This window comes from Octopus bimaculoides, chromosome 20, assembly GCF_046866305.1.
Source record: "Octopus bimaculoides isolate indiv1 chromosome 20, ASM4686630v1, whole genome shotgun sequence".
Taxonomy (NCBI): Eukaryota; Metazoa; Mollusca; class Cephalopoda; order Octopoda; family Octopodidae; genus Octopus; species Octopus bimaculoides.
In genome coordinates this window covers 45,600,986-45,729,297 of record NC_142947.1, presented here as the reverse complement: position 1 = coordinate 45,729,297, position 128,312 = coordinate 45,600,986, and the positions used below count along the sequence as shown (strand labels likewise).

The following is a 128,312-nucleotide window of genomic DNA, read 5'->3' as shown; positions in this document are numbered from 1 at the left end:
GTGTGTATACATGTACACATGCATGCACACACACACACGCGCGCGCCGCTACTTCTTGTATTGTAGTGGAATTACGATGTGTGTAAATGCTGGCTCAAACACGTGTCTTTGTATTAAAACAGCTTACCATATGGTTTAATTCGGCGCCTTTTCTTAAGCTTTTTAATGAACACATTATCTATTTGCTACCGACAGATAGTCGATCAATAAGTACGATCAACACATCTGGGACAATTAAAAATCAATTAGGTCAGAAAAAAATTAGCCTAAATCGACGAGACTTTGACGGGTCATTCTGAACTTACAAGATAATAAACGTTTCCGGTTTGTCTCCGTATTTCCATGATCGTGAGTTCAATTCTAGCTAGCTGCCATTCTCAGCCAAAACTTTTAGATTTTATGTTGGTTGTGTGTTTTAAGTAAACTATGAACATCAATATTTTCCTTATTTCGCGCAAGAATATTTTACTCTTTAGCATTCAGACAACTCTGTCAAACATAATACTGTAACACGATTTTTGTCCTTGAGTAGCAACTGTTGTTTTCTATTTGCTGACCCCTAGAAAGCATGACAAATGACTAATATCCCCTTCAAACTTTGCTTTTGTTACATTTATTCAAACCCCAAAGAATCCCTCTCAACACTTGGCTGTGATGCTCCCCCATTACTCCTGCTCGTGATCAGAGAATGAATATGTAAATGCAACTACATAGATATTTATAATAATAGATCCAAGAAAGTCCAACAGCTGTTTCGGGGGTGGGGGTCAGAGATCCATAATGATGTTGGTTGATGGAGTTCATCTCAGTATGTAGCTGTAATAGATGTAATCAACACTGGATAAGATGAGCCTCTGTCATCAGGGTAGAGAAGTTCTTACAGTTCAGATCTTAATGCAAAGAAGGTCACTTCTTCTCCTTCTCCTCCTTGTTCTTCTCCCTCCTTCTCATCCTCTTCTTCCTCCTCCTCCTTTCTCTTTCACTGTGCATAGCATTCCTTTACTCAGTGCGTGTCACCATGCCTAGTACATGCACTCATTCAGCTCCTCTCGTATTGATTTCAAATTTTGGCACAAGGCCAGCAATTTCAGGTGTGGGTGGGGTGGGTGCAGTGGAGTGAGGTGGGGAGGTGGTAAGTCGATTAAAACAACCCCAGTGTTTAACTGGTAACTTATTTTATCAACTCTGAAAGGACGAAAGGCAAAGTTGATCCTCAGTGGAACTTCAACTCCAAAGGTGAACACGGACAAAATACCACCCAGGTTTTTCACCTGGGTGTGCTGACGATTTTGCCAGTTTGCCACTGAACAACACCTCCTATATTAATATTATCTCTGTCTTTCTCTTTTTACTCTCTCCTCCCCCTCTCTCAATACAATGTAAAGTGTGACGGCAGACCCCCCGACCCACCAACCAACCAACCAACCTATTTTTGCTGTTGTTATTCAGAGATTAGTTAAGCTTCAGGAAAACTTGATTATTTACGGACTGTATTGGAAATTGAAAAAATATATTATTTTGCATAATTCTCTGACTCTCCTGTTTTTTTTTTTTTTTGAGGTTATTTTTGGAACACAAGGTATTAATGGGTTGATAATTGAAATAACGCAATTAGAATTGAGGTTATTTTTGGAACACAAGGTATTAATGGGTTGATAATTAAAATAACGCAATTAGAATGTTTAACTGCATGTCACAATGTTCAACTGCGATTCACAATATAGGCAGTTTTTTCTGTTATTGGCTCTAGTAACACAGAAACAGATGGCTGAAAACTTTCATGATCACATAACCCCTAACATTTAGCCTCCTAATTCCCCAGATCTCAATCCATTGGACTATTACACGTGGAGTGTTGTTGAGAGAGGGGTCAATGAACACATCCACAACACCAAAGATTCTTTGAAAGCTGCCATAGTCAGAATAGTGTCCAAAATGAACCAGGACCGCTTGATTCGAGCATATAAAGGATTTAGATCTCATACAGAAGCAGTTGTTGAAGCTGAAGGTGGCTTTACTGAATAACATTATAGAAAAGAAGGTTTATTTTTATCCTCATAGCATTTTTTGATAAATAAAGTTATTATCTGTTATTATGTTTTTTTATAAATATAAATCTGTCCTCAAGTATCTTACATACCCTGTATACACACACACACACACATTTATATATGTCTATGTATGCATATGTATATACATCTCTGTATATCGTTATATATATATTATTGTTACCATCATCATTTAATATCAATTTTTCCAGGCTTCCATGGACCAGATAGAATTTGTTGAGACATCTTTATCTATATATTTGTATGTATCCATACCTACATCTATCTGTTTGTCTGTGTGAGAAGATAAGCATCTTTTATAATTTATTAATTACATTAATTGAATGCAAACGTTGCTCTCTCTCTCTCTCTATATATATATATATACGTGTGTGTGTATGCATATATATACACACACGAACATTCAAATGAACTAACATTTTATAGCTGTAATTACTTCTGTACATTCAATGTAAAAGTGGGTTATTTTCATATTTCTCTATGCTTGTAAAATTACATTAGAAATGTAAACACACACACACACGCATGCACACACACACACACAAGCATACAAAACAAACATGGTGTATGAGATAAAACTTCTTCCTGGATCAGTGACATAAATTTAGATAAGAAGGACAAAGAAATGCTTACTGATCACCATGCATGAAAATTTCTTGATTTAGCAAAAGGTTTTTGCTTCAAAAGGAAAGTAAACAAACACTTAGCGTCAGCTGCAACTGACACTGAATGAAAAAGGAAGATAATCACAAGTAGCCAATTATCCCATCAATCACAACATGTTGGGTTTTGATTCTTGGAAAACATGATACACTACAACAATTTACTAATGTTGAATGGCTTTTTAAGAGCTTGGGCTGCTTGTATTAACTATTGGAAGTGACCACAAATGTCCTTTGTTATTTTATTGAATGGTCAGGTAAAAAAACACATGTTAGTTCCACGTAAAAAGCACCTGTGTTCCAGGTGTTTTGTGTCATGTACAAAGCCCCTCTGCTGGTGCCATGTAAACAGCACCCAGCCCACACCCTGTAAAGTGGTTGGCATTAGGAAGACCATCAAGCCATAGAAACCATACCAAAAAAAGACAATTGGAGTTTGGTGCAGCTCTCAGGCTTGCTAGTTCCTATGAAGCTGTCTTACCTGTGCCGGCATGGAAAACAGGTGTTAAACGGTGATGATGAGGAGGAGGAATGCTGTGGTTGACTCTGCTGAAAGCAAGATAAATGCTATTTGTCTTGGAGCCACATCTCAGAGCATTTACAATGTCAGCAAAATGGTGCCAGCAATGTTGTTATGCAGCTTCTGAAAGTCATGGCGGTTGGAATCTAAATGATTTCTCTCTAGAAAGACAGTTATCTTTTTATTTTAACATTTTGTTATCAGTACAAATATATCAACATCCTCTCAATATCTTTGTCGTCGTCATTTTAAGTCCATTTTCCATGTTGGCATGGTTTGGATGGTTTGACAGGAACTGGAAAGCCAGAGGGCTGCGCTAGGCCCTAGTTGTCACTTTTGATATAGTTTCTTATTTCTTTATTGCCCACAAGGGGCTAAACAAGGACAGACAAAGGGACTAAGTTGATTACATCGACCCCAGTGCGTAACTGGTACTTAATTTATCGACCCTGGAAGGATGAAAGGCAAAGTCGACCAACTTTTGATATAGTTTCTACAGTTGGATGCCCTTCCTAATGCCAACCTACGTGGCATCAGCGCAGGTACTTCTTATGCAGTGCTGGCTCACTGTGAAGAATGTTGATCAAAGGACCGATGGATGAAACAGTGACCCTATGGTTTGTTTGCAAATGAATAAGTTTAAGGATTGTTTCCAATGGACTAGTCTTCCTCAGTGGATAAGAAAACCCTTATTGAGTTCTAGAGATATTGCTTCACAAATTCTAACATTATTATTGTCCTAAAGAGTGGGTGCCACTACTGGCAGTATTTTAGCAGATTAATTTTTTAATATTTTAATTAATTCTCTTTCTTTCTCTTCCTTAGGATCCCTGATCTATTTTTGTGAGTGGGTTCCGATGGGAGGCCCTTTGTGCAATGAGAAAGTGCATGTGAACCACCAGTCCACAAATGATTGTGCATAACTGCTCTCCAGTTCACTTGTATATCTGTGTAAACGTATCATCATCATCACCACCACCACTATTGTCATCATCGTTGTCGTTGTCATCATCATCACCACCACCACCATCATTGTTTAACGTCCACTTTTTCCTGCTTGCATGGGTCAGATGGATTTTATTGAGGCAGATTTTTCCACAGCTTCATGCCCTTCCTGTCACCAACCCTCAACTGTTTCCATACAAGGAAACATTTCCCTGTGATCAACCATGTCTTGGAAGACTGGAATCAAAAGACAGTGACACTCACAACTATCGCACAATGTCAAAGTAAGGAAACAGTAATACACATACGCTTGCACACACACACATACGCATACACATACACATGCACACACACACACACACACACGTATATACAATGGGCTTCCAGCTTCTGTCAACAAAATCCACTCGCAAGTCTTTGGTTGGCCTAGGGCTATAGTCGAAAACGTTTGCTCAAGGGGCCATGCAGTGGGACTGAACCCAAGACCACATGGCTGGGAATCAACCATATATACACACACACACACACACATGAGTGTTTGCTGAAAAGTTCCTGGCTTTCGGTAAAAGAAAATACAGGTGGATCAATTAATTATGATTTTATTTAACATATTCCCCTCTCAGATTCACACACTTATTGCAGCGGCCCTTCAGTTTTTCTAACCCCTGTAAAAGAGCTCAGAAGGTTGGGCTTCCAATTAGGCCTTTTATGACACCTGGTCGTAGATACATAGAAACATATCTGTATACAGGGGTGGGCAGACGTATGTATACAGGTGCTTAATATGATCGGACTGTTCTTTTTGTTTCTCTATTTCTTTTTCTAAGATAAGAATTCTATGATCCTGCGTACCTACTTTGCCCATCCCTCTATAGATAGACACACACAGACATACACTCACGCGCACACACACACATTTATGGGATGTGAATAATATAGATTTTTGTGGAACCTCATCTTACAAACTTAACAATAGTGAATGCTTGAGTTGTTTTAAACATCAGGATGATACAAAACTTCCTCACCAGCACCACCACTACCTCCCCAGTACCACCATTAACAACAACAACAACAACAAAACATTAGTCAACGCCATGGCAACAGAAAAAGCGCAGTTGTCCAGCCTACAATGTATCCTAAATGACCTGCTGTGACAAGTATATTTCTTTTCATTGTCCTTTCTTATCTTGACCTATCAATTACAACAACAACATCAATATTATTGTAAAATAATAAAAAAAAAAGAAGGAAATTGAGATTCAATTGAACAGCCATGAGCAAGTGTTAAACGGATATTGTTGTAATAAACAGCCTGTTTAAGCCACACAGATAGAAGTTAGTAGTCATTTGGGTGGTTGGTCTTGAATGTTGGCGCCATATTGTAGAAAGAAGCTGTTTCCTCGGAGATGTCCTTCTGTGGAGGACATCTTTTATATAAGTTTAACTTTGATGGAAGACAATGGATTCATTCGATCATTGTGTAAATTGTGATTGAAGGAGGAGAGCGTTTGTCAGGGATAAAACATTGTAATTACATGAGATCCGTTAATTATTGTCTCATGAATATGCAAATAGCGGGGGGAGTGGGGAGGAGGCCGAAGGTGGTAAGTTTTGATTTTTTTTTTTTTTTAATGAAAACAAGCACAAGAGTGGCTGCATGCTAAAACGTTTGCTTCTCAATCACATGGTCCCAGGTTCAGTCCCTCTGCGTGGCACCTTGGGCAAGTGTCTTCTATAGCCTTGTGAGTGGATTTAGTAGACAGAAACTGAAAGAAGCCCTTTGCGTGCATGTACATGTGTGTGTGTGTTTGTGTTGGTGTTTGAATCCCACCACTCACTGCTTGACAACCGGTGTCGGTGTGTTTACATCCCCATAACTTAGCGGTTTGGCAAAAAAAGACAGATAGAGTAAGTACCAGGCTTAGAAAAATTAAAATACTGGGGTCAATTAATTTGACCAAAATTCTTTAAGGTGGTGCCCCAGCATGGCCACAGTCTAATGATTGAAACAAGGAAAAGATAAAAGATTGGTGCAGATATATAGCCATCTGGTTAAAGCACAAGGTTGTAAAGGGTTTAAGGTTTGACGTTGAGCCCCACTGTACAGTACCTTGAGCAAGTGTGTGCTTCTATGGACCCAGGCCAGCCAATGCCTTTTGAATGAATTTGGCAGACGGAAACTGTGATTATGAAAAGCCTTTCATACATACACACAAATACATTTATACATTTACGTGTGTGTGTGTGTGTGTGTGTTTTTATGGGTGGATAGTCTTCCTGTTGCTAACCCTGTCATCATCATCGTCATCATTATTATCATCACTATCATAATCATCATCGTTTAACATCCGTTTTTCATGCTGGTATGGGTTGGATGTTTGACAGGAGTTGAAAAACAAGAGAATTGTGTCAAGCTCGCTCCAATGCCTACTTTGTCACAGTTTTCTACAGCTAGATGCCCTTCCTAACACCAACCCCTTTGCTGAGGAGACTGGGTGTTTTTATGTTGCACCAGCACCAGTGAGGTCTCCGAATAATTTACCAGAAAAGATGACTCAGCTGAGTGGAGGTGGGAGAGTGATATTGAGGGAGGTGGCTTTGTGCCAGGTGATGAGGGATTACAATATGTATGATAAGGGCACAAGAACAGCAATAAAAGAGGGGCAGGGCTACTGTGGTTGGAAAAGGAGAGAAGACAGGGAAGATATGTCAGGGTATAATCCTCAAGTCGCAGGAAAAGTTTGGAAAGAGGGTCGAACGGGGGTCGACTAAAAATAGATTTGGTTATAAGTCTGCTTTATTAAAAGCTGACTTTGGCCTAAACAACAACAACAATAGTAGTAGCAACAGCAGTAGTAGAAACAAGACACTCTTTGTTATCAACAACACAATAGAGAGGAAGAAATATTTCTAGTCAAGATGAAATACCATCTTTACTACTTAGTTAATTACCAATGAATACAGCATAAAACATAACGAGCAATATACATCAATCAATGTTTAATTACATTAATATCTAATTGCATAGATTTTGGATTTCTACTTAATCCAAGGTAAGATAAGTTGTGTGAAATTAATCCGGCCTAAATTTTAGCTTCATTTCATTGACATAGATTTGGTTTTTGCCAAGGAAATCCAATACATGATGATGGTAGCAACAACAACAACAGCAATCAACAATAATAATAACAATTGTTTCTTAATATATTTTATATTTATTTATGATGGTGTTTGTTTATACATCAAAAATAAATCTATTTTATCTATCTGTCTATCTACCTCTCTCTCTCTATCCATCTTATATATCTATCTGTCTATCTACTTATCTCTCTCTATATATATATCTTATCTGTCTGCTTGTCTATCTACCTCGCCCTCTCTCTATCTGTTTATCTGTCTGTCTGTCTATCTATCTATCTATCAGTTTATCTGTCTTTTCTATTTATCTATCTATCTATCTGTTTATCTGTCTGTCTATCAACCTATCTCTCTCTCTATCTATGCATTATGTATCAATTTATACATAAGATTATGTGTGGGTGTGATGTATCACTAAAAAACGATTGTACGTATGTGTGTGTGCTTATCACGTGATCGTGTGACTGACCAGACGATTGGATGTTGTTTCACATCACTGGTCACAATGCGCTTTGCATCGTTTCATCCTTCTGATGATGCCACCCAGCTGCCTGGGTGAGCAGGTCAGCATTCCCCCTGATCGGAAGAATTATTCCGTCACAGGATGTACCCTTTTACAGCTGAGTGGACTGGAGCAACATGAATTAAAGTGTTTTGCTCAAGAACAGAACGTGTAGCTTGGTCTGGGAATTGAACTCACAGTCTAACAATTGCGAGTGCAGAATGCCCTTCTTAACGCCAACACTTTGATGAAGATGAAAATGAAAATGAACCTTCGATGAGGTTGAACAACCATTCCCATGCCCTTCAGTTTGCCAGCTCTGGTCAAACCATCTGACCCATGCCAGCATGGACAACGGACATTGAATGATGATGATGACAACGACGACGACAATATATGACAAGACAGGAAAATGCCTTGCTTGGAAATAGGTTAGGGTTGGCAACAGGAAGGGCATCCAGTTGTAGAAAATCTGCCTTAACAAATTCTGTTTAACCCATGCAAGCATGGGAAAGCAAACATTTGATTATGATGAGATGAGATGTGTGTGTGTGTGTGTGCATGTGTAGAGTTCAAATTTACAGAAAACAAAAGATGAAGACTGGTGAGGGAACAACAAGCAGGTGTGTTAGTTTGATGCTTGGGAAGAATGGAAAAGTCTTCGACATTTTGAGCGTATGCTCTTCAACAGAAAGGATTGAAAGGAAAAAACATAGAGAGAGAGAATGAAAAAAAAACAGAGAGATAAAAATGTGTGGGGATTAATGGTTCAACATGATGAGCACTAGGGTTGATGTGATCGACTATCAAATTTTCACTCAGTACACGTCTCTGAGTATTCCCCACTTCCCAGTAATCAGTTATCTCCCTTGACATAACTTGCTTCATGTCGACACGCAGAAGGGTAGACAATGGCTGACACCTGGCCACCCACACATTGATAGCCAAGTTGGAGAGACTTTTTGAACACCCTGTATATTTCTTGGTGTATCTACATCTACGTTCTTTGTTACCATATTTCTGTTGAAATATACTGTTTCATTTTACTTCAAAATTAATGAAGAATTTAGTGAAATAAATTTGTTATTATAAAGTTGGTGCTTAGAACTCACATTAACATGAAGTTTTGATGGATAATCATAATGCAGATCACTTTAACTCTTTTGTTACCATATAACGGTTGAAATACACTGCATTTGTTTTAATCAATTTGGAAAATAATTAAGAACTTAGCTAAAGAACTGTCATTATAAAGCTGATGTTTGGAACAGAAATTAACATGGAATTATAATGGAAGACATTTCTACTGAAATACACCGCCTTCGTTTGAATTAATCTTGAAAATAATGAAAATGTTAGTAAAAGGATTTTGTTGTTATTAAGCTGAAACATGGAACATAAATAAACATGGAATTTTGATGGAAAGCTTTAACCCTTTAGTATTCAGATTTCTGGGTCAAATATATTGAATTTTTATTCTCATTTATTTGAAATAGTCACACATTACTTTGTAGCTGTGAGACTTCAATGACATGATTGTTTATTTTTAGAATAATATTGTAGGCTAAGTGTGAGAGGCCGAATCTGGCCAGTTTGAAAATAAAGCAAGCAGAATATTTTGGCCGGATATGGCTGGATTAAATACTAAAGGGTTAATTTAGATTAATTTAAAACAGGAAGTTTGTATCGTAGAACCTGAGACAATCTCCGGTGGTTAGTATCAAAAAGGTTAATGATAACAAAAATAATGGAAATTGGTACAAAGACTATTAAAGCCATCAAAACAAGCGTTTTTTTCTTTTTTATTGGACTGTTTCTGCGTTCTTCAAATGCTGCACTGAGCAGACGTCAAGTATTTCTTTTAATAGTCTTAAAGAATAACAAAAAAATTTGACCAAGAGTTCACTCTCTCGATTTCTTTTTTCTTGAATGAATCATTTAAAAATGGAAAAATAAAATAAAAATGAAAATGAAAAAATAAAAATGTATTTTTCTTTAATTTTGTATTACTTGTGGTAGTTGTTTTTTTCTTGTTTCTCTTTTTTTATTTGGAAATTAGTCTAAATTTGCGTTCAAGTTCCTGTTCGCATGGGAGGTGATACAAGAATAACTCCATCTCCTCTGACAAACAACATGGCAATGTTTCTCTTCGTTGACTGAAAAAAAAAAATTAATATTTAGAATGTTAAACTGTTTCTATCATGAGAGCAGAAAACAAGATTTCTTCATTTAAAAGCCATTAACACTAAAATATTATATCATCATCATCATCATCATCGTTTAACGTCCGCTTTCCATGCTAGCATGGGTTGGACGATTTGACTGAGGACTGGTGAAACCGGATGGCAACACCAGGCTCCAGTCTGATTTGGCAGAGTTTCTACAGCTGGATGCCCTTCCTAACGCCAACCACTCAGAGAGTGTAGTGGGTGCTTTTACGTGTCACCCGCACGAAAACGGCCACGCTCGAAATGGTGTCTTTTATGTGCCACCCGCACAAGCCAGTCCAGGGGCACTGGCAACGATCTCGCTCGAAAATCCTACAGGAGCCAGTCAGGCGGTACTGGCAACGGCCACGCTCAAAATGGTGCATCTCATGTGCCACCCGCACAAGAACCAGTCCAGGGGCACTGGCAACGATCTTACTTGGCTTGCCGGGTCTTCTCACGCACAGCCCATTTCCAAAGGTCTCGGTCCGTAGTCATCGCCTCGGTGAGGCCCAATGTACGAAGGTCTTGCCTCACCACCTCAGCCCAGGTCTTCCTGGGCCTACCTCTTCCACGGGTTCCCTCAACTGTTAGGGTGTGGCACTTTTTCACGCAGCTATCCTCCTCCATTCTCACCACATGTCCATACCAGCGCAATCGTCTCTCTTGCACGCCACAACTGATGCTTCTAATGTTCAGCTTTTCTCTCAAGATACTTACACTCTGACGGGTATTCACATTGACATTACACATCCAACGGAGCATACTGGCTTCATTCCTTGCGAGCTTACGTATGTCCTCAGCAGTTACAGCCCATGTTTCACTGCCATGTAGCATGGTTGTTCGTACGCATGCGTCATACAGTCTGCCTTTTACTCTATATATATATATATATATCATCAACATCGTTTAACGTCTGCTTTCCATGCTAGCATGGGTTGGACGATTTGACTGAGGACTGGTGAACCAGGTGGTTACACCAGGCTCCAATCTGATTATATATATATATACACACACACACAGAGCAGAACCTCGGTTTTCGAACAACTCTGATTATGAATAAATCGTGCTTTATAATATCTCTCTCTCTCTATATATATATATATACATTTATATATATACATTTATATATATAAAGCATGATTTATATCAGAGTTGTTCAAAAACCGAGGTACTACTGTATGTAAATACACACACATGGATTGGATTGAATTATCTATGTTCTGTCAACTGCAGGACAAAGGTTTCAGCACGTTCTCTCCACCAACCACAATCTGATTATTGCAGAAGCGATGAATTTGAGTTTGAGATCCAACTGGTTTGATGAGCTTTACAGAGAGGACACCAATAAAGACAAATTACAAGGCGGTGAGCTGGCAGAATTGGTAGCACACCAGGCGAAATGCTTAGCGGTATTTTATGCCACAGGGGTTGATAAATTAAGTACTGGTGAAACACTGGGGTTGATGTAATTGACTTACCCCTCCCCCCAAATTTCAGGCCTTGTGCCTATAGTGGAAAGGAATAAAGACAAAATACACATTTATCAATACCAGAGGGTTGAATAGTTAGTGCTTGGGTCTAAGATAGATAGAATAAATAAAAAATTCTGTATGGGCCCAAGGTCGATGAAATCAATTGTGTATTCAAATTTGGGCTAATTTATATGTCATGGGAAGACAAAAGAAGCCGAATATCTTCCAAGCAAAAATGCTCCCCTTGAGAGAGGAAATTGTTATGGCATTAGTGAGAATATACACTTAAGCCAACGGATCACCATTTAGCATTTTAATCACACCAATACAGGATCTGTAAAAATCATTATCGTCATCTTTTAATGTCTGTTTTCCATGCTGGCATGGGTTGGACAGTTTGACTGAGGTCTGGAGGAGAGCCAGAAGGCTGCACCAGGCTCCAATCTGTTCTGGCAATATTTCTACAGTTGGATGCCCCTCCTAATGCCAACCACTCTGAGAGTGTAACGGGTGCTTTTTATGTGCCACCAGCACAGGAGCCAGTCAGGCAGCACTGGCAGCAACCACACTTGAATGGTACTTTTTACGTGCCACCGGCAAAAGTGCCAGTCAGGCAGCACTGGCATTGGCAATGCCAATGATTTCACTTGATTCAACAGGTCTTCTCAAGCACAGTATATTTTATTATAAAATATCTGATGGTAAGTGAAGGACGAGGACATACTTTGTAGATCTCTTCATATGTTTCTTCATCGATTTCAACTGTGGTCACGGTTTCTTCAACATCTCCAAGAATCATATTTAAATGTTGGTCATACGCCTGAAACACAAAACAAATACTCTGTTACATCACGTGGATTACACAATTGAGACAAAGCTATCTTGATCTATTTATTCACTAAGACATAACCAAAAAAAGCACTTGCACTGGAGCCACATAAAAAGCTCCTGTGCTGGTTGCCATGCAAAAAAGCACCCAGCACACACTCTGTAAAATGGTTGGCATTAAGGAAGGACACCTAGCCACAGAAACCAGGCCAAAGCAGACAATTGGAGCCTAGTGCAGCTCTCCAGCTCCTGCCAAACTGTCCAACCCATGACAGCATGGAAAGCGGACATTAAATGATGATGCTTTATATAACAAATAGACAACAATATCTAACTGGGGTTTCAATATAACGTATAGCCAAGGAGGCGAGCTGGCAGAACCGTTAGCCCGCCAGGCGAAATGCTGAGCGATATTTTGTCTGTTTTTATGTTCTGAGTTCAAATTCCGAGGTTGACTTTGCCTTTCATCCTTTCGGGGTCAATAAATTAAGTACCAGTTGCATACTGGGGTCGATCTAATTGACTGGCCCCTTTCCCCAAAATTTCGGGCCTTGTGCCGACAGTAGAAAAGAATATAACGTGAAGCTACTCAACCTTTTCTCACTCAGCGACCCCTTTCCATAAAAAGCAGCCAGTACAGTCTGTAAAGTGGTTGGCATTAAGAGGGGCATCCAGCTGTGGAAGCCATGCCAAAACAGACAATTGGAGCCTGGTGCATCTCTGTTACTTGCCTGCTCCTGTCATAACATCCAACCCATGCCAGCATGGAAAAATGGACATTAAATGATGATGAGGATACCTACTAATAGTTACATACAACTCTATAACACTTGTCTCTTAAATTTAACCGAGGAAATTAGCAATAATCAAACTCACATGTAGTCGGCCGCGAAGTTCCCGGTCATTTCTCATCTTTACGTAAATTCGTTCATCTAAACTGAGGCGAATTAAATCCAAAGGCTCTTCTACCGTCTGTGTCGGTTGCTATGGTAACAGAAATGAAACAAACACAACAAAGAGAAATATTAGACATTTGGGGAGGTCAATAACCAAAGCTAGTATGATGTGGTGGTGTTCATGCCAGCAGCATGCATTTTTGGGAAAGTTATAAACACACATATATTTACATTCATTAAATGTTTGTACATGTACATATATTACATGTATTACATGTATTACATATATTACATATATTACATATATTACATATATTACATGTACATATATTATAAACACACACACACATGTATATGCACAGGTGTCTTCTATTACAGCCTTGAGTGAATTTGGTTGACAAAAACTTAAAGAAGCCCGTTGTGTGTATCTCACAAGGCTTTGGTCAACCACAGTAAAAAACACCTGACCAAGGTGCCACGCTGTGGGATTGAACCTGAAACCATGTGGTTAGGAATCAAACTCCTTACCACACAGCCTATGCCTAAGTACCTGTGTATGTATGTATATGATTACATTTGTGCTTCTTCAAATATCGTGAGCCACAAGTTGTGATGCTGCTTTCATTTCCCTTCTCAACAATCATCTGCTGGCTTTGCACCTTCGAAAATATGTGAAATAAGGGATCCCTTACTTGAAAAATGGGTAAGGATTTCATCTAAATTATGCTAGCACCAACACACACACACATTAATATTAACTTCAAAAAATGAAATGAAGCAAAATTTTCATTTGTGTAACTCCTTCCATAACTGCTATCGTTTACCCCCACCCCTCTTCTTCTGTCTCCATGATTCTTTTTCTCTCATTGCGTGTCCGCAACATTCTTTTACTCATTGCCTGCCTCCAAGCACTCATCCCACACTTCTGGCTTAACTCTCTTTTACATGCTTTCTTTCTATTTGATATCGAGCGTGACTGGAGAAACCATCATCATCATCATTTAATGTCCACTTTCCATACTGGCATGGTGTGGACGGTTTGACAGAAGCTGGCAGCCTGAAGAGCTGCACCAGGCTCCAACTGTCTATTTTGGTATGGTTTCTATAGCTGGATACCCTTCCTAACACCACTCACTTTACAGAGTGTATTGAGTGCTTTTTACATGGCACCAGCATGGGCGTTTTATTCACAGTCGGAGTGGGTACAGTTTCAGAATTAGGAAATCTATCATTGGGGAAGCCGATTTTACCCAATGCTATTAAATTACACCCCGTTCGGGAAGCCTCTCCTTCAACGGAAACATCAACACAATTTTCTCAGTCGGAGGCTAAAATCTGTTAGATTCATCTCTTCTCAAAACAACTAAACTTAATGCATGATAAATAATAACCCTTTTTATTATAAGCAGAAGAGCTGAAATATGGGCGGGGGAGATGCTAATCGATTACATCGACCCCAGTGCTCAAATGGTGCTTATTTTACTGACCTCCAAAAGATGAAAGGCAAATTCGACCACGGCTGTATTTGAACTCAGAACGTAAAGAATCAGAAGACATAGCGCCAAGCATTTTGTCCCGACGCCGCTAACGATTCTACCAGCTCGCCGCCAGGGACAAGGCTAGTAATTTTGACAGGGAGGGTTAAAGTCGATAACATTAGACCCAGTACTCACTTGATTGTTATTTTATCAACACCCCTAAGACGACAGGTAACGCCGAACCCGTTGGGATTTGAACTGAGAAAATAAAGAGCTCGAACAGAAATTGCAAAGGCATGTTTTTGGCAAGAGGTGCCTGTGAGGAATACACATATTCTTAATAGGGTTTTCGGTTACAGGTTTTCCAATGGGGCAATCTTTAATTCACTGAATTTCTGACAGCGATAAGGACAAATGAGAATCAATGAAACAAACGAAGCAGAACAACTACACAAGGGACTTGGTTCGAGGGTCACCGGGAAACTGGTGATGTTTAGATCCGCCGCCAACAGCGATAAATATAACAGGGTCCTTAGAGTTTCAATCTACCACACATATATATATACACATACAGACAGTGGGAAGACTATTTAGTTCTTGCATTTCGTGAATTTAAACTTGTCTGTTGGTGGGTTGGGTTTTGATTCCGTGTTTGACAGAGACTAACACGACAAACCCGAAGGTTATAAGCGAATAAAGACTGCTTAGTCAGTAACACGCACGACACACGAGCAATAATAGAGAGGCAAAGCAAATAATAATAAAATACCAAACGTAAAAACATGCAAAACACGTGTATTCCTACATTGCAGAATAGAGAGCAAGTGCGTGTGGAGGTTCTTGTTTGTTACGGCAATGAAAATGGCTATCATGCCTGTGTGCTTATATTGTTTAGCATTTTATAATAATAATATTATTAAAAGAAAGATTAACGAGCGAACGTTTTGTTTTTATTTAACAAGTTAACGGGAGTCTAACCTGTTCCTGTTCGTCTGTCATCGTTGAATCGCGGTTTTGTTTGAAAGCGGCTCCAACAGGAAGTGTTTCTAAATATACCGACTTCCGCCGAAACGAAGTTTATGATTTCGAAATGTATATATATATATATATACATGTATATATATACACACACAACACACACACACACGCATTAATATATGTATATATATATACACACACACATTAATATATATATATATATATATATATATATATATATATATATATATATATATATATATATATATACATACATATATTAATGTATATGTATGTGTGAATCTATGTCTATCAGTCTGTGTGTGTGCGTGTGTGTAAACGTGTGCACGAGTTAGTGATATAAAATTCTTTTTTATTTTTCCCAGAAAAAATTGTCTTTTTATTTTTTTCCAAAGAATTTATCTTGCCTAAATTTAAAAATAAATCACACTATTGCAGTGAATAATTTGATTCTTCCATCTGAATTTTTAATTCAGATTTAAACAGATATAACAATATTTTCTTTGCGTTTATTAAAATTTCTTTGGCGAGAGACATAATCAATTAAACCCAGTAAAATTCACGAAATCGATTTAATCGATTATATAGTCAATCACTTTCTGCGTCAATCAGTGTTGAATTATTCACTCCGTAATACCACTTCCTGTTACCCCTCTACACGCGGTTTATTCTAATGCGATGACAGTTAATTAAAAGAACTCCAGGTAGTGTTCTCTTAATTATTAACCAAATCCCTAATATTTATAAGTTAAAATAGATTTTATTACAGTGTTAAAAGTAATGTATTCTCACCCTTGTATTGTGTATGTATATATATGTGGTTATATGTATGTTTTCGAATTGTGTTTTCAAAACAATTTCTGTTCTTTTTCTTTCCATTATGTTTCGAAGTTACTAACCACTTGTTTATAATTTCGTCAGTTTCTAGTTGGTATTTTAATTCAGTCTCTCCACTTAGATATCACACATACGAACATATAAAGGTAAATTATACTTTACAAAATAAACGTGTTCGTAAACAATACAAATGGAGCTTAGAATTTTTTTATTGTTTTCTCTCTCCCGAAAGAATGACTAATTCTCTCCGAATAGTGTAAAGTTTAGAGTTTAAGCTGATACGAATACCCAAATATTGCTTTTAAACTTATCTATTTATCGATCGATAGATAAATGACAAGATCGAAAGTACCAGCCAAGTACTGGTCGAGCTTGTATCTCTTTCAATCCGTTATGTTACACTGTCAGAAAGAGGTGAACTAGTGACCCGTAAAACAGTAAAAACAAGCAAAACCCTTGGAATCGTTCAAGGTACAGCTCACAACAGAAACTAAGAACTGTTTGTATGTATGTGTGCAGTTCTTTAAATGTAAAAGACTCTGGTTAGAAACTCGGACCTTTGCAACAGAGAGCTTTGGTGATGTGTCCAGAGAACGAGCTAACGTACAACCCATTAGGGCAATGTAGCCCCCAGAGAACATATCTTCTCTTCTGTTATAATTCCATTCGCGTTTAGAATGTCTTACAGAGGAATACAAGGCAATATAAATCGATTCCATCACTTCACTTCCAACATGTCCTGCACAGTTTCCTTATTGACATCAGCATCGAAAAGTTTCTTAGCGTCTCCGTCACAAGACTTCTCGTGATTCCACAAGAATGGTTGCCTAAAACAAAACGCTCTGACAGTATCTCTAGTTCTTTGGAATCCTAAGGAAAGAGTTGCTTATTTCACTTCTCTATCCCTGCATCCTCATTTACTGTTGTTGTTTAACCCCAGGTCACTCCTGATCGAGCAGACATGTTTTCATCGTTGTAACGCCCAGTTGTCCTTGTTTGCATGGGTCAGACGGAACTTGTTTCATTCTGCAGCCTGATGCACTTCTTTTCACCAACACCCACCTATTTCTAAACTAAGTAGTATTGCCCCATGGCTGGACATGTTTTCATGGAAGACGGAAAATGATCAACGAACTTCCGACACTCATTTACAACTGTCACGCGATGCCAAGATAATGATGCATGCGCGCGCGCACACACACAAGGCTTTGGTTGACACGGAACTATGATATAAGATATTTGTGCAAGGTGCCATACAGCAGGACTGAACGTGAAACCATGCAATTGGGAATTCAACTGCTCAGTCACACAGCCATGCTTGCACTTGTCATTTACGACAAGATCATTCAAGCAGTGGGAACAATTTAATCATCTAATAAACCATATCCAAAGAATGGTCACTTGACAAATTGGCATCAATTTATTAGGTCTTGCTGCAAGATATTTCAATGATGTGATTGTTTATTTTTAGAATGACATTGTAGGGCAGGTGTAAGAGGCTGGATGTGGCTGGTTTAAGCATAAAATTTGAGTTGGATATGGTTGGTTTAAATACTAAAGGGTTAAAGGATTGTTATTGTGATTATAACTCTGTTGTTATTTTTATTTAGAAATGGTAAGAACAGCTGCCACTCACTTTATTAATGCAGTCTTAAGAAAGCAGAAACTATGGAGATACTCACAAAATTCCTTGTTCTGGGCTGCTTTCAATCTCCTGCTGGCATTTATTCTGTATATTGATATGTAAGTAATCACTTTGATATTTTTCCTATGAACTTGTTTTTGTTTTCTTAAGGAGTTTTATTTTTGTATTTGCTAAGATACCAAGTTGTTGCTCACATGTTGAATTATGTAACAGTAGATCTCTTGATCTAAATGATTTACAACATGTTTCCATGTAATTTGTATAATGATAATAATAATAATAATAATTAAATACTACGGCTTTTCTTTTGAGCCTGTCTAGCTATGTGGAGCGTAAACTTAGTTTGCACAACTCCTGTGCTCAACATCCATTTTGCACCAGAAGATTAACAGATAAAGTCGTCTTTGTATGTGGCATATGTGCAGGAACAATAAGCATTAAGAGCACATGAGACTTAGATTCTCTTAAATGCCCAGGAGGCTCTCTTGAGGTTGTAGATAGTTTCTGTTACCTAGGTGACCAAATTAGCAATGGTGAAGAATGCTCTGAAAGTATTGTTTCTAGAATAAGAATTGGGTGGAGGAAGTTCAGAGAGCTATTACCTCTGTTGGCAACAAAAGGACTCTCTCTCTCTCAGAGTGAAAGGTAGACTATATGATGCTTGTGTATGAATGGTTATACTCCATGGTAGTGAGACATGGGCTCTGAATGCAGAAGACATGTGTAGACTGGAGAGAAACGTAGGTAGCATGCTCTACTTGGTTAGGGAGCAAACTCCTAAACAACACCTGCACCTATGTTATGGGAACAATAAATTTATAGGAGAGTTTTTAGAAGAGTTTGGTTTATTCGTTTGCTGTGTGGAGAGAAAAATTTAATATTTTCAGTTATTAAACTGTATCTTTTTATCTGGGAGTGAGGAAGAGAAATAATGTTTTCTCTGGCAAAGCAAATGCCAAACTCTTCCACAAACCCTCCTATCAGGAATTACTTGTAACACAAAAGATGAGTTTGATAAAGTTCAATCTGTTTTACTTGCCTGTTCTGTTGATAAAACATTCTTTAAAAAAAAATCTTGACATGTTTCTATTATGTTGAGATATTTCTCACTAAATATCTTACTTCTTTCCACAGACGTTACTTTGCCATACAACAATATTTTGAAGTTTCTTATCCTAATTTATGGTATGCAGGTAAGTTCCCCTCTTTTTTATTACTCGCATCATCATCATCATCATCACCATTTGTCTTTCATTGGCATTGATGAAAGCTGAAGTTGACCATGGTGGAATCTGAGTCCAGAACATAAAGGTGGATGAAATCCTGCCAAATATTTTGCCCAGTGTGCTCGTGGTTCTGCCGGTTCACCATCTTCCTTGTCCTTCTAATAGAAAGCAGAATCCTTGGCACGTTGGGCAAAGTGCTTAGCGGTATTTTGTCTGCTACTTCATTCTGGGTTTGAATTTCGCTGAGGTCAACTTTGCCTTTCATCCTTTTGGGATCAATAAATTAAAAACCAGTGGAACACTGGGGGAGTGGGAGGGGTGTGATGAAATTGATTATCCCCTCCCCCAAATTTCAAGGCCTGCACCTATAGCAAAAAGGATTATTATTATTATTAAATGATACCCAGTTTTTTTACTCTTAAGTGATTTCATTGTTTTGATTTTAAAAATTTTTTTTTTTTATAGAATCTGTCTTCTTTTTGTTGTTCTGTCTGAATACCCTGGTGGACTTAGTCTGTTGGATGTGGCCCTATATTATGAGCAGCCAGATAGAGCTAACCCCAAAACAGAAGACTTTGCTTGGAGTTAATGACACAGGTCAGTTTTTAGTTAGTTTTCTTTTCCAATATTATTCTTGGACTTCTGCACTTGTCTTTTCAATTCCATTGCAATAGTGCATTGTAAATTGTTAATCTCCAACCCAAGTGATTCCTTCTTTCAAGTAGCGCCATCTCTGCTTTCAGATCCTGGATTCAAAATCTCTCCTTTGAAACCAAATGTGTCATCGTCAACTCCAACCAAACTGATGTTTAATTGCAGTGGCTCATCACAGCCCCACAGCTATTCGAGCAGTCACACTCCACCTGGTGCTGGTTCATCAATATATTACACACCTGGTTCTGGTAGTAAGTCTTCTCACAGTCCTCCTGGTTCATCTCCAAGGTACCACAGCCCTATGTCCAGTACTTACTCCAGTCACACCCCTAATGTCAGTTCCGGTTCATTGCACTACAGTTATTCCAGCAATCACTCTTCACCAACATACTGGTCATCAGACAGTGCAGTGAGTGCTCTTTTGTTTGATTTTTTTTTTGTCTTTTTTTGTTTTTGTCATTGGAATGTGTCCAAGCTGGAGCACCTCCTTGAAGGGTTTAGAAAATATCATTGCAGCCAATACTTATTTTATTGAAGTTCAGTGTTTATTGTATCAGTTTTCTTTTTGCTGTTATGGGTAAATGTAAACAAACCAACACCAGTTAGTAAATGGTCAGAGACAAACAGGAGCACATGCATACACAAACACACACACACATTGCATTGTAAATACATCTTGGTTGTGGCCAAGGGTAATTTTTTTTTATGCTACTTATTTTGTTTTCCATTTGTTTCTCTCGTTTTTTGCATGCCCAACGTTATTTTCATATCTCGTGTTTGTTTACGTTTTTTTGACGTCCTGCACCGATATATACATATATACGTATGTATATACATATGTGTGTCTATATATATATATATATATATGCACACATTCATATACATTATTCTTTGTCCTGCATCCATAATTGTAAATGCTGTACACACTCAAATTTGGAAACCCAATTACTGCAGTAAATAACGAGTAGTTATTAACTCTTTTTTTATTTTCTATAGAACGACAGTTTAAACACTTCTTATCGTCTTACTGATTCGTCACGCTATGATTCACCGAACCAAAGTGGTCTGAGAGCAAGACATGTCACATCTTTAGAAATTTCCGGTATGTTGGAGTTAACTACCCCACCTTTTTTTTTTTTTTTTTCTCACAAAATCTTTACTCTTAGCTTTCAAGAAACACTGCAGTGTATGGGGCAGGTATGGTTGATTGGTTTGGCACTGTGTATGTGTCTTGGTTGATTGCTTTTTTTTTTTTTTTTTTTTTTTTTTTTTTGCTGTGGCATTGTGCCTTGGAGCACAGCACTCAGGGTTCATTATGACCAGAAAAGCTCGGGAGTTGAGGGCTGCACGGAAAGCAAGTTTCCTGCCAGGCCTTGACTCTGCTCTGACATGCCCCCATTACAATTGTGGATTTTGTGCCAATATTGTCCTAATAAGCCACCTCTGAACCCACAAAGTGTAAGACTGATAAACCTGGTCATCTTCAAAAACACGATGGACAGACCTAATAATTTCAAATTTTGGCACAAGGCCAGCAATTTCAAGAGAGCGGGGGATAGTCAGTTACATTGACCCCAGTGCTTAACTGGTACTTATTTTATCGACCCTGAATGGATGAAAAGGAAAGTCGACCTTCGCGGAATTTGAACTCAACATGAAGATGGATGAAACACCACTAAGCATTTTGCGCAGTGTGTTAACAATTCTGCCAGCTCACTGCCTTAAGGGTTGAACTAATAATAATATTGTGCAGATGGGTCGTGGTTGATTGATTTCATTCTAAACCCAAAGTTAGAAATATTTAAATTGTGAATTCCACAGCCATCACTCATTATTTATTTTTGTTTTTGTTTTTGGTTATTTATGTTTGTTTCTCCATTTTTTTTTTATGTTTGTTAAGATAATCCGTTTGAACAAATCACTGACTTGAAGGCATTGAGTCAATATTTACGAGAAGAAGAACAAAAAGAGAGCAGAAGTCAACTGAGTAAGTAACAAAGTTGTGGAATGTTCTGGATTTGCTGCCTTTGTAAAACTGTTTTAGAGAAGCTTGATTGACTGGGGTTGGCAGTTAGAGGTTCTCTCGGCTTGGTGGTGATGACTGAGGTCAACCTAATGCCAACCCCTCTGAGAGTGTAGTGGGTGCTTTTTACGTGCCACAGGCTCCACTCACAGAGAAGGGGAGAGAGTTGCAGATAGATAAGGGAGTTGTAGATAGACATGTATCAAATAGAGAATGGGTTATAAAACTGGGGTATGCAAGAGAAATTATGGAGTAAGGGCAAAGTAATGCCTATGTAGGATGATATTTGCTTCATAACCACATGGTTTCAGGTCCGGTCTTGGGTGGCTCAAGGCTATAGCAGAAGACACTTACCCAAGGTGTCATGTAGCAGGACTGAACCTGAAACCATGTGGTTATGAAGCAGACTTACATCCTACATGACCATTCCTTTTCTCTTGCGTACCCCAGTTTGAGAATCCCTTCTCTATTTGATACACGTCTATCTACCACTCCCTTATCCACTTGTAACTCTCTCCTCCTTCTCTGCTGTTACCCTCCTGTAATATTTAATGTTCTGCATTGACCATAAATTTCTAGGTTCTCCGGAGACCCTGTCAAGTAGCAGCACATCATTCTGGAACTACGGTCGCTCAGCCAGCGACAATACTTGTGTCCTGCGTAAATACCAGTACCAGGTGGCCACTCGTACTCCGCAGTCTTCGACTACCACCAGAGACACAACCCAAGATGTTTTTTCGTACACTGGTAACGAGGTAAGATCAACTTTTAACTTTGTCCTTCATCCTTTTGGGGTTGGTCAACTAAGGACTAGTCTTGTATTTGGGCCAAGGGTGGGGGTCAATTCTTCCCATTCTCCAACTCTTTCTTTCTGTCTCTCTTTCTCTTCTTCTGGAAGAAACCATTTGTGGTCAGGTCTGAAGAGTGTAATGGGCACCACCAGGTCTAAAATGCCCAAAACATGTTGTATGCCACAACGGTGCCTGTACGAGTCCATAAAGGAGTTAAGGACCCATGGGATGGTGGCTCACCTCTTGGCATTACAAATTTTATGTTGCATTTATTTATTTCAACTTTTTGATGATTTTTTTACCTTTGGTTAATTCCAGGTGTGGAACCGTTTCTCTGTGAGTGAAGCAAATCTTTATCTCTGGACAGAACGAATACGAAAGGTAGGGTTTTTTTTTATTTATTTATTTATTTTGGTTTCAGTTTTGTGTTTTGTTTGTTTTTCTTGATGATTTCTGGTTGAGTGGAATAAACAATGTTTCACATTGACAAGATACTGGGTTCTAATTGCAGCCCTGGTTTTGAAACAAAGAAGACAAAACTTTTGGTTTTGGATAAAGATTTAATTGAAACACTTACAACAGACTCCAAGAGTTTATAAAATGAATATAAAATTCTACAGAACTCCAGCAGTTGGCTACAAATATACATGACATTGTCCTGTATTCTTATAATGTTCGCTTTTCCATGCTTGCATGGGTCAGATGGAGGCAAATTTCCTGAGGCCAGATGACCTTCTTGTCAGCAATGGGTCAGATTTTGGACTTTCAACTAGTCAACAGCTTTTGAAAATAATATTTTTTTTGTACCTTGGAGTGTCATTTGATCAATAAAACTAAAGGTACTGGCTATATTTCACTTCTTTTCATTACCAACAATCAGTTAGTTAACTAATTAACTGATCAGTTAATCAGTTAGTTAACTAAGAAAGAATTTCGTAAAATAACTTGGTTATCATTAAACTAGTGTCAGGAACATAAATTGTGACTAAGATTTGGTGGAAGATTTTAATTCAGAACTTACGAAAACAAGACATTTGTACTACAGAGCCAGAGGTGGTTTCAGCTGGGTTTGGTAACGAAAGGGTTAAAGCCTTTTGATTTTGTGTAGCCGTGTGCAGATGTATGTGTGTGTACATTGTGTGTGGTGTTGTTTTAATTCTTAAATGTTATATGTATGTCTGTTTTTTCTTATTTCATGTTCAAGTGGGTAGCACTGACCATTGTAGCTAAACTGGCCAAAGAAATTCCCAGTATTAATAACTGCTTGAAAAGAATTGGTAGTGAAGATAATTTAATTGGGGGTAAGTATATCACTTGGTTGATGAAGGCATCGGTCTGTGTATATTCACCCAGTTGACTTTCTCTGCATGTATCTAGCTCGCTGCTTATCACTCTGCCTATCTGATGATATTTATGCAGCTAGCTGTCTATGCATGTGCCTACCAATGCAGCTACTTAACTATCTATGCATCTATCTAGTTAGTCAGCTCTTTATGTATGTATCTAACTAGTTAACTATCTGTGTATATGTCTAGCAAACCCGTTATCGATGTATATACAGGGTGTGGTGAATAAACTGTCATCTAAATTTCGTAAAAATGAAAATAACATTGACATCTCATTTTAACAGATATATTTACCAAAATTACATAAAAATATCCTGAAATACTAAGGAGTAAATTTATTCAATAAAATCGCCATTGGCTTCAAACCACAGCCTCCAGACGAATTTGGAATCTCCTGCAACTCTTCTGGATGGTCTCCTTGTTTAAGTTGGGTGAATGCTGATAATCCTTGCCTTCACTTCATCTTTGCTGTTACGAGGAGTTTTGTTGGGTTCTCCTGCTTGTGTGGCATGGTGCAGAATCCTGTTGCCAGACATAGGGTCTTCCAGCAGTCACCCTCTTGACTCAGGGCAGCACTACATCCTCCAGGCATTTGATGTAGGTCTCTACGTTGAGTCTGAGGCTGTATGGGAAAATAAACTGAGGCATAATGTCACCATCCAGCTAGTTAACTAGTTATGCATTTATCTAGCTATCTATATATATATATATATATATATATATATATATATATATATATATATATCCATGTCTGTTGTTCATATATCTATCAACCTGCCTGCCTCTTTACTTACCTGTCTGGCATCATGTTACTTCTCACTAAACCAATCTGGTGCTTATTACTTTTCCAGAAGTAAGCATTGCCAACCTGAAACAAGTTGTACTTACCAAAGGAGCTCTTGTACCAACCTTGAATTCTGTAATTCCATTCCTGGATTTGACCTCTAATCAGGAATATCTTGTTAAAAGAATATATGGTAAGTTAGTGGCATCAGCCATGCTCTTTTCTCTTAACACTATTTATTTTTGTACAATTTCTGATATTGATTTATCTCTTGTTTTTTCTCTTTTTTTCATTTGCTTTAACTCTTTTGTTACCAACCTGGCCGAAAAATATTTTGGCTCAACCAATCAATCTGGCTGAAACCAGCCGAGTGAATCCATTTATATTTAAATGTGAATTTCCACATAAATATTGTTAGTACATTCATGAAAACGCGATTTCATTTTGTAAATAGTTAAGTTACAGTATCTGACATTGATCGTTTGATGTGATATCTAAGCTGTGCAAATTTTGGGACATTTTTTTCGATTTTTTTTTCAACTTTTAAAATGGATAACAGTTTCATGCTATCAAGCAGTGATTCTGAATTTGAGGGCTTTTCAACGGAAGATATGGAGAAATCAAGGAAATGTAAGTATGTAAGCTTGTTTGAAGCGATCACTATGGAAACAAACCATTACGCAGAAAGTAAACAACTGAGAAAAAAGATAGCCTGTGGTTTACATGTAATTAGAATCACCTTGAGACAAAAATTGTGCAATAGAATTGATTAAGAACCTTTTCTTCAACTGTGTTCCAAAAATCACTTTAATATGTCAATAAATAAAATACAGTTGTTTAATGAAACCAAGTCTAAATTTGTGATGATTTTAGAATTTAATTGAAACTCATTAGGAGTGTGTTTTACTTAGAAATGTTATAATGAAAGGATTAAACACTGCTCTCTTGTGTCACCAATTCTGTCTCTTTTCTTTGTACTCTATTTTTGCTATACTCCTGGTTGTATTCTCTTGCCCCCCCCCCCTCTGGTGCCATTTGTTAAGCATTAGATTTCTATTCTGTTTATTTTTTTTTTCTTCACTTCAGAGCTTGGCAAAGATGGTTGCATGAGTGAGTTTTGCTGGAATCAGGGAGGTCATTATGGCAAAGAGTGGGGGGAGCATTTACCAAATGATGCTTCGGTGAGTATTAGAAATATTACAAACAAAAGAGTGCAGCATTTTGCCTCTCATTTTTGCACTCGGACCCACTGCTAGATTGGATTGGAGCCTGGTGCAGCCTTCTGGCTTGCCAGCCCTCAGTCACCATCCAACTCATGCCAATATGGAAAACGGACGTTAAATGATGATATATATATATATATATTCATAAAAAGATAAGATAAGAGAAACTGTCAGTCAATAGCATGTGGCTACTGGTGATGATGGTGATGTTGGCAAAGCCTTCACTGTTGTAACAACATATGGAGGGGAGAGAAAGAGAGAGAGAGAGGGAATGAGGAACTATCAAGTGATATCAAGACAATTGACACTTATGCATTTCACACACGACAGGCTTCTTTTCAGTTTCCATCTACCAAATCCACTCACAAGGCTTTGGTCACCCTGGGGCTATAGTAGAAGACACCCATGGTGTCATGCTGTGAGACTGAATCCAAAATCATGTTGGGAAGTAAACTTCTTAACCACACCAGCACCTGCCCATGTGTGTGTGTGTGTGTGTGTGTCCCTCTTTGTCTAGACATCGCTTTATAGTTGTAAACAAGCCTCACTGTCATACAAGTGGTGTCATTCATTTCCAATTATCTTTGAAAACATGACCTGTGATGAGGAAATATTACCTTGCTTGAGAACAGGTGAGGGTTGAGGACAGGAAAGGCATCCAGCCACAGAAAATCTGCCTCAACAGATTTTCTTTGACCCATGCAAGCATGGAAAAATGGACATTAAAATGACCGTCTCTTTCTCTTTCAGCTTGTCATGCATCTCTTTTGCACATATATGGACTCTCGGCTTCCTGTTCATCCAAAATTTCCTGACCAGCGTACCTTCAGTTCGCAATATTTCATGAAAACCCCTAACAAGCCTGGTGAGTGTGCACTTGGAATTCTCTTATTTTTTTGGAACCCTATTTCTGTTGATGTGGGGCCAAGGTAGCTGGGCTGGGTAAAATGTCTTGTAATTTGTAGCTGTGTCTCTTTTATAATCTGAGTTCAGATCTCATACGGGTAGATTCCACTTCTCTGCTTTGATAGGTACCAATAGTACTAACAGGAGATCCTTCATGTAGTCACTTGATTTGCTAAAGTAGTAGCCGAATCTCCCTCAAATCATACATCCTACTTTGAAGACAACACTAGTTTTCTCTGCTAAAAATCATGGTCAAATCTCCCTCAGATAACATGTTGTACTGTCTTAGAAGAGGACACATTCAGTATAATGTGGTTCTTAGTTCTTTGTTAGAAATAGCAGCTAAATCTCCTTCAAACTACACACCTGCCGTCTTCTTGGATGATGCATTGGATATAATATGGTCCTGCATGCATGGAAAAATGGATGGTAAAACAATGACGATGATATATAAATATATTTACATACATAGACATATATATATATATGTATGTACATACATATATACATATATATATATATATATCTATATATATATATATAGTAAATTGATCTGCGTAAAAAGGTGAACAAAAGGAGTACTCCATCTGTATGCATTTCACACCACGTATTACACACACTACTGTTAGTTTCACAGCCTGTACGTCTCAAACATGCAACTCACACAATGTAATCATTGGCCAAAATTCCATTAAATATACAGATTACAAACACTTGTGTGTGTCCGTGTAATATTGAAATTATTCTAAAATTTGTTTGTGTAATTGTTTTTAATTAATCTCTCTCTCTCTCCCTCAGATCTCACCAAAAAGTCCAATTTTTATATCTACCAAACAAACATTAATCCACCCCATTTCCAGGTGACCATTGGAGAACATGTTTATAATTTACCAAAGGTAAGTAGAGCCATCCAGGTAAATTACATTGTCGTTAGTAATAACATTAATTATTATAAAACAAAATACTACCTGTGATGGAAGTGTATTTCAGCAGAAATTTGATGGCAGAAAGGTTGAAAATAATTCCAGTGTAAAAAAAGCAGGGAGGGACATTTGTCATCTTCAAAAGATGAGCAATGGGGGGACCTGTAATATCATGGGGTGTTGGATAGTTACAGGGGACTGGTTTGATAGGGATTCAGACCGTCGACTGAAAAGTCAGCAGACTGGACCCTGTCATTAGCATTGCACTTTGTCCATGGTGCTAGGTGAGTGAGATACTACATGTTCATGTGGGAAGGCAGCTGAGAGACATGAGGAGATTATGGGAGAAGTGATGTGTTTGGACATTGGCCATCACAGATGAAATAGGTGACAGGGCACCAAGAGGTGCAGGGATCTTATACTGGATTGCTGACCCTTTGACCCTCAAGGCTTATAAAAAAACAAAAAAAAAATGCAGACATTGACATGATGATGATGATTTTCAAATTTTTTATTTTGTTTCTTTTTAATATAATTTCAATTCTCTTTGAATACAGGGTAGAAATAACATGTTCCACGCTCTACTCTTGTTCCTCTATCACATCAAAGCAAAGGAACACGGAATGCTAGGGTAAGTCTAAGTTTCTATATCTGCATATATTTATATATTATTTATATTATCGTATGATCGAATGCCACGCATCCATTTTCAAGAATATATATATAACCGTTTCTCTTTTTTTTTTTCTTTCTCAGGAGAGTCAACTTGGGATTGTCTGGTGTGAATATAATGTGGATCTTTAATTGAAGCAACATATCACCCATCACCTTCCTTGCTGGATGTTCCTACCTGGGATTGAACTCATGACTCAGGTGCATTTACATCATCACAATGTTGTACACCTTTGTACAAGAAATACTTCTCCCTGCTTCTGTCTTCCGAAGAATCTATATCAAGTTTTCGACTTTCTCTCTCTCTCTCTCTTCATTTGTATATTGGGTTGGCTAAAACCTCTATCTGGGGGTTTTTTAAAGCAAAAATAAGACACAAATTTTAAACGCAATGTGTTATATTCTACGAATGATATAATTACCATTTCGTTCCAGTATCCTTCTGCCATCTGGTGGGCTGATCCATTATTTCTTGCTCAAAGAATTTCCTGTCTTTACTGGCAAAAATTCTTACACCCTCTTCAGGGAATTTCAAAGAGACTGAAACGGGGGGGGGGGGGGGGTCTGAAGGCCCAAGGGTGGGCGAATATGGAGAGAGTGACAAAATTTCTCAGCCAAGCAAACTGAGTTTGGTACCCCATGTCTTACTATACTAGATACTGGGGTAGATTTTGGACCCCACTAAAGAGCCCAAATTTGGTGTCATACTTATATATATATATATACACATATATATATGTATATGTGTGTGTGTGTATATATATATATATATATATATATATATATATTAGGGAGGTACAAAGTGTTAGTGGGAGACAGTACTGCTACAGAAGAAAATGTATTTTTGTACACAAATATTTCTTTGAGGTTGTTTAAAACTAATCTCTTAGAAATTGTGTGTGTGTAATAAAAACTGTTAACATCTTTGAAGCAATGTACAGGATTTTGATTTTATGCAGATATCTATTGTAAACTTCTTTTTTGTATAAAAGAAAATCAAAATTTTTATCTAAAACTGTTTTGTCTTGATTTTTATTTCAACCTCGATGTAACACATAAAAATGTTGATTGTTTTATGGAGCCAATTTCAGACATCATACTCATTCAACGACCCTGTTCCCTTGCTGGCATGGTTTGGTGAGTTTAATATGAACCAGAGGACTGTACCCGGCACCAATGCCTGCTTTGGAAATGGTTTCGAATTGTTGAGGACTTGTTGGCATCTCTAGTGCTGATGTCATAATAAAATGCACCGAGTACACTCTGTTGACTTGTTGGTGTTAGGGAGGGCATCTAGCTGTAGAAACTCTGCATGAATGAAACATTATCATTTAACATCTGTTTTCCATGCTGCATGGGTTGGACAGTTTGACGCCAGTCAGGTGGGCCTGGCATCGATCACGTTTGGATGGTGCTTTTTACGTGCCACTGGCATAGGGGGAGCCAGTCAGGTGGACCTGGCATCGATCACGTTTGGATGGTGCTTTTTACGTGCCACTGGCATAGGGGGAGCCAGTCAGGTGGACCTGGCATCGATCACGTTTGGATGGTGCTTTTTACGTGCCACTGGCATAGGGGGAGCCAGTCAGGTGGACCTGGCATCGATCACGTTTGGATGGTGCTTTTTACGTGCCACTGGCATAGCGGGAGCCAGTCAGGTGGACCTGGCATCGATCACGTTTGGATGGTGCTTTTTACGTGCCACTGGCATAGGGGGAGCCAGTCAGGTGGACCTGGCATCGATCACGTTTGGATGGTGCTTTTTACGTGCCACTGGCATAGGGGGAGCCAGTCAGGTGGACCTGGCATCAATCACGTTTGGATGGTGCTTTTTACGTGCCACTGGCATAGGGGGAGCCAGTCAGGTGGACCTGGAATCGATCACGTTTGGATGGTGCTTTTTACATGCCACTGGCATAGGGGGAGCCAGTCAGGTGGACCTGGCATCGATCACGTTTGGATGGTGCTTTTTACGTGCCACTGGCATAGGGGGAGCCAGTCAGGTGGACCTGGCATCGATCACGTTTGGATGGTGCTTTTTACGTGCCACTGGCATAGGGGGAGCCAGTCAGGTGGACCTGGCATCGATCACGTTTGGATGGTGCTTTTTACGTGCCACTGGCATAGGGGGAGCCAGTCAGGGGGTATTGGCATCAGTCAATCGGCTGGTAATTTTTATGTACCACCAGCGCAGGAGCCAGTCAGGTGGGCCTGGCATGACCACGTTCAGATGGTGCTTTTTATGTGCCACCGGCACGGGAACCAGTCAGGGGGCACTAACCACAGCTATGTTATTGGTTTTACTTGACTCAACAGGCCTTTTCAAGCATATCATATTGCCCAACATATCAGGGTATTCTTAAAAGGGCCAGACATGCATGGCTGCAAAACATATGTGTAAAATAGTCTCTTGTCTTCTGGGAAGGCAGTTGCTTCAAATGTAAACTGATTCCAACTCTGATGACTCACCTGACCCATGCCAACATGGAAAGCCGACATAAAATGATGTAACCATTGTTGTTGTTTTATCATTTCTATTTCCATAAATATCTCTCCTGTTTTACAGATAATTTGTCAACAATTTCTGCCCCTGGCAAGACATGTTATTTCAGTTTTCCAACAAGAAATATGAAGAGTAGTATCCTAACCCCTTAGGGAAATGTGTGACCTTGTGGTTAGGGTGTTTCCCTCATGATTATAAGATTTCTGGCCCAGGTGGTGTGTTGTGTTCTCATTTCACATTGCTTCAGTCGATTCAGCTGTAAATGGGTTCCAGGAATAAGATGGGAAGTTACTCCTGCAATGGACTGGTGTCCCTTTCAAGGGGAAGGGCAGTGTCATAATACTAATAATGAGTTTGTTGTATATAGTGTTGTGGGGCACTACAACTTGCTGGAAAAGGTTAAAAGAGGGACAGAAAGCTGCCATAAGTCAAGTAGGAAGAGACAGCAATGAAAGCTTTAAATACAAAAAAAAGGAAGGAAAGTGAACAGTAAAAGAAATGTCAGAAGGAAAGAATCGCAGGAGTAGCGTTGGTGAATTTTGGGAAGCACGGAATTGTTTGGAGGATGCTCTGTCCTGACAACCGATGCAGGCAGTTTATTCTGTGTTTCAACCTAGATATATATATATGCCAGGCAAGTGTTGTCATTTTAATGTGTTTAACTTATAAATTTGCATACTCAACGGAATTAGAAACTTTGAATAAAACAGCTGCCTTTCATCTTTTTGGGGTCGATAAATCAAATTTGCTTTTCATCCCGCTGAGGTCGATAAAATAAAGTAGACATTTGGCCTGGGCCCTATACTGGCCGAAACCTATCTAAGTTACCAATCAAGTACTGGAGTCGATGGTATCGACCACCCGCTACTCCCAACATTGCTGGCCGTTTGCCTAAATCAGAACCAATCGTCGTCGTCGTCGTCGTCACCACCACCACCATCTTCTTCTTCGTCGTCGTCTTTTTTATTGCTAGAAAGTTTTTTTTTAATTAGCCAAGGGGACACAACTCTAGTGTAACTTATTTAACCGGCGGAAGTGTGCTTCCCTGATTTCTTCTTTCCTCCAGAAACACAATCCTCGCCGTCTTTGGTTCGTCTCGGCTCCTTTCTTTTACCGCTTCCACCAAGAAGAAGACCTCTTCGAAACAATGCTGGGGGAAATGTTAATCTGCTTTTTCTTCTTATTTATTTACATTCCCACAAGGTCCCTGTGTGACAGTGTTTTAGGTTGTGGAGGTTTCGTCAAATCCGACGTCGAAATCAATTTCTCTCTTGTTGAGGTGAGTCCAAGCATCTTTTTTTTTTTTTATTATTATCGCAATATTATTATTATTATTAATTGCAATGTATTAATTGGCAGGCCCTTTAAAGCGCCGGACAGCATTCTGCCTTTCTGTATTTCTTTCGATTTTTTAAGTTCTGAGTTCAAACCACGCCGAAGTCAGCCTTGTCTTTCATCCTTTCAGACTCAACATAATACAATATATCAACCAAATACTTAGATCGATGGTATCGACTAGCCCCTACCCTCAAACGTACTGCCTCTGTGCCTAAATTAAAACCCATCATTCAAAGCTGATGGCATCAAAGAACGGTAAGAGCGTCGCACGAAATGCTTTGCTGTATTCCTTCTGGTTCTTTATGTTCTGTGTTCAAATTCGGCTGTCGCCAATTTTCTTTTTTAACTATCCAGGGTCGATAATAAGTAAAACACCAGACTAGTACTTGGATATATATCGGTTAATATCTAGATATCAACCATATATCATGTATCTCTCCTCCTAATTTCGTACCTTTGTGCCCATGTTAGATACAATTACCATTGTTGCTCCACCGATTATAACTAATATGTCAGAAATGCCAGGACAGCGGACGAAATATCATCAACTTGGTAAATGTGAAGAATATCGAAGTAATTTCGTTAAAAAAATGGCAAGAATATATAAAAACAATGGTTAACTTTTAATGGAGATTCATAGGACGAAATCCTTGAATTCTGTCGCACCCTTTTCTAAGTCAACTTTACTTTTCTTTCCACCTTGGGACCTCGATAATGAAAAGTGCAGTTCATATATTAAGGTCGCTTCAATCGATTATATTCTCGTTGTATTAATTTGTGGCCCTCAAGGTAATCTAAGATGTTATTTTTGGTTCTTCAAACCTCGAAATCTGAAGCCTCGTGGCCCGTCTCTTGTCAGCGAAGTATATTATATAAAGCTTATTATTATATCAGTAGCTTTGGAGTTGGCTTAGGGCCAAACTCAAAGAGAATTGTTAAGGAATTATGAAACGTTTCCATAAGGTTTTGTTTCTTTTTTTCTTATGAACATGTTAAAGCACCGGTCTCTCTCTCTCTCTTTATATATATATATATATATATATATATATATATATATAACACTTCTTGTGTCTACTAAGACCGAATAATTCTCAAAGGGGATTTAGCGAAGCAACAGAAACGTAAATCGGGCAAGAATTATTCGGTCTTAGTAGACACATGACATGTGATCTTCTTCTAGCACACTAGCAGTCCACCTAGTGGCCTCCTTTACATATATCTTTATATATTCTTATATATACATATACAATAATCGTTTGAGATCTCAGATTTTTTCTGAACCTCCCTGATTCTTTTAATGTGCTTGTTACATGGTATTAAATTGATATTAATTAATATCCAATTTTTACCCTATTGTTTAATATGTATAACACTTCGGTATAACTGCAGAAACATGCCCCGTCCCATGATTTTTGATTCCTCATAACTTTCCTAAAACAGCATATTTTTTAACGAAATTTTCTAGAGATGTGCTTTCGAGGCTGTAGATTACGATCATTTTGTTAAAATTTGAAAACAATTTTTAAATCATAATCTACAAAAAAAAAATACTTTAAAGAGGAAATTTATGTGGAAACGAATTTGACAACCAGAGAATTGTCGGAAACTCACGAAAAATAAATTTTGTTACAACTTTTACCGATATAATCGTAAGCTATACCATCTAAAATATATCATCGGAAATTTTCATTATTAATCATGCGCTTGAAAGAAAGTTACGGGGAAAACAAAACTGGGGGTGAGAAGGATTTCTGGAACTCTTCCACAATATTCAAACATAATTCTTTCCTGGTTCTTGTTCATCACCATCATTTCCTGCCATCTCCATCTGCGGCACAATACATATTAATATGAGATAGTTTCTTCCATAGTAGACATGTTGGACATACCACATGTTGGCCTCAACAGCCGCATTCTTCTTTGCTGGCTTAAAGCATGTTGGAAGAGGGTGTTAATTTTGGAGTTTTCCATCTCCTAAATTGATCGCTTTCACCGGAGATAAAGAGCTCAATTAACCCTTACAAGAATCTGTTTAACTCATACATGGGACCCTGACAGGTACACCACTGTTCCGGGTCAGAACGGACCTGGGAGTAATGATAATGAAGAGGTGACCCCGCCTTGCTCCTACAACTCCAGAACAACCAAACTGGATTCTCATCATCGGATGCAGTTTAATGTCATACCCAAACATTTTTACAACTTTTTCCCGACATAATCATAATCTACATCGTCTAAAATATATCACAAGAACATTTCATTAAAAAATATGCGTTTTAAAGAAAATTTATAGGCAAAACAAGCCGTGGGGTGGGGTGAGCTCAAGTCTGTAGTGATATCACTTAACTTGGGTCACCAATACTTTAGTTGAAAACTGTTAATGACCTTAATCTCGATTTTGCTTAATGAATTTGGGGCTGAGTGAGTGTCTGATCATAGAAAATTATTAAACTTATCCATGAGTTTTTTGTACAGATGCTAAAATACTGGCCTTTTTCTTGATATTTTTAATATCTTACCAAAAACAACTTTTCATTCTCATTTTTACTTTATGGAGAACCAGTTATCTGTATAATCCCATGAAAGCATTCTTTGGGTTTTACGATATTTACCTTTAATTTTGGAATGTTCTGGGTAATCGTAAGTTCGCTTACATGTTTTGGAGGGTGTAGATTACGGTTTTGTTGATAACATTAAAAAACAGCTGTAAAAAATTATATATAAGAGATGTAACGATATATGAGAATTGGCAGAAAGTATAGACTTTCTGTGCTTGGAATCGCAGCATTAACATTTCTCTGGTAAAGAACATTTGTTTTCGTTTCAGTATTTCCTATAAGCCATGATATTTTTATACAACTCCTATTTACGACGAAAACTGTTGAGTAATTGTAGGTGATAATAATAAAGATAAGATATTGTTATGATGAAGTATGATTTGGAATAGAGACTTCATAAATTATATTTGTGTATAGGGTGGAGGTAAACAACACGCACACCACCCGTTTTCGGCGTTGCAAATACGTGAAACGAATATGTAAATGCTTAAATGTTATTAAATGGAAATAGGATAATTTGATATTGGTTTCAAATTTTGGCACAAGGCCAGCAATTTCGGGGGACAGGGCTAAGTCAATCAAATCAACCCTAGTGCTCGACTAGTACTCATTTTATCGCCCTCGAAAGGATGAAAGGCAAAATCGACTTCAGTGGAATTTGAACTCAGGACGTAAAGACGGGTGAAATGCTGCGAAGCATTTTGTCCGGCATGCTAACGATTCTGCCAGCTCGCCGCTTTATATTAATTTAATATTAATATTCTCTCCAAAGCGTATGTGTGTGTTTGTCCCTCCCCTACCAGTTGACAACAAGTGCTGGTTTGTTTATGTCCCCATAACTTAGTGGTTTGGCATCAGAAATCAATAAAATAAGTACCAGACTTTAGGGAGAAAAAAAAACGGTACTGGGGTAGATTCGATTTGATTAAACCTGTCAAGATGGAGCTCCAGCATGGCCGCAGAGCAATGACTGAATGAAGTAAAAGGTAAAAGAAAGATATATACTATGGGATGGTCACGGCTGGAGTATCTTTTATCTATAGTTCTATTCAATCAGGGCAGAACTGGAATTAAAAAAACAAATATTTTCTAGTTATTCAGATGTGAACTCATTAACTCATATTTACTTGTTAAGGTTTTTGTGTCCAAAACGTAAGGACCACCAAATCTAAATATTAAATCTGATTAAAATATTTTTAAATACTGCCAATGTTTTCTCCACCCTTTTTAATAACATGTCGTCATTCACTTATTTTACCCAGTCATTGAAATCTGTATCACCTTCATCCCATTGTACATATATTATCCACTTGTTATAATCCTCGAGATTAGCTTTAACCGAACAGATTATATAATCTGTTCGGTTAAAGCTAATCTGGATTAAACTGGTTTTCTTAGCCTGCAGCCTCTGTTGAGTTATGTCAAAGGTACGTCTCGGTTTGACATACTCTCCTGTCACCCACTGGACTTTTTGTGACATAGTTTTGGCTGATAGAACTTGCAGATTTGATCAAATAAGTTTTTTATTCAAAATGAAAATGCTTCCTTTTCATAATCTTGTTAGCAGTTAGGACCCTATATCTTATAAAAGCTGATTACAGAACACAGTCCATTACATATGGTCATTGTTATTGTTTTAATGTCCACTACCAATGCTTGCATGGATTGGATTGAGTTTATTGAAGCAGATTTGTTTGGCCAGCTGCCCTTCCTGTAGTCAACTATCACCTGTTCCCAAGCGAAGTAATATTTCTCCATAACTAGACCTGTTCTCACGGAAGACTATTGGAAATGAAGGACACAGCTTGTATGGCGGTGACACTCATCACACTGTGCCAAGACAAGGAGACATGCACGAGCTTCTTTCAGTTTCTCTCTACCAAATTTGCTCACAAGGCTTTGGCCAGTCTTGCCCATGGTGCCACACAGTTGGATTGAACCCAAAACCATGTGGTTTGGAAGCAAACCTCTTATCCACACAGCCATGCCTGCAGTCATAAAAGATAATTATTATAATTTTTTGAGATTATGAATCTCTTCCTCATTTTTGAATTTTGAATTTTATAATATTTCAACGAATGAAATCTTTACTAATTTTCTTCATTAACATATTTGTTACTGTATTTTTGTTGAAATATGCTGCTTTTGTTTCAATTAATTTTGAAAATAATGAAGGAATTCATAAAATAACTTTAAAATTATTAATCTAGTATTTGGGACACAATTAACATAAAATTTTGATGGAAGATTTTAGATTAGATGATGTTAAATCTTTTGTTACCATATTTCTGTTGAAAGACACTGCTCTTGTTTCACTTAATTTTGAACAAAATGAAGGATTTAGTAAACTGACATGAAATTTTGATGGAAGGTTTTAATTGAAGCCACTTCAAACCTGAAGTTATTATCATATAATCAGAGCAGTCTTTAGTAGATTGGTATCAAATGGCTAAATATTTAAAAAAAAAGAATTCTCTGGAAAATGAGGCTAAGTGTCTCTAAGGTTATGGTTCTGAAATTCTGGTTGTAACATTGTAGATTCAAATGATTTTGTGTCTGAAGATAAGATATATTATCCTGTTTGTTTAAGACATTTTAGTAGAACCCAGCTGCCCCTCTTAATTTGTTATTATTCCCTCAGGGTTATGGGTTAACTAGTTGACTTGTCTGTTAGTTTTCTAATCCCTGAACATTTACAACAAAAGATTCTCTTCTTCACATCAATTCTTGTCTTGTTCTTTCGTCAGATGAAACTGTACACATTACAAGGAAGTATAAAATATCAAACAGACTGTGCCCCCAACAATGGCTACTATCTTGTTCCACTCTATGATAAAGGGGACTTCATCTTGCAAGTTGAACCACCACCAGGTTGGAGTTTTGGTAAGTATCATTAAAGATTGTCTGATCCCTAAAACTGGTCCTTGCCTTCTCTTACTTTTTCTTTCTAGAATAAAGGAGACATCTCTTACAAGTTGAACTTGTGTGAAGGAATTTTGGTGAGAATTCTTGGAGTAACTGAATTGCAAGTTTGTAAACATCCAATGGCCCTTAATGTTTTAAAAGTTATCACCAAACCCTCTCCTTTCTTTCTCTCTTTTCTCTCTCTCTTCCTCTTCGCTATCTCTCTCTCCCAACCGAGGAAGCCATGTATCTCCTCTACTGCCAGACACCCCCTTCTCTTCCTCTACTCACACTCTAACCTCTCATCTCATGGCACAAAGCCACCTTCCTTAATATTACTCACCCCTCGGTCAAGGAGTCTTGTCCTGCAACTTATTCCATGACCTGGCTGGTGCTGGTACCATACAAAAGGCACCCAGTACACTCTCTAAAGGGGTTGGCATGTTAGGAAGGGCATCCAGCCATGGAAACCCTGCCAAAACAAACAACGAAAGCCTGGTGCAGCCTCCAGACTTGCCAGCTCTTGTCATGTCATCCAACCCATACCAGCATGAAAAGAGGACTGTACATGTATGTGTCTATAACCATATGTATGTATATGTGTGTATATCTATATCTATATCTATATATATATATATATGTATTATGTCTGTAGTATTGTATAGGTTTTATATATTGGTAAAAAAGAAAGAAGCCAGAAGTTGGTGAAATACTGTTTATTATTTGTCATGGCTTTAATGTTTTTGTTCTTAAGAGAGATTTTTGAAATGTGTGGAGTCAAACTTTTTGAAAATATCTATGAAGAACACAAGCACTTAATAGTATTTCACCAACTGATGATAATATACGTGTGTGTGTGTGTAGGCTGGCTGTGTGGTTAAGGAGTTTGCTTCCCAACCACATGGTTTGGGTTCAGTCCCTCTGTTTGTCATCCTGGTTACACTATCTTGGGCAAGTGTCTTCTGCTATACCTCTGGGTTGACCAAAGCCTTGGGAGTGGATGTGGTAGAGGAAACCAGTTTTGACCGGTTCTGTGTGTTTCCATTTGTGCTTCCCCAAAAACTGTGAGCTACAACCAGGGATATTGTCATTTCTTCCATCTACAGTTCTTTCACTGGCTTTGGGGCTTTCAAAGATGTCTGAAATAAGAGGTCCCTTGTAATATAGGTTTGAGCTAGTGGCAGGAAGGGCACCCAACTATAAAGCCAGATCTTAATATATTCATCTCATTCATTAATCTAGCAGCCCCTGGCTGCTCCATCATTAGTCAACTGACCTCTATCAACTCCACTGATCTACTGACCCGAAGCAGCTAAACTGATCTATTAACCCCTAGTAACAATAAGAAATAAATGTGAAGTATATTCATGAAAAGGGCAACTAACATTAGAATTCTATCTTTTTCAGAACCAGAATCTGTCCGTTTACATGTTGATGGCAGCACAGACAAATGCAGTTTAGGAGAAGACATAAACTTTCAATTCAAGGGTTTCTCCATCCGTGGAATGGTAAGTCTTGTGTTTCTTCTCTCTAGAATAGTGTTGCTCGATTTGGCACAGTGTGACATGGCTAAACTCTTTGGAATGGTGTGACTCAGTCTCCCCTCTCTTCATGCTACCAATGTGATGATGTACCAAAATTTAAGAGCCGTATGTTCTGGCAGATTTAAACATGAATAGGCTGATCGTTGTTGCTTTTCACCTCCAGAGAATACATCCTGCCTTAAGGTGACATTTGTTCATAACATATGTGATTCATTAATGGAAGGTAACTTTGAGACACTGTGGTGTTTTGACCTCATTGTCTGTCTCATCAGTTGAAGTTACCCTGCCAGATAGAGAAAACTCCATCAACATGAACTTTTGTTAACCGGAATCAGCAAACAACTGATTTACTCCATCAAATAAAGCTCTGTTTGCTTTTTTGTTTTTCTTTTTTCACTGTTTTGTAATTGTTTAAAATATTTTAATCAGACTTTTGTCTACTTTTATCTACACAGGTGTTGAGTAAAGGTGAGAAGACTGGCCCTGGAAATGTGAAACTGAGCCTGATGACTGCTGATGGCTCTGAAGTATTACAGACCACAGTGTCAAAAGAAGCGGATTTGTAAGTGTTTCAATGCATTTTTTTTTTTTGCTTTTTGTACATGTGGACCACTGGTAATAATAATAATAATAATAATAATAATAGTCCATCTGTGACCATCATGTCCTATAGTATACCAGGAACAACCTTGTCCAGAGTGTTTGTCCAACCAGTTGTAACAATATTTGTCTTTTCTGCCAATTTTTTTAATGTAATTGAAATCCTCTCCCTCTTCATTTCTTCACAGTTATTATTTCCGGAAAGTTCTACCAGGAGATTATATTATAAGGGGCCAACATCCCATCTGGAAGTTTGAGAAGGTAAAAGAGAACAAAAAAGTTTTGACTATATATATATATATATATATATATTTGTGTGTGTGTGTGTGTCTGTCTATATCATCTATCTATCTATCTTTCCTTCCTTCCTTCCTTGTTTTGGCATGGTTTCTATGGCTGGATGCCCTTCCTAATGCCAACCACTTTACAGAGTGTGCAGGGTGCTTTTTACATGGTCCAGCACAGTGGCTTTGTATGGCAGCAGAGGTGGTGATGACAACGATGACGACGACGATGATGATTGTGGTTGTCTCCCTTGTCCTTCACATCACTTGCTAATCGTAGACAAACTTCACCATCACATGTATATGAAAACCTGTCCGGATGAAGGAAAACCATTGCTTTGCTGGGAAACAACTAAGGGTCACTAACATGAAGGGAATCTGGCCCTAGAAAAACTCTGCGTCAGCAAATTTCACTTGACCCATGGAAGCATGTCAAAGTGGCCATTAAAACAATGACAATGATGATGATGATATATGTATATAGCATGGCACTCTGTCGGTTACGACGACGAGGGTCCAAGCTGATCCGATCAACGGAACAGCCTGCTCATGAAATTAACATACAAGTGACTGAGCACTCCACAGACACGTGTACCCTTAACGTAGTTCTCGGGGATATTCAGCATGACACAGTGTGACAAGGCTGGCCTTTTGAAATACAGGCACAACAGAAACAGGAAGAAAGAATGAAAGAAAGTTGTGGTGGAAGAGTACAGCAGGGTTCGCCACCACCTCCTGCCGGAGCCTCGTGGGGCTTTAGGTGTTTTCGCTCAATAAACACTCACAATGCCCGGTCTGGGAATCAAAACTGCAATCCTACGACCGTAAGTCCGCTGCCCTAACCACTGGGCCAATGCGCCTCCACTATATGTATATATATATATATATATATATTAAATGAAAGCGTTATATCCCAAATTGAAGCTCTGATTCTAATTGCTTTTGTTGTTCTTTTCTTGCAGTCAGAGATTAAGGTGACAGTTGGTTCCGATAATGTCTTCATCAGTGATGACTTAGTCGTAGCTGGTTATGATGTCAATGTAAGTCAGAACTTTTGTCTTTGAAACTTCATGTTTTAGTGTTCCTATTGGTTTCTTACCACCACCGACACCATCACTACCACCAAGTGCTAGTCTAATACTGGTGGCGGTAGTGGTAAGTCACATCATCATTTTTATTATAACTAGAGTGTTACCCATCTTATAATTGCTAACCTTAGAAGCATACTTTCACCACCATGGATAATATCAGGGAATATTTCTTCAATAGTGTAATACCTCGCCATATCGCAGTTTATTGTTTAAAAGTGCTGTGTATACATATATTGTATGCATGGCACTGAATGTGTTAAACATCTCAATCAATAAATCATTTAAACGATGTGCAAGGGATGAATAGAACATGTAGATGACAGTTGAAATGACACCTGGAACAAGGAAGAGACCTGACACCATGTAAAAAGGAATCATGCCAGGTGACAATAAATAACGAGAGGAACTTTACCAAATTTCTATATAAAAATTATGTGATCACATGATCAAACAGACTTTACAAATGTGCCGCATATACATATATTGTATGCGTTTTCTCATTGAAAAATGAACTGTATACAACTGAAATACTATGCGAATTTGACAAAAACCACCTGTGGCACATGGGACCGATTTACACATTTCCCTTTGGCACTCAATGTGTTAAAAGCTGCCAGTGTCTGCTCAGGCCACCTGGTCAAGCCTCCAGCCATTACCAAATGACTGAGTCTAGCAGCTTTCATTAATTCTTCTTGTTTTTTTCTTTGAGGTTTATTACAAATACCAATTCCTTCTTTTTCCCAACAGGGCCACGTTTTTAGTGAAGGGGAACCTATTAAAGGTGTGAATTTCTTGCTCTATTCTGATACAGTAGACCCACAGGTAAGTCATTGTCTCTCTCTCCCCCCCCCCTGCCCTCTGTAATTTAATTTAATTTCAAATCTTACCCAGGCAGACAGAATTCTTAAAGGCATTTGTTCCAACTCTTATGTTCTGAGTTCAATTCCACTTTGGTTAGCTTGGCCTTTCATCCTTTCAGAATTGATAAAATAAAGTACCTATCAAGTGTTGGGCTCAATGTACCACTCCCACTAAAAAGTGTTGCCTTCTGATAAAATCAGAAGCCATTATTATTATTATTATTATGGCGGCGAGCTGACAGAATTGTTAGCACGCTGGATAAAATGCTTAGTGGTATTTCGCCTGTCCTTACTTCTGAGTTCAAATTCCGCCGAGGTCAGCTTTGCCTTTCATCCTTTCGGGGTCATACATTAAGTACCAGTTGCATACTGGAGTTGATATAATTGACTCCCACCAAAATGGCTGCCCTTGTGGAAAAACTTGAAACTATTATTATCATTATTTGATGTAATCAACTAACCCCATCCTCCAAAATTTCAGGCCTTGTGCCTATAATAGAAAGGATTATTATTATCATTATTTTTATTGTGGTAAAGTGCCACAGAATGAGGTTTCCAATAATTGATGTCTTCCCCTGGGTTGGTGAAATAAAATACTAGTAATAAACTGAGGCTACATCATCAGTTAATTATAAATCCTCTCTTACTAGAATTGGTTTCTTGCCCAGCCCCAGATTACAAACCCCAATGTTTTGCTCTACAGAAATAACTATCTTTTGTTTCTTGTTTTTCTGACTATTTTCAGTTAGTCACAGATTGTGAGAAGACCCCAGTGAAAAGTTTGAAGAATGGTGACAATTCCATATGCCATATGTCCTCAAAAGAAGACGGCACCTTCAACTTTGCCTCTCTTCCAACTGGACAGTATTACTTGGTGAGGATCTTTGACCCGTTTTCAAATGTGTTTGTGCGTGTGTGTGTGTGTGTGGTTAAAAAGATTGCTTTCCAACTATATGGTTCCGGGTTCAGTCCCTCTGTATAGCACCTTGGGCAAGCGTTGTCTATTATAGTCCCAAGTCAAACAATAACTTGTGAGTAGATTTGGTTGGTGAAAAGATGACCCACCTCGCTCATCCAAAGATGACCCTCCTCACTTACCAAGCGAACTTAGTGTGGTTGTTGGTTTAATCACCACCGACCCCACCAATGCACATGGCAGCATCATGTTTTACTTTGTAAAATGTTTGATTTAATGTAATTTATTTGCCTTGGTTTATGTCATGCTGAGATGTTTCAAATAAGGATGAAATGGCACTATAAATGGCTACTTATTACCAAAAAAGAATATTGAATATGTATTTTCTGTGCACTCTGTTTGTTAGTCTTTGAAAATTCAAACTTATAACTCTAGCATGATTTATTGGAAATGATTATCTCCCTTACAATAATTGCCACCAGGGTGACACGCAGTCTTTTGTCTTATATTTGCTTTTCTCTATTTCTCTCTCCTCTTCAGATTCCATTCTATAAAGGAGAACATATCACTTTTGATGTTGTTCCTGAGAAAATGGTCTTCCAAGTGAAACATAATTCTGTGGTATTACCCGTAAGTAACTTTTATTCTCTCTCTCTCTCTCTCTTTAGTTTCTATGACAACCATTCATTATATTCATAATGTTGGCAGATGTAGTTGTTCAAAAATTTGCAGCCAGTAATGGAATCAAACAGACATTGGTAGAAACCAGAGCGTCCTTCATCAGGGTGGATGGCAGACTCTTATCTATCTACTCTGACGAAGGAGGCTCTGGCAACATTATGAAGTAACTCTGAGCCCCAGAAACAGCTGTTGGACTTGTAACACCTTCTCCCCTTTAATTCTTCAAGTCTATGTAATCTGAGTAAGTTTGCTATATAAAAAAAAAAATATATATATATATTCAAACTTGACTGTTTAATATCACAGACATGGGTATGTCATTTGTTTCAAATATTCTGCAAAAGACCATGTCTGGCCATGGGGAAATATTTCTTTACTTGGAAACAAGTAAGTGTTGGGTAGAGGAAGAGCATCCAGCTGTAGAAAATCTGTCTCAATAAACTCTGCCTGACTTATGCAAACATGGAAGCTAACATGATGATGATGTACAATCTAGAGTGATTCAAGTCAATATTGCTTCTCCAATATTCTTTATACACACTGTCCCTCTATTCACCCACAAGGTCACCTAACTTTCAGCAGCTGCTGCAAGGTTAGAATCACATTACAACATTACTCATGGTTTTGCCCTTAACATCAACAACATAAACATTAATTTATTGAAATTTTCTTTCCTCCCTTCTTTTCCAGAAAGAATTCCAAGTTGCTGGATTTTCTGTGAGTGGTCGAATTTTGGATTCTGTTAAGGTAAGAATTAAACACATTTGATTTTTTTTTTCAACTGTTTCAATGGTCATTTCAGAATATTCAAGAACAGTGCTGTTGTTACCTAAAAAAGCATCCATTACACTCTGTAAAGTGGTTGGCATTAGGAAGGGCATCCAGTTATAGAAACTGAGCCAAAACAAGCAACTGGAGCCTGGTGTAGCTTCCAGTCTTGACATCTCCTATCAAATCGTCCAACCCATGCCAGCATGGAAAAACAGACGTTAAATGATGATGATGATGATGATAATGTTGATAAGTAGACCTCAACCTTTTGCGACTCAGTTTCCCCTTTAAGGAATGGTATTTCACAAAACTACTCCCACTTTCACATACAATGTCCATGTTTTGCAAAGAAGAATTTAAAAACCCATCAGATTATTGTAATCCAACAGAAGGTAACTCTGTGAGTGGCTTATTGTCCATGTATTCCTCTAACCCATACTAGCATGGAAAACTGGATGTAAAAATGAGTGCACAAACAAATAAATGTCAGACCTTGGTTTACATCATCATCTCCTATTTCTGTTCACTGATAACATAATGTCTTATCTGTATTTTAACCTTGACAAAGGTTTTTTTTTTTAAATTGTGTTTAAAATATAAATATTGTGCGAGCATAGCTGTGTGGTTGAGAAGCCTGTTTTCCAACCATGTGACATCTTGAGCAAGTGTGTTCTAACATAACCCAGGGCTGACCAAAACCTTATCAGTGGATACGGTAGATGGAAATTGAAATAAGCCTGGTGTGTGTGTGTGTGTGTGTGTGTGTGTGTGTGTCACTGTCTTACACAAACAGTAATTCACTTCCAATATTCTGCGAAACGTATCCAGCAATGGGGGAAACATTACCTGGCTCTGGAACAGATGCGGGTTCGTAACAGAGAGGGTGTCCAGCTGTAGAAAACCTGCCTTAATGAATTCCCTCTAATTTATGCAAGCATAGGAAAGTGAATATTAAAATAATGATGATGTTATGTTTATAATATAAATATTGTACCTGGCTTAATTATTTTATTTCTAACAAGACTGTCAGTCCCTCTAAACACATTGCCCCATGATATCATAATCTCGCAATGCTCCCTGGGAGCCGTTACTGGCCAAGTTAAACACCACTATATTCTGAATCTCTTTTGCATCTTGACTACTAAATTCTGTTATTCTTCCTTCAAAAGGGTTCTGGTATTGGAGGTGCCAAAGTATCGGTTAGCGGCAAACAGATGGCTGTAACAAATGAAGATGGTTCCTACCACTTGGAGAACATGAAAGCTGGTAAATACACCATTCAAGTAATGAGTGAAGATATTTTCTTTGATGAGATTATGTTGAAGATCACCCCTAACACACCCCATCTCCATGACATCATTGCATCAAGGTGAGTTGAATTTTGTTGTCATTTAAATTTGGATGAATTTACAGGTGTTTGTTGATTAGAATTATATCGGTGAAGGTGTGGTTGTGTGGTTAAAGTTGCTTCCCGACCATGTGGTTAAATTTGCTTCCCGACCATGTGGTTTTGGGTTCTGTCCCTCCGGGTGGCACCTTTGGCAAGTGTCTACTATAACCCTGAGCCAACTAAAGATTTGTAGATGGATTTGGTTGATGGAAACTGAAAGAAGCCTATTGTATTTGTCTGGGAGTGTGTATATGTTTGTGTCTTTTCATCTTGACACTGCATAATGGTTGGTGACAGGAAAAGCATCCAGCTGTAGAGAATCTGCCTCACTAAACTCCATGTGACCCGTACAAGCATGGAAAGGAGGACCCATCTTTGCATGGGTCAAACAGAATTTGTTGAGGCAGCTTTTCTATGACTGGATGCTCTTTCTATCACCAACCTTTACCTGTTTCCAAGAAAGGTAATATTTTCCTATGGCCAGACAGGAAACAAACAACAATTTGTGTGATGCTCCAGTCTCAAAGCTTTGATCAGCTTCAGGCTCTGGCAGAATACTTACTCAAGATGCTACACAGTGGAACTGAACCCAAAACTCTGTGGTTGGGAACCGAGCTCCTTAACCACACGACCGCAAGGTTGAAGTAAACAGCAGAAATCTGCAAAAAGTAATAAAATTCCTAAAAAAAAGAAAATGTCCTTTGTTTTTTCCCCCCTCTCGTCACAGGTTCAGTGTGTGTGGTAAAGTGAACATAGATGAAATCCCTAAGGGCTTGGACCACATGGTTTATCAACGTAAGGTCATTGCCTACACTGAAGACAAAGCTGTGAAACTTCTTGCTGTGGACACAGATATGCAAGGACATTTCTGTGCCATGTTTAAATCAGGAAAATATATTTTCAAGGTATTTCTGCTTCTGTCATTTTCTTTTATCCTTTTTCTTCTTTTTCTTTTCTTTCACCTTCTTTCTCCTCTATCTCCTCTCTCTCTTACTCCTTCCTCCCCTCCTTCCTCTCTTGCTCCTCCCTCTCCTCCTTCCTCTCTTGCTTCTCATGCCTTTCCTCCTCCCTCTCTTACTCTGCCCTCTTTCTCCTCCCCCTCTTTCTCCTCTTGCTCCTCCCTCCTTCCTCTCTGCCTCCTCTCTCTCTTCCATCTCCTCCTTCTTCTTTTCAGTCTCCTCCTCCTCCAGAGACTAGTTATTTATTTTCACCACTTCCTTGATGCTGTTTTATATTTAAGATAAATATGTCTATTTAACTGGAATCATTGGAGGAGGTGGAAAGGAGAAGAGGAGTTACTGCTCTCCATTGATTGTATCTTTGTTGCTGTTCGTTTAATTGTAATTTATTGTTGTCATCATTGTCATCATCTGTTTCTAATATGATAAGCTTTACTGCTAGAAGAAAGCCGATGGGGAATCTGGCCGCTGACCACCTCCATAACTTAGATACAAGTTCAGCAATATTGAAAGGAACAAAGTTTTATTGGATGCTCTGATGATTCTGCCAAATGACCCAACGCTGTTATTTATTATTTTTCTAGGCTTTCCTTAGCACTCAAGAAATAAAAGCAGGACTACATTTGTATCCTAGCGAGAAGCTTGTTGTGGTCACCAATAAACCTGTGAAAGATGTTGACTTCTCCCAGTTCCGTGCTAAAGTATCTGGAGTTATTACTTGTATTGGTGAGTGACTTTGCCATTCTATTTTTCCCACTGTTGTTGTTGTTGTTTTCAGATGGGGACCCAAAAGAGATTCGCTCTACTCATGTGAACTTACGGCACTCTGTGAACCAACTGAACATAACCAGCATCCCAGTTTTGACTATATTACTTATAAAATACTCTATCCTTATGTTTTTTTTAATTAGTTAATTTGACCATGTTGACACTTATTTATTAATTTGATCATGTTGACATGTTTTGACACTCCTAATGCATGTTGACATGTTTTGACACTCCTAATGCATGTTGACATGTTTTGACACTCCTAATCCATGTTGACATGTTTTGACACTCCTAATCCATGTTTGACATGATTAATCCTCATCTGACATTGACATGTTTTTTGACACTACACATTCATGATTGACAATGCCTAAACAGGAGCTGATGTTTGACATTGATGTTTGACACTGCTTGTCCATATTTGACAGTAGCTAGTCATTATTTGACCACACTAACACTTTTTTGACACTGCTCATCTAAGTTTTGACAGAGATCCTCTCTTGTAGATTCCTGTTGAGCATTCTTTGACTCGGCTGATCTTTATTTCAGAAAACTGTGGCACTATAGGATTATCTCTGGATCCTATTAGCATGATTGGAGAAGATAAAAAAGTCATAATGGTAAGTAAGGATATCTTTCATCTTAGAAATTGTAGAAAATTTTATTTTCTGTTTCTTAATTTTTTTTTTTGTGTAATCTTGTTGGTCCAGTGTGGAGAGGATGATGAAGCTTCCAAACTTTGGCACAACCATTCTTTTGTTTCTCCAACTCATGACACACCCCATTTAGGGCTTCAATCTGTTACCAGTTCCATTTGCTTGTTCTTCTTTGCTCTATTGCTTAGTATGGAGGTGCAGGCATGGCTGTGTGGTTAAGAAGCTGGTTTCCCAACTATGTGGTTTTGAGTTCAATCCCATTGTGCAGCACCTAGGGCTAATGTCTTCTATGATAGCCCCTGGCCAACTGAAGTTTTCTGAATGGATTTGGTAGATGGAAACTCAAAGAAGCCTGCCATGAGTGTGTGTGTGTGTGTGTGTCTGTGTGTACCCTTGTCTTGACATCACTTGATCACTGTAAATGAGCATCACTGGCGTATAAGTGATGTTGTTTGTTTCTAGTCTTCAATGTAAACATGTCTGGCCATGGAGGAAAAGATGTCTTGTTTGGAAACAGATGAGGGTTGGTGACAGGAAGGGCATTCAGCCATAGGGAATCTGCCTCAGTGAATTCTGTCTGATCCATACAAGCATGGAAAAGTGTTCATTAAATGAATGATGACAGTGTGTGTGTGTGTGTGACACATCTGCTTCAAAAGTATTTTTTAACATAGTATTATCTCTTTCTTCCTATTTCTAGCTAAAAGACTCACCCAAAAAAGCCAGTTTTGAATTTGAGAACATCTTGCCTGGCAAATATAAAGGTAAGAGAATACTGTGTGTTGTTGTTGTTGTCTTTGGTAAACTCTGCTAGATTGGTACTTTGTTGACTCTGGAAGGCTGAAAGACTAAGTTGACTTCACTGGGAATTCACCTAGAAATAGTTCACATTTATTTGGAGCACAGTCTTAGACTATTGTGAGGTCTTTGTGATAAGACGGGGATCAGCCCATTGACGTTGGTACCCCTCCATATTGTAGATAGACTCATGGACAAAGATCTGTAGTTAGATTTTTGGTATGTAATACGGAGAATCCATATACATTTGATTTTTGTACCACAGACTACACCATATGCTTCTGAAATTTAGCTCTGTAATGGAGTTTGTTTCCAGTCCCACTGAATGCCACCTTGAGCAATTGTCTTCTACAGTTACCCTGGGCTAATCAAAGTCTTGTGAGTGAATTTGGTAGATAGACATTGAAAAGAGCCTGTTGTGTGCATGTGTGTTTGTGTGTTTCTATGTCTTGACGTCAAGTACTAACTATAAAACAAATGTCATTATTGTACAAGTTGTGCCATTTGTTTGCAATAATCTCCCCCAAAAAACATGTCTACCCATTATGGTGTTCATGTCCGAAAGGACTTGTGGCTAAACATTGCCTTTTTTGAAAGCATTTGAAGTTTGGGAACAAGAAGAGTATTTGGTTACAGAAAATCTGTTTCAGTAAATCTGATTTGACCAATTCTAGGATGGAACAACAGACATTAAAATGAGCATGATGATAACAATAGTGTGCTAGACTGGATTTGAACCAGGAACCTTGACCATACATACCTATCTATTAGAAAATTGTTGTTGTTGATTAATATTTTACTATTTTCTGGTCCTTAGTGGCTCCTTTACAAGATAACTGGTGTTGGAAGGAAAAGTCACAAGAGATTGAAATCACCAACAAAGATGTGACGGGACTGGAATTCTCCCAGACAGGATTCATATTGAAATGTGGACTTTCCCATGAAATTACTTTGGTCAGTACCATTTTTTTAACACTTCGTTTTGTTTTTTGTTTTGTGTTGTCCAGTTTCTGGTCTTAGCAACAGAGTCTTTGTACCTACTTCTTTCTATTCTTCAAAGTATAATGGTTATATAACAGTTTCCCCATTTCTTTACACTTTTTGGCATTCTTATAGACCTCTTTTAGGTCTTTTGAGTTAGAGAGGTTGAGTAGCAGAGGGTAGACCAAGCAGTGCTCCAGTATGGTCTGCTTCTCCACATTGGCTGGTGGTTTGGCCAGTCTTGTGGCCTCCATCTGACTAAAGGATTGAGTGCAGACAAGGCAGTGTCCAATGGTATGGAATGTTTCTCCACATCTGACCAAAAGGGTTGGATAGCAGAAAGCAAACAAGGCAGTGCTCCAGCAGGGTCTGCATTGGCAGGTAATTGGGCTGGTCTTGTAGTTTCATTTGATGAAAACAACTTTTGATCGTTCCATTCTCATTCTCAGACACTTGAATGTCTTCCACTGAATCCATGATGTTTCTGAGCCAAAGAGGAGGACTTCAGCAAGGAGATTCTCATATCAATTGAAAGGATTTATGTTTTCAAGCTTTTCCATCCGGAATCAGTTTATGTGTATTCATTACTGGGTAGAAGTTCTCCTAGAACCACTGGCCACGTTGAAAGAGATCCAGTCGGCAGCAGAGAGAACCAGCCATTGGATGTGGCTGAAAGGAAATGATAAAACCTGGCTAGAGAGGTGATGGTCCCAAACTGGACTTGAGATCAGATACTAGTCAGTTGAGCCAGTAGCTAGGGCCTCACATCAGCGACGGGAGGAGGGCAGTGTTCTGCAAAGCTGTCGAGAAGAAGGCCCTGAAACCTCCTGGCATCCATTTTGCTGACCAAACTTGCACAAGCCAGCTGCTTCCAAGTTCTCTTGAGTCTCAAGTCTAAATAATGATTTCTTTCCCTTTTTTAAACAGGTACATCATCATCATCATTATCATCATTTAACGTCCGTTTTCCTTGCTGGCATGGGTTGGATGGTTTGACTGAGGTTGGTGTTAGGAAGGGTATCCGGCTGTAGAAACATTGCCTGATCAGATTGGAGTCTGGTGCAGCCGCTGGCTCTCCAGACCTCAGTCAAACCATCCAACCCATGCCAGCATGGAAAACGGACGTTAAATGACGATGATATATGAAATTTTTAATTTAGTTCATAGACTCCCAGTACTACCTTTGCAGACCCCAGGTTGGGAACCACTGGTTTATGTTGTTACAATTTGGAGGTCATATTTTAATAAACAAACCTTACCGATTTTTTTTTTTCCTTTTTCCTTTTTGTCTTCTGTAGAATTTTGCTCATGAGAACAAGGAAGGAAGTGTAGGTTCTTTTGCTTTGAAGAAAGGCACAAACCGATTCTGTCTTTCACAGCCTGGTGTCTACCGTCTCACTACAGATTCGTGCCATAGATTCGAGAAAGACATATATACCTATGACACGTTAGTACCACAGATCTTTATAGATTTTATAAATTTTTCTCTATTTTTTTTCTATCTCTATTGTCTTGGTGTAAGTTCGTAAATCCTGTGTCAGATCTCATCCAATCATTTTAATATTGTTTTATTATCTATTATTGTTTTTTTTTTCATTATTTTGTTATGAATTCTTTTACAGGTCCCATCCGGTGGTTCTCAGTCTGACTGCTGTGAAACATAAAATGGTTGGCATTATTACAACTGAAAAACTGGACAAAACCATTGTTGTGATGTTGAAGTAAGTTGCAGGGGTTTGTCAGTGAAATGAGAGTTTTCATGTGTTGGGTCAACAGGGGGTTTTACAAATGTAGATTTCTTGGAATATAACAGTGATGTTGTCAAGTACTCACGAGTAGGGTAGGGCTTTAAGAGAGCCTTTTTTTTAATTGAGTTGGAAGGAGGACTATAGAAATGAGTTACTCTATGATTGCAGTGGGTTGGGCAGGGCGAGGGTGGTGGCAGTAATTGTGAGCTTTTAGTGTTTATGAGTGGAGTGTGAGTGTGGGCTATTATTAATCCGTTGAAAGTAATCTAAACCTGTGTCTTGTCTTTTCAGGTCTTCGCTCGTGAAAAGTCCAATAGTCATTGGTCCACTTGAGTGTGACAACCCACCAAAGAAAGAGTCCTCGGACAGTGAAGCAACAGGCTCGGACACCCAGTCAGAACCTGCCCAGACCAGTTTTCAATACCATTTCTCTTACTGGGCCAAGTATGTCTATGTTTCTTTATGTTTGTGTGTAAAGTGAATGAATGTGTCTCTAAATGTGGGTCTGATTGTGTGTGTGTGTGTGTGTGTGTGTGTGTGTGTGTGTGTGTGTATGTGAGTGTACGTGCATGTGAATGCATGTATTTATGTTTGTAAGTACATGTATCTGTAAAAAGTGTTCACTGTTACTATGGCAACAGTTTACCATCACATGAATTTCTGCAACACAACTGAACACAACAGTTCACTGTAACACACAGCTGACTAAAGGCATCATTGTTGACTGAAGGTGACCGTTCACTGCATCATGGTTTACTGAAGGCAACTTTACCCTGACACAGTTGACTGAAAGCTACTGTTCACTGTGACCTGGTTGATTGAACACATCAGTTCACTGTGACATGGTTGACTGAGGGTAGCAGTTCATTGTATCTCACTAAACCTTCCATTGCAGGAACAACGAACATCTGGAGATCCAAGTTGCATCTGATGTGTTGCTATTCTCCCCAAATCACATGGAAGTCACTATCCAGGGAGGTGAGTCTGACATCTTTTTCTTTCGTCATCTTCACACTTTATTATTTTTCAATCCAATTTGGTCCATGATAATCTTTTTTCGTTCCAGTTTGGTTCTCCTTCCATTGATCCAAATTTGATGGCTAATTCATTAAATCTTCGATAGAAAAATTGATGTTGTTTATTTATGTGTGTGTGTGTGTGTTGATCCATGCATATCTCCATATTCCTCCTCTCTGTGCTGAAATGTCTTCTTCCTTGTCTCTCTTTCGCAGAAAGCTGTCCTGGAGAAGTGGCCCACTTTGTCGGCAAGGTTGGTATCTTTATCACTGGCAAGATAGAACCAGCTCTCCAAGGGGTCACTGTCGTGGTGTCTTGTGACGATCCTGCTACTATGATACCAACCACATTGTTAACAGATCAGAATGGAGTCTATCGGTAAAATGGCTTTTAGTTTACTTCATTTTAGTCCACCTTTCTACGAGAGAGAGAGAGAGAGAGATGTTATTTAGTTTGAGTTCAGAATTAATCTAGCAAACTCAAGATCTGTCAGTCATGATCTTGTTGTCTTTGCATTGATAATATTCCTTGGGCTGTGGTTCTCGCCCTGAGACCACATGGCCCTTGAGAGTCCATATAAGATTTTTAGGGGTCCATGTAACAAAATAGCAAATTGGGGATCCAAAATAGTATTTTAAGGGCCCTTGATGTAAGCTTCAGATGTATCTCATATTGTTATATATTGCAAGAAACCACCAGGGTTTCTTTCTCTAACATTTTCCATGGTTCAACCTAAACAAGTTAATGTGTGAAAAACGAAATAGGAATTTAGAAAGAAGTTTTTAAACATTGCATGGCTATGGGAGCCGACCAGAATAAAAGAGTAATGAAAGGGGTGCATAGATAAGAAATGGTTGAGAACTCCTGGTCTAGGGCTTCATTATCTGATGTCCTTCTTTTATATAAATGCAGGATTCAATTTAAAGGAGATTCAGCTGTTATTTCTTGTAGGTCCACAAACCTCTTCTGACTTCCTAGTTGGGTTAAAACAGGATCTTGTTATTTTGGCTCCGAATGTTTGTTTGTGAAACGTGAAGAGAACAATGGTGGTGTCTATCTTTAGAATGGAATCTCTGAACTGTAGTGGCAGTATGGTTTCGGGGAAGGTTGCTTGGAGTGTTGCCAGGTATTGTTGTGGCTGTGGTTGTGTGACCTACATTTGCTCTCCTGTCTACCTCACTAAACTAGGACAAATGTCACACATGGCTGGTACGCGTGCACACAAACGTGCACAAACAGGTGTGTGCGCACGCATACACATAACATATGATCTCGTCCATAGATAAACGGATATGATTCCACGCACAGAAACGAAGGCATGCACACATGTTCACTATGCACACACACACACACACATGTTCACTATGCACACACACACACACACATGTTCACTATGCACAGACACACACACACACACGTTCACTATGTACACACACACACACACACATGTTCACTATGCACACACACACACGTTAAAAACACACACACACACACACACACACACACACAAACGTTTTATGTTACTATCTCGCTTTCTATTAAAATCTATCTAATTGCTTGACACACTATAAATAGCAGCTAAATCTCCTTTCAATCACACCCGACAGTACTCTTTTCTGTTTTGTTTTTTTTTTCTAAAAGACACTTTGAACAACGTAGTCCTAGATACACTGTGACTGCATGAATGAGTTGGTGGGGAAGTCTGGAGTGTCTTCAGCCTTACACCTGTTTGATCATGGCTGATCTGGGGTTAAACGACAAGCACACTGCTGTAACACTTTGCTCCCACTGACTCCCCTACCATTCCTATCATTGTTATTTTTTGCTGTAAACTTCCATGCTGCTCATATTTCAGTACAAAGATTACATTGGTGGAGAATTGGCAGGATGGTAAGAGCACGAGAGAAAATGCCTTGTGGTGTTTGTCCTGATTGTCTGCATTTCTGAGTTCAAATTCTGCAGTGGTCAACTTTGCCTTTCATTCTTTTAGGGGTCTGGGTGTGGGGTGGTTTAATAAAATGAAATTCCAGTGCAGGGGTCAGTGTGTTGGCAGAAGGGCTAGAATGTTAGATGAATGGCTTTGTGTTGTATGAGTTCAAACCCTGTTGAGGTCAGCTTTGACTTTCCTCCTTTCAGGGGTGATGTTATTCCATGCTTTCTGATCCATGGTGCTGACTTTGGATCAGAAAGCATGGAATAGCATAATCACATCGTCATCAGAGTCCATCCTCCAGTGGCATTGACATCAGTGTATTGGTCGAGAGGACGGCCACTCCATCCAATCACTAGCTAGGGATTTCAGATTCAGATGATAAAATAGCAGTCTAGGGCAATGACTTGGCAGAGTCAGTAGAGCATCAAATGAGATGCGTTGTAGTCAACAGATGCCATGGAATGTTGTGTCTGACATACTAAGGACTTTGCCAGTTCCTTGCCACCATTCAAGTCTCTCTCTTTCTGTGTGTGTGTGTGTGTGTTTATTTGTACACATTGAAAAAATACACATACATTTATATATATATATATATAAATATACGAGGGGTGCTGAAAAGTCCCTGCCTTTGGGTAAAAGAAAATACAGGAGGATCAGTTAATTATGATTTTATCCAACATATTCCCCTCTCGGGTTCATTTATTGCAGTGGTCCTTCAGTTTTTCTGAGCCCTGTAAAAGAATTCGGAAGGTTGGGCTTCTAAGCCCACCCTTCTTGATACCCTTGAAGCCAGGAATTTTTCAGGACCCCTTTGTATGTGTTAGAAGAAACAGACAAACAATCGTCGTTGATATTTTAAGACCTAATTTAAAACTTATTTAGCTGTTTCACTAACACTCATGAACATATACACTTACATAATTAGTAATAACAAGTTGTATAACCTAATTCTCAGTAATTATTAATAGTTATTATACAACGATCTATATATATAATATGTGTGAAGGCAGGTGGCTCAGTGGTTAGGGCATTCAGCTCACGATTGTCAGGTCGTGAGTTCGATTCCCAGTGACGCATTGTGTCCTTGAGCAAGACACTTTATTTCACATTGCTCCAGTCCACCCAGCTGGCAAAAACGAGTTGTACCTGTAATTCATAAGGGCCGGCCTTGTCACACTCTGTGTCATGCTGAGTCTCCCTGAGAACTATGTTAAGGGTACACGTGTCTGTGGAGTGCTCAGCCACTTGTACGTTAATTTCACAAGCAAGCTGTTCTCATGATCGTATCGGCTGGGACCCTCGTTGTCGTAACTGACAGAGTTCTCCTATATAATATGTAAAATCCTTAATTCATTTATATCCACTCATAAATGTGTTTATTCATGCATAATATTGAGGTATTGCATCAGTAATTCTCTTCTGTTTCTCTCCTGCAGCTTAGGACCTCTTCATGGAGACAAAAAATACAGCGTGGAAGCCTCCAAGACTGGTTATGTATTGACCAAAGACCCACAAAACCCCAACAACTTTAAAGCTCTTCAGCTTGGAGAAATATCTGTCACGGTAAGGTGACAACAGTTTTGTCCTCTCTTTGTAAGAATTGGGGAGTGTTAAAGTAGTGTGGTGTCTTTGCAGTGTAGATAATGGTGGTTGTAGGGGTGAGGAAACTGCGGAAGACCAAGGCAATAATTATTCCCTGTATTAATTGGTGCATTTGGCACAACACCCAAAATGCTTCTGAATTGGAATTGATACTTGCATTGTCGACCTACAGCAAAAGAATGCCATCCTATATTCTACAAGAATCTTAAGAAATCTTCTTGAGATTTGAGGAGACTAGTTGCCAAGCCTCAAGATAAAATACCTGCTAACTTAATCAGCATGTACTAGTGTAATAATAATAATAATAATTTCTTTCCTTCACAGGTTGTTGATGAGAACAATAACTATTTGTCCTCTGTTCTGCTGTCCCTCAGTGGTGACAACCAGTATCGCAGTAATAACCTAATCAAAGAAAATGGTATGATGGTCTTCTCCTCATTGGTAAGTCACCATCAGTGTTCTCTTGCAGTGTTTCTTTTTTGTTTTGTTTTTGCTTTTTGTTCTCTTGTTTTGTTTAGACAAAGTACAATTTCTTCTTTCACATCACTTGCCATGCTTCCTGGCATTGGCAATCAAGGAACTTTCGTGTCCTTCTCTGAAGATTCATGACTTTTCTTGTGAAAAATACAGGAATGATTCCCTCTTGCTTTCTGCCAGTATGTTTACAGTTTACCCTGTTTTGTCTCCTTCTCTGTCCCCTAACCCTTGAGGCACAGGGCCTATTTAACCCTTAAGGTAAGGGGACTGGTTCACATGACACCATGGCATATCCAGTAACTGGTGCATTTGTGTGATACATGTCTGTGGCCCATCCCCTATGTAAATCCTATATGCCTTAGCCAGTTGCTGTTTAACTCCTAACTGCAGCCCTTGACAACTTCAACCATCCAGGTCAGAATACACCTGGAAGAAGTGGGAACTAAGGGGTAACTCCACGCTCTTGAAAACACCTGAACTGATGAACTGGAGCCTTCCTACCAGATGCTGTTTAATGCCTTGCCCAGTGCCACCACCACATACATCACCTCTCCCCTCCTCATCATCATCATCGATTAACGTCTGTTTTCCATGCTGGCATGGATTGGACGGTTTGACTGAGGTCTAGAGAGCCAGTGGCTACACCAAGCTCCAATCTGATCTGGCAGAGTTTCTATAGCTGGATGACCTTCCTAATGTCAACCACTCTGAGAGTTACGTGCCACCGGCACAAGGGCCTGTCAGGCGGTACTATCATCGGCATATAGATATATATATATATATATATATATATCTACCAGCTGGTTTTTGTCCCATTTTACCTTTAACAAGTCAACAATTTGTGGAATGGTATTTTTCTTCTTGCATAGCCAGGTTATGTCTCTTCTTAGCACTAACCTCTCAGTTGTGGATTAAACAATATACATAAGCAGATCGAAATAAATAGACACCCCTCTGTGTGTGTGTATGCATGTATGTATGTAATTAATTCATTTTGCTTATGTGTTCTGATACTAATAACTAGTTATAACTTGTTATAGTTAATGCTTTAGAGTATAAAGCATCAGGTGTGTGTTTTGCTCAAAGACACACCACACACTTGGTACTGTAGTTAGGATTGAACTTACAATGCCATTTTAGCATCACAGCCATTGTGTGTGTGTGTGTGTGTGTGTGTGATGGTGATGATGTATTTATTTTTGTTGTTTTTATTCTGCAGAGTCCTGGACGTTATTTTCTCCGACCCATGATGAAGGAGTATCGTTTTGAACCTGCCACTCAGATGATTAGTGTAGAGGAAGGGACCAGGATCAATGTGAATATCAAGGGATTTCGTGAGGCTTACAGGTAACTATGGCAACAGCAACAATACTAATAATAATAATGTCATCATCATCATCATCTTCACCATCAACTTTATCGCCAGCATCATCAACTTCAGAAATTATGTAGAAGCCTATTGTGTGTATGTGTGTGTGTGTATATGTATATATATGTAGGCGCAGGAGTGGCTGTGTGGTAAGTAGCTTGCTAACCAACCACATGGTTCTGGGTTTAGTCCCACTGCGTGACACCTTGGGCAAGTGTCTTCTATTATAGCCTCAGGCTGACCAAAGCCTTGTGAGTGGATTTGGTAGACGGAAACTGAAAGAAGCCTGTCGTATATATATATATGTGTGTGTGTATCTGTGTTTGTCCTCCCCCACCATCACTTGACAACCAATGTTGGTGTGCTCACGTCCCCGTAACTTAGCGGTTTGGCAAAATAGACTGATAGAATAAGTACTAAGCTCACAAAGAACAAGTCCTGGGGGGCGATTTGTTCGACTAAAGGCGGTGCTCCAGCATGGCTACAGTCAAATGACTGAAACAAGTAAAAGAATAAAAGAATATATATATATCTACATCTGTATCACCGCTAGATTCCTCTATGGCAAGGTTTAATTTGTGTATACAAGTTTAATTTGCGGTCCATGGGAAGAGCCGTTTTAGCGATCCGTCCCGCCCAGCTCTTCGAAACGCCGGTGTTAAAACGGGGGTAGCTGATGAAGAAGAATGTTCTCTATGTGGCTTGTGTGTTTTCTCGTCTACGTTTTGTTTGCAATGTCCTGTACCCAGATATGCACCTATACATACAGACGGATGTCGGTATGCACATACCTGTACGTAGATATGCATATACTCATTTACTATTTGTTTTTATATATATAATATATATATATATATATATATATATATATATATATATATATATATATATATACACACACATATACACACACATGCATAGCGTGCGTGCATGCATGCATTATCAATCACATATACTTAATGTATTTGCTGGTTGGTTGTGATTTGGTGTGGTGGAGAATATTCTCTCAAAAGTGCTGAGTGTTAAAACCTGTAAATGTCACGTGTCACGGACAAGTGAGATAACTCACCTGGCGAGTTTGGAGAAGAGGGATTGAGTGTCCACAAGTGAACTGTGCTCCTTTAGTTGTATAATGGTTCTTATGATAATGGTGATGTCTTGTCCTTGCTTGTGTTACAGTTGCTATGGACGTGTGAGTTCACTGAACGGGGAACCAGAACCAGGAGTTCTTGTTGAAGCTGTCAGCGTGTCTGGTTCGGTCCAATATCAAGAAGAAAGTAAAACCGAACAAGATGGAACCTACCGGATTCGAGGTCTTTCAGTGAGTAGTTCTTTGTTCTTATACTATTTTCAGCGATGTAACTTGTCCTGCAAGTAATTTGATGTGAGAACTTGTGTGTTGGAACTGAAGCAGTTACATTCTAGAAGAACCATTTAAACTGGCCATATCCAGCCCAAATATTCTATACATTTTATGTTCAAACCGGCCAGATCTGGCTTCTCACCCCTACCCTACAATGTCATTCTAAAACTAAACAATCTCATCATTGAAATCTCAAAGCTATGATCCTCTGCGGGACAACTGATATCCTGTATTCTTAAATTAGAGGCTACAAATTGCATCTGCTATTTTATCTGCACAAAAACCAACCTTAGCTGCTGGTTCGTGTTTTTATTGAAATCTTCCAGTCTGACATGAAAATGTTATAATCTGACATCTCATTAACTCTCCTCTAATTAGGGAGAGTTTAAAATTAATTGCTTATTTAATTGTTCCACTGAATTCAGTGGGGAATTGTTTCACCTTGCTAATTAACTGACCATTTATCTATCTGTCTGCCTATTTGTCTATTTGTTTAGCCAAATGTCACCTATAAGATTCAGTTGAAGAAAGTTGAGAATAACCATTTGGAAAGATCAGCACCGAAGTCCAGTCTACATACGGTGGGTATTCCTTATTTTGTCACGGGGTGTGTGCATGTGTATATATAATAATAATAATAATAATAATGATAATAATAATGGTTTCAAATTTTGTCACAAGGGCAGCAATTTTGAGGGAGGGGGATGAGTCAATTACATCGACCCCAGTGCATAACTGGTACTTATTTTATTGACCCTAAAAGGATGAAAGGCAAAGTTGACTTTGGCACAATTGGAACTCAGAACATAAAGAAGGATGAAATGTTGCTAAATATTTTGCCCAGCTTGCCGCCTTAATCATCATCATCATCATCACCATCGTTTAACGTCCGCTTTCCATGCTAGCATGGATTAGACGATTTGACTGAGGACTGGTGAAACCAGATGGCTACACCAGGCTCCAATCTAAATTTGGCAGAGTTTCTACAGCTGGATGCCCTTCCTAACGCCAACCACTCAGAGAGTGTAGTAGGTGCTTTTACGTGTCACCCGCACGAAGGCCAGTCAGGCGATACTGGCAATGGCCACGCTCGAAATGGTGTCTTTTATGTGCCACCCGCACAAGCCAGTCCAGGGGCACTGGCAACGACCTCGCTCGAAAAGATTGAGAGAAATAAATGGCAGGAGAGATGTGTGATGGGACATATTCTTAAGGGACAATGGGGGAGAATATAAATGAAATGAAGGCCATACCAAGGATTGGACAGGGTGAGTGGACAGAGGAGATCAAGGGGTGGGGGTGATTCATGAGAATGGGAAGGGAGACGGATGGAGATGTGGAGAGTGTAGCAGGTGAAGGTGAGGGGTATAGGGGCAGCTCAGAGGGCTGGGGTAGGTTTGTGAGGGCATTGAAAGTGAGTGTATGTGATGGGAGGAGAGGAGCATGCAGAGGTGGGGGGTGATCATGGGTGGAAGAAAGGAAGGAGTTGGAATAGTGTGTTGTGGTGGGGGAGGTGAGGGAACAGATTGTATTGGGGCAAGGCATAAACATAAACGGCTTACCTGTATGCATGTATATATTTACTGGTTTCAAATGTTGGCACAAGGCCAGCAATAATGGGGAGAGGGTTAAGTTGATGACATCAGTCCCAGAGTTCATTGAACCTAAATTTCAGCCTTCCTGGAATTAGAACTCAGAACATCAAGTCGAACGAAATGCACCAAGCATTTTGCCTTGTGTGCTAACGATTCTGCTGCCAGCTCACCTTACACACACATATGTATATATGTAGATATATACACAAAAGCACATAGATATAGACAGGTTTCTATATATTAATACATACATACATATGTGTGTGTGTATGAATATAAATATATTTTTATATATCTATATATACACACCTCTGTATATGTACATACATAGATTTACTATGCGGGTGGTTGATTCAATTCTGAGCAAGAGAAAAGGTTTACGAAATTCATGGACGATGCCTTGTTTTTTGATTTTGTAAGCATGTCAATGGGGGGGTTAGACATATGGAATTCAAAACAGGGGCCGAAGCTTGCTGCTGGAAAGATGGTGGATAATCTTGCGGCTGTCTACAAAGTCAGTTTTGCTGGACATCACCAACGTACGCATACACACACAGAGTTCAATGAGGGAAATCACTGTATGTTTGTAAGACCAGCTATAAATAGTAGCTACAAAACCCTCAAATACAGAAATATGCAAAGACACTGAAACACACACATAGCATGTGTATGTGTGTAACATAACACATGTATGTGTGTGTGTGTGTATGCACCCCCAGTTTGAAATTCACCAGTTTACTTCTACAAACTTCAGTCTGACATTTCAAATCAGGATAGAAATTGTTGAAATATTTGCAACAAATTCAAAATAAAGAAACAGGTTAGAAATTCATTGTTGTAGAACCGAACATGAGAGCAGAGTGTGTAAGCCAATATTATCTTGAATAACATCGATGGACAACATGACTGCCATCTTAGGTGAGGTAGGATCATTTCACTGTATCAGTTTACCCCAGGCGTTTCCATTTATTGTCTCGTTTAAGAAAGGTGATCTTGAATAAATTTAGGGATTGTCAACCTTGAAGGTCTTGATGGTTGTGGTGGTGACTGTGGTAGTGGTGTGTGTGTGTGTGTGAGATGTTGGTGGTGGTGGTGTTGTTGCTGTCATGTAATTTCCCCCAAGCTTGTTCATCAAGTCAGAGAATGCCAGCTACAAATTTGTTGTTCCGTATGTGATTTGAGTGAGGTTTAGCTACTTTTTCTAATAGTCCATGATGGTAGCAAATTGACAGCTTTGCAGTAATTGTTCTGGCTCTCTGTGTTCTGAGATCAAATCCTGCTGAAATCAGGTTTACTTTTCATTCTCTCAGGGTCAATAAATAAAATACAAGACATACCTACCTCACCACGGCACTGCTCTCATTCCATTAAGGGCCCAAGGCAAGGCATTTGACTAAATTGTGGAGGTGGCCAGAGTAGAAATTGGCAGGGTGGTGGTGACATTGGTGCTAGTGGTGGTGGTCATGGTACCTGTCAGAAGGAGAGGTTGGTATTAGTCTAGTTATAGCAGTTTAGCCCCAACTCAGCCCTGATCCATCAAATCTAGAAGCCAAGACATTCCAGCCATGACATACTATTTGGACTAACTTTACACAGCATCTCGCCAGACTGAAAAATATTAAGTACCAGTAATATGTTGGTACTATTCTGCTCACGTAATTATTAGGTTTTGGGGCACCGAGTAAGTTATGGGTATTGTGTTACATTGTCTCACTAATTAATTAGCTTGCATTATGTGCATAAATGTGTATATACATACATGCAATCATATATCGGTGTATATATATATATATACATACATATATATATATGTAAATATATATATATGTGTGTGTGTGTGTGTATGCAAATAATATATAATAAACTTTTGCATTCTCAAGTTTTCAACTAATACGTGTGCTCCTTGTTCCTACACCTGTCTTTGTCTTTTCTTTTCTGTAAATTTGAACTATGTATCTGTTTGTGTGATTGGATGGATGGATGGATGGATGGAAGGATGGACAGACAGACAGACGGATGCAGAGACAGACAGTTACCCAGTCTCTCTACAGAAGGAGAGTGTTACTTTTCACTCCCCTCCTCTCTTGTTAAATAGAATCATATTCGGAATAGGCAGAGTGAATGCACAAGGAAGTAGGAGCACCTGCATAAGGTACTCAGTGTAATTAAGGGGTACAGAAGACTGGACAGGGTGTGTGGATAGAGAGAAGAGAGAGGGGTGATCCCTAAGAGGGTGAGGGGAGATGGGTTGGTTTATGGAGAGTGTAACAAGTGAGGTGGGGGGAGATATAGGAGTGTCTCAGGGGACCATGGTACGTATGTGAGGGCACTGAGAATGAATGTGAGGAGGCATATGAGGGAGAGTGGAGGGGAATGAAGTAGGAGGAAAGGAAAGTGTTGAGATGGGGTGGAGGAACAGATTGTATTAGGGGAAGGCATGGGCGTAAAAGGGTGTGACTGTATGTACGGGTGGGTGTGTGTGTGTGTATCTATCTATCTATCTATCTATATATATATATATATATATATATATATATAGATATACCGATACACAAATATATATGCACAAGCACAAACGGCAAATTAATTTATTTGCCCGTTAAACAGAAACTCAAGTCTAGGGGTAACTATAGAAATAATTTTATTTTCATTCCCTTTGAAATTAATCTTATTTGCAGTTTGGGCATTAACTGCCCTCTCTAGCATGTAAGGTGTCTTGTTAAAGGTTACCTCTTTTGTGTCGGTGGTACGTGGTAAACAACATTCAAGCAAGGGTGTTGCCAGTGCCGCTGAACTGGCTCTAATAATAATAATAATAATGATGATGAGATGTTGATTTTGTGTATATGTGTGTAGATCAAAGAAGAGAGAGAGAGAGAGTATGTGTTGTTGATTAAATGGTGGATAATAACAATATTTAACTAATGTCTTTATACAAAGGAGTGTTTAACTGATGTGTTGTGCAGATCAAATGAGAGGAAGGCTATTTTCTGTGATGTGGATCAAACGAGAGAGAGAGACTGTTTAATAGATATTGCATGGATCTGATGAGAGAGAGAGAGAGAGAGAGAGACTGAATGGTGATGTGTTGTGTGAATCAGTTGGGTCAGCATTTGTGTTTTGACCTTTGCAACAGGTTAAAGCTATAAAATAAGTGAAGTTGCAGCTATTTACAATTAACTAAATTTATAATTACTGTCAATTATAAACTATTGAATTGTTAATTCCAAAGCTTGTGTTAATTCCAAACATCTTTGTGGTTTTATTTTTGTGTGTACAGGTGGAGAACGAAGACTTGGTCAATGTCAACATCATAGCATTTCGACGGTTGAACCAGATGGACATCAGTGGAAATGTGATAACACCTAATGAATTTCTCTCTCATTTAAAGGTGAGTGTTGGCGTGAGGGAGGATTTGTTTCAGAGAGTGAGAGAGAGAGAGAGAGAGAGAGAGAGATGAGGTTGGTAGAGAGAAAGGTTGAGAGAGAAGAAAGGGAAAGAGACAAACACTTAGCATTCAATTGCCATTCCCTTGCCCTTCAGTTAGCATTCATTTTCCATTCTCTTGTCCTTTCTTGACCATTCTGTTGCCATTCTCTTTGACCAGGTTGTCTTGTATAAAGATGAAAGTCCAGATTCTCCAACTTACAGTGTTACCCTGGGAGCTACAAGTTTCTTCTACCTACCATCTCTACCAACAGACCACAAGGTAAGCTTAATAAGTTTATTTTCCCTCATGGGGCTTTTATGATGGTTAATTATGTTAATCAGCCTGAAGTCATCCCTATTTTTGGAAATTTATGATTAAAGGTATTCCAGGTGTGAACAACATTTCAGGAAGAAAAGCAATTTTTTTATTGCTATGTCAAGTGCTTAGAAAGTGTATGATCCAGTGGCGAGGGTGTTGAGCTCACAGTCATGAGCAGGTTTCAATTCTTGGACCAAGCAGTATGTTCTGTTGTTGAGCAAGGCACTTCATTTCACATTACTCCAGGCTACTCAGCTGAAAAATGAGGACCAGCTGGGTGCTGGTGCAGTTCTCTCTCCCTCCAGCTGTCACATCCATCATGTTCTGTTGGGTGTCAAGAGCAGGAAGGGGCCAAGATGAAGTCTATGTTTGTTCACACTGAAATAGTCCCATTTCTACGTTCTGAGTTCAAATCCTGCCGAGGTTGACTTTGCCTTTCATCCTTTCAGGGTCGATAAACTAAGTACCAGTGAAACACTGGGGGCAATGTAATTGATTCATCCCTTGTCGAAAAAATTTGAAATAATAATAATAATTATTATTATTATTATTATTAAATTCTGCCAAGGTCAACTTTGCCTGTCATCCTTTCAAGGTCGATTAAATAAGTACCAGTTATGCACTGGGATCAATGTAATCGACTTAATCCCTTCCCCTAAAATTGAGGCCTTGTGTTTCCAGTAGAAAGGATTATTATTATTATTACTATTATTATTATTATTATTATTATTATTATTATTAAGGCGGTGATCTGGCTGAATCATTAGTGCGCCAGACGAAATGCTTAGTGCTTTGTCTATCGCTGCATTCTGAGTTCAAATTCTGCCAAGGTCGACTTTGCCTTTCATCCTTTTGGAGGTTGATAAAATAATGCCAGTTGAACAATGAGGTCGATGTAATCAACCCATCCCCTCCCCCCAAAATTGCTGCCCTTGTGTCAAAATTTGAAACCATTATTATTATTATTATTATTTCAGGGATACAACTTACGTCTGGAAAGTTCTCTTTCTCGTTCGATGTATGACTACCAACTCCCAGAATACAACTTTGTAGCCGACACTGCATATAAACACTTCACCTTCAAGTTTGATCCAAAGGTAAGAAATTCAGTCTGGATTTCTTGGCAAAATGGATGCGAAAAGTAGTAGGTAACGTGGTCAAAGATATCATCATCATCATCTTTTTGACGTGTGATGGTGTGGCCAAGGAGTTTGCTTCCTTGTTGCATGGTTTCAAGTTCAGTCCCACTGCATGGCATCTTGGGCCAGTGTCTTTTAACAACAGACCTGGGCTGATCAAAGCCTTTATAAGTGGATTTAGTGGACAGAAACCAAAAGAGAGCCTGTTGTATATATGTAACCATGTGTGTGTGTGTGTCTGTGTGTCCTTGACTTGACGTTGCATCATAGATGTAAAGTCAAGCACCATTGTCATTATACAATGACGATGAACCAGGGTGAAAAGAGGAAGAAGTGGGTGTGTGATGAGGGAGACCTGGTGATTAGAGTGACAGGATGGAGGAAAGCAGGGAGTCTGTGTTCGAAGGAGTAAATGAAGAGAAACTGTAAGCAATAGCCAAGTGCGGTGAGACTGAAATAGTAGGGGACAATGGTAGGAGGTAAGAGAAAGGGAGTGATGGGTAGTTGTAAAGGGGTTGGGGGTATGAGTGGAAGGGATGTCAATAATTAGTGACCTTGAAAGAGGGAATGGAGGCTAGAAATAAAGAAGGGTGACACATAAACACACTATCAGATACACATACCAACATACATTCAAACACATTGAGACCTCAGGACTCACACACACACACACATCTTTTTTCACCTGTCTACACAGTCTAAACATCTAAGAGTTGATTTTACCAATTTCTTTCATCAGCGTCGTCTCTTGGACCAAGATCTCAACCAGACCTCTTTCTTGCTGTTACCGTTTGCTCTAATGGTTCTTGGTGCCATATATATGGCCTATAAATTCCGACATAATTTAAGCAAGGTAAGCTAAATGAATTTTATTTTTCTCACACATTACAAAGTGTAGCTGATAGAATTGACATAATGTCTAGTATTTCGTTATAGTCCCTTTCTGTTCTGAATCCTGACCACACTTTAGGTGGTGTCAAGGATTAAAGCCAGTGAAATGTTAAAAGCAAACATCCTCCCCCACCCCTAACCTGACCCTAATACTCACCAACCCCGTCTGCACTTACTCTAAATATTTAAAGGCTCACTAAACAGTAATGATTAAAATATAGATGAGTACAATTATATTTAATGTTTGTGTACAGTCAGACATAGAATTATTGTTTTGACATATTCGATTGATGAAACAGTTTTATACGCAGTCTTTTAAAGGCACAAGCACAGGTGAGGTCAGTTTTGGCAAGGTTTTTACAACTGGATGCCCTTCCAAACACCATCCACTTTACACTGTGAACTGGATGTTTTTAAAGTGGCACCTGCACTGACAGGGTCACTAAGTAACCTGCAAGACAAAACTCTTTTGAGAATGGGTGAGGAAATCACCATTTTCTGCTTTAGTTATTTGTGAGAAGCCAATGTTGAAAACTCTCTCTCTCTCTCTGTTTCACAGATATCTTTTATGGACGTAATTAACCAAGCTAGGAACCTTGTCTCTCAAGTGACAGCAGAACCAAGCAATCCTGTTATCACAGAAACTTTATTAGCTCCTGAAAATAATCCAAGTAAACGAAGATTTAAATCAAGAAAATCTGATTGATCCTTCAAATATCTCTGGTTTTTGTGTTTCATTCCATTTATTTATTAATACTAGTGTGCATATGTGTGTGCGTATGTGTGTGTGTGTGTGTGTGTAACAATTCCCTTTTTTGTGAGATACAAATATTTTGGAGGTGGGTGTATTTTTGGTACTTTTTTGTACATCAATAAATAATCTGTACTCATCATGCCCGTACTTGAAGCTGAGTTCTACTCTTTACTCAAAATAGACTGTATATTTACTTAATATTGATCTGGGGGCCACATTGATGGCATCTGTTTATCATTATTTCTTCAGATAGCATATTGTATATACGACAAACAGTTTGTGAAACTTCATAGCAAGATCAAGATACTTTGTTCTTCATGCTTCAAGGAAATAGATTTTCTTCCTATCCAGGAGTGTAGTCAGCAAAAGCCTGAGACTAAAGCTGATTTTGTGGGTGATGGTGAGTAGAGACATGATTTTTATATCATTTTACTGGTACACGCCACCCCCCGCTGTGGACACAGTGAAGATCATGGTATTGACCACCACCAACAGCTGTGTAAACTTCACAGATCACATCTGGCTGTTTCCAATTGCATTATGGCATCACAGAAATATCAGTTACCTCTCTCTAATAGCGACATACTGATTGGACAGTGTGCAATTTTAACCCTTTCATTACTGTATTTATTTTAAGATGCTCTGTGTTTCTTTCAATTCATTTTAAATATAACAAAGAATTTAGTAAAACAACTTCGTTATCATTAAGCTAGTGTGAGGAACATAAATTGTGACTGTTTGGTGGAAAATTTTAATTCAAAACTTTTGAAAACAAGACATTTGTACTCAGAGCCAGTTTCAGCCGGGTTGGTAACAAAATGGTTAAGGATGTCATCTCTACCAAACTTCGATTTTCATACACAAGATTTCTTGTTAAAAAACCAATTGCCAATGCAGTGTGAAATGACTCCAGTCACATGATCATCGCAGACCCAATTCTTTGCCTGTCAGAGACTGACAACCAATGTGTTGATTCTTTGAAGATAAGTGACATCAGTGGAAACTTCATTTCTCAGACCACCTTATATTTGTGGCCAGCTGACCTGGCCTTCACAACCAAATTTACTTTTGTAGGTTTTTCATTCTGAACTGAGCTAATAACACAATTCATTAGAAGGAAGAGAGTCAAACTTCAATTTTGCTGCTGACTTCTTTTCTGCATTTTAACACTTCTAAGAGAACCATTTTTTTCTAAATATGTGCAAATAATAATACTTACCTTTTTACCTGTTTCAGTCTTGGACTGTGGCAATGCTGGAGCATTACCTACAACAGTTAAGGCAAATAAACTGACCCCAGGACTTATTTCTAAGCCTGGTAATTATTCAATCAGCCTCTTTTTGACACTCCACTAAGTTATGGGGATGTAAACAAACCAGCACTGGTTGCAAAGTGGTAGTTGGGATCAAACACAAAGACACACGATGGTCTTCTTCCAGTTTCTGTCTACCAAATCCATTCACAAGGCTTTCATTGGCCTGGGGACTTGAATAGGATACACTTGGTCAAGGGTGCCAGACTGTGGGACTTCTATTTTTCCGTTCTAGCACAGATTGCAACAAACGCCCTTCTTCCTAACACCAACCACTTTACAACATGTAATGGGTCCCAACTTTTTCACTACCAAGGACCCCTTTTCCCACAGACCCCAGGATATTCTAATCCTTATATATCATCATCATATATATACAGTAAGTACCCCAGTTTTCAAACAACTTTGATTGCAAATAAATTGTGCTTTTTATATATATATATATAAACAAATGAAAGACAGAAAATGGAATATACGGGAATTTATTATTAATCATGACAATTGTTTTGATACATCTAGCATCAATTCCTCTTATGGGACCCTCAACAACTGGTTCAGGAGCAAGATATATCTCATCGGGTGATAAATAAATAAAAACAACTACGTTTTCACATACCACTAAATCTAAGGAAATAATCTTACGACTTGTTGTCTCTAAAGTGTCAAAAAATAATTTTATTCCCGCTTTAGTGACATCAGATCATGAATATGATGGAAACGACCTGTTGTCTCTAAAGTGTCAAAAAATAATTTTATTAACACTTTAGTGACATCAGATCATGAATATGATGGAAACGACCTGTTGTCTCTAAAGTGTCAAAAGTTTGAAAAAAATTGTCAACAGAAGGGATGTAAAGGATTTTTATTTTAATACCTCATTCTCGAATTGCCCCCTTTCTCTTATTGGTATAGTAAACATTGTGTAATAAATAACCCTACCCAAATATTACCATGCCCCACACGTTGAGAATTAAACTGACAATTTGCGTACGATCTGTATCAAAGAATGAAACGTTCTTAACGCGTATGCAGTCTGTATCACACAGATTTCAACAAAATTTTTTTTCAGTTATTTAGATCAAGATAATATCTGAATTTTCAGGCAATTTCATTCACAAGAAAAATTTCGACACGAATGGGTTAAAGTATGGAATATTTAAAACAGGGTCTGTCGTTATTTTCTGTGACATTTAGCTTTAAAAAAAAAAAAAAAAAAAAAATGCATCATACCAGCCATGAAATACAGTATATATAAATATGTATTTTTGTGAGTATAAAATCCTGAACAAAAAACAATATATATAGATATATTTATTTTATTTAATAAAAATTTTGAATATAAAAAAAAAAATTTGTATAAAGAAAAATAAACGCAAAAGTAAGTTTTTTGAAACAAACAAAAATCTTTACTACAATCTGGAATGAAGGACGGCTAATTAATATATTTAGGAAGGATTTACTAAAGAAGCAATGTTATTTGTGAAGCATTAGCAAAAAAAAAAGTGCTAATAGTAATGGTTTTTTAAATTTTTATTTTGATGTTCACAAAATGTAAACAAAGCTTCTGAAGTTGATATTTAACCCTTTAGCATTTAAACTGGCCACATCTGGCCTCTTATACTTACCTGACAATGCCATTGTAAAAAAGAAACAAAATCACAATTACATCATTGAAATCTTCAAGCTGCTGGAAAATGCCTGAATGTATTCTTTAAGAATCTGAATGCTAAAGGGTTAAACCAAAGTAGATAAAAATGTTACAAAAAAACAAAACAAAAAAAAAAAACAGGTTATACAGCAGTCAGTTGGATAGAATTCATTAATTTCAATGAATGTTGAACTAAAAAAAAGAAAAAATTAAAATACACTACAAAAAAGTCACAACATATAATTACAAAAATTGCTGTTGGAAAAGGCAATTTTTTTTTTTTTTTTTTAAACAAATGCAATTGTTTTTTTGTTTTGCTGCCCCTTCTTTCTGAATACAAATTTTCTTTAAGGCAATATATTTGGTTTATGTTATGTTATTTACTTGATATGCATCACAGATTGTCAAAACTTGGTAAAAACAGTTATTGATATGATCAAAATGATTCTTATACGACAAATTTAAAAGCTTCTTTGCTGAAAGATAATCAAATCTGTTGTTCCCATTCTCCTTTGACACGTTTCTCAGTAATTCTACTATATTTTCCAAAATACAAGTTGAAGTAACAGAGCATACACATTCAAACATCATCACTAGTTTATCCTGGGAATTATTGGTCCTCCAAAGTTGTCCCTTTTTTTAAAAATATTTTTTTGGTCTGAAAAGTGACTTGTATGTTGGAAAATATGGTCTGTTGTCATACCACACACACACACACACGAAAAAAAAAAAAACCTGCAAAGTTCTGCTAAAATTCCAAAATGTGAGTTCAACATCAAACAATTTATACAATTCTCAAATAGAATTTTGGTCCCCAAAAAATAATAATGTAATGTAATGGTGTTCATGCCTTTACCAAAAACCATTTAAGACAAACAAACTCAAAGCAAGAACTGTACGTTGAAGACTTGGTTCAGTTTACCAAAAGTTATGTGTCTCTGCCCTATGGCATTTGGCAAAAAAGCTTATATATATATATATACATACATATATATATATACGCAGGCATTGTATCTGTTTATAATTATAACATCAGGTCTTTGAACAAAAGAACCTTTAATTCGTACACTTGGAACTATTGATCCCTTCCTAAATAAAACTACTTGTTTTCTCTTTAATAATTAATTTTCATGATAATAATTTTAACCAAGTGAGCAGAACCAATCACTGGAATATTATTATTTGAAGGGCAGTTGACTGGCAGAACCATTACAGTATGGGACAAAGTGCCTGGTGGTTTTTATTTACGGCTCTTTACATTCTGAGTTCAAACCCCACTGGAGTAGCCTTTTGCTTTTATCCTTTCAGGATCAATAAAATAAAGTACCAGCCAAGTTACTGGGGTTGATGTAATTGACTAACCCTCGACTCCTCACAAAATTTCAGCTCTGTGCCACTCGTAGAAAGAATTATTATTATTATTATTATTAATAGTGACAGATTGGCAGAACTGTTTGAACGTTGAGTTGAAGAGCCAAGTTGCCTAACCAAGAGGTTGCACACACACACACACACGTGAGGTGGTGCTGAAAAGTTCTTGGTTTTCAGTAAAATACAAGAGTTAAGGTTTGGTTCAACATATTCCCCTTCTCAGATTCACAAACTTATTGCAGTGGTCCTTCAGGTTTTCCAAGCCCTGTAAAAGAACTTGGAAGGTTGGGCCTCCAACCAGGCCTTTTGCAACACCCTTAAAGCCAGGAACAACAGCCCTTTGTGTGTGTGTATATATATATAATATACACACACATATATACTTACATACACACACACTTGGTTTTTTTAAATTTATATATTCTAGTATATGCATGAAGCCTTCTCAACATTACACCCACTATCATCATTGTTTAATATATATATATATATATATATATATATGTTTATATACACTGTATTAAAAATGTGTGACACTACCAGCATTAAATTAACTGCTGCTATTGCCCCCCCCCCCCCCATTGCTCACAGCTAGATTCAACTCTGATGTGTTCCATATGTGTAAGTTTGTTCCTAAAATAGTCTCTCAGAAAGTTAATTATCTCACACACTTTTGTGATGCTGTCACAGAATTCAAAAAGTGTGTGTGTGTGTATATATATATATATATATATATACAGAACAATCCTTTGCCTTCCTTGCTAATGCAAGAAACTGTTTGTAATCCAATTAAATAATTCTTTATAACTTTGGCTCAAGGTCAGTAATTTTAGGGCGAATGGAATTGGTTGGTTCCATGAATTTCATTGCTTTATTTTATCGACCCTGAAAGGACACAAGGCAAAGCTGACCTCAGTGGAATTTGAACTCAGAACATAAAGAGCCAAAGAACTTTTGGTAAGCATTGTTGTTCCATTCTGCCAGCTTGCTGTCTTTAACAATGATTTTTCTTCTCAAGGCACAAAGTCTGGAATTTTGTGGGCGGGAGGGAGGGAGGGGACTAGTTGGTTATATTGACCCCCAGTGTTCAACTGGTACATATTTCCTCAACTCTGAAAGAATGGAAGGCAAAGTTGACCTTAGCAGAATTTGAAGCCAAAAGAAATGTTCCAAAGCATTTTCGTTTGGTATGCTAATGATTCTTATTTCTTTACTGCCCACAGGGGGCTACACACAGAGGAGACAAACAAGGACAGACAAAGGAATTAAGTCGATTATATCGACCCCAGTGCATAACTTGGTACTTATTTAATCAACCCCGAAAGGATGAAAGGCAAAGTCGACCTCGGCGGAATTTGAACTCAGAACGTAGCGGCAGACGAAATACTGGTAAGCATTTTGCCTGAAGTGCTAACGATTCTGCCAACTCACTGCCTCTTTAATAATAATTAATAAATAGTAATGTGGCATGACAAATTTAGTTTTAAGAAGTGACAAATAAACCTGGTGTACGAATCTAAATGAGTCTATGAATGAAATAAGCCTGGTTCTCTCTCACATACATCACAGCGAGAAGAATATGAGACGCAAGAAGTTTGTAAGCAAAACTGCAAATCACAGGAGATAAAAGGAAAAAAAAATAAAGTTTTTTTTTAAACATGCAAAGGTAAATAAACAAAAATTTGTGGTAGTTTTTACTTTCTTCAAGGTTGGTTAATAACGAGGAAGAACGTATTTCGGATAAAAGCACTTACTGCTCTTACTTTAGTATCACTTATTTCCAATCTTCTGTGAAAAATATATCTGGCCATGGGGGTGGGGTGGGATTTTACCTTGTTTGGAAAGAGGTGAGGGCTGACAACAGGAAGGGCATCTGTTCTTTGGAAATCTGCTTCAAAGAACTCAGTCTGATCCAAAAAAAAAAACTGATGATGGTATTTCTAAATAAAGTGGACCACTTGTATTCTGGTCCCCAACAGCTGAAGCACTGACCTCACACCTGTTGCTATACACACAGACATCTTGCACAGCATTTAGAGAAGGGTCACTCAGCTGAGTGGCACTTCATCACTAACTGGACACTCCAGCCTCTGGTCAACAGCCGTACTGCCTCTTTACTCTCTTTTCTATCACAAGCCTGTTCCTTAGAGCTGACTGGCCCCATATCTCCCCCACTTGGGTACCTCTAATCCATTCACATCCCCACCTCCCAACACCCTTGCTATATCCACCATCACCCCCTTCTTTGTGCTAACCACAAAGTCCCCCCCCCTCTAAATATTGGTCTCTCTTCCTTGCTATTGACATGCAACATTTTAAACAGAAGGGGCTGCAAGGACTGTGGGCTGTGCCCCTTCCAGACTCAGGAATATGAAGAAGAAAAGAAAGTAATTACCACCACAACATCTCGAAGTTGGTCAGTTTTTAAATTTTTTCATTGAAAACTAGGAAAATAAAAGGAATTGAAGTTTTCAAAATTCACAATTTTCGAACGGTGAAATAATTTTAAAAATATAATTTTGGACAATTTGTAAAAATTTTCCATTGAAAAATGAAGAAAATATAGAAATTGCAATTAGAAGTAATGAGAAACAACTTTAAGAATTTAGAAATATGGTGAGGAAAATGAAGAATTGGTGAATTTTAGAATTGCTGCAGTGTGTCTGAAACGAACAATGGTTTGGGATGTTTTTTTTTTATAGGTTAATCTATAACAAAACAAACATACACAGACAGACTGATCAATGTAAAGAGAGAATATCAACGCTTGTTTTCACTGGACATTGCTCATGTCCAGTTAAAAAAAACAAACAAACAAACAAACAACATAAAAGACTCTCTGAATGTGATCTACATCGGGATAAGAGTCATGTATTTTCTTTAAAGTTTAAAAGAAATAGAAATAATAAAAAAAAAAAAAAAAGCTCAACAAATGATTTCATTGTCAGGTGGACAGCAGTGATGTAGAAGACCTCTGGGAAACAACAAACACGATAAAAGGTATACAAAGAATGATGCCAATGATTTTTCTAGAAATTTTCTAATGTAAAAACTGCAGAAGCAAAATAGAAAAATTAAAAATATCAAACTATAACAATAAACAAAATAAAAAGTTTATATATATCAGCAGAGCTATATATATTATATATATATATATATATATATTTTTTATAGATGTGTGAATATATATGTGTGTGTGTGTATATAATATATATGGTATGTACAAGATATTTAGATGAAGAATGGTTAAACATATACAATATGTTGTGCCATTTTGGATATTTACAAAAATGAAACCAAACCTGTATTGCCCCCCCCCCCCATTCCAAGCTATCTAAAAACCATCTCACGTTTAGTAATAAATAATGATCTATATTTTAAATAGCAAATAGGGACTTAATGCATAGACACATACACGTGTGTGTGTGTATATACACACACACACACACGTATATATGTATGAATACATGTGTATAAGTGTACAGATATATACATGTATACATTTATATAAATATATATATATATATATACGTATACATTTATATAAATACATATATATATATATATATACATGTATACATTTATATAAATACACATATATATATATACACACATACAAGTATCTATACATATGTGTATAATTTTGTGTATATATTACACATATACACATGTATTTATATCCAACACATAACTTACGTATGCATATATAGTATTTATATGCATACATAAATATATTTATATATATATGTATGTGTATATATGTATGTATGTATGTATTTATATATGTATGTATATATGTATGAATATATATGTGTGTGCATATATATATATATATATATAGTAAATACATACAGTTGACAAATGTAATTATATGTAGTCTTTCAGCTATTTCTACATGAAGAAGAACTGTGATAGGGGCATCAGTAGTCCTTAAATTCCCTTCAACCAGCTGGTCCCATGCAATGGGTTTGTGGCACATTTGTGAGGACGGTCAAGGAGATCGCAAAGTCAAAATTGCTTACATTGAAACTTTTTTATAAAATGTAAAAATGTTCATGAAAACGTAATGCAAAAAGGCAATAAGGACACAACATAACGTTTGTTGTTAACAAAAAATATATTTTCCCAAGAAAACTAGGAAATGTTAAGTGTTCCTCGTTGGAATATATTTTTGGGTAATTTTTTAAAACTTTTTATTTAAATAGTTAAAAGAAATATCGGCATGATGGCAATGGGTTCGGAATTGGTGGTCTAAAATATACAAGATGTATAACGTGTGACAATGCTTTTATCTATCTACCAATCTATCTATCTGTCTGTCTGTCTATCTATCTGTCAATTCATCTATCTAATTTCCTCTTCCTCTCTCTCTCTCTCAATACACGAGTGTGTATGTAAATATTTACATATAAAATATAATTACATTATATATATATATAAAATGCATGTATATAATTGTCTATGTGTGTATGTGTACACACACACAGACAGAGTTCTCAAACAACATCAGAATCAATAAGGATCAATGAAGTTTCAAAATATTGAATCCATTATGTCAATGTAAGAGAAAATTGAAGTACAATGTTGTGATGGAGCTACTTTAACCAGAGACATCATTAACGGTAGCAAAAATGAAATAGCCTCAAGAGAAATATATCTCCTGCCCCAAACACACAAGATTACAAAATCACTGTTAAACCAAAATAAAAACATGTCCTATTGTTTGATTGGTTAAGCTGAGTTTTCATTTCCCAGTGTATTCCGCCAAGAAGAGTTGCAGAGAAGCATCTTGGAGAAGTTGATGATCAACCAGGAATCGAAGAATGGTTACTGGTTGTATACAATGAAAATAGAGAAGAAACCAGAGTCTTACTTTGTTTATACACTTGGTCCATTGCAAAGGAATTTTTCTTGCTTTTTGTTTTTTTTTCAAGTTAAGGCACAAAAATTTGGCAAAATATGTATTTTGGACAAAGGAAATTAACGACACAAGTAATGCAGTAACCACTAATTATAAGTGAAATCTTGATGATTTCAACAAATGAATATCAATAAATTGAATTTTCTGATATTATAAAGTAAGTGGCTGAATATGCCACAAACACCTGTACCATTAATATAATTCACATAGAGAAAATCATCATCATCATCATTTAACAGTCACGTTCCACAATGGGATGGGTCGAATGGTTTGACAGCATCAGATGGGTCCAAGGACTGCTTTGTGCTGTAATGTCTGCTTTGGCAAGGTTTCCACACACACACACACACACATAAAGAAGATAGGCTTCTACACAGTTTTTCTATCAACCACATTCACTCGACCTGGAGCTACAGTAGAAGGCAATTGCTCAAGGTACTGCATGGTGGGACTGAACCCCAAGCAAGCTTCTTAACCACGTAGGTTTAGATGGAAGTGTTGAGTTAAGGTTTTACGGCTGGATGCTCTCCCTGTTGCCAACATTTATCCTTTTTCAGGCAAAGGCTATCTTTATATTCCTTTGAACGGACAAATGAATGCTAACATCAGCACCACTTCTCTTCAGTGGTGACAGCATGGAATGTAAACACTAATGCACATCACACACACATACATACATATAAGGTAGGTGCCTGCCTAGATCACCAAGAGGTTGGAGTAGAAAACAATTATCAAGGTGACATGCAGAATGGCCAAACCCCAAATTCCCATAGCAAACTACTTAACCATACTGTTATGCTGGGACTTATCAAAGGTCAGTGAGTAACTTAGAGATAAAACTCACATTAACAACAAGGCAGTTTTGCCTTTTTTCTTTTAAAAAATGCTAAACACATAAACGCCAGACAACGTGAAGAATTTTCACAATAATTTCTATAGCATAGGGGTGGCTGTGTAATAATACACACACACACACATAATATGTATATACACATACATAATATATATGTATAAATACATACATAATATATATACACACATATATGTACATGCGCACACACACACACACACACATATATATATACACACACACACACACACACTTTTTTCTTTTACTTGTTTCAGTCATTTGACTGTGGCCATGCTGGAGCACTGCTTTTAGTTGAGAAAATCGACCCCAGGACAAATGTGTCTTTTGGTTGCAGGATATAATTCTTTTATTGTTCTGTGTTGCACCCAAACGCAAATTGCTTAGGTGCAGTACAACATATTCTATGCCACTCAGATTGATCTAAGCAATAACTTTCCCAAGATGTTAAATTAATAACAACAACAACAACAATAATGGTTTCAAATTTTGTCACAAGGGCGGTCATTTTGGAGGAGGGGATGAGTTGATTAAATTGACCCCCCAGTGTCTTACTGGTACTTAATTTATCAAGCCTGATAGGGTGAAAGGCAAAGTCAACCTCAGCAGAATTTGAACTCAGAATGTAGTGACAGATGAAATAATAATAGTAATAATAATAATAATAATGCATTTCAAATTTTGCCACAAGGGCAGCATTTTTAGGGGCAAGGGACGAGTCGATAACATCAACCCCAGTGTTTAAATGGTACTTATTTTATCAAACTCGAAAGGATGAAAAGGAAAGTCAACCTTAGTGGAATCTGAACTCGGGATGCAAAGACGGATGAAATGTTGCTAAGCATTTCTGCCTGCTGTGCTAATGATTCCGCTAGCTCACTGCCTTATAAATATTGATGATGATGATGATGATGATCCTTCTACTTTAGGCACAAGACCTGAAATTTTGGTGGGGAAGGAATAAGTTGCTTACATCGACCCCAGTGCAAAGCCGGTACTTATTTCATTGACACCAAAAAAAAAAAAAAAAAAAAAAACTCAGACGAAAGGCAAAACCAAGAATTTGAACCTAGAACATTAAAAAGCCAGAATGTTGCAAAACATTTTGTCTGACTTGCTAACAACTGTGCCAGCTCGCTGCCTTTAAAATAACAATGACAATGATGATGATGATTTTTCACATTAGCTAAGGCCACATATAGCAAAGGGAGAGGGGAATAGTGTAGTTGATTGAAATAAACCCCAGCAGAAAACTAGTATTTAACACACACGTTTATGTACACACGCATACACACATGTATGTGTGTGTGTGTGTGTGTGTGTGTGCATATGTGAGGGGATGCGGGAAAAGTTGCTGGTTTTAAGGGTTTCGCAAATGGCCTGGTTGGAGACCCAATCTTCCAGGTGGTTTTACAGGGCTTAGAAAACCTGAAGGACCACTGCAATAAGTGTGTGAATCTGAGAGGGGAATATGTCAAATAAAATCATAATTCAATGATCCTCCTGTATTTTCGTTTACTCAAAGCCAGGAATTTTTCAGCACTCCTCGTATATATGTGTCCGTGTATTTATACAAATATACACACACACACACACACACACACACTCATATATGCATCTATATGTAAATTTATATATAGAGAGATAGATACACACACACACACACACACACACACACACACACAGAGGAAGATTACTCACACACACAAGCATACTTCTAAAAATGAGAGAGAGAGAGAGTTCTTAACATAGTCAGAACTAAAAGTTCATTGTCGTCATTTCATATTCCTCAGATATGAAGGAGATAAAACTACAATAGATATGGATTTAAAAATTCATATATATACACATATACATACATATATATATATGTGCATGTATCATTGTGTGTATATAAACATACACATATACACATGTATGTATATATCTAATCATGTCGGTATGTATATCACTCTTGAATAAAAAAAAAAGCTATTTGAATTAGCTACAGCAGATATTCTTTGCTAAAACAATAAATCTACATCAACATACACAAACATGTATATAGACAGATGCGCATATGAGTCTCTGTGCATAGAGATACGTGTGTACGTGTGGGGGAAAATGTATGAGATGCAGCAGTTAAGACAGAATATTTTACAGAGAAAATGGCATAACCTCTGGTCGATATTACATCATTATAGAATAGTGAGAGGTAGCTAGCTAGCTAGAGAGATAAAAAGAAATAGAGAAAACAAAGGACATCTCTTCTCACTAGACACATGGTAATGTTGTGTTGTAGGTGTCGGGACTGGAGAGTGGAATCACTGGTTTCCTGCTGCGAGGTTTGTCATCGAATGTAACTTCCATGGAACTTAAGTCATCTTCGCCTCCATGGTCAAATCCCTAGCAAGAGAAGAACAGCGGGGAAAAAAATATTTTTATTATTTGTCAAGAAGGTGGAAAGAGTTGAAAATAGAAGTACTACAAGACATTTTCTGTAGAATACGAAATAGCAGAATATCAAATTGGAAAGTAAACATATACAGGGATGTGAGTGAATGTGTTTAGTGTTTGCAGTTACTTCCTCTCATCAGATGTATTGCGCCCTTTGAGCATTTCATATTTTACATCGGTTTAAAAGAATTCATCTAACCAGATTATTAACATCATATATATATATATATATATATATATATATTATTTTATTTTATTTTATTTAAAAGAGTTCCAACTTTGTCTGTTTTTTATGTTTTATTTATATTCTTGTAAAATTAATGTGGGATATAGAATATGGAATATATAATATATAATATAAAAATAAGTGGTAAAATGAAATGAAGTATTGAATGTCTTATTGAATATATGAAATATTGAGTATTCAATACAGAGAATTAAATATATAAAGGCTAATATGTATTTTCATACCTATATATATGTATCTATTTATTGATTCATGACATTCAGTTTAAGATGGAGAAAAAGAGAAGGGTTTGTGATGTTTTGAGAATGGTACTTCGCCAGAAAGAGGAAAACGTCCAGAGAGAAGGAAAAAAGTTCAAGAAAAGCACACAAGTGGTTACATGAAACACACACACATACAAATAAAGAGGTGGGGCTACTCACATTGTTGTACATAGGTACTTTCTTTTCAATTCCAGTAGAATGGACAAGGTCCGGTTTTGTGTTCATCATATTGACCTCACTGTGATTGCTGGGGAAAACAAATATACCAAAATATAATACACCTAATATAAAGGAATATTATTTCATATATACTGTTATATACATATGCACCATCTGCTTATACATATACATACAAATAAGTATGAGCACCACCACTGTCACCCTCACCCCACCATCAACAACTACAACAAAGCAAAATACAAAAAAAAAGAAAAAAAGAAGACTTACTTTCGTGGTTTTTCTGGAGGTTCTGAAAGAGATTAAGAGAGATTATTAACAGAGTTGCTTAAGTAAACGAAACAAATAATCTTTGAAAAAAAAAAAAACATATACAACATTCTCCCTGAACAGGATGCAAATCTGTTGCAGGGTAACCCTTTCACAGCCAAGTGGACAGGGGAAATATGAAATGAAGTGTTTTGCTCAAGAAGACAATGCATTGCCCAGTCTAGGAATTGAAACCATGATCTAGTGGTTGTGAGAGCAACACCCTAACCACTAGGCCACATGCCTTCACACACACACACACACACACACACAAGGTAAATTTATTTGGGAAGTAAGGCAAATGTTACCTAAAGTTACAAAGAGGATAAAACCAAAGGCAAGGTGGACATAGGCAGGTAATTTTAAGGTTTTTGATAAGAAATTCTAATTGAGATAAACTAACCTTCAATTTCTGCTGGTTTAGCTCTCCGTTTGTACAAAATGATAACAATAATCACAATGATGATGATGATTAAAATAGGGATGATACTTCCAATAATAATCTTGTTTTTATCTGGTCAAAAGAAAAGAAAATAGTTAGAAATAAGACAAAAAGAAAAGAAAACAAGGTTCAATTATTATTAAAATAGAACTTTTAAAAATAACACATTTATAATTCATGCAAAGATGAATTGCAAAGAATACTAGAGTGGAGAAACCAGAATTGGATAATAAGAGAGAGTAAGGGTACATCAGCATCATCGTTTAACGTCCATTTTCCATGCTGACATGGGTTTGACGGTTTGACTAAAGACTGGTGAGCCAGAGGCTGCACCAGACTCCAATCTGATCTGGCAAAGTTTCTACAGCTGGATGCCCTTCCTAAGTCCAACCACTCTGAGAGTGTAGTGGGTGCTTTTACATGCCACCAGCACAGGGGCCAGGAGGGCTGACATTGACCACGCTCAGATGGTGCTTTTTACGTGCCACCAGCATGGGAGCCAGTCAAGGTGGCACTGGCATCAGCCATCTTCAGATAGTGCTTTTTACATGCCACCGGCACTTATGTTTATGTATGTATGTATGCATACCATCCAAATGTGGCCGATGCCAGCGCCGCCTTGACTGGCTTCCGTACCAGTGGCACGTAAAAAGCACCATCCGATTGTGGTCGATGCCTGCTCCCTCTGGTGCCTGTGCTGGTGGCACGTAAAAAGCACACACTACACTCTCGGAGTGGTTGGTATTAGGAAGGGCATCCAGCTGTAGAAACTCTGCCAGATCAGATTGGAGCTTGGTGCAGCCACTGGCTCTCTAAACCTCAGTCAAACCGTCCAACCCATGCCAGCATGGAAAGCAGACGTTAAACGTTGATGATGATGATATATATATGCAGAGAGAAATAGAGAGAGAGAAGTCTAAATGTAGGTGGGAGTGTATACTTGCATACAAATGTGAATGTATATGTGTATTTATGCATATGTATGTATATGTGCACATATGTGCACATGTATGCATTTATGTCACCGTGATCTGTCCTCTAAGTCACCTTCTAATTATCACAAAACACACCCTTTCATGCTTTGTTTATTCAACAACTACTTTTATCTACATTCAAAGTCCACCCAGTGAAACAGGATACACTTCACATATGTGTTTCTATTTCTTATATTTACTCTCTTTATCTACTTCCTTTCTCAACAATACTTAATCATTAGGCATTCAGATTTCTGTCAAATGTAATGATTGCTTATCTACATTGCTTTGAATTAGTCATGTATTATCTTGTAGCTTTGCGGGGGGGGGGGGGGGGGTTCAATGATCTGCTTGTTTATCTTTTAGAATGACATTGTAAGATGGATGTGAGAGTTTCAACATTAAGCAGGTGGAACATTTTGGCTGGATATGGCCATATGGTCAGTTTAAGTGCTGAAAGGTTAAAGTGGACATGCAAAAGTAAACATTATGTGTGTTTCTTGTCAGTGTTCTTTCTCTCTCTTGGGAAATGAAAGATATATATATATATATCATCATCATCATCGTTTAACGTCTGCCTTCCATACTAGCATGGGTTGGACAATTGACTGAGGACTGGTGAAACTAGATGGCTACACCAGGCTGATTTGCCAGAGTTTATACAGCTGGATGCCCTTCCTAACGCCAACAACTCCGAGAGTGTAGTGGGTGCTTTTTACGTGCCACTGGCAACGATCTCGCTCGAATGTCTTTACACGTGCCACCGGCACAAGTGCCAGGATGGTGATGCTGGGCACAGGTGCCATCACGATTTCGCTTTCCCCAACAGGTCTTCGCAAGCCGAGTTTCGTGTCCAATGAAGGAGACGACGTTGGCATGGGTGCCAGTCGTCGAATTTAGTTCAATTTCGATTATATATATATATGTCAGTATAAATGTATGTGTGTGTGTGTGTATACATATACACAATAATACTTAGCTTTACAAGGACCTGTTTTACGAGAGCCCAGGTTTAGGAGCTTTTATGAGTTTAATTTTCTGTTTACGAGTTTTTGCTTTCCGAGCGGTCTCTAGGAACAAATTAACTTGTACATTGAGGCATTACTGGATATATAAACACATACACACACAAATGTAGATATGTGTATGTATATATCATCCTCATCACTGTTTTAATGTTTGCTCAATGTTTGAATGTTTTGTTCACATGCCACCGGCACAAGTGCCTGTAAGGCGACGCTGGTAATGATCACACTCAAATGGTGCTTTTTACATGCCACCGACATGGAAGCCAAACAGCTGCTCTGGCAGTGATCCTGCTCGGATTGTGCTGTTAGCGCTCCACTGGCACGGGTGCCAGTCATCGAATTTGGTTCAGTTTCAATTTCGGATGTTAAAAGATAATGTGTATGTGGTATCTGTGTGAGTGTTTACATCGCATGGCTTCATTTGTCACCATTGGAGAAGAAATGGTGACATGACACTGACATTCCCTGTTGGCATTACGATTAATCACCTGTAGGACAAGAATCCCTTCTGAAGGAGGAGGAGGAGGGCATCAATAGTAAAATCCTGCAAGAAATACTTCCATGACCAACCCACGGAGAAAGAATATTAAACGACTCTTCTGTCTTTGAGAAAAGAGAAAACAAGAAACAAAAGAACACACGAGACAATGCTGTCGTTTGATATTCTAGGAGTCAAGACTGGAACAGTTTAGATCACAGGGTTGGTAGATCAGGTCTGACCTGGGGCTATACAACAAGAAAAGTAATGTAGTCCTAGATACACAATGTCTGAACATAGCACATTTTCACCATAGTTCTATTGGATCAGGACTGACCTAGGGTTAAACAACATAAAAGGAAGGAAGACAAGGAGGAGGATTAAAAATCTATTTACCTGTAGAAGGGGCAGGAGGGGCGCCACTTTTCTTTGTGGTGGAGACAGGCTTTGTCGACGGTTCTTTAGTTGATGGTGGCACTGGTGTTGGAGGAACATCTGCAAAGCAAGGATTTAGTTTTTATTCAATAAAAGGACAAACAAGGCTGGACATGGTGAGAAGATGAGGTGAACTCCTCACATATTGGTGAAAGGAAAGTCAATACCCTCCACTCCCCATACATTGGTAAAGATGGTAAGCAAGCTTCGTATCACACAGCCACTCCTGCATCTCCTTAAGTGGTCACCTTGCATTGACTAAGGTAATTACTCTAATATTGGGGCATATAAGCCCCAGGGGAAAAAAAAGCAGGGTTTGCTGTATGCATGGTACTTGAACCCATACCTCTTATGTATTCACAAAAAGTGTGCTACCCTTTACACTGATGCACACCCTGGCTTATTATTATCATTATTATTATTATTATTATTTACAGATTGTAAAATTCAGCACTGCTTATCAAATAATCACAGAAAACACACATAGAAAGTTTGTTTACAAAAACAAAAACACTATGAAAGCACAGTTCTTAAATCTGACAGAAAAAAAGCCAGGGTGTATGTGTAAATGGTATCATACCAGGATGTATGTGTAAATGCGAAAACATGGAGGTGTGGGTTTGAATCCCATGCGTATGACAAACATTACTTTTTTCTGTGGAGGGGCTTATATGCCCCAATATTTATTTCTTTATTGCCCACAGGGGGCTAAACATAGAGGGGACAAACAAAGGGATTAAGTCGATTACATCGACTCCATTGCGTAACTGGTATTTATTGAATCGACCCCAAAGGACGAAAGGCTAAGTTGACGTCAGTGGAATTTGAACTGAGAAATACCCCTAAGCATTTTGCCCGGCATGCTCACAATTCTGCCAGCCTGCCACCTCGTATATACCCTAATCTTAAACTATATATACCCTAATCTTAAACTATATATACCCTAATCTTAAACTATATATACCCTAATCTTAAACTATATATACCCTAATCTTAAACTATATATACCCTAATCTTAAACTATATATACCCTAATCTTAAACTATATATACCCTAATCTTAAACTATATATACCCTAATCTTAAACTATATATACCCTAATCTTAAACTATATATACCCTAATCTTAAACTATATATACCCTAATCTTAAACTATATATACCCTAATCTTAAACTATATATACCCTAATCTTAAACTATATATACCCTAATCTTAAACTATATATACCCTAATCTTAAACTATATATACCCTAATCTTAAACTATATATACCCTAATCTTAAACTATATATACCCTAATCTTAAACTATATATACCCTAATCTTAAACTATATATACCCTAATCTTAAACTATATATACCCTAATCTTAAACTATATATACCCTAATCTTAAACTATATATACCCTAATCTTAAACTATATATACCCTAATCTTAAACTATATATACCCTAATCTTAAACTATATATACCCTAATCTTAAACTATATATACCCTAATCTTAAACTATATATACCCTAATCTTAAACTATATATACCCTAATCTTAAACTATATATACCCTAATCTTAAACTATATATACCCTAATCTTAAACTATATATACCCTAATCTTAAACTATATATACCCTAATCTTAAACTATATATACCCTAATCTTAAACTATATATACCCTAATCTTAAACTATATATACCCTAATCTTAAACTATATATACCCTAATCTTAAACTATATATACCCTAATCTTAAACTATATATACCCTAATCTTAAACTATATATACCCTAATCTTAAACTATATATACCCTAATCTTAAACTATATATACCCTAATCTTAAACTATATATACCCTAATCTTAAACTATATATACCCTAATCTTAAACTATATATACCCTAATCTTAAACTATATATACCCTAATCTTAAACTATATATACCCTAATCTTAAACTATATATACCCTAATCTTAAACTATCTACCTTAGTCAATACACAGTAATTGCTTATAAGCTTTAAGCTTATAAAATATTATTATTATTATTAGTATTATTAACAGATTGTAAAATTCAGTACCACTTACCAAATAATCGCATATATCTATATTAGCAAACTATATTACTATATTTCTACTAAAATGTACTGCTTCTGTTTCAATTAATTTCGAAAATATTAAAGAATTTAGTCAAATAATTTTGTTTTAATTAATCTTTTTGTTAGCACATTTCCATTAAAATACACTGCCTTGGTTCCAGTTAATTTCGAAAATATTGAAGAATTTATTAAAATAACTTTGTCATTATTCTGTGCTACAGGTTTTTTGTCCTTGGGTAGTAACTGTTATTTCCTATTTGCCTACCCATACAAAGAATAAAAAATGGTTAATAGTCCCTTCAAACTTTGCTTTTCTTACATTTATTCAAACCCCAAAGAATCCCTCTCAACACATGGCTGTGATGCTCCCCCATTACTCCTGCTCGTGATCAGAGATGCATTTATCACCAGCCACCGAGGGACATGCTCAACTCGTAAAGGTCAAGCAACTGACAAGCAAATCTGTGGTATTGAGCAGAATATTTGCTATAATGATATTTCTGCTTCAGCAACTCAGTGCTGAATCTGTTTGAAATGTAATGGAAAATCGGTCAGTTTTAAAACATTGATGTCCAGGTCACAAAAGCAAAGAATGAAGGGAATAGTAGTCATTTCCTTTGATTTCTAAATGGAAGCAAATAGGAAGTAACACTTATGGACCCCCACCCCACAAAAAAAAAAAGAATCAAAATTTTGTTACACAATATTATTTATCCTTTTGTTGCTATATTTCTGTTAGATTTTGATTAATTTTGAAAATAAAGAAGAAATCAGTATATATATATATATATATATATATATACACACACACACACACACACACACACACACACTGTAGGGTCATGTGATCTTTAAGGATACAAGTAAATATGTGTGAATTCTGTGTGAGTTAGGAAATGGTGGAGAATGGAATTTTGTGAAGAGAATTGAGTGTTCACAGTATACTGACTCTAATAATTCTATTTACTATATATACATACATATATATATAGGTGCAGGAGTAGTTGTGTGGTAAGTAGCTTGCTTACCAACAAAATGGTTCCGGGTTCAGTCACACTGTGTGGCACCTTGGGCAAGTGTCTTCTGCTATAGTCTTGGGCTGGCCAAAACCTTGTGAGTAGATTTGGTCGACAAACTGAAACAAGCCCATCATGTATGTATATATATATATTTGTGTGTGTGGAGGCGCAATGGCCCAGTAGTTAGGGCAGCGGACTTGCGGTCATAGGATCGCGGTTTTGATTCCCAGACCGGGTGTTGTGAGTGTTTATTGAGCGAAAACACCTAAAGCTCCACGAGGCTCCAGCAGGGGATGGTGGCAAACCCTGCTGTACTCTTTCACCACAATTTTCTCTCACTCTTTCTTCCTGTTTCAGTTGTGCCTGTATTTCAAAGGGGCCAGCCTTGTCACACTGTGTCACGCTGAATATCCCCGAGAACTATGTTAAGGGTACACGTGTCTGTGGAGTGCTCAGCCACTTGCATGTTAATTTCACGAGCAGGCTGTTCTGTTGATCAGATCAACTGGAACCCTCGACGTTGTAAGCGATAGAGTGCCAACAAATATACATATATATATATATATATTTATATATATATATATGTATGTGTGTTTGCCCTCCCAACATCACTTGACAACCAATGTCGGTGTGTTTACGTCCCTGTAACTTAATGGTCCCGCATAAGAGACCGATAGAATAAGTACTAAGCTTACAAGGAATAAGTCTTGGGGTTGATTTGCTCGAATAAAGGCAGTGCTCTGGCATGGCCACAGTCAAATGACTGAAACAGATATAAGAATAAAAGAATATACATAGCTTCCGCTATCTGGGTGACCAAGTTAGTAGTGGGGGTGGGTGCGCTGAAAGTGTAACTGCTAGAATAAGAATAGCCTGGGCCAAGTTTAGAGAGCTCTTACCTCTGCTGGCGACAAAGGGACTCTCACTCAGAGTAAAAGGCAGACTGTATGACGCATGTGTACGAACAGCCATGCTACATGGCAGTGAAACATGGGCTGTGACTGCTGAGGACATGCGTAAGCTCGCAAGGAATGAAGCCAGTATGCTCCGCTGGATGTGTACTGTTAATGTGCATACCCGTCAGAGTGTAAGTATCTTGAGAGAAAAGCTGAACATAAGAAGCATCAGTAGTGGTGTGCAAGAGAGACGATTGCGCTGGTTTGGACATGTGGTGAGAATGAATGAGGATAGCTGCGTGAAAAAGTGCCACTCCCTAACAGTTGAGGGAACCCGTGGAAGAGGTAGGCCCAGGAAGACCTGGGCTGAGGTGGTGAGGCAAGACCTTCGAACATTGGGCCTCACCGAGGCGATGACTACTGACCGAGACCTTTGGAAATGTGCTGTGCGTGAGAAGACCCGGCAAGCCAAGTGAGATCGTTGCCAGGGCCCCTGGACTGGCTCTTGTGCGGGTGGCACATAAGATGTACCATCCTGAGCGTGACCGTTGCCAGTACCGCCTGACTGGCCTTGTAGGATTTTCGAGCGAGATCGTTGCCAGTGCCCCTGGACTGGCTCTTGTGCGGGTGGCACATAAAAGACACCATTTCGAGCGTGGCCGTTTTCGTGCAGGTGACACGTAAAAGCACCCACTACACTCTCTGAGTGGTTGGCGTTAGGAAGGGCATCCAGCTGTAGAAACTCTGCCAAATTAGATTGGAGCCTGGTGTTGCCATCCGGTTTCACCAGTCCTCAGTTAAATCGTCCAACCCATGCTAGCATGGAAAGCGGACGTTAAACGATGATGATGATGATGATGATGATGATGATGATGATATATATATATATATATATATATATATATATATGATGACTGTTACATCTTTACAGAAGAATGCTGTCTTGAGATCTCATATAACAAGCAAGTCCAGCTTTGGACAAACAGACCCTGGTGCAGATGTTACAAATATTTTCAGACAGAAAAGTGTCAGGGATCGAAGTCAAGTCCTGTTTATGAAATGCTTGGTTCCAGATAGATTGTTTGATTCCCTGTGTCTTATTACAAATGCTTTAAAACCATTGTAGGTCACTTCTTTCGAAACCAATAAACACACACACACACACACAAAATAACCAACAGGGAACAAATGGAAAGGAGAGAGAGAGAGAGAAAGAGAGAGAGAGAGAGAGAGAAAGAGAGAGAGAGAGAAAGAGAGAGAGAGAGAAAGAGAGAGAGAGAGAAAGAGAGAAGGGGATGGTGAGGGGAGCAGAGAAAAGAAAAGAGAAAACAAAAGAGAAAAGATAGATGGAAAAAGAAGGAAAGATAGAAAAATAGTATAGAAAATGGAGAGAGAGAGAGAGAGAGAGAGGAAAGCAGCGATGGTTGACTTACAGACAGTAACAGTCAAAGTCTTGGTCAAGTTATAGGAAATTCCACCAACTGTGTTGTTAGCCGTACACACATAGACTCCACTTGTGTCAGGGTCCAGTTCAAGAGATGTATTCCAAAACATCTTGCTGGTTTGAGATGCCTGTGGGAAGAACTCCCACATGATTGTGGGGTTAGGGTTGCCAAGTGCTACACATCGGAATGTTTTTTTGGTGCCACGAACCAGTCTCCATTCTCTGACATCTGGAATTAGTCTGATGCCATCAACAGGATCTGAAAGAAAACAGATGATCAAAAGAGAATTTAATGAAACCACTGTGTATATGTGTGTGTGTGTGTGTGTGTGTGTGTGTGTGTGTGTGTGTGTGTGTGTGTTTATATATATCATCATCATCATCATCATCGTTTAACGTCCGCTTTCCATGCTAGCATGGGTTGGACGATTTGACTGAGGACTGGTGAAACCGGATGGCAACACCAGGCTCCAATCTAATTTGGCAGAGTTTCTACAGCTGGATGCCCTTCCTAACGCCAACCACTCAGAGAGTGTAGTGGGTGCTTTTACGTGTCACCCGCACGAAATATATATATATATATATATATATATATATATATATATATACACACACAAACTACATGCATATATACCCTTCCTTATACCCATCCCAATATAGGGATACACTTCTACATGTACACCTAGCCAGTTGGCTATGATTTGGCACAGTAGAGATGACTTTCTCAAAGTACTGGATGTTAAAACACCTGAAAATCACAGGCAGGTGAGACAACTCAATCCAAGTTCCATACAAGAGCAATGGACATTGATGTTTTACCACTTTTGTAGCTTATCAACATCATTTACCTGAACTGAACCTGAGGCAAATTGAACAGCCAGCCTACGATTATACGTAAAATGGGATAAAAATCATCTGCTGGTTTGCCTGGATGAATGTATGAATGAGAAGCAGCACTACTGTTGTAGACAATATCGAACACATGCGTTCAATATATGCGCTTTGCTTGTTTGCCAGTAGGCTACGATTTGATGCAGTGGAGATGACTCTCCAAAAAGCATTAGGTGCAAAACCGTGTCTTCAATAATTTATTCCGATGTGTACATTGTCCAGACACACCTATTTCTTTACTGCCCACAAGGGGCTATACACAGAGGGGACAAACAAAGACAGACAAACGGATTAAGTCGATTATATTGATCCCAGTGCATAACTGGTACTTATTTAATCAACCCCGAAAGGATGAAAGGCAAAGTCGAGCTTGGCGGAATTTGAACTCAGAACGTAACGACAGACGAAATACCGTTAAGCGTTTCGCCAGGCGTGCTAACGATTCTGCCAGCTCGTCGCTCGTCCAGACATACCAGCAGATGGTTTCCACAGCATTTTACATATAGTCATGGACACCATATTTGATTTGCCCCAGGTCTAAGTACATGATGTTGATAAACCACAAAAATAATGAAATGCTGATGACCATCACTCCTGAATGGGACTTGCGGTGAGTTGTCTCCAACGTGTCACAGTGTGTATGTGTGTTTGATTTGTTTTATAACACACGGGCTGCTTCTAGAGTGTGTGTGCGTGTGCGTGCGCGTGTGTGTGTGTGTGTGTGTGTGTGTGTGTGTGTGTGTGTGTGTGTGTGTGTGTGTGTGTGTGTGTGTGTGTGTGTGTGTGTGTGTGTGTGTGCGTGCGTGCGTGCGTGCGTGCGTGCGTGCGTGCGTGCGTGCGTGCGTGCGTGCGTGCGTGCGTGCGTGCGTGCGTGCGTGCGTGCGTGCGTGCGTGCGTGCGTGCGTGCGTGTGTGTTTGTTTGTTTTTGCAGGTTACCTTCCCCCCAGCTCACCCTAGTTTCATACCCAAAACTTGATTTTGCAACATTTCAATGTATGTCGAGAATATGCAGCCTGCAGTTGTTACGTTTATGTGAACAAGTCTTGGTGATATTGCTTCGGCTTGGTCGCAATCCAATGACTGAAACCAGTGAAAGATTCAGAGTGTGATAATCATAGCAATAGAGGGGAAAAGCAGAGCACTTACAGTCTACTTGCCAGGTTTGTTTTACTTCCAATGAACTTGTCCCCACTCTACATGTAGCCTCCGTGGTTTCTCTTGTGGCTTGGAATGTTAGGTTTGCAGTTTGTTTGAAAATGCACTGATCGTCCTGTTTAACCGGTGGGTTTGGTGTAGCGCAGTTACTGCCAACACAAAGTTTCAATTCCTGTGCAGGACTTCCAACGTTACTCTCGCAAGAAATGGTGACACTGTCATTGAGAATTTGATTATCAGAAAGAGGTTTTAAACTGGGAGTTCCAGCTGGACCTGAAGGAAAAAAGAAATAGAAACAAAAAGGGACATTTAAATACAATAAAAAATATTGTTAGGGAAGTTAAGAATTATCAACAATTTCAGGGAGTCAACAGATAGTTCCTAATGAAAAGGGCTGACATATAGCAGTGAGCTAAGAAAGAAAATTTTTACTCCTTGTTTATTGATCAAAATACCTGATACTCCCCCATGGCCTCCAGAGTACACCATCTCCTCTCCCACTCACACAGTACAAACTTCCCGCTCCCTCTCCTACAATGCACTTTCCAGGGAGTCAACAAATAGTTCTTAATGAAAAGGGCTGACACTCTAACGGGGGTTCTTAGCTAAAAGGGTTGATTCTGTGGCAGGGAACTAACAAAGAGAGCTATTACTTGACACCACCCTCATCCTCTATTTAACCTGAAGAGGTTCACTTGGCAACCATGTAATTTCAGGTTCAATCTTACTTTGCAGCAACTAAAACAGGCGTCTATGAAATCCCTGGTTGGATGAAAGCTTTGTGAATGGATTTGGTTGACGGAAACTGGAAGAAACCTGTTGCGTATCTTCATCCTCATTGTACATTTGATGTTGTTTGTTTGCAATGTTCCATGAATATATGCCTGGCCATTGTACAGTTTGTGGCATGGAAAGAGATGAGGCTTAAAGACAGGAAGAGCACCCTTGTACTATCTGTATTCAAATGACAAGGGGAAACTCTGAATAAGAATTGACCCGGATTAGGACAACCTATCCAACATAGGAAAAAGGATATAAAAACAATGGCAACGATGATGATACTACCGCTGACAGCATGAAGCACTCCACGTCAAGACTAGGAGACCACATACAGTAATCTGGTGGGCAGTAGGGAAACTGTGTTGACTTATGGTTTGTGAGAGTTGTAGAAGCCAGGTACAAAGATGAAATAAGTAACTGATGGCTTCAGTGACAAATTTAGAATATATGTTGGAGGCTCTGTCCTTAATCTTTTAATTATCATAGTCCCACAAGATATCACAGAGGAGTTTAAGACTGGTTGCCCATGTGAAGTCCTATACACTGATGATCTAGGTCTCATAGCTGAATCTATATGAGAATTAGAGAAGTAATTCCAGGCATGGAACTGAGAGGTCATAACGTAAACTTGACAAAGTTTTAGTAAGAAGGAAAGAAGACAGGACTCTGGCACCTCCAGCAAATGGTCTTGCTCAATATGCAGAAAAGGTGTAGATGTAAACTCCATCATATGCTATACCCAATGTAAGCTATGGGCACACAAGAGATGTGGTAGACTAGCAGAGAACTTAAGCTTCATGTGATAAATGCACTGGAGCAGTGAAGTACTACAGACACCAGAAATAGATTCTCTTGAATGCCTGGATGGCTTATTAGAAGTAGTTGATGTTTTTTTTTTTGTAACTTGGGAGATTTAATTAGCAAGGGAGGAGGTTGATCTGAGTGCAGAGTAGCCTAAGGAAGAATGTGTTGAAAATAGTTCAGGGAGTTAACTACTGCTGCTGGCAACAAAGGTCTTCTCCCACAGAATGAAGGGCAGATTGTGTGATGGTTGGTTTAGAACTGCAATGCAGCATGGAAATGAGACATGGGCCTTGAACACAGCAGGCGTGGGAATACAGGAAAGAAATGAAGCAAGTATACTCCATTGGATGTGTAATATGAGAGAGAATAATGACATAGTATAAATGTGCTGAGAGAAAAACCAGGTATAAGAGGAATCAGCCATAGTGTGCATGAAAGAAGACTGCACTAGTATGGTCATGTGATGCATATGAGTGAAGATTGCTGCATAAAGAAGCGCTGATCACTAAATGAGGCTGGAGAGATCCACAAAGACATGGGATGAAATAGTGAAAGTTGATCTGAGGACCCTAAACTTCATGGAGGAAATGACAAAGGACTGAGCTGGCTGGTGACACATGGTCCTTAAGACACTCCTATTGTAGCAAAACTGACTTCTGGAAGCACTATTGCTGTACGTACTACATAGGTGCACTAATGGACACCTCATCCACCCTCTGCCCCACTGCAGTGAAACAGCCTCATCCGTCCTGATACCACACCCTTTTATCCATTAATATTGTCCTCTACACTCACATGTCACATTCATCTCCTTCACCCCCACCCCATTAGACATATGACTAACTCTCACTCTCCCCACTTTTCTGTAGCCTAACCAAACATCATCTCTCTCCTGTCTGTCCCACCCTTATCACCTGGATCTTCATTACTATCCTGTACCATTCTTTTCTTGCATCTCTGGACCTCCCCAATTCAGGTATCATTGACAATCATCACTCCTGCATTCATCCTCCAACCCTACCCAATCTTCATGAGTGTTCTTGCCTCCCACTCCCACCACTCCTAGTTTCTCTGCCCCACACCCACTAATACTCACTTCATACCTTGAGAGGCCACCTAAACACCTCCACCACCACCACTATCTCTTTGCAGCTACTTCTGATGCATTTCTCACTCTTTCCCAAATGTGAGCAGCTATGTAGTTCTCCTCCTACTAGAACCTCCTCCTTCCTACCACCATTCATACCTTAATTCCCATCTGTTAGCCTAAATCCTCCAACCCCTGAATCCCTTCAGATTTTGTAGGCTTGCAAGCTGCATGGCAAACACACAAGTGCTGGTGGTATGAGAAAAGTACCCAGTACACAATATAAAGTGTTGGGTGCCATAAAAACCATGCCAAAGCAGATAGATAAACAGACAGACAGAAAGAGGGAGAAACAGAGTAGGAGTAAAAGTGAGAGTAGATAAAGGTAACTACTTACCCAAAACATCGAGTGTCACAGTGTTACTATTAAATGCACCATTGTCAGTTATCACCGTACACATGTAAATTCCTCGGACAGAACAAGACAAAGAACTGATGTCATACTTATAGTAAGCCTGGCTGCCTGAAACAGTGACTGAAGTATTGGGATGATTTTTACCTCCATTACCAGGTAAATAAACTTTGGCAATGTCGCCGTTATTATGCTTGAAAATAGCATTGTACTGAATTGCTGTGGCGGTGGCATTGCAGAAGAACTGAGCAGAATCACCAATTTTGGCTGAAGAAGAGATGGAGAATGTCACTGTATCAGATTTCACGACTGGAACATCTGAAATGATAGAAAGACACACAGAAAGATGAATAAACATAAATGACCATGGGATTGCACCTAGAAAGTCACCCTCCAAGGCACAAATCTGGGCAAGGCTGTTTATGGAAGACCAACAGTCGCCCATGCATACCAGCCTCCCCCACTCTACACCACTCATGTTATCCAAGGGAAAGGCAAAGGCCGATACAGCTTGGCACCAATGACATTGCAGCTCATTTATTAACATGTAAGTGGCTGAGCACTCCACAGACACGTGTACCCTTAACGTAGTTCTCGGGGAGATTCAGTGTGACAAAGAGTGTGACAAGGCTGACCCTTTGAATTACAGGCACAACAGAAACAGGAAGAAAGTGTGAGAGAAAGTTGTGGTGAGAAAGTTTGCCACCACCCCCTGCCACAGCCTTGTGGAGCTTTAGGTGTTTTCGCTCAATAAACACTCACAATGCCCAGTCTTTAAATCGAAACCGCGATCCTATGACCACAAGTCCACTGCCTTAACCACTGGGCCATTGCGCCTCCACATATGTGTACATATACAAAAGGATTAACTGAACCATTCTTTTTGGATGGTACTGTGATTGGTCCCATCTACTTTGTTGTGACAACCTGTCATGCCAAACATTCAAGAGGTTTTTGAGGATATGGAGTTTTACTTCCAGCAAGATGGGGGCACCAACACACTACCATAGCAATGTAAGGGCCTACCTTGATGAGATTTTGCCCAACAGGTGGATAGGATTAAGAGGTTCAGTAAAATACCATCCACATTCACTGGGCCTCACATTTTTAGACTTCTTTTTATGGGGATAATTAAAAGTTTACTGTACAATACTGGCAACAGTCAACAAACTGAGGGTTATCGAGAATGTGTACAAATACAGAACAAAATATTACTTGATGTCTTCAATTCCATGTTATGAGTGGTGCCTGGAATGGTCATCAGTTTGAAAACAGGTGTTTATAAAAAAATTAAATTCTGTCTGTAGATTCTATTAAATTTGAAATGTATTTAAATAAACAGTATATTATTATTCAATGTGTGCACACATTGTTTGGGAAATCCTGTATATATACACACAAACACATGTACAGATACACACACACACACATGTAGGAGGTATGAGTGTGTGGTAAAGAGCCACATGATTCCAAGTTCAGTCCCACTGCATGACACCTTGAATGAATGTCTTCTATTCAATCCCCAGGCTGACCAAAGCCTTCTTAGTGGAGTTGGTAGATGGAAACTGAAAGAAACCTGCTGTATATGCATATATGTAGGTTATCCCACCCTCAGAATGAATATACAGATTGGATGATTATAAAAATCAGTATCTAATAAAATGAAATAAAAATTAAGTCATCAGCATTCAAAGTGTGTATTCATTTTTGGGGGGACACTGATTATGTGTGTAGATATACATATGAACTCATACACAAACACACAAGTTGTGTGCATGTATCACTGTTTTCATATTTCTCTTGTATCTTCTTGTGTGCTTCCCTCATTGACATCCAAACAATGGCTTCACTGATAGCATCGCATGCTAGTAGTCCACCCTGAAAGTGACTCCAGCCGATTGTTGTTTGATAGACAGGGAGATTATTACCTCACTTGGGACAAGAGTGGGTTGGTGACAAAAAGCTATACTGGCTGTAGAAAACTCTTCCAACATACTCTGGTGAGAGAGAGAGAGAGAGAGAGAGAGAGAGAGAGAGAGAGAGAGAGAGAGAGAGAGAGAGAGAGAGAGAGAGAAGAGAGAGAGAGAGAGAGAGAGAAAGAGAGAGAAAGAGAGAGAGATTGGCTGTACAGTTGTAAAAGCATATCACTCATCAGATATTGAAATGATTGCAGAACAACATGAAATGAAGTGTTTTGCTCAAGAACACAATGCGCCACTCAGTCTAGGAATTGAAACTCTGATCTTGTGACCCTTAACCACTAGGCCAGGCATCTTCTCATCATTATCATCATTTAATGTCCTTTTCTCATGCTGGGATGGGTTGGACAATTTGACAAGAACAGATGAGCCAGAGGTTTCTGCCAAGTTCTATGTCTGCTTTGGCATGGTTTCTACATTTGGACGCCCTTCCTAATGCCAACCACTTAACAGAGTGTACTGAGTGCCTTTTAGGTGAGGTTGCCAACTACAGCAAAATAAGACCCCTCAATTTAGAGGAATAAGAAACTATGATGGAGAGAGAGGAGCGGGTGTCTTGCTGAAGAGGTGATACATGGCTTGGCCACCTGGAAAGAAAGAAATGTGAGATGTGGGTACCAAGCGAATATGAGACAGAAGAGGAAGTGCACAGAGTGAAAATTGTGTGATAGATAACTGGAGATAGGGAACACACACATGCATAAATGCAATTCCTGCATTATGGCTACTTCAGGTTATAGAATTTTATGTATAAAGCAACCATAAAATATGACTACTCATTTTGGCAATTCTATAATTTGGCCTTCATGTAAAGAGGGTGGGAGAGAAAAGTGGAGGGTTCATCTCAGTTTACAATGATTCAATTTATTAGATTATTAGTCAGTATTATATCATATTATATTGAAAATCTCCATTATTATTATTATTATTATGGCAATAATACCTTATTTTTTCAAGTTATCCTCCTTTCTTTGTTCACATTATATGAAATGATTCATCTGTGTAGAATATTTGAACTTAGAAAATGACTGACTGGGTCTGGCTTTTGAAAGTTTTGGAAGAGAATTATTTGTTTTGAAAACCAGTTGCTAGTTTCTTTGCATGTCTATAGTCACACACATTGTCACTAAATTTTCCGCCTGACTGGTTTATTATTTCACATGCAGTAAGTACGATAGATATGTGTTTCTTACAGTAGAATGTACTTACTAATAAACAGTTTCGTAAGAGAGATCGCTTGTCACCCAGAGTATGGAGAACTGCTACACACTTGATTCACCATTTGATAATTCAAACCCTGACTTCATGTTTATAAGATGCAATGTGATGTTTTTGGGAAGTTTTTCTTTTTCTTTTTAGAAAGTTAAATAAATCTATGCCTTGCAAGCTTTCAAATCTATTATGACATGTCATCATTTATAGAACTAGCAGAAACACTGCCTTCTGGATGGTTTTCTACTAGTCTAAATAATATTTGCACTTTTATTTCCAACTTTATCATTTAATCTTTTCTTGTTTCAGTCACTGGACTGTGGAAAATCAAGGGCACCACTTGAAACAAATCAACCCTAGGGCCTATTTAAAGCCTGCTGGAATGCCAAGTTAAAATTGTATAAACAAATCAACACCAATTGTCAAGCAATGGGTGACAAACACACATATACATACACACACAAACAAATTATAGGCTTCTTTCAGTTTCCATCAACTAAGTCCACTCACAAGGTTTTGGTTGGCTCAGGGCTATCATAAAAGACGCTTGCCCATGGTGTTATGCAATAGGACTGAACTTGAAGCAATGTGGTTGGGAGGCAAACTATTTATCACACAGCCACACCTTTGCCTTTGTGCAATTTTTCTGATAAGTGACATTTAATTTCCTTAGATATCCCTTATTTATCTAATAGCACTCACTCAAAGACAAAGTTACAATTCATGAAGAAATTGATATTGTCAACATAACTTAGCTATGTACAAGTTCTCAGTTCATTGTGTGTGTGTGTGTGTGTGTGTGTGTGTGTGTGTGTGTGTGTGTGTGTGTGTGTGTGTGTGTGTGTGTATTATTGTGTCTGGGGAGATTTCGTTTACTTGTTTTCTTTAAAGATTTTCATTGCATCTTACAACCTCTTCAATAGTTGCTGAAGAGGCTGCAAGATTCAACAAAAATCTTAGAGAAAATAAATAAGTAAATGAGCGGAAATTGAACTGGTGAGTGTTCCAGTTGATCCGATCAACGGAATAGCCTGCTCGTGAAATTAACGTGCAAGTGGCTGAGCACTCCACAGACACGTGTACCTTTAACGTAGTTCTCGGGGATATTCAATGTGACAAAGAGTGTGACAAGGCTGACCCTTTGAATTACAGGCACAACAGAAACAGGAAGAAAGAGTGAGAGAAAGTTGTGGTGGAAGAGTACACAACAGAAACAGGAAGAAAGAGTGAGAGAAAGTTGTGGTGGAAGAGTACAGCAGGGTTCGCCACCATCCCCTGCCGGAGCCTCGTGGAGCTTTTAGGTGTTTTCGCTCAATAAACACTCACAACGCCCGGTCTGGGAATGGAAACCGCGATCCTTTGACCGCGAGTCCGCTGCCTTAACCACTGGGCCATTGCGCCTCCACTTAGGTAGATAAATAGAGACTGAGATAAGATAGACATAAAAAGATAGATAAACAGATGGTGAGCTAGCTAAGGACCGAGTGACAAATAGTTTCTGCAGTGTAAAAAGCTATTCTAAGAGAATGTTTTTCACACAAACAAAAATTACTTCCACCCCCTTTCCCCCCTATTTCGTTCTATGGCGATTAATTACATTCTCCACTATAATCACCAATGTCCTACTTTGTATTGCCAGCAGGTAGATTGACACTTAACCTTAACCTTCTCGAAGTGTTTCTCATACACTCACTCTCTCTATACAGTCCTTATTCTCTCTCTCTCTCTCACTAAAGTTCCCATATATTCCCTTCACCTCTTGCTTTCCCTCACTCACATTTTCTTGACTTTGCCCTTCCTCCTACTCTTACTCCCATGTATCTGCTGCTCACCACTTCCTTCCCCGTCACTCAGTCTCCTATCACTTCTTAAGTAGTCTCTTTATCTTTTACCTCTTGCTTTCCCTCACTCACATTTTCTTCAATTTGCTCTTCCTCCCCTACCCCCTTCTCAAGTATCTACCCTGAGTTCTCTCTCCCTCACCTTCCTTCCTCTATATTTTGTCTTCTGCCCCACTCCCTCTTTTATTCCGTCTCAAGTATCTGCTGTCCTTCACCTCTTCTCGTTTCTGTAGTCTTTTCTATCTCTTACCGCTGCCCTCCCCTCCCTCATATTATGTATTCTTCTGTCCTTTACCTCTTCCTTACCCTCCGCCATATCTCTTGCATTTGCCTCCTCCTTCACCTCCTACCATCTTCTACAGTCATTTCTTTTATGGCGACCACCTGTTTGACTTGTGTACACACAAATACACTCTTGAAAGGAAAATAAACATCTACAGTTAGTAAGTAGCTGGCACAATTTGGAAAACCATGGGACAAAGCACTTTCTGGTTATGACTCTTTACGTTCCGAGTTCAAATCTTGCCCAGTCAACAATTCTTTTTCTACTTCCAAGGTGGAGAGGAATTTCAAAATAAATACCCCCATACCTCAAAAAGATCCTCATCATTTTATAGCCTATATTTCAATGCTAGCGCGGTTCAAATGAAAGTATACTGAAGCAGAAACTTTTCAATCCTTGCATACCAAACTATTACAGTCAAATTGCAAAATTTAGAGGAAGAAAGCATTGACATTTCTCAGAACTTTTCATTCCACTTGTATACCAAATTTTGGAATAAGATTTTCAAGAATTCTCACCAAGTATATAATCCTTTCTGCTATCAGCATAAGGCATGAAATTTGTGATAAGGGAGTTAGTTGGGTATTTCACCCATTGCTACATTCTGAGTTCAAATTCCACCAAGGTAGACTTTGCCTATCATCCTTTCGGGATAGATGAAATAAGTATCGGTTGAACACTGGGGTCGATGTAATCGATTATCTCTCTCCCCAAAATTTCAAGCTTTGTGCTTAGAGTAGAAAAGGATTATTATTATTATAGAGAATTGTTGGCACACTGGACAAAATGCTTAATGGAATTTGGTCTGTCTTTATGTTCTGAGTTCAAATTCTACTGAGGTTGACTTTGCCTTTCATTCTTTCAGGATGTAAAAAAAGAGGAGAAAAAAAAAGTACTAGGCTTTAAAAAATAAGTTTTAAGGTTGATTTGTTTGACTAAAACCCTTAAAGGCAGTGCTCCAGCATGGCCACAGTCAAACAACTGAAACAAGTAAAATGTGTGTGTGTGTGTGTGTGTGTGTGAAGATGCATGGCTTAGCGGTTAGGGTATTGCACTCACAATTACTAGATTGTGGGTTCAATTTCCGACTAATTTAATTTCAATTATTTATCATTTTGAAAATGAAAGAATTTAGTAAAATAACTTTGCTATTATTCATCTGGTGTTTAAAATATGAATTAACATGGAATTTTGACAGAAGGCTTTCAATTAAGACCTTTTTAAAATGGTTCATATCACAGAACTAGGGAGAATGCTAGTGAATGTCTCCCTGAAAACAGATGAGCTACATATGGCAGTGTAGTGGTGACAAAGTTGCAGATGTGGTTTTTAATTGATTCGTGAATTAATAAGATTCTTATAAATCAATCAGCAATTAGTGTGCTGCTATATCAACAGGCATACCTAATCACTAGCAACATTGTCTACATATGTTGATGCATAGATAAGATGGTTTACTATATATTTATCACTGTTGCTTTACAATATTGCTGTTTATATACATTACTGTTTGAAGAACAGCTCTTTCTACACAACAGAACAGACCACTCTACACTGACTATTTAATACTACAAATGTTACAACAGAAATACACCATTCTTCTGTGACCCTTTCAGCAGAAAACACATCAAAAGCTGAATTGTAACATATTATGCAGCAAATTGAAGTGTGGACAAAATATTCTGCAATTCCAGCATTCTGACTTCAAATCCAAAGTCGAGTTTAGCATTAATCATTCCTTGGTTATGAAATAAAGTCTCTTTCCAGGGCAATGGACTAATGGAAATATCAGAGTGACAAAGGAAAGGACTTGTGACATTTGCTCTAACTTGGAGCAGGTAAGGCTATGTGGTAAGAAGCTTGCTTCCCAAACCTTAGGGTTCTGGGATCAGTCCCACTATGTGGCACCTTAGGCAAGTGTCCTCTATTATAGTTTTGGACCAAAGCTATAATTTCTGAGTGGATTTAGTAGATGGAAACTAAAAGAAGACTGCCACACACATATATATATATGTGTGTGTGTGTGTGTGTGTGTTTGTCCTCCTACCCCACTGCTTGACAACCAGTGATGGTGTGTTTATGTCCCCATAACTTAGTTTCTATGGTTGGATGCCCTTCCTAATGCCAACCACTCCAAGAGTGCAGTGGGTGCTTTTCACATGGTTGAATAAAGTTAGAAAATGGTACAGACTTTTGTTAAAACCCAATATAATTGTTCTCAATTTATGTCTATTCTTCCATGATTCCATGGGTCAGACAATTTGTTGACAGAATTTCTGCAGTTGGATGCCCTTGCTGTCACCAACCCTCACCTGTTCCCAAGCAAAATAACATTCACTCCATGATCAGACATCGAAGATGATTGGAAACAAAGGACACTGCCTGCATTATAGTGGCACTCACAACCATTGCACATCAAACAAAGGAGATAGTAACACACACATACATACATACATACATAGGTGCATGGCTCAGTGGTTACGGTGCTGGCACCCACAACAGTGAGATCGTGGGTTCAATTCCTAGACCGGGTGTTGTGTTGTGTTCTTGAGCAAAGCACGTCACTTCACGTTGCTCTTTGATTATTTCATCATCTGACATGTAGCACCTGTTGCACCTGTACAGGTAATGTTGATTTAACGGCCAGAGTGAGCTTATGTGTACACAAGCATATGATCACTATAAACAAATCATCTGGGTGGTTGTACAATAAACTGTCGGACCCTCATACGTCATCTAACAACAGAAGAGTCCATCATATACATACATACATATATATATATATGTATATATATATATATATATATATATATATAACCCGTCAGAGTGTAAGTATCTTGAGAGAAAAGCTGAACATAAGAAGCATCAGTAGTGGTGTGCAAGAGAGACGATTGCGCTGGTATGGACATGTGGTGAGAATGGATGAGGATAGCTGCGTGAAAAAGTGCCACACCCTAACAGTTGAGGGAACCCGTGGAAGAGGTAGGCCCAGGAAGACCTGGGCTGAGGTGGTGAGGCAAGACCTTCGTACATTGGGCCTCACCGAGGCGATGACTACTGACCGAGACCTTTGGAAATGTGCTGTGCGTGAGAAGACCCAGCAAGCCAAGTAAGATCGTTGCCAGTGCCCCTGGACTGGTTCTTGTGCGGGTGGCACATGAGATGCACCATTTTGAGCGTGGCCGTTGCCAGTACCGCCCGACTGGCTCCCGTAGGATTTTCGAGCGAGATCGTTGCCAGTGCCCCTGGACTGGCTTGTGCGGGTGGCACATAAAAGACACCATTTCGAGGGTGGCCGTTTTCGTGCGGGTGACACGTAAAAGCACCCACTACACTCTCTGAGGGGTTGGCGTTAGGAAAAGCATCCAGCTGTAGAAACTCTGCCAAATCAGACTGGAGCCTGGTGTTGCCATCCGGTTTCACCAGTCCTCAGTCAAATCGTCCAACCCATGCTAGCATGGAAAGCGGACGTTAAACGATGATGATGATGATGATGATATATATATGATGGCACCTGTGCCTTCCTGGCACTTGTGCCGGTGGCATATGTAAAGACATTCGAGCAAGATCGTGCCAGTGCCCCTGGACTGGCTCCTGTGCAGGTGGCATGTAAAATACACCATTTTGAGCGTGGCCGTTGCCAGTACCACCTGACTGGCCTTCGTGCCGGTGACACGTAAAAGCACCCACTACACTTTCGAAGTGGTTGGCGTTAGGAAGGGCATCCAGCTGTAGAAACTCTGCCCAATCAGATTGGAGCCTGGTGTAGCCATCTGGTTTCACCAGTCCTCAGTCAATCGTCCAACCCATGCTAGCATGGAAAGCGGACGTTAAACGATGATGAAACGATGATGATAGGTAACTGCTAAGGAAACTTAGGAGCAATAAGCATCTTCCATTTAAGGTGCACGCATGGGCGTTGTGGTCAAAGATGGGCAACTGCCAGTCTTCTTCAGAATCACACAGCTATACTTGTATCTGTATGTCTACATGTTGCTTGTTTCACCGTAAATAGGCCCAGATCCCCTTCAGGGAAAGATGTTCCCGCCATGATCCTGACAACTTTTAGTCTATCACAAACTACATATTTCTATGTATCTTTCTTCCGTTTTATGGCGACACAGTGTGATCTGAGACGAACTAGGCGGCTACATCTCACAACAACGTAGAAGGAACCCTAGTTTTCTCTATCCAATTACATACTATCAATCTGCCATCTGGTACTTGTTATTTCCCTTCTACCTCCTCGGTTTCATCACTCAGAGATGTGTGTCTGAAACAGATGAAGTCACGACAAACCTACATTAATGCGAGTGTAAAAGCGTGTGTATGTGTGTGTATGCGTATCAATTGCAGATACGAAGGAACGTCTATGTTACAGCTTGGCAGTTCCTAGAAATGGGAGCAAATATCTTTCAAATTACCCCCACTGTGTTAAAAAACAAAAACAAAAATAAAGGGGGTGGGTACGTTAGATAAGGTTGTGTCTTCTATCATAAGTCCGTTCACATCTAGGGTACTTTATTCGGAACACAAATGGATCCCAGCACTAGAGTGGCATTTTATTTTATCGAGTTCGGAAGGATGCAAAAGTATAGTTGTATTTGGCAAGAAACGAACCCAGAATTTAAAAGACAGCAATTAAATAACGCTAAGCATTTTTGTCCGACGCTCTGACGATTCTACAAACCATTCGCCCATATCTAGCTACCCTTTAAAAAATAAACAAAAGACCGCGATGGTCACAGCTGGAAAGACAGTGGCGGTTTCTTCTCTATTTACATCCTGACATTTTAAATAAGAAAAAGGGAAGCCTAGATATAACGGCGGGACTATCGGAATGGTGGTCACACAAGTTTGAATTCCTCTGTTTGGTTGGAGTTTTTGCAGACATTTTAAGCACCACACATTTCAAAATAAAAGGGGGAAATCTTAAAAATAGAAATTTAAATCATGAATTGTTTTTGAATGTCTTCTTCTACTCTGCATCGTGCATTAGGAACAGCAATCACCTTTAAAATGATGATTTTTATTTGCAGTTCCAAAGGCACGGGTGGAGACAGATGATTAAAAATGTATCTACTTTTTTTCTTTTTTGGGACAGCAATTTCGAAAGTTCACCCGACCCTCTTATACAAGGAATACCTATACAATTAGGCAAAAGTAAATAATACGTACACCCGGTGTTTAGGGGTGAGGGTTAGAGTTTAGGATTAGGATTAGGGCTTTTGTTACGCCGAAAACGTGTAGTGTACGCATGCTTTACCTCCACCCGCAATTGTGCCCCAGGGACTACATAGAAACAAGATCCTGGTATCTTAGATAAATGGCATTTTTTCCGCTTCGGGTTGATCCACATTGCGTAAGTGAAACAGGGAAAACGGAAATTGTATTGAAGCCCGTTGAGTATTATGGATTGCATTTATATTTTTAAGAATGTACAGCCTCGTCCACTGAGTCACACCAATTTTGCCTGAGAATAAAAGTTAAAAGGTAGACATGTCGGCACTATCACGCTATTAGATGTCAGAAGTGAAAGTAGTCGCTGTCTGTCTGCCTGTCTGCCTGCATGCCTGTTGCTGGTCTGTCAGCCTGCTTGCCTGTCTGCCTGCTTGCGTGCTGAGCTATCTGTCTGTCTGTCTGTCTGTCTGCTGGTTTGAGTTGATACTTTGGCTTACTTACTTACTGATATCTATCTACTATGTATCTATCTATCAATTATTAGAAAACACAAATTTAATATAAAAACATTTTCCTGAAATTGCAAATTATTTAAAATATAAAAATATAATTTTCAACAGAGAGAATTTATCAAAATAGAAAACAAATGAAGTTTGAAGTTAAGTTTAAAAATAAATGTGATACTTATGCTCCGTAGATACTTATACTCTGTAATGTTTCAAACGCATGGATATAGGTGTCGAATTTGTTCCAATAACTTCTGGAAGATCTCGTCCTTCAATTCGTAACGCCACATGAATTCTATTAGATGTGTTTGCAGTAAATTCCGGGTTGTCCCATTTTCTCTTTTGTTCTGGTTCTTGGCATGTTTTCATAGGCATTCGATGTGATTTGTTGTGGCAAATGTAACCGGATCAACAAAATTTATTGAATGGTTCACGGTTAAATGTCTATATCCTAGCGTGTTTAGTGTATTATATGAACGCCAGAGGTCAGAAATTATTGTTGTTCCTGGTAAAATCCGCTCTTGTATAATTTCTAAAAGGGTATCAGATGATCGATCTTCTACCGCAACTAAAAAACATCTTCTCGTATCTCTTTCTAACGCACCAAACACCCACTGCGTTTTAACCCGATGGCCAACATTATATTTTCTTCTAACAAACGCACTTTCATCTATCTCCACTATTCGGTTTGGTCCGCCTAACTTAATATTTTGCGCAATATAATACTCTGCACATACATCACGGCAGTAATTCCTCCAATCTGTTACAGCTACATTTGCTATACGACATTCCTGGCCTAAATTCTTAGCTAAATCTCCCTTAGCCCAATAATATAATATATCTATAATCTGCTCGCTTTTCAGTTTGCTATTATCTAGAAATTTCCCTTTCTAATGGAAATCAGTTTTCTACAAGGCCTTCCACATGACCATATCATGCCATCGGACAAATTGTTTTTGGCCACTTCCCTCATGCTAGCTCCACAAGAGGGACATATTTTTTCAGTATTTAACAATCCGTATGTCTTGAGCCAGTGAATACTAGCTGCTGTTGTTGCGGTGGCGATGGCAATGTCGCGGTGATTAATTCCATTTGCACTGGGATATGTAGAAGTCATCGTGAAAAACCTGCAACTAATTTGTTCTCGTGTAGATTTCAATTTGAATTACGCGCGCTTTTGGGTGGGTATGATGGGTATATGTGATTTATTTTTAAAAACAATAATGAATAATGCAAAAATACATTTATTCATAAAGTTTAAACTGAACATGGAATGAAATATATTTATTTATAAACTTTAAACTGAACTTCATTTGTTTAAATTCTCGTCCACCTTACCTTCGCTTGTTTAAATTCTACGGAATTCTACAAGAATTACCCATCATACCCACCAACGAACACCCAAAAGCGCGCGTAATTCAAATTGAAATCTACACGAGAACAAATTAGTTGCAGGTTTTTCACGATGACTTCTACATATCCCAGTGCAAATGGAATTAATCACCGCGACATTGCCATCGCCACCGCAACAACAGCAGCTAGTATTCACTGGCTCAAGACATACGGATTGTTAAATACTGAAAAAATATGTCCCTCTTGTGGAGCTAGCATGAGGGAAGTGGCCAAAAACAATTTGTCCGATGGCATGATATGGTCATGTGGAAGGCCTTGTAGAAAACTGATTTCCATTAGAAAGGGAAATTTCTAGATAATAGCAAACTGAAAAGCGAGCAGATTATAGATATATTATATTATTGGGCTAAGGGAGATTTAGCTAAGAATTTAGGCCAGGAATGTCGTATAGCAAATGTAGCTGTAACAGATTGGAGGAATTACTGCCGTGATGTATGTGCAGAGTATTATATTGCGCAAAATATTAAGTTAGGCGGACCAAACCGAATAGTAGAGATAGATGAAAGTGCGTTTGTTAGAAGAAAATATAATGTTGGCCATCGGGTTAAAACGCAGTGGGTGTTTGGTGCGTTAGAAAGAGATACGAGAAGATGTTTTTTAGTTGCGGTAGAAGATCGATCATCTGATACCCTTTTAGAAATTATACAAGAGCGGATTTTACCAGGAACAACAATAATTTCTGACCTCTGGCGTTCATATAATACACTAAACACGCTAGGATATAGACATTTAACCGTGAACCATTCAATAAATTTTGTTGATCCGGTTACATTTGCCACAACAAATCACATCGAATGCCTATGGAAACATGCCAAGAACCAGAACAAAAGAGAAAATGGGACAACCCGGAATTTACTGCAAACACATCTAATAGAATTCATGTGGCGTTACGAATTGAAGGACGAGATCTTCCAGAAGTTATTGGAACAAATTCGACACCTATATCCATGCGTTTGAAACATTACAGAGTATAAGTATCTACGGAGCATAAGTATCACATTTATTTTTAAACTTAACTTCAAACTTCATTTGTTTTCTATTTTGATAAATTCTCTCTGTTGAAAATTATATTTTTATATTTTAAATAATTTGCAATTTCAGGAAAATGTTTTTATATTAAATTTGTGTTTTCTAATAATTGATAGATAGATACATAGTAGATAGATATCAGTAAGTAAGTAAGCCAAAGTATCAACTCAAACCAGCAGACAGACAGACAGATAGCTCAGCACGCAAGCAGGCAGACAGGCAAGCAGGCTGACAGACCAGCAACAGGCATGCAGGCAGACAGGCAGACAGACAGCGACTACTTTCACTTCTGACATCTAATAGCGTGATAGTGCCGACATGTCTATAGAATACTCAACCACTTAGTTATTAATTCAGCAGCAAATTCGGTAGATTGAACAACAGAATTGTCAAAGTCCAACGACAGAGATCCATTTCACTATTTAAGTAATATTTCTCATTTCAAAACCCGAATATTTTTCTAAGTTTCTTTCCTTCAATTCACGTGTGCGAGTATTTGAGTGTGTGTGTTGTGTGTGTGTGTGTGTGTGTGTGTGTGTGCAATTAAAGTTCATTTAAAGATTTTAAAATTAAAGTGGAAAAAAAAACATCGTAAAAGCTTTTTTGCCCGGAGATAGAAATAATTTTAAACTTGAGATTAAATTCTCAGCAGACCGACTTGTGTTATCTTGTCCTAGTTTTGGAGGTCGGAAGAGAAGAGAGGCAGAACATGACATAAAACAGTAAATATGTGAGAAGGTGTGGTGTCATAAAGGGGAGAGAGAGAGAGAGAGAGACGTGTGTGTATGTAGATGGAAAGGTGTGTGTGTATGTATGTGTGTGTATATATATACAGGTGAAAACGAAAGATGACCACATATATGAGAAAGAGTTGTGGGCGTGTGTATATATATATATATGACGTGTGTATATTATATACACACACACACACATATATATATATAGAGAGAGAGGAGGGTGTGTATATATATATATAGACAGAGAGATAGATAGAGACACACGTGTATGTGTGTGTGTGTATATATATATATATATATTAGGAGAAATCTTATATATATATATATAAACAGAAAAGAAAGAATATACACACACGTATATATATAGAGAGAGAGAGGGAGAAGGGGGAGATAGACACACGTGTATATATATATATATAAAAGAAAGAATACACACAAACACAGACACACATTATATATATATATATATATATATATATATATATATTGCTTCGTATACACTTTGAATAATAAAACATTGCTTAATTTTATACATATATGGTTATATACATATATATGTGTATGTCAGAAAGAGAGAAGGAGACGCAGTGTTTAAGATTGGTTAGAAACAATTTTTGAATGCAAAAAAATACTTACAAAACAACAATAATAAGAAAGTCGTTAGAGGTTGAGAAATCGCCATAAAAAAGTCCATCTTGATTAATTAATCCGTTTGGAAGGAGGTAATTGAAATGGAAATGTGCAAAAGTAGAAAAGAAAATAAATTAAAAAAATAATAATCCGAAGTGATTGCTTTGCAGGTGCTGGGTGGTTGTTATCGTTGATTAAAAGGGATAATTATAGAAAGAAGAGGTAAAATTATTAAAAGAATGATGGAGCAGAACGATCGTGGGGCAGATGGACGGGAGAAGAAAGTGCAGGAAAAGTTTGAAGTGAGTTCTTTTTTACAGGACAGCAACCACTTGCTGGATCAGGATTGATATAGAAGCCATTTTGAAATGGAGTATGAGTGCGAGTGGGAGGGAATGTACTCGAGTGTGGAGTGTGTGTGTTTGCATAGTCATCTACCACGGTATTCAAACAGTACGTAACACACTCTCCCTCTCTCTTTCTCCCACACACGCATAAAAGTATTATTATTGTGGATTCAAAGAATAGAAAGGTGTGTCTATATACATGTGTATGTATATAAGTACGTGCGTGTATATATATATATATATATATACACACACAGACACAATGAATAGAGAGAGGGGAGGGATTGGACGGTTAAAGTTACAAAGTGTGTACTATTGAATAATGAGTCGCTCTTCCCCTTCTATAAATAAAAAGAAATATTTATTCTTTTACATGAAGAATACATTTATGTCTTTTTAAATGGTTTTGTAAAGTATTAAATTAGATGTATACATATCTATTTGTCTATGTATGAAGAGATCCCGTGTCAGTTAAACAATGTCCCCTACGGTCCTTCTTTTCAATAGGCTCACCCACTTGTTTGATGGGGGGGGGGGGTCAAAATTTAATTTGCTCCCTCTTCGAATACTTTGTCCATTAGAAATCGCTGTCAAAATTTCCTCAAATCACACCCAGACGTCTTAAAATAAAAGTCATAGAGACGGGATTTTAAAATGTTTTCTGGCCTTAAGGTCAACTCAGTTAAACCTAGCTTGTGTCTTAATAACAGCAAAATCAACTCATATGTTCACATGATCGCTCCAGCTTGGGCGAGTACTAACTAGATAGAGTTTTATTTTTTTAAAAAAGCACATGAATTTCAATTTATAGATAAACGAATGAAGAGAGAGAGAGGGGGGAGAAAGGGGAGTGAGGAAGAGAGAGAGAGAGAGAGAGAGAGAGAGAGAAACGGAAATTGTTCTTCATGGTTATTTGGAAATCGTTGATAAACAAACATGCTTCAAATGTTATCTGGACTAGATTAACATCAAATTTATTATATTATTGTCGTTCCCCTTCGATACTTTGAGATACACACACGCATTTGCGTGTGTATAAAACCTCTCTCCCTCTAAACACACATACACACACCACATACACACAGAGGCACACTTCAAGTTCTAATTGCTATCTCTTTTAGTCTTTCTCTTCCTCCACTATCTATCTATCTCTTAACGTCCTTTTTTCCACCGTAAATTGTATTTCTATTTCTTCTACTTATTTACCTTTCTACTCCCCAATTCCTACCTGTTCATTCGTCTTACATGTCTCAATTTTCTCTCTCTCTCTCTTTTGTCAACTTCTATGCCTTTGTCTCTTTCTTCTTACGCACGCAAGCTCTCTCTCTCTAAAGTTTGTCTATCCTTCTGCTTTTAGTTTCTACCTGTCACCAATCCTACTGGCCAGCTCTTGTCACATTTCCTCTCTCTCTCTCACTCTCACTACCCCTCGGACTCTCTGTATATCAACTTTTGCCTTTCTCTTTATCTCCGCTCCTGTCCCCCTCTCTTTATCTCTGTTTTCCATTCACGTCATTCTCAGTCACACAGGTGAGAGGGTTACGTCAGTCGCTCGTCGCAATTAGCATTTCATTGCGTTAGCCAGGTGTGTTGACATTAAACGCTTTAGTTGATCTCTCATTTGTTAACAGACGCAACCATTGGAAGAAGAACCTTTAAAAGTACGACCAACGACTTCCCATAATTTCATGTTCTGGCAGAAGAAATACAGGTAGCAGATAACGAAAAGAAATTTAAGTGAGTTCCTGGAATGTCGAGTCGTGTAAACGAGAAAAAAATATTGTAGTGAAGTCATTTGAAACCAGGAACTCTCAACGAATGACTCATTAGAAGAAAGACTAAGAGAAACTTCACCATCGTTGTAGTTTTTGCTTGTTTTAAATTTCTTTCATTCCTAGTGTATGATCCGTTGTTTTAACACCCAGAATAAGCAATATTTTGCAGCCTCTTGCATTAGAACATGGTAACGTTGTTCCTCACACTGTTTTTCTCTTGCAATACTATGTCCAAGTACGTATTGTTAGAGTTAACTCTTTTCCTCTTATGAGGTTTACATAATGTTACAGTTGAAGTTGTAAAATGATTTGTTCAGCCCATTCTTTTTATTTGTTATTATAAAACATTCATGGATAATTGTGGATTTTCAGAAATTTGTTTGGTAGAACGAACATTTACAACTTTATGCGATGGCCAATATCAGTGAATGATTGGAGGTCTTCCCATTTTGAAGAATTGAAATTTATGGTCTATATTGTTTGTATTTTTAAATAAATATATTTGGGAGAATGAAAAGCTTTTACATGTTTAGAGTTTTTATGGGTTTTAATCAGGCCCTAACGTCTGTATATACACAGAAATTCAAGGAAACAGAAGTTCCAGGTGAGTTGGGTGAGAAACATCAAGGTGAAAACTTACAAACTGAACAAGAAGAGAGAGAGAGCTATGATTATTATAGTGGCACCAGTGCATGGTCTGTTGTTCAATGCTCAGAATAATTAATATTTTGTTTCATTTCTACGAATTAAGTAAAGCAATGTAAAACAACATAGAAACAAGAGAAACATTTAATAGACCTGAAAACTGTTTTTATTTTTATATGCAACATGATTTACAACAAAGCAGAGACAAGAAATTCTGACAATCAATGCCTGTGTATACAATATTCTAGGCAACTTGATATTTCTGTAATTGGGATGCCACTTGGTGTAGTCAATTGACTTTGAGTAGTAAAATGCTTAATGAGTTTATTAATTCATCGGTTAATCAAGCAATTGAAAGAACAGTTATTTCCTGAGCCATTCTTCTTACAGATCAAAAGGTATACATTTGATTTCATACATCATTAGAGCTAGAGGAAGATTCTAGTGAAAAGAAGACCTACCAAAGTTCTTCCCCTAATTTCTTACCTTGTATTTAGTTTATTTTCAACAATGTAGAGATGTTATGTGTGTCATATATGTGATTTTGTGTGTGTGTACTTACTTACATACACACAGCATGCATCAGTTTGTTGAAGACTCCTCTTTCAAGAATACTAAGTTTCTCCTAACTTGTTTTTTTCCTTACTTTTCAGACGAAGGATGTCAGACATCAGGTTCACTCAGAAAAGGAAAAGGTTCATCTGTAATTGTAGCCTTAAAAGTGCAGCATAGAGATATAGAGATAGCATGCTTCCTGACAGTTACCTGACACTCTGCTGTCAAAGTACAAAAGGAAATGAAAACTGTTGATGGGGATCCAACATCAGCAGCTAAACACAAAGCATGTTACACAGGGTTCTAATACCACCAGGACACATAACTTTGTACAAAAAAAACAAGAATAATTGATAAAATGCTTGGAAAGTCATTCAGAGCCATTGCAAAGGACCTCAAGTATTCAGAATGCATCATGGGAAGATTTGTGCAGGAGGGGATCTGTTACAACTCGTATGTGATGTGGAGTGCTCAGCTTATGTCAGATGTAAGAAGAGAGAATTTTTCCATCTGTGCAGAGTGATTGTTAAAGAAGATGAAACACCAAGAGGCTGGAGAGTTTTGGTTTTCCTCTGAGGAACAAAAACTTTCAATCAGGTCCAAGGATAAACCGAGGGAAGAGCAGACGAGGTTCCAATGGTCATGCATACAAAGATTCCCAGTGAGCGTGAGGGTTCTAGGAGGTGTCAGCAATGACAAAGATGTCACGCCTCATCACTTTTTTCACAGGGCTTAAAAGTCAATGTTGCTGTCTGCACAGAAGTGTTGCAGAAAGTTGTGAGTCCTCCTGGATAGACAACAGATGCAATGGAAGACTGTCTCTGCTCCAGTTCATAAGGCTAGGACATCCCAAGTGTGGATGCATAACAATCACCATGATCATATTCTCCTAGACCCATGACCTTCTACCTCGGCAATTATCAAGGGATTATTACACATGGGACATAGTCATGAGAGAGCTCAATGAACATCCCCATAACACCATACGAATTTGAGTCTGCCATCCTCAGCAGTATGACCAAAATTGATAAAGGTCATCTGATTAGAGACATGTCAATATTTTTGACCCCCTATATTAAAGTGGATTCCTTAAATAAGTGTGGTTAAACAACTCTCAAGATTATTCGTACCAATTGGTTTTCAAATATGGCGTTTTGTTGAGGAACTATGTGTCTTTCTATAAATTCATAGAAACAACCTCAAAAAACTGATGCACTCTGTTCACAAATACACAGACACCCACAAGGACATACACATGGAGCCACATGTGGAATGCAGCAGTTAAGAGAGAAATATTTTACAGAGATCAGGGTGTGACATGAAAAGAGACAGCTTATCTTTATAGAACAATGAGAGTTAGCTAATTAGTTACCTACACAGATAGACACCTGCACATATAGCTAGCCAGATAGATAGAGAGAAATAATGGGAAAGAGAGAGAGAGAGAGTGAGAGAGAGAGGCATAGAGAAAGAGAGATAGCTCTCCTCTCTAGTCGCTTGGTAATATTGTGTCCTAGCTGTAAGAATTGTGGTGGGAGGGGAACCAGTGGTTTCCTACTGCAGTGATTGTCATCTGAAGCAAATTTCATGTAAGGTAGGCCTTCTTCATTCTCCTCAGCAGTCAAATGCCTGGCAAAAGAACAACGGAATAAGTATGATGAAAATGCAAACAGAATGCAATGGGTTGAAAATGGCAGAGCCACAAAACATATTCTGTAGAATGTATATATATATATAATAATTTTCCAGAGGATGTAGCAACCGTTACCAATATAGCATAAGAACTTACCTTAGGGGATCATTAACTAGATTCTCTCTCTCGAATATGAAAATTTAAAAGTTAAAAACCTTATAATATATATATATATATATATATATATATATATATATATATATATATATATATATATATATATCTGTGTGTATTGGTATATATGTATACACACACACTCACGTGTGTGTGTGTGTGTGTGTGTGTGTGTATGAATGTCACCTTATCCTGAGATCACATAATGTTTGTAAATAAGCATCATCTTGTTACAAGTGATGCCATTGGGTCCAAAATGGCCATAAAGAAACATGTCTGGCCATGCAGAATATAACCTTGCTTGGAAAACGGTGACGATTGGAGACAGGAATGGCATGAACCTAGAGAAATCTTCCTCAATAAATTCCATTTGACATATCAAAGCGAGGAAAAGGGGACATTGTGTGTGTACGTATGTGTATATGGGTGTATGCATGCATTTGTGCAGGTGTATGCGTGAGTGTTTACCAGAAAGAAGGGAAATGAGTTCACTCACATTGTTATACATCTGAATATTCTTTGGGGTCCCTTGCAAATGGGCATGGCCCAGTTTTCCGTTCATCATATTCACTTGTCTCCGGTTGCTAGAGAAAACATAAATACCAGATTATACATACCTTATACACACACACACACACACACACACACACACACACACACACACACACACACACACACACACACACACACACACACATATATATCTGTATCTATCTATATATATTTATGCAGATGTATATGTATATACACCTATTGATGTATATATATTTCTGTGTATATGCACACTCATATTCCAGCATGAATTGTTTCACATTTAACTTTTTGACTCTGAAATTTTAGAAGTACTTTCGTGATTCCTAACAATAATTAGTTGTCATTCATGAAATGCATTAACCATCTGCTAATACCATTCTGCTAATACCATTCTGTTAATACCATTCTGTTAATACCATTCTGTTAATACCATTCTGTTAATACCATTCTGTTGATATGCACATGAAGATTGTCACAAAACATCAAAGAACTTGTAAAACTGTGAAAGCACAAACAGGAAAAGTGAGAATTGGTCTCTGTGCATGTATGACAGAGTGTAAGCATCTTGAGAGAGAAATTGGGCGTAAAAAAGCATCTGATGTGGTGTGCAAGAGAGAAGATTGCACTGGTATGCAATGAGTCCGTCCACCTCTGGTCAGTTAAGGGTGATCGGAATCCTTCCACAATACATTGTCAAAGCTATTCTTACTAAAATTAATACACATACACCCATATATTCAAGGTGGTGCACCAGCATGACCACATTCAAATGACTCAAACAAGTAAAAGATAAAAGGCATATGTATATTCATATATATACATATAGGCACACACACAGACATACACCATTTGTGTGTATATATATATGTACACACAAACATAGAAATCTGCAGTAACACCACCCCTGGCAGCCCCACCCCTGGCAGCCCCACCCCTGGCAGCCCCACCCCTGGCAGCCCCACCCCTGGCAGCCCCACCCCTGGCAGCCCCACCCCTGGCAGCCCCACCCCTGGCTGCCCCACCCCTGGCAGCCCCCCCCCTGGCAGCCCCACCCCAACAACAGCCCCACCCCAACAACAGCAATGCAAAATTAAGCGAAATCTTATCTTACTTCTGTGGAGCTCGTCGAGGTTCTGAAAGAGATTAAGAGAGATTTAATTAATGGGATTGGTTAAAGAGAACAGGATCATTTCTGTAAAGTACATACACACAGAAAAACAAAGACACACTCACACACACATCAAACCAAGCACACACAAACATTCACTCACTCACAGGATTGGTAAAAGGTAAATATATAGAAGGAAGAAAGGTAAATGTTACCTACAGGTATAAAAAAGGACTAAAACCAAAGGCAAGGTGGACATAGACATGTAATTTAAAGGTGGTTTATAAGAAATCTTAATTGACATAAACTAACTTTGAATTTTTGCTGGTCTAGCTCTATACTTGTACAGAATGATGGCAAAGACAGTCACAACAATGAGGATGATCAACGTAGAGATGACACTTGTAATCATAATATTCAGTGTTTCTGATCAAAAGAAAAGAAGAAATTCATTAGAAATAAAAAACACAAATGAAAGAAGTAAATATGAGACAAGCTTCAATGATTATACCAATTACCTTATTGCTGAATATTAAATATAATATTCAATATTTATAATAGGTAATATACCAGTAAATTCATTCGATTTTTTATCCCTTAATGAGGTATCTAACCTTTAACTGAACTTGTGTATGTATATATATAAATATATATACACACACACACATATACATACATACATATGTATATATATATATATATATATACATACTCATACATGTACTGATATGTGTGTGTATGTGTGATCAATCTTATCTGTGAACTATTCAAAATGCCTGCTGAAAGGGTCTGGTTATATAATTCAACTTAGAACAAATAAATAGCTACATTATGGAAACACATGTAATATAATTTATTCATACTGTTTAGTGAAGTTATGTGTATATATGTGTGTGTATGCATATATATATATATATATATATATATATATATATATATATATATATATATATATGTATTTATGTATGTATATATTTACATAGATAAAAAGCACATTAGATAATGTATTCCTAGTGGTATGTCTCAATAACAAATTTTTTCTCAAGCCTGACTGACCTGGGGCTGAACAAAAACAAAAACAATGTAACAAAGACGGGTGGCAGGAAATCCATTTACCTGTAACAGAAGCAGCAGAAGCAACAGCTTTCTCTGTTGTGGTTCTGGGATTTGGTTTGCGTGTTGAAAGCTCTTCAATCATTGTTGGTGGCATTGGCTTTGTCCGGAGATCATCTTGAAGTGATAAATAAATTTTTTTAATCAGAAACAGACGAAGCAAGCGAGAGCATGGTAAGAAAATGATATCAACTCCCCCAGTCACTGGTAAAAGGGTTGTTATAATGTTGGTAATTAGCTATTACTTTAAAGAATTGTTACTGAATGTCTCTCGAAATAATAGTATTTCTATTTCTAGATCAGTGGCTGTGTGTGTCACCTTGAAATCTATATATTTGAACCATGAACTCAGCAGTGCCATCTAGCCAAAAAGCTGCTCTGTGTTGATAAAGAGCAATGACCCTGAAACTAGTCGACAGATGTTGTTTCGTGCAAGGTGAGGATGCTGAATTCCCTGTTTGAAAGTATAAGGACTCAGATAGTGTGTCGTTATAGCCAGGTAGAAATGATGCTTCTAGGGGCTAATAATTCTATTTATATATGTGTGTGTGTGTGTGTGTGTATGTATATATATATATTACCAATGAGAAACAGATAGAAAGAGTTGTGATGTTTGCAGGTAGAGGCAGAGAAATGATAAGGGTGAAAAGAAGAATTGAAGTTAAAATATGAGAGTAAAAATCAAAGACAATAGAAAGGAAGAATTCAGAGAGTGAGGGAGAGAGTGAGAGAGAGGAAAGCAGTGATGGTTGACTTACAGACAGTAACGGTCAAAGTCTTGGTCAACTTATTGGAGATTCCACCAACTGTGTTGTTAGCCGTACACACATAGACTCCACTTGTGTCAGGGTCCAGTTCAATAGATCTACCCCAAGATATCTTGCTGGTTTGAGATGCCTGCGGGAAGAACTCCCACATGATTGTGGGCTCAGGGTTGCCAAGTGTTACACAGTCAAATGTTTTTTTGGTGCCACAAACCAGTCTCCATTCTCTGACATCTGGAATTAGTCTGATGGCATCAACAGGATCTGAAAGAAAACAGATGATCAAAAGAGAATTTAAGGAAACCATTTTATGTGGCAACGCTTAATTGTCAAATGTAGCATTTTACTCTCTCTCCTTTTCTCTCTCACACATACACATACACACGCATGTGCACACACACACACTGTGTCCAAATAACCCCCTCAAAAAACGTCTATGTACAGGCACATTCCACCCCCTTATATTCATAAAGATGCATGGATACACTCTTATAGTGCTCCTTGTCCCTTCATAAGTTCTCACAGCCAAAGGCCATTGCAGAAGGCACAACCATACAGGAAACAGACACAGAAGATCGCTAATTCTTCATCAGTTATCAACCAAATGGTATAACTCAGTTTCGCACCCATGATTATATAATTGTGTAAGTGTGATTGTGTGCATGCACATTGATATCCCCTGCCCCCGTCTAATATTAGCAGTGAAGCAAATAAACTGGTCAAGCATCAAAAGCTTAACTTAGCAGCCATTCAGTAGAGGTTGACAAAATGCATCCTGCAGTTGGAATAATTATGGAAACAAATGTTGGGGACAATGCCCCAGCATGGGCACAATCCAGTGACTGAAACCAGTAAAAGATTAACATTTAGGGCAAACACTTTTGTGTCATGGGTGTTGCTGTCCCCTGTCTTTGAATGCAGGAGTCCATGACTCATCAGGCAGTGAATGAGGTCTGTAGATGTTTGAGTCCCTTCCACCGCGAACCAGAGATACCCAGGGCAAACCAACAAAGTAGGTGACAAAAACCCTGCACAACAGTACGAGTTTTGTTGAGCAGGGTGTTGGGGCTCTGGGCCAGATGTTTCTGTCCTCTCCCATGCTCATTCTTCCTGCATCACTCATCTTCTCTCTCAACTCAGATAGTTCCTAATGAAAAGGGCTGACATATAGCAGTGAGCTAAGAAAGAAAGTTTTTACTCCTTGTTTATTGATCAAAATACCTGATACTCCCCCATGGCCTCCAGAGTACACCATCTCCTCTCCCACTCACACAGTACAAACTACCCTCTCCCTCTCCTACAATGCACTTTCCAGGGAGTCAACAAATAGTTCTTAATGAAAAGGGCTGACACTCTAACAGGGGGTTCTTAGTTACAAGGGTTGATTCTGTGGCAGGGAACTAACAAAGAGAGCTATTACTTGACACCACCCCCATCATCTGTTTAACCTGAAGAGGTTCACTTGGCAACCATGTAATTTCAGGTTCAATCCTACTTTGCAGCAGCTAAAACAGGAGTCTTCTATGAAATCCCCAGTTGGATGAAAGCTTTGTGAATGGAGTGTTCTTGCCTCCGCCTCCCACCACTCCTAGTTTCTCTGCCCCACCCCCACTAATACTCACTTCATACCTTGAGAGGCCACCTAAACACCTCCACCACCACCACCACCACCACTATCTCTTTGCAGCTACTTCTGATACATTTCTCACTCTTTCCCAAATGTGAGCAGCTATGTAGTTCTCCTCCTACTAGAACCTCCTCCTACTAGAACCTCCTCCTACTAGAACCTCCTCCTTCCTACCACCATTGATACCTTAACTTCAATCTGTTAGCCTAAATCCTCCAACCCCTGAATCCCTTCAGATTTTGTAGGCTTGCAAGCTGCATGGCAAACACACAAGTGCTGGTGGTATGAGAAAAGCACCCAGTACACAATATAAAGTGTGTGGTGCCATAAAAACCATGCCGAAGCAGATAGATAAACAGACAGACAGAAAGAGGGAGAAACAGAGTAGGAGTAAAAGTGAGAGTAGATAAAGGTAACTACTTACCCAAAACATCGAGTGTCACAGTGTTACTATTAAATGCACCATTGTCAGTTATCACCGTACACATGTAAATTCCTCGGACAGAACAAGACAAAGAACTGATGTCATACTTATAGTAAGCCTGGCTGCCTGAAACAGTGACTGAAGTATTGGGATGATTTTTACCTCCATTACCAGGTAAATAAACTTTGGCAATGTCGCCGTTATTATGCTTGAAAATAGCATTGTACTGAATTGCTGTGGTGGTGGCATTGCAGAAGAACTGAGCAGAATCACCAATTTTGGCTGAAGAAGAGATGGAGAATGTCACTGTATCAGATTTCACGACTGGAACATCTGAAATGATAGAAAGACACACAGAAAAATGAATAAACAGGAATGTCTGACTCTATATTGATATACATGTGTGTACATTGTTGTGACCCCACCCCTTTGGTCATAAAGGACCATGGGATTGCACCTAGAAAGTCACCCTCCGAGGCACAAGTCTGGGCAAGGTTGTTTATGGAAGACCAGCAGTCGCTCATGCATACCAGCCTCCCCTCTCCACACCACCGATGTTATCCAAGGGAAAGACAAAGGGGCCGATAACACTTGGCACCAGTGACATCGCAGCTCATTTATTAACGTGCAAGTGGCTGAGCACTCCACAGACACATGTACCCTTAACATAGTTCTCGGGGAGATTCAGTGTGACACAGTGTGACAAGGCTGGCCCCTTGAAATACAGGCACAACAGAAACAGGAAGAAAGAGTGAGAGAAAGTTGTGGTGAAAGAGTACAGCAGGGTTTGCCACACCCCGCTGCCAGAGCCTTGTAGAGCTTTAGGTGTTTTCACTCAATAAACACTCACAACGCCTAGTCTGGAAATCGAAACCGCGATCCTACGACCACAAGTCCGCTGCCTTAACCACTGGGCCATTGCACCTCCACATGTGTGTACATATACAAAAGGATTAACCGAACCATTCTTTTTGGATGGTACTGTGACTAGTCCCATTTACTTTTTTGTGACAACCTGTCATGCCAAGCATTCAAGAGGACTTTGAAGATATGGAGATTTACTTCCAGCAAGATGGGGGCACCAACACATTACCATAGCAATGTAAGGGCCTACCTTGATGAGATTTTGCCCAACAGGTGGATAGGATTAAGAGGTTCAGTAAAATACCATCCACATTCACTGGGCCTCACATTTTTAGACTTCTTTTTATGGGGATAATTAAAAGTTTACTGTACAAAACTGGCAACAGTCAACAAATTGAAGGTTATAGAGAATGTATATATATATATATATATATACAGACACACATATATAAGCATATATGGGTACAGGATGTCACCAACTGTACAAACATGAAATAAGTGAACAATGAGAGAAAAATAATGAAGAAATGAGAGGAAAATAGCGAACGCTGGGAGAATCATTTTCTTTGAAAAGAGAAAAGATAGAAGAGAGAGAAAAATTTTCCTGTTGTTCTGGTCTAATGGCCCTCCATGATTGTTTTCGTCCAGTTTCCTTAAATGTCTCCATTGTCCTATTTTTGTTCCCAACTCTGACCCTCCATAAGTCCTAAATTTTAATTTCAGAATCGATGGGAGTAACTGTCTCTGAAGACTCATATTGTTATAGAATGCTTCAAATGAGGAGTAGATAGTATATATATATATATATATATATATATATATATACACACACATACGTATATATATATATATTTATATATATTTATATACATACACATATATACATCCATATATATATATATATACATATATATATATACATGCTGATCCCTTAATTATGTTTATATATATATATATATATATATATACATGCAAAAGTTTTATAATCATATGCATAATTATAATTAGGGTTCAACAAAAATTGCTTCACTCTATATCTGTATTGATAAATGTAAATATATATATATATATATATATATATATATACACACACACATATATGAATACATACATATATGGATAGAGTCAGCCATGTGTTGTATAGCTGTCATCCTCTGTTCCTCATTTAGGGGAGTGTTCATATCTGTATGTGTATTTGTATCATTATTACATTTCACGACAAGGTTAATGTGGTCGACGTATCGAGAATACATAGCTAAGTGGATGTTACGGGTCGCTAAGCACTGTTTAAATTTTCTGTCCCACCATACCATGAAGAGATTAGCAACATCACCGGCGATCCCTACTCCAATAGCACCGCCTTTCTCCTGTTTATACAGTTTGTTGTTGAACTTAAAAATATGATTTTTAAGTGTGGTTCTAAGGCTGACACCAATAGCGTGTGCGATAGTAGTTCTGATGTCGCGTGCATCTGAAGGTGGGTGGTTTGGTTTCGTCCAGCCATGCCAGCGTTCACAGCGGGTCTTTTTGTATGCTGAGGTAATGGTAGGTGGTCTACCTCGTTTGTTGCAGGTGAGACAAGCATATGCAAGGTTATTCCGTATGATATATATATCATACTACATTATATTTAAGCAGATTACAGACATATACACATGTTGATATATTTATCTATTGTCTGTCTGTCTGTATGTCCATACATAGATACAGACAGAGCAGATACGAGATATAGAGAAAGAAAAATGTGAAGATTGGTCAGAGACAATACTTTCTGAAGACAATTCAAAACACTTACCAAACAACGACCACAACAGCAGGAAACTCGTTAAAGGTACAGAAATCTCCATTAGAAAGGTCATCATGATTAAGTAATCTGTCTTAATCAGTTTGTTGGATTCAGATAATTCAAATGGAAATGTAGAAAATTAAAAGAAAATAAATCATAAACTTCAAAATAATAATCCGAAGTGATTGCTTTCCAGGTGCCTGGTGGTTGTTATTGCTGATTAAGCGGGATAATTATAGCAAGAAGAGGTAAAATTATTAAAAGAATGTTGGAGCAGAATGATTGTGGGGCAGATGGAGGGGAGAAGAAAGTGCAAGAAACATAAGAAGTGAGTTATTTTTTAAAGGACACCAATGGAGGGTGAGTGTAAGTATGAGTATTACTGTGAGTGAGAGGAATGTACTCGAGTGTGGAGTGTGTGTATGTATGGGAGTGTATGTGTTTGTATGCATACATATCTATGTTGGTATCCACTCTAGATAACAGTCAGAAACACACACACACAGAGGCATACACACACATATATAAAGAACCTCAGAGATGTATGAATATGAGTATGACTATATACAGGTATGCACATATCATGTGTGTGTGTGTGTGTGTGTGTGTGTGTGTATGAACAAATGACAAAAATAGAGATAAAGTTGGTGTTTAATATTTGAAAATGTCTGATAACAAACATGCCTCAAATGTTATCTGCACCAGATTAAAATCGAATTTATTTTATCATTACTGCATTTCTCTTGAACTTAGTATGCATGGTACACACCATTGTGTGCACTCCTCCACTCTCTCACATGCATTCACACACACTAGCACCCAATACTGCCCAAGTCAAAACTCTCGCCACCCCTCTCTCATCCCACACGTCCATGCATTCTGCCACATCGAACGATATTGTATATATATATATATGGGAGAATGTACGAAAAAAACAACAACAGACGAGGACAGGTGGTGTAAACAACAAAAGGATGTATTAGTATGACGCTCTGGAATACGGAAAGTCTTTAATGTTTCGAGTTACGCTCTTCAACAGAAAGAATATGGAGACAAGGAGAAAAACACTGAGAAAAAAAATTGAATAGTGTTCGGTCAGCGGTCAATCATAGTAATGGCTAGTCATAGTAATGGCTGACCGGAAGTTAGAGATTTTTTTTCACAGAAGAGCTAAGAAAAGGGGGAGAAAGAACGGTGATCGAAGAACGAGGGGCTGTGTGTGTGGGAGATAGAATGCTGGTGATCTTGACATATATGTGTGTGTGAAAATGGGGAAGGGAGAAAGGAGTTGGTCAGTTGTAGTGTGTGCGTGGTGTGATGTGAGGGTATTGGTGTGATGTGATGTGAGGGTGTTGGGAGGTGGGGAAGGCATGGGTGGAGTGTGGGTTAGGCTGAGGGTGGGGGTAGAGGTAGGGATATGTGGGTAGGGGTGGGGTATGTGGGTAGTGGTGGGTGTAAGGAATTGGATGAGGTGGAGTGGGAAGGTAGAGTAGGAGTGTGTTGGGGTGTGGTGGGATGAGCTTATGAGGGGTGTTGACGATGAAGGGGGAAGGGGAAGGTGGATGTAAGAGAGGGGTAAGGTGGGTATGGGAGGGGAGAGAAAGAGAGGAAGAGAGGAGAGAGGGTGGGTATAAGAGAGGGAAGGTGGATGTAAGAGAGGGGGAAGGTGGGTATGGGAGGGGGAGAAAGAGAGGAAGAGAAAGAGAGTGAGAGAGAAGAAGGTGAGAGAGAGGGAAAGAGAGAAGAGAGTGAGGGAGTAAGAGAGTAAGGGTGAGAGAGTAAGAGAGTAAGAGTGTGTAGAGAGTAAGAGTGAGAGAGAGTGAGAGTGTAGAGAGTAAGAGTGAGAGAGGGTGGAGTACGAGAGAAGAGAGTGAGAGAGAGTAAGAGAGAGGAGAGAAAGAGTAGGGGTGAAGAGAAGTGAGAGTGAAGAGAAGTAGGAGTGAAGAGAAGTAGGAGTGAAGAGAAGTAGGAATGAAGAGATGTGGGAGTGAAGAGAAGTACGAGTGAAGAGAGGTGAAGAGACATACAAAGAAGTAGGAATCGGAGCAGGAGGGGAGGTGGGGGAGGGGGAGAGATGGGTGGTAGGAGGAAGGGGGAGAGGGTTAGATGAAGAGGGGAGGGGAGTTGAGCCCATGTGGCGCAAAGGAGCGAAGAGAGAAGCCTAATCCCTGTTCACGGCACAAACGGGAGTCCGGATGGCCCCTGTGCATGGACAATCCAAACACGGACAGGTGTTGCTGCAAGGAGTGGCCGGCAAAACGGAAGTGGCGTGACACCGGGGTGTCATTGCCAACGTTGATGTCTCGGAGGTGTTCCACGAATCGGTCGGCCAGGCGGCGCTCCGTTTGTCCGATGTACAGAGAATGGCAGAGAGAGCAGGAGATACAATAGATGATGTTGGTAGAAGTGCAGGTGAAGGAGTCGGTGATGCGATAGGGTCGGTGATGGGTGCTGGTGAGGAGGGTGGTGTTGGAGAGGTAAGGGCAAGTGCGGCAGCGTGGGCGGGAGCAAGGGAACGAGCCAGGTTGGGAGGTTGGGTTGGGGAAGCTGTGGACCAAGAGGTCTCGTAGGTTATGGGCTCGTTTGAAGGAGGGGAGGGGTCGATTAGGGAAGATGTGGGAGGTGGAGGGGTCGGACTGGAGGCGCCGGAAAGCTCGGAGAATGGAGCGTTGGAGGGGTAGGGTGGTGGGATGGTAGGTGAGGGGAAAAGGGAGGCGGGAAACGGCAGGGCGGGTTCGGGGGGAGAGAGCAGATGCACGGTCCACAGAATGTGCTCTGGCAAGGGTGGTGCGGATGGTGGTGGGTGGATATCCACGCAGGCTAAAGTGGCGAGCCATGAGTTGAGACTGAGTCTCAAAGTCATGGCTGTCGCTACAAAGTCTGCGTAGACGGAGGAATTGGGAATAGGGGATGGAAAGTTTTGTGTGTTTAGGGTGGGAGGAGGAGAAGTTGAGATAGGAGTGTGAGTCTGTGTGTTTGTAGTGGATGGAGGTGCTAAGGGCGGAGTGAAGGATGCTGACCGAAATGTCGAGAAAGGGGACAGAGGTGTCAGAGATGTATATATATATAGGGAGAATTCACAAAAAAAAAGAAACAACAAAAGACGAAGACAGGTGGTGTAGAAAACAAAATAGATGTATTGGTATAATGCTCAAGAAGTGAAAAAGTCTTTAACGTTTCGAGCCTATGCTCTTCCACAGAAAGGAACACAGAAAGAAACAAGGAGAGAAAATAAAGAATGTGTAGTGGCTAATAGAAAATGGAGATAAATGTACAAGATGTGATTTAAATCATTTACTGTGCATTTATCTCCATTTGCCATTATGTTCTTATGTTCTTGAAAACACGTTTCACTTCTTCTTGGAATTATCACCCATGCAAGTGTGATTACTAATTTCTTAGGTGCTCATGTGATATTTGGCTACCCTGTAACTGTTCCTCTGGATCTTACCTTGTAAGCTGAACATACACACACACATATATATATATATATATATATATATATATATATATATATATATGTATATATATTCACACACATATATGTATATATACATATGCACACATACACACACACACACACACATATATATCATCGTTTAACGTCCGCTTTCCATGCTAGCATGGGTATATATATATATATATATATATATATATATATATACATATATATATTGGTGTCCCAGTATAGCCACAGCCTAGGGCTGAAACATATAAAAGAATGATTATAAATGTATACATACATACACAAACACGTACATACACATGCACACTCATGTAGATGCATACACACATATATAAAATAGAACTTCAGAGAAAGGAGTTAGCAAATTGCTTTTACTGCATTGTTTACACTTGTTTCATCAATTTTCATTATAATCAATCTTATACCACGTTGATACAATGGTGGCACTTGTTGATTCGTACACATAAATGGTGGAAGATTTGTTTCACAATGCTATGGTGCTTTAATTCACTATTTCTACTGTGCACTTTAAAAGACATCTTGCACAGGACATGGAAATAAATCAATAATTTCCATGATAGGCAATTATATATATATAATTGCCTATCACTATCAGAACTTGAAGAGATGTTTTAGGTGTGGAAGCAAGGTCTAGAATTGAAGGGCCTTAGAGTTAACCTAGCAAAACTAAAGCCTTAATAAACTGGAAAGCAGACAAATCACGAATCCCTTCAAGTAAATAGTCCTCCTTGATCTGTAGAAAAGGTGTAGGTAGAAATTCCATAAGATGTACCCAGTGTAAGCTATGGACAGATAAAAGGTACAGCAATATCAGAGGATGGTTGACAGAGAAAGTAGCTTTTGTATGTGGAATGGGCACAGGTACAATTAACACTATAAACATTGAGAAAATAAACTCCATGACATGCCGGGGGGGGGGGACTAGAGGTTCTATTACCTAGGTAACCAAGTTAGTAGGAGGAATGGGTGCTGCAAGAGCATAGCTGCTAGAATAAGAATTGGCTGAGCAAAGTTCAGAGAGCTCCTACCACTGCTGGTAACAAAGAGTCTTTCCTTCAGAGTAAAAAGCAGATTGTATGATGCCTGTGTGCAAACAGCTGTACTACATGTCAGTGAAACATGGGCTGTAACTGTTAAAGACATGTGTAGGCTTGAAAGAAATGAAGCTAGTATGCTTTGCTGGATGTGTAATGTCA

At 38.6% G+C, this 128,312-nt stretch overlaps 5 protein-coding genes across 5 annotated transcripts; 2 read left to right on the top strand and 3 right to left on the bottom strand.

Annotated features, from left to right (window-relative positions):
- Positions 1-9,603: 9,603 nt before the first annotated feature.
- On the bottom strand, positions 9,604-15,833 carry LOC106870208 (U6 snRNA-associated Sm-like protein LSm3). Its single transcript, XM_014916214.3, has 4 exons — positions 15,699-15,833; positions 13,223-13,330; positions 12,243-12,338; positions 9,604-9,992 (listed from the first exon to the last, which is right to left on the bottom strand). Exons 1-4 carry the CDS (start codon positions 15,717-15,719, stop codon positions 9,909-9,911), a joined length of 309 nt encoding a protein of 102 aa, XP_014771700.1. The 5' UTR covers positions 15,720-15,833; the 3' UTR covers positions 9,604-9,908.
- Positions 15,834-16,325: 492 nt separating this feature from the next.
- LOC106870119 (transmembrane protein 209) lies at positions 16,326-29,764 on the top strand. The gene is made up of 16 exons (XM_089338517.1): positions 16,326-16,423; positions 18,167-18,299; positions 19,336-19,394; positions 19,893-20,024; positions 20,171-20,490; positions 21,078-21,183; positions 21,982-22,068; positions 22,684-22,859; positions 23,214-23,276; positions 24,100-24,196; positions 25,093-25,218; positions 26,112-26,206; positions 26,999-27,113; positions 27,953-28,050; positions 28,635-28,708; positions 28,834-29,764. Exons 2-16 carry the CDS (start codon positions 18,169-18,171, stop codon positions 28,883-28,885), a joined length of 1,731 nt encoding a protein of 576 aa, XP_089194643.1. The 5' UTR covers positions 16,326-16,423; positions 18,167-18,168; the 3' UTR covers positions 28,886-29,764.
- Positions 29,765-32,299: 2,535 nt separating this feature from the next.
- LOC106870420 (BOS complex subunit NOMO1) lies at positions 32,300-68,126 on the top strand. The gene is made up of 31 exons (XM_014916490.3): positions 32,300-32,531; positions 37,896-38,031; positions 39,460-39,560; positions 40,052-40,158; positions 40,385-40,457; positions 41,443-41,520; positions 42,319-42,393; positions 43,177-43,305; positions 43,888-43,977; positions 44,719-44,775; positions 45,969-46,168; positions 46,917-47,094; positions 47,733-47,874; positions 48,466-48,536; positions 49,273-49,336; positions 50,188-50,324; positions 51,650-51,798; positions 51,974-52,072; positions 52,391-52,543; positions 52,995-53,077; positions 53,332-53,494; positions 56,486-56,612; positions 56,976-57,092; positions 58,348-58,475; positions 59,677-59,818; positions 60,358-60,441; positions 64,736-64,846; positions 65,063-65,164; positions 66,181-66,300; positions 67,082-67,195; positions 67,793-68,126. Exons 1-31 carry the CDS (start codon positions 32,400-32,402, stop codon positions 67,937-67,939), a joined length of 3,609 nt encoding a protein of 1,202 aa, XP_014771976.2. The 5' UTR covers positions 32,300-32,399; the 3' UTR covers positions 67,940-68,126.
- A 9,678-nt stretch (positions 68,127-77,804) lies between these two features.
- On the bottom strand, positions 77,805-110,816 carry LOC106870411 (uncharacterized). The gene is made up of 9 exons (XM_089338518.1): positions 110,287-110,816; positions 95,455-95,787; positions 92,378-92,659; positions 90,330-90,599; positions 84,858-84,956; positions 81,943-82,053; positions 81,501-81,522; positions 81,213-81,300; positions 77,805-80,492 (listed from the first exon to the last, which is right to left on the bottom strand). The coding sequence occupies exons 1-9, from the start codon at positions 110,342-110,344 to the stop codon at positions 80,361-80,363; spliced, it is 1,395 nt and encodes a 464-aa protein (XP_089194644.1). The 5' UTR covers positions 110,345-110,816; the 3' UTR covers positions 77,805-80,360.
- A 2,379-nt stretch (positions 110,817-113,195) lies between these two features.
- LOC149131722 (uncharacterized) lies at positions 113,196-125,791 on the bottom strand. Its single transcript, XM_089338519.1, has 8 exons — positions 123,639-125,791; positions 120,980-121,312; positions 118,923-119,192; positions 118,168-118,281; positions 117,364-117,477; positions 117,055-117,076; positions 115,906-115,993; positions 113,196-115,231 (listed from the first exon to the last, which is right to left on the bottom strand). The coding sequence occupies exons 1-8, from the start codon at positions 123,703-123,705 to the stop codon at positions 115,217-115,219; spliced, it is 1,023 nt and encodes a 340-aa protein (XP_089194645.1). The 5' UTR covers positions 123,706-125,791; the 3' UTR covers positions 113,196-115,216.
- Between the last annotated feature and the right edge of the window lie 2,521 nt (positions 125,792-128,312).

Bases quoted from the DNA above. Each gene is read 5' to 3' on its own strand.
- LOC106870420 (XM_014916490.3), top strand. From the start codon at position 32,400: ATGCTGGGGGAAATGTTAATCTGCTTTTTCTTCTTATTTATTTACATT. The intron at 49,337-50,187 runs GTAAGAGAATAC...TCTGGTCCTTAG, and splicing joins CTTGCCTGGCAAATATAAAG to TGGCTCCTTTACAAGATAAC. The intron at 52,073-52,390 runs GTAAGTTGCAGG...TTGTCTTTTCAG, and splicing joins ACCATTGTTGTGATGTTGAA to GTCTTCGCTCGTGAAAAGTC.
- LOC106870119 (XM_089338517.1), top strand. From the start codon at position 18,169: ATGGTAAGAACAGCTGCCACTCACTTTATTAATGCAGTCTTAAGAAAG. The intron at 21,184-21,981 runs GTATGTTGGAGT...ATGTTTGTTAAG, and splicing joins CACATCTTTAGAAATTTCCG to ATAATCCGTTTGAACAAATC. The intron at 26,207-26,998 runs GTGAGTATTAGA...TTTCTCTTTCAG, and splicing joins ATTTACCAAATGATGCTTCG to CTTGTCATGCATCTCTTTTG.
- LOC106870411 (XM_089338518.1), bottom strand. From the start codon at position 110,344: ATGGACTTTTTTATGGCGATTTCTCAACCTCTAACGACTTTCTTATTA. The intron at 92,660-95,454 runs GTAAGTAGTTAC...TTTTTCCTTCAG, and splicing joins TGTGACACTCGATGTTTTGG to GTCCAGCTGGAACTCCCAGT. The intron at 82,054-84,857 runs GTAAATAGATTT...TCTTTTGACCAG, and splicing joins CCCTCCTGCCCCTTCTACAG to ATAAAAACAAGATTATTATT.
- LOC149131722 (XM_089338519.1), bottom strand. From the start codon at position 123,705: ATGATGACCTTTCTAATGGAGATTTCTGTACCTTTAACGAGTTTCCTG. The intron at 117,077-117,363 runs GTTAGTTTATGT...AATCTCTTTCAG, and splicing joins TAGACCAGCAAAAATTCAAA to AACCTCGACGAGCTCCACAG. The intron at 115,994-117,054 runs GTAAGATAAGAT...TGTTTTCTCTAG, and splicing joins CCTCGACGAGCTCCACAGAA to CAACCGGAGACAAGTGAATA.
- LOC106870208 (XM_014916214.3), bottom strand. From the start codon at position 15,719: ATGACAGACGAACAGGAACAG. The intron at 13,331-15,698 runs GTTAGACTCCCG...CTGTTACCATAG, and splicing joins TGACAGACGAACAGGAACAG to CAACCGACACAGACGGTAGA. The intron at 12,339-13,222 runs GTGAGTTTGATT...TTTGTGTTTCAG, and splicing joins AACTTCGCGGCCGACTACAT to GCGTATGACCAACATTTAAA.